Here is a 133,491-nt window from a genome sequence, read left to right as displayed (position 1 = left end):
ATCCTGCTCAGAATTCACCAGGAGATGCTACCCAGACTGTCAGGTCTTCACAGACAAATCTGTACTGGGGGTGCAGGGACCCTTGAAGGAGCCACAGGAGTTAAGGCTGGGGCAAGGGCCAGCACTTCCGGAGTTTCCAGGCAGTGCCATCTGGCACAGCAGGAGAACAAGTGTGGGCTTTGGGGCCTGTCAGATCTGCTTTCTAACTCCCACTTAACCAACTAGGGACCTTGGACCAGGAGTCTGCTCACCCGTAAAATGGGTACAATGATACCAATCTCACTGGAGGAGGTGCTAAAGCACATGACAGTACGTCCTATTGTCCCAAGGCAGCTAAACACATTTAGGGGATAACTGAAGCAGGCATGGGGGTAAAGAGTCTTTCCAGGCCTAACTTTTGGCAGGCTGAATAATGATGATAAGAAACAGTGCCAAGCACTTTTCTAAGCGTGTTACATACATTAACTCTTTTAATCCTCCCAACAACCTGTGAGGAAGGACACTGAGGCTCAGAGAGGTGAACTGTCTTGCCCAAGGTCACCCAGCTAGCGAGAGACCAGCCTGGTGAGTTCCATCCACACCCTTAAGTTCCGTTCTTGCTGTCCTCTGGGTTGGAGGTTAAGTGTCCGCTGATGCGATGTCATCACTTGCCGTGCAAGTCAGCTGCGTTTATCGCACTCCTGTGACTGTGGCACAGTGCTGGGCCCCAGAGGATTCAGCATGAGCCAGATAAGACCCAGGACCTCGGTGGGAGGAGACCCAGCTTGGCAGAGATTCACCCAAGTCAACAGGCCCCTTGATTGAGGAAGGGCCCCAGGAGGGATTTGGCTGGTGAACTCTGAAGTTCCCCTTCTGTGTCTGCAGTTGTAAAAAGCCATGATCCCACCACAGACTGACTGAAACTCCTGGGTCCATAAGTCTCTGATTATAACGTTCTTTAAAGGAACAACCTATGGGCCGGCCCGTGGCTCACTTGGGAGAGTGCGGTGATGATAAGACCAAGGCCACGGGTTCGGATTCTATATAGGGGTGGCCGGTTAGCTCAATGGCTGAGCATGGTGCTGACAACACCAAGGCAAGGGTTGAGATCCCCTTACCGGTCATCTTTTTTTAAAAAAATAAAATAAAATAAACAAATAAAGGAACAACCTATGATCCAACTTTTGGGGCTTCCAACCTTCTGTGATTCAACATCCAAGTGTGACAAGGGATGGCCTTAAAATGTACCCGTCACGCAGCCAAGAGGCAAAGGAGCCCCACCTGGGTCAGACCCAGAACAGGGTGTCCCAGGTACCTGGGTCTGGTTGGACCCCACATGGACTGACCCCTCCCCAGGTCAGAACTGGGGCTCAGGCCTGAGCAAGCTTAGGAGGGACAAGCCTGCTCAAGCCTGAGCAGACCTTATCCTCAGGGACCTTCAGACCAGCTAGGAAATTGGGCAAGCCCAGGCCCAGCATGGTCCAAGAGGCTGGGCTGGAACAGGGCGGGGGCACCATGTAGTCCAGAGACTTCCCAAGGGGCAGGAGGAGTGGCACCTGGTGTCAAGCTGCTGGCTGGGAATCTTCAGCTTCCTATTGCTGTACCAGTAGTTTGTGCCCATTGCAGAGAGAGGGAAAACTGAGTCACAACTAAGTTCTGAGATCTGCTGAGTGGGAAGGTGGGGAGGCCAGGACCAAAACCCAGACACTCCAAACTGCAGCCCCAGATTTGAAGAAGCCAGGTCTATACCAGACTCTGGTGTCTCCCTCTGAGGCATTCCCCAAGCCCTGCCCCCTTTCCAGAATCCCCTCCTGGGGTTCTCTTGCCATGCCATTGGCAATAACTGGCCAGCAGCCTTCCTGCTGAGAAAAGGTAGGGAACCCTGCCTGGCCTGAACCTTTGATCCTAGAGCCTCCCAACTTTCAGCCAGGATTCCAGCTGAGAGGCTCTGGATCTAGCAGCAGTAACTGGAGGTTCCCTTCTCAGCTCCTCCCACCCTCCCAGTGAGTGTCACTATGTACCAGGCCCTGTGCTGGTCACTGGGAATGTGGGGGAGACCGAGGTCCTGCCTTTGAGAAATGCTCAGTCTGTCCACTCACACACAGTAGGTGCTCAAGTAGTCACAAACTGAACTGGAACTAACAAAGCCAAGTGCAGTGGGTATGGCTGGATTCTGCTGTACTCCCATCTCCCCCACCCTTGGGCTCCAATGCCTGAGGGACGCAGGGGGCCAGGGTAAGAAGCCTACTGTTTCCCAAAGGCTCTGTACTCACAAGCAGTTCTTGAGCACTCACCATATGTCCAAGTGTTTGGGGTGGAGGGCCAAAGAGAGAACTCCTACTGGTTAGAGGGGGTCAGAGCGGCACCAACCGCTCTGACCCCGTCAAACTAAAGCCTGAGGAGGTTTGCCAGGAGGAATGAAAGGAGGGCTTTACAGATGGAGGAAACCGTCCGTGCTAAGGCCAGGAGATATGGAGAACGGGTTGCCAGAGAACTGCTCTGGGAGGGTTCCTGGTGGCTGGAGGGGTGGCTTATACCGCCCCTTAAATGGGGGAGCCAGAGCTTGGAGGCTGGAAGAGCAGGTGGGGTGTCTTGTCCATTCTGCGGGGTGGGCAGGGCCAGGACAGCTGGCCCATCCGGCCGTTAAGAGACTTCGAGTCCAGAGTTCCAGGGACTTGTCCAAGGGCACACAGCAGCCAGTGGCTAACCAGTCATCCAGCAGAGGAGCAACGGTGGCCTTTAGCTTGAGATGGCCAGAGGGCCTCTTGGGGAGGGAGTTCGGGGCAACAGGCCCAGGTGGGCCAGGACAGGTCAGAAAGGCCTGTCATTGGCCTGTCCCTCCTAAGCAGGACCCCTGTTCCCCCTTTAAGAGGGGTGCAAGGCTATTTATATACCCAGGGCCTGCAGGCCGGCGGGTGGGGCAGGAACCTGGAGGGGGCGGGGACGGGGGCAGGAGCGGGCTTACCTGCTTCCCGCCACCGGGGCAGGGCAGGGCTGAGCGGGGAGGAGGAGCCGCCCCACAACCTGGACGCCGGGCGGCCGGCCGGACAGGCACCCGCGGGGGCCTCCGGGTCAGTGGGGGGCCCCGGAAGCGGGGAGAGCGAGAAGACAAACTTGGAGAGAGGAGTGACCTGGGGGCCGGGGGCGGAGCCGTGAACGGGGGAGGAGAGCGCCAGCCCCAGCCCGAGCCGAGCGCGGCGGCCCAGGAAGCGACAGCGCCGCCCACCCATCCGGGGCCAGAGCGGCGCTGCCGGAGAGGCAGGCTGGGCCGGGGGCTGCCCGCGCCCTCGACCCCCCGCCGTGACCCCGCAGCCCCCAGCCCACCCCCAAGATGATGAAGAGGCAGTTGCACCGCATGCGGCAGCTGGCCCAGACGGGCAGCTTGGGACGGTGAGTGTCACCCCCCTTGCAGCCCTCACTCTTAACCCGCAGGACCTGAAGGGGGGTAGAAGGGTGGGGGGAGACAGGGCTGGGGGAGGCTGGGGACAGCTGGGAAGCCACCCTCTGACCGGCCAGAGTCCTGCCCTCTCTTTCTCCCCTCTGAACGCCGCCCCCATCTCCTGGGCAGAGCAGGAGGAGCAGGAGCTGGCCTTTGGGGGAAGGGGCACCCCCATCCCTGCTTGGAGAGGGCTGCAGGGGGTACGCTCTGGCCAAGGAAGCTGGGTCTTCTTCGCATCCATGAGCCCCTGAGTGGCTCGTCATCCCTGGCCTCATTTGTCCCCTCTGGACAATGGGGACAGTTAACCACCTCTGACTGCTGGGTGGGGGAGGAGAAAGGGTAGATTGGGGCCCCAGACCTTGGGAGAGGGGAGGAGACCCGGTCCTGGCCCAGCAGGAGGAAGAGCCCCTGCTGTGTCCCTTCCCCCACCCCCCAGCCTGGCCCAGAGGCCTCCTGCTTCTCTGTCTTGCTTCTGCTTTTCCCATACTCAGGTAGAAACATCCCTGGGTCTCCCAGTTCCCACCCCCAGCCCCAGAGCCGGTGGAGTGGACAGCGGAAGTTTGGGGAGCCCCTGAGGCGTGTCTTCCCTGCTTCTCTTCCCCAACCTCAGAAGTTCCCCATTCTCTGGGCCCAGGGGAGGAAACTGGGTGTCCAGAGACCTGGTTCTCATCTCACACTGGCACAGACACCTGTGTGAGCCAGGCAGTCAGTCCACCTTGCTCTGGACCTCTGTGTCCCCACGTGTCCCATGTCCTCAGCTAAAGTCCAGAGTCCTGTGTGACTGACAGCCCAGGAATCTGAGCTCCCACACTTCCCATTCTTGGGGCCAGCCTAGACCTCCTCTTCCCCTGGGGTTGACTGACGATTTGGGGGGTGAGCAGAAGAGAGCTTTGCCCCTGTGTCCCAAAGCTGGGCCCTGGGTGGCTTCCTCAGCCTTCCCTTTGGTTTCAGCCAGACACAGCCCTGGGTGGAGGAGGAAAACATTGGGTATCCTATTCCCGCCCCCATGGAATGTGCTCTGACTGGGATAAGGCAGGCGGGCCACCCAAGCAGGCCTCACCTGGGAGGGGCACTGGAAGCAACTGGGGTCCAGGTGCCCTGTTGGGGGGCAGGGGGGTTTCCTAACCCAGGCCAGCTCTGCAAAATCTCTGCCCCCACCCTGCACAGCACTCCAGAGACTGCTGAGTTCCTGGGTGAGGACCTGCTGCAGGTATGTGCCTGGGCTGGCAGCGGGTGGGAAGGCAGGCCTGTGCAGGCCGTTGGAGCAGAGGGTGGGTGGGGACGCCAGTGGGGGCCTGGGTTGAGTCATTCCCCAAGCTGTTGGCCATGGGGTCCCCAAGCAGAGGGAAGAGAAATGTGGTTCTTGCTCTGGGGGAAACAACAGCCTCCTGTGATCCATAACCCCACACCGCACTTCCAGGTGGAGCAGCGTCTGGAGCCAGCCAAGAGAGCGGCCCATAATGTCCACAAACGGCTGCAGGCCTGTCTGCAGGGCCAGAGTGGCGCGGACATGGACAAGCGGGTGGTGAGTGGGGGTCCCAAGGAGGAAGGACCCAGGCAGGAGACTTCTGTCCAATGTGGGAACGAGGTTGGGGCTGGGGTCTCCCTGCCAGTCTGAGCCTCTGGCACCAAGGGCACAGAGAGTGCTCTGGCCCAAGGCCCCTCGGGCACTCCATTCATGAGGCCCTATGTCTTCCCCATCCCCTCTTGACTGCTTCTCTCTGCACCCATCCCCATGAGCCAAGGCCAGGCCTCCAGCAGCCCCTGAACTCATCTGTCCAGTCAGCACCCAAAACAGGCTCTCTCAGTTGGGCAGTCTGTGAGGGCTTCCTGAAGGAAGAGACATTTGAGCTGGCTATTGAGGGATACTCTCTGGTATTAATCAGCAGGCAGCACTTACTGACCAATTACTGCTATTCTGTTGCCAAGACACGTTAATGCATCATGTCCCTGATGCTGGCAACAGCCCTAGGAGGAGGCAGTGTTTTACACATGAGGAAATGGGGCTTAGAGCTAAAGTTGCTTGCCCAAGGTCACTCAGCTAGTAAGTGGCAAAACTGAGGTTAGAACCCTGGTTTCTCTGATCCCAAAACTAATGCTCTTCGTAACTCCAGGTGAGAGTATGTGGGGCGTGTTTTGGAATCAGCCAACGGTTTGATGTGGTCAGAGCATGGGGGGCGGGAGGGACAATGGGAACCATGGAGGGTTTGAGCTCAGCAGTGGCTAGCCGTCCACATGTGCCTTGGGGCAGGGGAAAAGCCCCACTCCAAGCCAGCACCTCCCTCCACTCTCCCTCCCACCTGTGGGCAAGCTCCCTTCTCTCTCTGCTTCTTACTCTCCCAATCTGTGACAGGACTTGGTCCTTCCTTCCTCCCCAATCCAGTGGCTTCTGGGACGGGAGAGAGGGAACCCCAGATGGGCGGGGGCTCTGTATACAGTTACAGGGAGATGTCACCCCACCATTCCCCGTCGTCATCCTGTTTCCCCTCTCACCTGGGACTGTGGCCCTCCTGGGTCTCCTCCTCCCCTGCCCTGAGGGGCTCCCCTGCTGCTCAGGCCGGGTGGGGAGGCACGGACACTCAGACTCACAGCCGGCCCCACCCTCCTTGCAGAAGAAGCTTCCCCTCATGGCTCTGTCCACCACAATGGCCGAGAGCTTCAAGGAGCTGGACCCTGACTCCAGCATGGGGTGAGCATGGATGGTGGCCTGGCCCTCACCTGGGATACCAAGAAGTGTTCTGGGCTGGGAGGGGGTCCAGGTCAGCCAGGGCATCCACTCCAGAAGGATGACTAGGTTGGCGACAGTGTACAGGTCAGGGAGAGTGGCCAGATCTGGGACGGTATTTCACACAGTGAAGACAGAGGAGGGATAGCAGGGCAGGAAATGATGGGGAGGGGAGGCCCCACCAGGTGTTTCCAGGTGGGATGAGGGCCTGGGAACCTGGGCCCACTGGGCACTATGTCCACAGGAAAGCCCTGGAGATGAGCTGTGCCATCCAGAACCAGCTGGCCCGCATCCTGGCTGAGTTTGAGATGTCCCTGGAGAGGGATGTCCTACAGCCGCTCATCAGGCTGAGTGAGGTGACCCTGCCCCCTGCCCCCAGCTTCCCCAGCCTCTACCTCCCTCTTCCCCCAACCCACTGAACCCCTCCTTCCCCATGTCTGCCCCCAGGAGGAGCTGCCAGCCATCCTCAAGCACAAGAAAAGCCTGCAGAAGCTGGTGTCCGACTGGAACACCCTCAAGAGCAGGTGGGAGCCACGGCCACTGGGTGGGGCGGGCCCACACCTACATCAGCCCGTGGAGATGGCCATAGAGCTTTGAGGGCCTTGCCAAACTAGGAGGACACCGCAGGGTCCACCGGGTACAGTCTATATACTTGTGCATAGGTCTGGTCGATAGGAACACATATAGTGAGGGTACATGCTGGGGTGTACATGTGCTTGTGACAGCTGGGTCTGGGCATGGCCCCAAAGCCCAGGAGAGTCATAAACAGTCTTCCAAGATTCCAGGATGGCAGGAGGGTCTCCACCCTCTACTCTGGAGCTGGGTGGCTGTGATCACCAAACCTGCCACCAGGGGGCGCCCCCGGAGCACTCCTGGCCCAGGCTGGGCAGAGGTCCAGGGCCGATGGAGCTTTGGGATTTGCATCTATAAATCCTAGAATCCGGGGTGGTCAGGTGTATGGAGGGGACACCTGACTCTGGACATGCAGGGCCGCTGACCACTCCTCCTTGCGATCATCCCAGGCTCAGTCAGGCAGCCAAGAACTCAGGCAGCAGTCAAGGCCTGAGCAGTGGCCCAGGTAACTACAGCCACACTGCTGCAGCCAACAAGGTGGAGATGCTGAAGGAGGAGGAGGAGGAGCTGAAGAGGAGGGTGGAGCAGTGCAAGGTGAGGGCACTGTCCCCATGTCACTGATGAGGAAATTGAAGTTCAGAGAGATGATGTGGCTTGCCCAAAGCCACACAGCTAGGAAGCAGCAGAACTGGGGTTTGAATCAAGGCAGTCAGGCTCCAGGGTCTGTGTACTTGGCCATTATCTTGTAGCCTCTTCTGTCTACACCACACACATGACACCCGGCAGACAGAGACTTGGCCTGTTCAGCCAAGTCTCGGTGCATTTGCTGAGTAAGTGAATGAGTGAGCAGAGTGAATGAAAGAACGATTGAATGGCAGATAACAAGGCACTGTGCTAAGGATATGGAGACACAGAGGTGAGGACTGGAAGCTACAAAATTCCCTCAAAAGTTCAAGAGGGTTCCTGTGGGCTGGCCCCAAGTTCAGATGTTGGCAGAGAGAGCAGAGCTGGCTGGACCCTCCATGTACAGTGTGTGGCCCTGGACAGCTCACTAACCCCTCCGAGCCTCACCTGGTGTAATCACTCCCCTCTCTGTCCCCCAGGACGAGTACTTGGCCGATCTCTACCACTTTGCCACGAAGGAGGACTCGTATGCCAACTACTTCATTCATGTGAGTCCAAGACTAGGCTCAGCCATCTGGAGCTTAGGGGGTGGATGCCAGAGCCAGGGGCCACTGGGACCCCTGTGAGATGGTGGGGGTGGGGTCTGCTCTTGTGGACCCTGAGGAAGGCTCAGCTCCCCTCACGTGCACCAGGGATGTCCCTTTGTCCCCACAGCTCCTGGAGATTCAGGCCGATTATCATCGCAGGTCACTGAGCTCACTGGACACAGCCCTGACCGAGCTGAGAGAGAACCACAGCCAAGCAGGTGGGGACGTAGGTGGGGCCACCCCCACACCCAACTCTGCCCTGCTCAGGGCTTTTTAAGAACTTACACTTCATCTTGAAGGGCAGTAGGGAGCCGTGGATGAGTTCTGAGTGGGGGAAGGCCAGAATAGATTTGTGATGGAGAGATTGTTCTGGCTGCTGTGTGGAGGATGGAATGAGGAGGCAGGATTAGAGCCAGGAGACCTGTTAGGATGCAGAAGGGAGGTGACGGTGGCCTGGACTAGGCCAGAAGCAGTGGAGGTGGGCAAACTCGAGAGATACAATGGATGGTTTCAGATATGTGCATGGTCAGTCAGGTGGAAGGTAGTATCACCTTGAGGACATCTGGGGGGTGCCCTTGCCTGACTGCCCAGGAGCGGGAGGACCCTGGGCCGCTGATCTGTCTCATCCCTGCAGACCCCTCCCCCTCGATGCTGGCCACCCCCTTCTCCAGGGTGTATGGGGTGTCACTGGGAACCCATCTGCAAGAGCTGGGCCGGGATATCGCCCTGCCCATCGAGGCCTGCGTCATGATGCTGCTTTCCGAGGGCATGAAGGAAGAGGTGGGACCCACGGGGGCAGGTGGGAAAGGAGTACCGGGGCCCTCATTGTGTCCTGAACCCCCCACATGCTGTGCTGTCCTGGTGCCTGTAATTCCCTCATTAGAGCACAGGTCCCTGGGAGAAGGCACAGCCTCCTGTCGCTGAACTGACACTACCTCCCACTTAATGATGCTCCTGTGGGCCAGGAACTGTGCTGTAAGCCCTCTGCATTCCTTGCTCCACTTGCTTATCCCAGCAACCCTTGGAGGGAGCCCTCAGTAGCTCCATTTACAACGGGGAGAGAGAGGCAAAGAGGTCAACATGCCCAGAGCCTCATGAGAAGGTGGCATTGAAACTAGGAGCTCCACAGTGCAGTCACTCACACGCTGGCCTGTATCTGTCCTTTGTGCTTAGTATTATCAGAACATTGGCTCCTTTCCCGAAGGTAGATCCTTAGGAGGTGGAAACACCCAAAGACAGACTGGGCTCCTTGACCATCCTGCTGGGGCCTCTCCCCTCCCTTCCACTTCTAACCAGACTCCTGGTTCCCTGTGGTTTTCCCAGCTCTTCCCAGCCCTGCTCTTTGATCAGAATTCTAGACCTTGAGAGTTGAGAGGGTCCATGGACACTGTGGTGTCCACTCTGCCCACCAGGCCAGACACTGGGGACACTGAGGCCCAATTAGAGCCAGTAGCCTGCCCCACACTATGAGTGAGCCAGGGCCTCCCAGCCAGGGTGTCCTGTTCTGCCCACCCCTCCGTGACCTCACCTGCCCCCTCTCGCACCCCAGGGCCTCTTCCGTCTGGCCGCTGGGGCCTCAGTGTTGAAGCGCCTCAAGCAGACGATGGCCTCGGACCCCCACAGCCTGGAGGAGTTCTGCTCTGACCCCCACGCTGTGGCAGGTGCCTGATCTGGGGAGCCTGGGCAAGAGGGCACAGGGGAGGGGTACAGCTGCCTGAAATGACCCAGTGACAGTTTGGCTTTGATATTCTGCTGAGACACCTGTGGACACATAGGGGTTTTTAACATAAGGCCCACAGTGTTAACCCTGAAATACATGTACATTTTGGGGGGGACAAGATCGCTAGCCTTCATTTTCTCAAAAGGGCCTGTGGCTCAAACTATCAGACCTAGACATGTTAGTGTGAACAAGGGCTGTAGGTTCCTTCCACAAGGAGAGAGCTGGGTACTGTGAATAGAGGGGAGTTTGCGGGGCTGCCTCTGATCTTCTCCCACCCATATCAGGTGCCCTCAAGTCCTATCTGCGGGAGCTGCCTGAGCCCCTGATGACCTTTGACCTCTATGACGACTGGATGAGGGCAGCTAGGTGAGGTGTCAGGCGGGGAGGGGAGGCTCTGAAGGTGTGGCCACAGCTGGCTCACCAGGTCTCTTTCCTCAGCCTGAAGGAGCCAGGGGCTCGTCTGGAGGCCCTCCGCGAGGTATGCAGCCGCCTGCCCCGGGAGAACCTCAGCAACCTCAGGTGAGCCCGAGCACACCTCCCTGGCTTCCCCCAAAAGCCACAGCCCAGTTGGGACCCAGGGCCCCTGGGTTTGAGTCTGGTCATGCCACCGTGTCCTGTGCAATATTGCCGGAAATACAGCTTTGATGTTCTAGTCGTGTATTTTTTATACCAGACATTAAAATAAACAATACCTCGGACCTTTGAAACCACGTTGCCTGACTTCAGATCCCACCTCTGCTACTGTGTGGCCCTGGGCAGGCAACTCAGTGTCATCATCAGGGAAGTGAAGATCATGATAGTCGCTACCCCACGGGCTGGCTGGGAGGAGTCTCAGCTTAGCTCAGAGCCTGACACGTAGTTGGCACAGCGGGTCAGCAAATATAACTATTACAAGCTTAAAAACCATCCTGTGTGGTGTCTTTCCTACTCTTTGGAACCCTGGGCTGAAAATTCTTAGGCCTCGGGGGCATCGATGGGTACTCCTGGTCCAAGATGCCCTGCCCCAGCCCAAGCCCACCTCCCACCCGCAGGTACCTGATGAAGTTCCTGGCACGACTGGCCGAGGAGCAGGAGGTGAACAAGATGACACCCAGCAACATCGCCATTGTCCTGGGGCCCAACCTGCTGTGGCCACCTGAGAAAGAAGGGTGAGGGGCCACAAGTTGGGGAAGGTGGCAGGAGGTGGCAGTCCCAATCACAACCATCTGCTGCTGCTTTTCTCGGGGCCTCAGTTTCCCCATTCTTGGAGTGTGTTGAGCAGCTCCTATTCTCAAGGCTGCCCTGAGGAACAGCCTGAGGTGACCATGGACCCCACAGGGCTTTGGAGATAGGCATTCTGGGCAATGGCAGTGATGGGGTGCTTGGCAGCCTCGTGTAGGGGGCTGGGAGCCCAGAGGGGTTCGAGCCCTGCCCCACCCCTTTCTGGAGAGGGGCCTTAGGAAAGCACTCACCAGACCTCCGTGTCATCTGTAAGTTGGGGAAAAGTTATACAAACTTTAAGGGGTTTTGCTTTGGGGATTAGATGAGATTGTGAATGGGGGAATGTTTTATAAACTGTAATGTGCTCTGCTATGTGAGGGATCATTATTATTTAACTGGCCACAGATGGCAAAAAGATTTCATCTCATGTGCTGAGTGGACTGCTTGGTATAGGCTGTCTAGATCCAAAAGTGAGGAAGAGGGTCCTTGATTGACTAGTGATGTCTGTCTTGGGTGCAGGAAGGGAAAATGTGGTGTGTGAGCAACACATTTGCCATCAGCTAGTGGTTTATGAGCTTTCTGAGCACAGGGACTCAATGCGATTGATCGCTATGTCCCCAGTGCCCAGCACATGTCCAGAGAGTTTGGGTCACTAAAACGAGTTGCCAAGTGGATGCCTCACTTTTGTCTCCCTTTTTGGCCCAGGGACCAGGCCCAGCTGGATGCAGCCTCGGTGTCTTCCATCCAGGTGGTGGGTGTGGTCGAGGCTCTGATACAGAGCGCAGACACCCTCTTCCCTGGAGGTGAAGCCCCTGCCTTTGTGAACGCCACCCCCTGCCCTCCTTCTGCCAGCTCTGATGAACTTACCTTGAGGCCAAGGGAAATTGCCTCTCCACTCTGAGCCTCAGTTTCTCGTCTGTAAAATGGGGATGATCCTGCCTGCTTCATGGGATTGTTGCGAGGCTCACATGGGAGTGGGAAGTCAGAACATGGTTCTGATTCTCTTAGGGGAAGGGAGAGTGGCCTGACCCTGGCTGAGGTGGGGAGGCTGGCGAAGGCTCTGGAAGTTGAGGCCTCCTCCTTCTGTCTCCAGACATCAACTTCAATGCATCGGGCCTCTTCTCAGCCCTCACCCCCCAGGACATGGTCAGCGACAGGCAGGCCACTGAGGAGCTTCAACCCATTGCCACGCCTACCCCAGCCACCACCCCGGCTCCAGCCTCAGTGGCTACCAAGGAAAGGTGAGGACTGGGATATGAATAGCCCCTGTCCTGGCTCTACAGACACATAGCCTGAGGTATCGTCTCTCAGGACTCCAAGCAGCATTTCAGGAAGTGTAATGATAGGTACTTTCAAGTGGAGTGAGTCAGGTGAAGGCACGGAGGCAACATCTCTCCCAGCCCCCGATGTGCTCCGTCGATCACTGTGTGGCTTTTACTGAGCACCTGCTATGTGCCAAGCACTGTTTCAGGCCCTGGGGATTTAGGGAACTGAGGAATTTGTTATACCTCCCAATCTGCTCTTCCATTCTTTAAATCTGGCATCGTGACACCTGCCGCCTGTATACCAAGTGAGTATCGTTCAGTCTACGACAGACTGCTGAGGCCCGAACTGTGAATTTCCTCAGATGATCGAGACAGACGGATGCCACCCTTAGGGCTTACGTTCCAGGGGTTGGGGATAGAGACAACCCGTACGCACACCCACAGACGCGTTCTGTAATGTTGGGCAGTGCTGAGTGCTGTAGCAGAAGACAGAACAGGACGGTGGGGCAAGTGGAGAGCTGCGTTAGCAGGGGTTCAGCCCAGGCCTCCCTGAGGAAGAGACGACCAAGCAGAGACCCGAACGGAGCAGGAGTGAGCGGGACCCCTCTCTGCTTCTCACCGCTCTCTGGCTTCTCGTGGCCCCAGCATCCCATAAAGATCACGTGGAGGCCGAGAGCTGAGGCACAGAGCAGACCCTGCTTCCCACCTTCCATCTTGGCCCTCCCTACCAGGCAGGTGGGGTGCCCTCCTGGCCCCATGGGGGACCGTCAACTCTGTCACAGGATCACGCAGCATCCAAGGGCAGGGTGGACTCTGGCTAACGTCAGAAGCGTCTACCCAGGCGGGCCCAGCCTGGGGACAGATCCCAGGCACAGCCCAAGGTGTTGGGGATCAAGTCTTGGGAGGATCCAATTGCACCTGGCAGCTAGGAGTCTCCCTGAGATTCCAGGAGACCTCTGGCAGATGGCCGAGCATTACCCTGACCCTCTTCTTCCCCTCAGCAGGACAGAGTCTGAGGCACCCCCAAGACCAGCCTCCCCCAAGGTCAACAGGACACCCCCCGACACAGCTGCCCCAATGGAGGATACGGCTCGGAGGAGTGAGTGGCTGTGGTAGGGGAGAAGGGGACAGAGGGTGGGCAGGGAGGGGATGGGCTCCTGATCCTCCCGTGTTTTTAGGCAGCCGGGGGAAGCCAGGAATCGAGGTGGTTCAAAGTCCAGGTTTTGCCACCAGGCACTCTGCATTCAGATTCCAGCTCTGGGACCTCGGGCAGGTGACTTCACCTGTCTGAGCCTCAGCTTCCTCCTCTGTAAGGGAGCACTAACTGCACTTAGCTTGTAGGGCTGTGTGGAGAATTCAGTGGTGCTGCATGGAGAATGCCTGGCTCTAGCACACGCACATGCTCGATAAAGCCTAGCCAGCGTGAGCACTGGGGCTTTGGAGTCCAGTCCCTCAAGAGGCCCAGAGGTCACAGAGTGCAGAACGGGAAGGAATCTCCAAAGGACAATAGAGGAGGGGAGGAAGTGGGGGTGGGAAGAAACCTGGGGTCTCTTCTGAATCTCTCTGGTGCACTTACCTGTCAACTTGGCCCAAAGCCAGACAGGTGAGAAGGCCAAGGGTTCAGGTGGGGAGTCCTCACCAGGGTGGCTGACATACTTGGGGGGCCATGCCCAGCCCTGGAAGCACTGGAGCTTTCCACCTGGTGTGGAGTGTAGAGCCAGGAAAAGGGGGAGCAGCTGCAGGAGCCTCTGCACCAGCAGGAGCTGGCAGGTCGCACAGGGAGCTTCCTGGAGGAGGGGGACTTCTAGCCACCTTTCCTGGATGGGGGACAAGTGGGATGTTTGCTCACCTGAGCACAGCACCATAAGTGCTCGAAGGGCTGTCGCGGCATCACCTGAGCTGGTCCTCGCATCAGCTCTGGGAGGTCGAGACTCTCATTCCATCTACCAGTGAAGAATGAGACCTCAGGGGGCAAGTGAGTCACCCCAAGTCCCCCAGCCGGTAGAGCTAAGGCAGAGTCCAGACCTTCTGGCACCAGGCAGCCCCTTGGCTGCCCCACAAAATTGGAACTGTGCAGTGGGACCTTTGAGAGCTGGGGGTAGGGTAGTTCTGATGGGCTTCAGGTGTCAGCAGGGACAGGTGCATTCGTTTATTCAGCAGTACAAACAGACAGCCCTTCCATGCCTCTGCTAGCCAGCAGTACACAGATGGTCTCATGGGCTTACCTTCTAGTGAGGGACACAAGCAACGACCAAGTGAAATAAAAATGGACAAGATCATTTCAGAGGACGAAAAGTCTGAAGGAAACAAAACTAGAGAACGTGACAGCGTGACTGGGGTGGGGCATTGTGGAGGTGCTGCTTTAACTAGGGTGGTCAGGGAGGACCTCTGGGGGGCGGGAAGGGCACTAAGGGAGCCTGAATGAGGAGGAGCCAGCAAGGAAACAGTGTTTGGCAGAAGGAACAGCAAATACGAAGGTCCTGAGGTGGGACTAAACTTGACAGATTTACACTGGCCGTGTAGACGCCTAACCTCGCCTCCCCTTTCCTTCCTCCACAGCCAAGCGCCCGGCGCCAGCCCGGCCCACCATGCCACCCCCCCAGGTCTCCAGCACCCGCTCCTCCCCTCCAGCCCCACCCCTGCCCCCTGGCTCTAGCAGCCCTGTGACCCCCCGAGCTCTGCCACGCCGTCTGGTTGGCAGCAGCCTCAGGGCCCCCACGGTGCCACCCCCATTGCCCCCCATTCCCCCCCAGCCTGCCCGGCGCCACAGCCGGCGTTCACCAGCCTCCCCCAGCCCCGCCTCCCCGGGCCCAGTCTCTTTGAGCGTGCCTACAGAGGGGGACCTGGGGGTGGCCACAGAGGAGGGAGGGGCCCCTGAGGCTGTAGGTGGGATCCCCGTGTCCCCAGCTGTCCTTCCTCAGCCCCGGCCCAGGAGCCTTGCCTCAGAGACGACTGAGCGGCAGCTCCTCCCTGACTAGCCCCCAGTGTCCCCTCCGTCCCCACTTTGTCCTCCCAGGACACAGCCCTTGCCCCTCCCAAGGGGCAGGGGCCTCCAGCCTTTGCCCACAAGTGCCTCGGTGCCCGCTGGGTCGGCCCCCATGGCCAGGAGGGCTCAGGACAGTCCTCCACCTCCTGACCTTTTCCTCTTCCAGTCTGGGTTTGGGGTTCCCTACCTGACTCCCCACTCTCTGGCAGGGTCACAGGGGAGCCACTGGAAGGAAGGAGAGGCTTGCCTGCTCCTACAGGACTTTTACTTTTCTCTTGCCAATGTATTTTTTGTTAGGCTGGTAAATAAATTATTTTGGACAAAACTGGAGCAGCTGCCCAAATGACAGTTTTATTTTCTGTCCTCAAAATAAAGAAGCCACTTTCATAAAGGGGAAAAAATGATATATTCGCTTCCCCCTTTCGTCCTGTCTAAAATGACAGCCAACGGTTTTAGGGCTTTCTTTGTGCTCCACATGTGCTTTTCTGTGCATGATTTCCATTTAATGCTCTCCCAGTGGAGTAAATCCCTTTACCTCTTATGGGTGAGGAGACTGAGGCTCAAAAGAAGTGACCTGCTGAGGTCACAGGGTGAGTAAGGCATGGACCTGGGATTAGGACCTAGGTCTGACTGATTCCAGAGCCCAGGCTTGTTCCTCACATCTTGGAAACTTACTTCACTTCTTGGTATCCCGTTTTCCTCACCTGTGAAATAGGATAACAGTTTCCCCACAAAAGTGTTCTGAAGATCAAATGAGACTCTCCTGTAAAGACCAAAGCACCACACTTGGCACACAAAAGCGCCCAGTAAGTGTTGGCTACTGCTTCTGCTGTTCAGAAGAAGCAGGGAAGGCCCCCCAAGGGAGCAGGGATGGCTCTGTCCACAAATCTTCCCTAAGGCTGCTCTGTGCCAGACCCTGAGCTAGCTCCCCAACTCAGCCCTACACCCAAAGAGTTCCTGGGAACAGACAGGCAGAAATGACAATTAGGATCAAGTGTCATGGCACTGGGAGCCCTTATTAGGTCAGGGGCAGGCCATCTAACCTAGACAGATGTGTGTATGGGGGGGTGTAGTCAAGGAAGGCTTCCTGGAAGAGGTAGTACCTAAAGGGAGTCTTTCAGGGGCAGGCCAAGTGAAAAAGGTGGAGGAAAAAGGAGGAACATTCCAGGCCAAGGAGACTACTTGTGCAAAGGCCAGAAGCAAATGGCCTGGGGCCCTGGGGAATAGAAAGGAGTTGAGCCTCAAAGGCTGGATTACAGAATACATTTTTTCCCATTTGCTCCATACATTATTGCTCCAGTTGGAGCTCCTTTGCTCCTGGGGTCAGCCAGGTCTTCAGAGCCTTCTGAGATTGGCAGACAAAATCTTCATCCCCACACTTTAAACCACTGGTTCCTCATAGGTCCCAGACCTGCAGTTACCTCCAGATCAGAAGCCCCCCTTCTCCAAGATGGGGACCCAGGCAGCTGGGTCACCCCGTCACCGCCCTGGGCAACTAGCCACTGCTGCTCTGGCTCCTTCCCTCCCCGGCGTGCTCGGTGACAGGCTACCTGGAACCCGGTGCTTCTCCACCCTGGCTTCACAGTACAATCCCTGTAGTTAAAAAAAACCAGCCAAACAACAAAATTGCCCGGGCCCCACCCAAAACAATTAAATCAAAATCTCTGGGCTCCTGCTACACAACGGTGTTTTTAAAAAGCGTTTGTCAAAAATCATCAAACTGTACTAAAGATCTACGCATCTTACTGTATGTAAATTATATCACACACAAAAAAATAAGTTCCCCAGGGGACTCTACTGCACAACCAGCGTGGAGAATCACTGGTCTAGACTGAGGGCCCAGGCGCCCAAGAAGACCGCATGCGCCATCACACCCACACGTTTCTCAGGATTTCTCTCAGAACCGGAGCGTCCCCCGTTCAGAGAGCAACGATATTTGACTCAGAGACGACCCGTCCCTTAGCATCTGTTTTCCTCCTAGCAACCAGCTCTCCAAGCGTCTGGTTGGCTGGGGAGCGCAGGGCTATTGGCTCCGCGTTTTCTACTTGTAGCTCTTTATTGGTTAAGAAGAGCGTCAGTTTCCCAAGCTTCAACCCCTATAGGAGGTTGGTCGGAGTTGGGGCTCGGCGGCGACTGGTCCCGCAGAGCCAGGAGGCGGAAAGAAGGGCCGCGCTAGTTATTCATTGGTCCTCTCTCCTCGGTGAGAAATTCCCCCTTTCTCCAAGCTCCGTTAGCTCTCGGCCTCACGCCTCTCCGAGACTCTCGCTCCCATTGGCCGCGGGCCAGGCTGTGACCCCGCCCCCTGGCCCTTCCGGCGCGCCGATTGGCAGCTACTAGGTACAGGCCGGGGCGAGCGCGCCGTGCACGCGGAGGGAGAGCGGCGCGGGCGGGCGGCGGGCGGCCAGCTGGCTGCATGGCGCGCTGCGAGCGGCTCCGCGGCGCGGCCCTGCGCGACCTGCTGGGTCGGACGCAGGGGGTCCTGTTCGACTGCGACGGGGTGCTGTGGAACGGTGAGCGCGCTGTGCCGGGCGCCCCGGAGCTGCTGGAGCGGCTGGCGCAGGCGGGCAAGGCGGCGCTGTTCGTGAGCAACAACAGCCGGCGCGCGCGGCCCGAGCTGGCCCTACGCTTCGCGCGCCTCGGCTTCCGGGGGCTGCGCGCCGAGCAGCTCTTCAGCTCCGCGCTGTGCGCCGCGCGCTTGCTGCGCCAGCGCCTGCTCGGGCCGCCGGGCGCGCCGGGCGCCGTGTTCGTGCTGGGCGGCGAGGGGCTGCGCGCCGAGCTGCGCGCCGCGGGGCTGCGCCTGGCGGGGGACCCCAGCGACGACCCGGGCGCCACCCCGCGCGTGCGCGCCGTGCTCGTGGGCTACGACGAGCACTTCTCCTTCGCCAAGCTGAGCGAGGCGTGCGCGCACTTGCGGGACCCCGACTGCCTGCTCGTGGCCACCGACCGCGATCCGTGGCACCCACTTAGCGACGGCAGCCGGACCCCCGGTGAGCGCGGGGAAACAGGTGGGAGGGCGAATGACGCGTTCTTCTTCACGCCTGGGGGTGAAGGGCCAGGGAAGGGGCGTCTCCAGGTGGCAGGTGGGGAGCAGAACAGATGCGAGGGAGATACCAGGGATGCTTTCGTGTCCATGTCACCCCTGGAGGGGCAACGGTAGGGTCCCGTTTGACAGGTAATGAAACTGAGGCCTATTGTGGCTCAGGGAGATGCAGGTGGAATCCAGGTCTCTCGCCTTACAGCCCTAGCCTTTCAGAACCAGTCTCAAGGACTCCTGTCATTTTGCCCCACCTGGAAGGATTGTCGGCCCCACCCCCCGTGGGAAGATTGGAACACCATTCCCAAACACAGGATGTAGGCAAGTGTGTGGGGAGCACGGGAAGTGGCATTTGACCCGAGTTCCAGTTTCAGCTCCACTCTGTGTAATCTTTTTCAGTTACATAACCTCGGAGCATGTCTGTCTGGGTGTAAAATGGCAATGCTCACCATGCCAGTTTCAGCCAAAGGACAGAGATCAGGGTGAGTGCCTGGCATAGTAGGTGGTGGGGTGATGTAAGTTGTAGCCAGAGTCCTCCCATGTTACAGAGAACTTTATGAAGCACCTTGATGTCTGTTCTTATTTGGTTTCCAAACTATTCCAGAAATGGGAATTATTGTCCCATTTCTCAATTAAAGAAACTGAGGGTGAAAGAGGGGGAATGAGCTGTCCGAGAGCATATAGTGAGTCAGTGATAGAGCATGGGAACCTGAACTTGGCTCTTGTGACATCCACGCCCCAGTCCAGGACAGTCTTTGCTGCTGTTATCTCAGGCATGCCCCCCAGCAGAGGAGGCAGAAGCCGATGGAGCTAGACAAGAGGAGGTAGCAGCGGCTAACTGGCAGTGATGCATGTGTACTCCAGACAGTTTGCTGGGGGCAGGGACAGATCTCTATTTCTCTGTTCCTGCTGACCACTGGCCCAGACTGTCATAGATACCAAATCCTGGGGGACAGGGTGGTACTGAGCAAGGTGAAGTAGACAGGATTACAGTGGCGTGGTGAGGAGACCCTAGTGCCAGGGGGATCTGGGAAGGCTTCCTGGAGGAGGGATGTTGCAGAGCAGAGTGATAATGAGCAAGGAGACAAAGATACAGTGTTACGATGGGGTGGCAGGGAGGGAATCTATAGTTTTATACCTGTCCTGGCTCTGCTGCAGACCTACTTGCTATGTGATCACTTCAGCCTCAGTTTCCCCAAAAATCCGAGGTGAGGGCTCTGGTCAGGGCTCTCAGTTGCGCAGCTCCCGCCCGCATAGGCCATGCTATGAAAAGTGAGTTTTTCCCTGGAGGCTTCAAAGCTCAGGTTAAGGCTGTGGGTTAAGAGGTTCCCCAGGGCGGGTGGTGCCAGGAGTTGGGGAGAAACCAGGCCTTGTCCGCGCCTGCCTCACAGGCCTCTGTGTGAACCCAGACCCCTGTGGTCTCAGTACACACCTGGCTGTGCCCATGCACCCTGCTGCCCTCCCACAGCCTAGAGGGGGAGGCAGAGGCTTATTAACAAATACAGCGCTGCTGCCACGTTTGTGCACACTGAATGGTGCAGCTTTGAAACGGTGATATAAAAATACTAACAAAAGCCCTATAGTGGATAAAATCTGAAATAATGCAGATTGCCCACTCCTAACTCCCGCTCCCCTGCCATCACAGGCTCCTATGTTGTGTTTGCCTTGTTGTCACATGCCAGCCGCTCGAGCTGGCAAAGAGAAATGTCCACTGTCTTAGGAATATGTCATCATCATGACATGCGACAGCCTCGGATTCAGAATGTTAAGTGGTATAATGTGGTCTGAGAGACACACTCGTAGACTCCCCTAGTAGGGTGCTCGGTCCCCCGAGGTAGGCATCTTCGTTGTGCTGACTGCTCTATCCCCAGTGTCTAGCATATAGCTGGGTCTCAGTAGATACCAGCTGAATGAATGAAGTGGGACGTAGGGGGCCAGAGAGTGATCTCTTCTGTCCTGGTGGGAAAGGAAGGAGCTCACAGAGCTGGGGCTACTCTTGAGCTGAGAAAAACACTTCGGGGTGACTCAGTGGAGCCCCTCCTGTCCTGGAAGGGATCCTTAACCAAGGGGCCAAATGGCTTTTATTCCTTACTGAGTTCTTAAGAAAACAAGCAGGCAAGTTCTAGGTCACATGTCCCAGAGAACCTCCCGGTGGTGTTGCTCTGGGGCGACCAGGAAGCCTGAGTTCTGGCCTCTCTCTGCCTTGATTCTGTGACACTGGGGAAGTGCCTCTGCTTTATCTGGGTGCCGCAAGGCTGAGGACTCCTGCTGCCTCCGCCTGTCTTCCCCTTCTGTGCCTTTGGCTTAACTAAGTGGAGAGTTGTCGGGTGTGACAGGGAGACAGGAGGTCCAGAGCATTTGCAGTCAGACCAGTGGCACTGAGATGCATGTTTAATAGCTGGAGGAGCCTTGATTTATACCATTTATGATTTCTGTGGTGTAAATACTTCCATTATGGCTGATTTCAGGCTACTAGTGTGAAGTCCCTGAACGTGGAGCTGGGAAGAGTGTACAGCAGCCACCGTTATACAGTCTTTCTACCGGTACAGACGTACACAACCACAAGAGCAGACAATAGTAAAATGTGGTACTTAGGAAATGATGAATTTTAAGAACATATTTGTTTTAAACATAATTCATTCCGTTGAAAATTCATAAGTTGACTTGTAATAGTAGCTTCCTTTAACAATCAGCTCACAAAATTCCTGAAAATGAAACTGTCGGCACTCCCGAGCCCATACAAGCTGGCCCAGCACCCAACGCTTTTGCTCCACTTATGAAGCTGTGGAACCCTGAGTGAATTACTTAATGTCTCTGAGCCTCAGCTTACTCATCTAGGAAATGGGCTTTCATGAGCAGCCAGCACAGCCCTGGCAGTTTAGAATGTGCTTAGTAAATGGTGATTATCATCATCGTCTTTTGTTCAGAGACATTAGTGTGAAGGCAGAATGTTCTGGCACAAAGATGTGCCTGTGGGACAGGCACAGTGGACTCATTGTGTAGGACAGGATGGTACTGGGCTGTGAGACAGGACTGTCGTTTTCTAAACAGTCCTCTTATTGTTACACACTTGGGCACATTCCACAATTTGCTTGTTGTAGTTACTGTAGCCACAGACTTCTTCAAGCATGTAGCTTTTTGTCTCCAGTTGGAATTCTCTTCTTGTGATCACTTTCCCAGCCAAGGCTGACTGGGTCAGAGGTGTGAACATTTCTGTGCCCTGCTGTGTTTCAAAAGGGCTGTGCCAGTTTCCAATGCCAGGAGCATGAATTCTTGTAGCAGTAACCGAACTGCTGTTTGCTAAGTGCTTTTCCATTTGCAAAGCACTTGCTGCTGTGATGCCCACCACCTGTGGAGGTAGGTGTTACTTGGATCACTCTTTTGCAAAGGGCCCAGGGAAACTCAGAGAGGTTGACTGGCTTGCACGAAGGTGTAGAGGATGCAAAGATTACTCAGCGCAAATATTAAGAGCAATGAGAAGCCCAAAGGGACTGCACCAAGAAAACTCCCTCAAGAAGGGAGAAACAAGGTGCAGCCCCCAGTCGGTATTTGCTTCAGCTTTTATTGTAAAGACAAGGAAATGCAAGAGAAGAAACAACATAATCATTTATCAAAGGAATGAAAAGAAATTGGCTATGGGGCAATCTCTGGAAAACATCTTGAGAAACAAAGGAAAGGTAGTAAAGCTGGATAAGAAATGACCTTAATGTTCTTATCTAATCTAGCAGAACATCCTTGAAGATCTTTGCTTTGCTAAGGGCTTTTGCCCTTTGAACAATCCCTGTTCTGCCTCAAATCTCTTATCTACACTAAGGGCTTTTGCCCTAGGTAAGTTCCCTGGTCTTTCTCAATATTAACATTCCTACACTTCTCCACATGAAGGCACACAGCTGCCAGGGTGAAATAGTGAACCTCAGGCAGGACTGTCTGAGCCAGGCCATTTACATGCTGTGGCTTGTTCATTCCTTACAGTACCCACGTGAGATAAGTGCCATTGATTTCCTCACACTAGGCTGGCCGGTTAGCTCAGCTGATTAGAGCACAGCCTTAGAACACCAAGGTCACGAGTTTGGATCCCCATACTGATCAGCTGCCAACAAATAAGTGTGTATATATATATATTCCCCATATTAGAGATGGGGAAACTGAGGCAGAGAGATTAATTAGCCTGCCCAAGAATGGTGAGAGAGAGTCTGAATGCAGGTGTCTTGTTGCAGTCTGTGCTCTTAACCACTACACTAAGACTTGGAAACAGGCCTTTGACTCATTTCAGTGCCTAATTTTAGCATGTGCCAAGCGGCCTCCCTGGGATTCCAGTTTCAGGGCCCCGGTGCCATCCTTGCTGCCCTCCTACTGACTGAGTCTCCCGTCTCCCCACAGGCACTGGGAGCCTGGCTGCTGCAGTGGAGACAGCCTCGGGACGCCAGGCCCTGGTGGTGGGCAAGCCCAGTCCCTACATGTTCGAGTGCATCACAGAGCACTTCAGCGTGGACCCTGCCCACACACTCATGGTGGGTGACCGCCTGGAGACCGACATCCTCTTTGGCCACCGCTGCGGCATGACCACTGTGCTCACGCTCACGGGTGTCTCCCGCCTAGAGGAGGCCCAGGCCTACCTGGCAGCCAGCCAGCACGACCTCGTGCCCCACTACTATGTGGAGAGCATCGCAGACTTGATAGAGGGGTTGGAGGGCTGAGCTCACCAACCTACAGCCGCAGCCCCAGCCCTACCCCACTCCCTGATCCATAGGTGGAGGCAATGGGTCATGAGCCATGTTCAGTGTTGCCAGCTCCCTGGCCCTAGTTTCTGCAGGGAAGCTGCAGGGACCCAGGGAATGTTTGAGGGCCCTCACAACTCCCTCCCAGCAGTGGCTGGGTACTCTTTGCAGTCCCAGAAGCTCATTGGTTCACTCTGGCCTGACCCAGCCAGGTGGCCTTATTTCCTGCCCTGTCACCTCCCCTCCTTGAAATCTGGGCCCTGATGCCAACTGAGATCTCCTCCAACCCTGAGCACTTAATCCCCTTCCACCTCCCTGGGGCTCCTAGGGCTCTACCTGCCCCTCGGGTCCCGGCCCTTGGGTTTTCTCTTGACCAGTCAGAGGACTAAGTACCCACAGCCCATTAGTGTCCTGAGTGGACCAATCCAAAGCCTAATTGATAGTGACTCATTGATGTTGGGTCTTGAGTGGACCAGTTAGGAGCCTAAGTAACAATGACCCTTTCATATCCTAGAGACTGAGTGGACCAATTAGAAGGCTAGGTGACAATGACCCTTGCATGTCCCAGGTCCTGAGTGGACCCCTCAGGACACCAAGAATAATGACCCATTGGCCTTTTAGATCCTGAATGGAATAATCCAGAAGTCTGAGAGACAGTAGCCTCTTGACAATCTGGGTCTGAGTGGACCAGCCAGGGGGTCCAGATGTCAGTTGACAAATCAGGGTGCAAGTTCCGAAGACACACCTTCTCCACAAAGATTGATCCCATAGGCCATTCAGTGGCTCTGGGGCTTCTGTGGCCAGGAGCCCCACTTTTCCCTGGTCGTGATACCCATCCAGTGTTGACGGTGGCCACAGCTTGGAATGGGGGGCTGTGTCCCCCTGTGCAGTCAGTGTTTGCTGCGCCACCTGTCTCCCATGCCCACTCCCAACTATTTATTTATTATTGTGTGCCAGTGACAGTGGGGGTAGGGCTGGGCCTTCCCCACCACCTCCACCCCTGTTGTAACCAGTCCTCCCGTACTTAATAAAGTGCAAATGGGAGTGTTTACTTATGTTTGAGTCTGTGGCTAGGGAGGAAGGAGGATCCCCTGCTTGAGCCTGCTGTCCCTGGAAATGGTACCTGCGTGAAGTGGTCCATCCCAGTTCAAGTGTTCTCTGGACAGTAATACCTGACTCAATAACACTTCATACATCTCTCAATCTGTTTACTGATTTGTTTTAGTCCTTTGAAACACCAGCAAGTTTGCATTACTCACCCCATTTTACAACTCAGGAAACAGGACCAGAAGTGTGATATCATCTTACCCAAGGGCGCACAGCTGGAGGGTGTGGTCACCTTAAGCAGGATTTGAACTTGTGTTGGCTGACTCCAGGAGGCTGCAGCCCCCTCCCTGGACAGACTGAGAGGGAGACAGGAAGGTAGAGGATGAGGGTCTCACCTTCAGGGAGCTCTGGTGAGATGCTCTTTGAGGTACCTGTCATGCCTGAGATGCTGCTGGTGAAGGTCCTGCTGGCCCAACACTCCTGGGGGGATGTGTGTTTCTCTCCTGGCTGCATCCCCAGTGCCTCATGAGAACAAGAGCTCAGCTATGAGCTGGCTAAGGGGCAGTCCAGAGAAGCCTAGAGAGGCAGAGTGGAGAGGTGCAGTGACTGCTCCAGGCCTGTCACTGATTTACTTGTTATTTGAGCTTGCACAAGCTCCTTCCTGCTCAGCTTCAGGTTCCTCACTAGCAAAGTGAAGGTGGAACTTTGAAGTTGGGGAGACCCTCTTCTGAGTGCTTCTTCGTGGGAAGAGGGAGAGCTTCATGGAACACAGCTGCATCCTGAAGTCAGAGCAAATGTAGTGCATTCCTGGAGACTTCTGGCTGTGACACACTCAGCTCAACCTGGCTAAGGCATAAAGGGGTCTATTGGCTGCCGCTGTGAGGTGGTCCAGCACTCTCCAGGCGCATGCCTCACGGTTCTGCTGCCTCTCAGGGTGAGGGTGCCTCTCACCCAACCAACAGCCCAGGGCAGATTCTTGCTACCCTGGCTCAGGTCCCATTTCCATCTGGAAATCTGTACCCAAGGGGTTGGAACACAGCTATTGTCCAGCCTGGGTCATGTGCCCCTTCCTGCCCCACCCCCCAGCAGGGAAGTGCTTGTCTCCTTAGCCCCACTCTGGACCTAACAGCCATTCCATACCTTCTTGACAACAGAATCCTGATTTCCTTCAGAGCAGCACATGGAGGCATGTAAATCAGGTGGAGGAGAGATCCTAAACCCAAGCAGTGAATCTTGATTAGTTTGGAGCTTGAGTCTACACCATTCGTGGTTATTTAATTCCTCCTGGTCAGTGACTGGCTTAGGTGTGGACATGTGATATACTTCTAACCAATGAGACATGAAGGGAGGTCTGCTGGGAGCTTCTGGGAATGTTCATCTCACATTCATTCATTCATTCATTTAATTTATTTAATTAATTTATTTATTTGGCAGCTGGCCAGTACTGGGATCTGAACCCATGACTTTGGTGTTACCAGCACCACTCTGTCCCAAGTGAGCTAACCGGCTAGCCACCTCACTTATAAAATGGGGGAGGGACTCACTCTGGGCTTCGGCGTGGTGCTGGAAGCTGTTGCAGCCATTCTGTGATCATGAGATGTGACCCAGCATGTGACTCTGCTTTGTGACCCTGCTGTAGGTGACAGAGCAGAAAAATGGGAAAAACTTGCTGGGGCTGTTCCCTCCAACTTTCAATTTAGGAAAGCTTCAAATCAACAGAAAATGGGCAAGAATGATACAATGAACACCCATATGTCCTTCACCTCGACTCACCAGTTGTTAATATTTGCCTAATTTGCTTATTTTCTCTTTATATATATTTACATTTTTTAACTGAACCATTTGAAAGTATGTTCCAGACATTAACACAGTTCACCCCAAACTCTTCAGCTTGTAATTCCTAAAAGCAAGGACAGTCTACACAGCCAAAACTCAGGATTACACAAGAACCCAGATCTTTAATGATTTCATTGAGTCACTGAATTAACCTGCCATGGAAACCCCCTAGCACCGGAATTCTTGTTATGTAAAAGTTTTCCTTAATTTTAAAGTAATTTCCATTGAGTTTTCTGTTACTTGCAGCCAAAAACCCTCCTGATAACAGACTTCAGACACATCATAGGAACCATTAAAATTCATCCACATCCCACTTTAAATATATATTTATTTTTCAAAGTATTTTTATACTTTTGCTTTAGGCATTATTTGGCTACCAGGTTCTAATTTCAGGCTGACTGACCTCTAGGGAAACACTGTCCAAGTAAGAAAACCCAATCTATAAAGTTGTTTTTTAATGTAATGGAAGTACTCAAGTTAATATTTCATTAAGTTTGAGCATAGTAAACAATTTATTAATTTCATGTTTGCAGTTTTAGTACTTTTGCATGAATACATTTTTTTTCTTCAAGTCTCAAATATTTTCTAAGCTCTTAAAAAGCTCTTAGCTTCCGGGCCAGCCCGTGGCTCACTCGGGAGAGTGTGGTGCTGATAACACCAAGGCCACGGGTTCGGATCCCTATATAGGGATGGCTGGTTAGCTCACTGGCTGAGCGTGGTGCTGACAACACCAAGTCAAGGGTTAAGATCCCCTTACCGGTCATCTTTAAAAAAATAAAAAATAATAAAAAAAAAAAAAGCTCTTAGCTTCCTGTGAGTCTATAATTATTTCAAAATAAAATGTTAAAAAAATTTTAAAGGCTCAGGCCTGAGCCCTGGAGGGCTAATGAATAAAAGGGCTGGGGCCCCACCCAGACCTCATATGAGAGAAGGGAGATTCCCCAAAGGATGGCTGGGCCTCTAATCAGGAGGCAAGTAGACACCAGGTGGGAAGGCAAAGGGCCAGAAGTCCACCGTGTGGGGGGCGGTGGCTAGCTGGACAGGTAGAACAGCGTGAGCAGGGGCAGGGAGGTGAGAATGGGTGAGCAGGTTGGAAAAGTGCCTGAAGTTGGTGTTACCAGTGCCCAAGTTCGGCTGCTGTCCACTGAGAAACAAGGACTCATTGGTCCCAAATGTTGGTGTGAGGTAGGAGACTTTACTATCAGGCCTGGGAGACAGACTGAAAACTGTCTCAGAGCTTTAGGTTTGGGTGTGGGTGTTATATAAAATAAAAGGACAAAGGAAGAAGTGTGTTGAAAAATGCCACAAGAGGGCCAGCCCGTGGCTCACTTGGGAGAGCCTGCTGCTGACAACACCAAGTCAAGGGTTAAGATCCCCTTACTGGTCATCTTTTAAAAAAAAAAAAAAATGCCACAAGGATAGGGTTGGCAACTACGTGCAGATCAGCAAGTTGTTTTTTGTTTTGGAGTTGGTTTTTTTTTTTTTTTTTTTTTTTTTGCTGACCAGCACAGGAATTGAACCCTGGACCAGATAGTAAGTCTTAATATCTGTCCTTATGTTCAGTCCTGTGAAGCCTGCAGTCAGACTTCTTGGCTCTGACTTTATCTCCTTCCCAGAACATCTGCAACTTCAAACAAACTGTTAGTTTTGCAAGTCACTGAGTTATGGCCTTCCTTTATACTCCTACAAACTGCAGAGACTGTCCGTTGTTCAAGCAGGATTCTTTTCTCACCATTAAGCTCTAACCTGGCTGCCCTTATGCTAAGCTAATTATTTGTGGTGCTCTATCACTGGGAGACATCCCCCACCACCACCATCACTAGTCCCTATTACCCTTAAGGGAGCAGGAGAGAAAAGATAGCTTTCAAAGCCCAGGTATCCAGGACCACAGTGGTCTTTCTTTGGCTCAGCAGATGAAAGGGCTTTGGCCCTAGCTCCTGTGTGACCTTGATCAAGTGGCCACCCTCTCTGGATGGTTTGTTTGTCATTAAACTGTATCGCTCATTAAGTGAGGGAGCAGGACAGGCATGGTATCTTGTAGGACTGTAGAGCTAGCTCTGACCACTGCCCCACTTCCCCAGCCGAGGCAGCCAGATTAGCAGAGGGGTGTAGATGGCGCCTCTGTGGGCCTGGCCGCCCTCCCCACCCACTGGGGGAGGCATCAGGGCAGAGTAGGAGCCGGCAGGCTGGGAAGGGCAGTGCCGGCCTGGATCTCCTGTCTGGACAAGCTCATTTGTCATGGCAGCAGCCAAGGTCCAACCTGTAGGATGGAGGAATTCCAGAGAGCTCATTACCTCTGCTGCAGGACAGTGAGTGGGGAGGAGAAGCCCTGGGGTAGGGAGCCTTGGCCTTGGGGGGCACAGGTGGGGACACTAACATTGAGCCCCTCCTTGCACAGTGCTTCAAGCAGCTGGCAAATGCTAACGTCATTCCCACCTTCCAGGACCAGAAACAGGTTCAGAGAAGCCAAGGATCTCAAGTACAGCAGCAGCCAGGCAGCCCCAAATCAGAGCCTGCCTCTTCCCCGGATTCTGCTTTTTGGTGGCTGGCCAGTACAAGGATCCGAACCTTGACCCTGGTGTTATAACACTGTACTTCTAACCAACTGAACTAACCATCCAGGCTCTCCTCCCCAGACTCTAACTGCAGCTTCGTTTCCCGGTACAGTAGTTCAACCCACTTGGCAGACACAAAGTAGGTAAGGGGAGGTGAAGAAGAAACGAGACAAGGTAGGGAAGCAGGGCACCAGGCACATGGCCTGGAGGTACATGGGCACCACCACTACAAGGCCCTGAGGACTTGGCACGGAGGGGTGCACCCTGTCCCTGCACCCCAACCCCAGGAAACTATTTCCTGTTATGGAGGACATGAACCTGGAGATTCCCCACCCCAGCCTCCCAAAGGTGCTGCAAAGACCCCAGGAAGGTAAACTCAGCCTGGGAAAAGAGACAAGAGGGAGGTTAAAACCTTCTGAGTCTCCATGAAAAAAATAATCATCTATTTAGTACAAGAGACTTGAGTTCCACTCTGTATAAACCTTGTGCAGGAGAGCAGGATTTCACCTCCCCAATGTACAGATGGGGAGACTGAGGCAACTTACCAGGATGCCTGGGTGGGGGATGGGGGTGCATAGTAGAGCAGAACCAGACCTGAGTCTCCGGACTCCCAAATGGGGGCTTTTGGGGACTTATTTGCCATGCCATGCTGCCTTTCTGCCAGCCCTCAGCAAGCCAGACCCTGGAGAGAAGTCAACTAATCCCTCCATCCAATGGCAAACCCTCCCTGCAGCTGGGCCCATTTTCCAGGTTGGAGGAAGAATGTAGGAGCAGCTCCTGAGACTCTGAGAGCCCAACTACTGGGCTGGGACAGCCAGCCACACCTGCCTGATGGCAGTCCTGCACGGACCGCACCTGAAGCAGCTCTGGTCCTCAGCCTAGGACTCCGCCTGAAATGCCCCCATTCCCTGATTTGGCAGAGAGGGGAGGCACAGGGGACAGGCGGTGGAGCAGGCTGGGCCCCACCCATCCTTTCCTATGATTGAGATTTTGGGGAGGCCCCAGAGGAAAAAGTGAAGCTGCTGTGGTTGGTTGCTGAGGCAGCCAGCTTGGTCTGGGAGGAGGGAAGAGGGGTTTCCAGGGGTGCAGCCCAGCCCCCTCTCCGGGTCTACCTTGCAGCCCTACACACTCCCCTCTCATCCTGTGCCAGGGTGGGCTTCAGTCATCTGGAGGAAGGAAGCCTGGGGCATGGGGGGTGGAGGGGCTGGGCTGGAAAGCAGGGTAGGGCAGGGTGGGTTTGCTGGTCTGGCCTCCAGACGTGAGTCACTCCTAGTCCGCACCTTCCTCCCTCTTTGATGCTGGCAGTTTCAGAAGGGGGATGGCCGTATGGAGACGGAAGTCCCCTTGACAATTCCCCTAGCAAGCCCCCCACTTTGCCCAGTGCTCCCCACGCCCCTCCCTCCACCTGATTCCTGAGTGTGGGGTGAGCACCCCTCCAACCCACCCTCAATCCTGTTGCTACAGTGACCTTCCTTATAGCCCAAATCTGGCCTTAGTATTCACTCCCCCTATTCTGTGGCTCCTCAACACCCCAGATAAAACAATGTCCAATGCTTTCCCTGGCCCATGAGGCCCTTCATGATGCAGCTACTGATTGCTTTCCAGCCTCACGCCCACCTTTCCCCCACATGCCCAGGACCCACTGTTCCCAGACCCGTGCTTTCTCCTTCCTGAGCTTTCGCCCATCAGTCAAGACCTACCTCCTTCACAGCCCGCAGTCTCCATCCCACCACGGGGTTTGCTCTTGACTTCCCTCAGAGCTGGTTGTCATGCGCCTTCTCAATTAGGTTCATGGTCAGGTTCCATCCCAACCGTGGGCTCCTTGACAGCAGGGACTGGGAGGGGTTCTGCTTTCAATCCTCTGAGGGCAGCCCAGGGCCAGGCACCTTGTAAGCTCAGTAAAATATCTGCTGAACAGATGGAAAAAGGAAGGCCGTGCCTGGCCTCAGAAGGGTAGATGTGAAAAAAGTGGAGGGGGGTGCACAGCGTGGGGAACCCAACCCCTCATGGTCTGGCCCACCCTGGGCCAACTCCCAGGCCCGGCACTCTCCGATCGGCCAGAGGCTCTCAGGCAGGGGAGAATCCCCAGCAGGCCCCTCAGCAGGGCCGAGGCCTGAGGCTGCAGCCATGGCCAGCAGCCTCAGGCCTGGCACTGGGCCCAGCCCTTCTTTAGCCTTAGTGAGGCGCGCAAGCTGCAGCCACAGTCCTGCTTCCGGGGGAGGCCCGGGTGGGGCCAGAGCCTTGTGGTTAATGAGTCCTCAGCCCTCTGCAGAGGCTGATAGTGGGAGCCAAGCCCTGGCCCGTGCCAGGGAGTGGCCTCACCAACCCGCTTCTAATTGTCTGAAGGACCCAGCACCCCCTGAGCCATCTCCTCTGGCCACCCCCTGAGCTCAGCCTGCTGGCACCAGGTCCCTTCCCGCCAACTCTTGGGCCCAGCTCATCCTCAAACTATTTTCCACTGGCTTCCCCCAATCCCTGCCACAGCACAATTTCAGGGTGGGAGGTGGAGGGGTAAAGGAGGAGAACAGAAGGTGGAGCTTGGACCCTTGGGACGTGGCTAAGAAGGAATGGGGTGGGCTCACCACTCTGATTGGTCACCTCTGCTCCAGAACCGGCTTCAACCTTCCATTGACTCCGCCTCTGGTGGCCCCCATCCCTGTCCCGATTTGCAATTGGCTGAGCTTCCAGGGGCGGGACTCACCTCACCCGGGTCTGGTCCAGTTAAAAGGGTGGGAGCGGCCGGGCTCCATCATCTCTCCGGGGGAGTCTTCACACAGCTGGTGCCGCAGTCCCAGGGAACATCCTCCTGGCCTCAACCATGGCTTGTGTGAGTGTGGGGACCCCACCGCAAGGTCCAAGGGATAGGGTAGGAGCAGACGGCCAGAGGAAGAGCTGGGTTCTAGTCCTGACTGTGTAGCCTTTTGTGGTCTCAGTGGCCACATCTGTAAAATGGGGGTGGGTGCCATGGTCCCCAAAGGCCTTCTCTGGCTTAAGAATTTTCTGGATTCCTCCAGGGTCTGGCAGCACAGTTATTTCTGCCAAGGTCCGACATTCTGCAGCTCTGCAGCTCTCTGAGAAGTGGGAGTGGAAAGGGTGTGGCCAGCTGGGGGGGGACAGTTTGATGACAGCCAGGCCACTGTCCCTTCCCCCTCATCCACCTCCAGGAACTTCTTTTTCCCTCCCCCATGCAGCTGTCCCTGGTCTCCAGGCCAGGGCAGAGTCACCCTGTACTCCAGAGAGCTCTGAAAAGTCGCCAGGACCTGAGACAGGCTGTCCGGGAGGGGCCTGCCTGGGTTATCGGGTTGGGGTGGAGGGTGGTTCTGGCAAGGCTGGTCAGGTGGGGCTGGAGAATTCCCTACTACACCCCCAAGCTCGGAGGGACAGTGTGGTAGTGGTAGGTAGGGGAGGGAGAAGTAGGCATGCAGGCCCCCAGGGAAAGCGTTCAAGTTTCTGACAGAAGGAACCACTCACACCAGTTAACTCTTGCCCACCCGCCCTGATGCCAGCCAGTCTGCAGAGCCTGCCTTGTGCTCTGCCTCATGAACCCTGAGCCAACCTGGCTGCCACCCTGACCCTGACCGTTGGCTGCTCTCCTGCCTACAGAGGGGCCTGTTCCTCAGGGTCTCCTCTCCAGACTCTGAGCCTCTCTGCAGAGCGGGCTTGACGGGGATAGTGAGGTCAGCCCAACACCAAGCTATTCCTCTCTAGCAGAGGGGCAAATCCCCATTCAGCATGACCTCGGTCAAGTTGCTGCCCCTCAGAGCCTGATCCGCTCCATTTGCTAAATGAGGCAATAAGGCATAGCACCCACCTCCCAGGCCACTTTGACTCCAAAATCCTCAAGCTGTTCTGCAAAACCTTCTAGAGGCTGTCTCCTAGAACTTGGCTAATGTTACAGAGTGAAACATGTTGTACTGGGGATAGGGACTTTCCCAGGACCACACAGAGAATCAGGCTAGAACTTGCAGCCCGTCCTGTCCCCCAGGCTTCCTGATGGCCTGGTCAGAGGATCCAGAGGTGGAATGACCCCACTCTCACCCAACCACCCCAGGACACTGAGGGCAGAGACCTCCACGTCCTCTAACCTGGCTGGGCGTGGTCTTGTCTACGCAGGGTCTGGTCGCCAGTAACCTGAATCTCAAACCTGGGGAGTGCCTCAGAGTGCGGGGCGAGGTGGCCCCCGACGCCAAGAGGTGAGGGGCGAGGTGGCCGGTGGCAGGACGGGGGCTCGGAGCCCAAGGGTCCCACTGGGATGGGCGTGGCAGGCTGCAATCGCTGCTCCTCCCGGGGGGGAGGGGGTTAACAGCCAGCTGCCGATGCTGCATTTTCTGGATGACTCACTTCCTCTGTGGGGTCTGGGTGCCCCCACCATTGTCACCCCCTCTCTCCCTGCTGGAGCCTCTTAAACTAAACCAGCTGTGGCCTCATTATCTACCTTGCCCCCCTTCTGTTTCTGGGTGGGACCCGAGGTGGGGCCGGGGGAGGCTGCAGTACAGGGAATGGGCACAGGAGGGTGTCACCCGCGCCCTCCCTCTGAGGTTCCTGGGGCTGGTCATGCACTCCCTCAATCCTTCTCTGCAGCCATGTGACTGTGGACCAGTCAACCAACCTCACTGAGCCTGTTTGTTCATCAGTAAAAGAAGGGGGAGGTTGCAGTGCAGAGGAAGTGAGGTGCTGCATATGGCAGGGGGAAGAGAATGGTCAGCCGATGCTGTGAGGAACGCACACTTCGGGCACTCTCATTTCACGCTTACCAAACCCTCAGAGCCAGGGATCGCTATTACCTCTGCTTGACAAATGTATTATTATTAACTGCTCATTTGCCCTGCAATTATTGAGCATCTACTATGTGTCCCACTCTGTACTGGGCACCAGGGATACAGAGATGTACAAGACAGACAGGACACTTGCCCTCCCAGAAGTGAAGAAGGGAGTCTCTGACCTTGACCATATGGGCTAGAACACTAATGTCTGCGAGAGTCTTGGGCTATCAGCACAGCAAGTCCCTTAGAGAGCCTTCTTGTGCAGACCCCATTGTACAGATGAGGAAACTGAGACTCAGGGAGGGACAGGAACTAGTTGAAGGTCACAGGGCCAGAACTAGAATCCAGGATTTTTGTCTCCTCGTTCAATGAGTTCTCCCAGCTAGGTGCATTAATGGTGCACTGAGTAGCAGACTGGTCAGTCTGGGGAGGCTAGAGCTGGCTGAGGTGTTCTCAAGCCCACCCGTTTCTCTCCAGCGTTGTGCTGAATCTTGGCAAAGACAGCAACAATCTGTGCCTGCACTTCAACCCTCGCTTCGACATCCATGGGGATGCCAACATCATTGTGTGCAACAGCAAGGACGGCGGGGCCTGGGGGACCGAGCAGCGGGAACAAACCTTCCCTTTCCAGCGTGGAAGTGTCATGGAGGTGGGCCAGGGACTGGGGGCCAGGGGCAGGGCACTGGGTGTGTTGGGGCAGAGCTGGATATAGTGGCTAGAGTCCTAGGCCCCACCTGCATCTCCTCTCTGAACCTCAGTGGCCTCACCCATGAACTGGGGCTGTTGTCAGGGCTACATCAGGAAAGGGCTCTGGGAGGTCCCATGGCCTTTGGGCCCAGCTCTCTACCCTTCTCCACCCCCCAGGTGTGCATCACCTTTGACCAGGAAGACCTGACCATCAGTCTGCCAGATGGATACACATTCAAGTTTCCCAACCGCCTCAATCTGGAGGCCATCAACTACATGGCAGCCGATGGTGACTTCAAGATCAAGTGTGTGGCCTTTGAGTGAAGCCATCGAGCCCATGGCCCCCAATAAAGGCAGCTGCCTCTGCTCCCCCTGAACCAGCCTTCTCTGTGTCCATGTGTACATGTGTGTGTGGATAACAGGGGCCCCACCCCCAGGCCTGGCCTCTTCCTTCATTTCCATTCACTTCCTCCACGTGCACCTCCTAAGTTCGCGTGATGTCTTCTTCCCCTGGGTTCCCAGGCCAAGCAGAGACCTCAGCACACAAGGAGGCTTGGTGACCACTGAATAAGAACCAGTCCCTGCCCTGAAACTGCTTTTAGCCCAGTGGGCACCACTACACAGTAGGTGCTCAAAAGATGTCGCATAAATGAAACCAAAGGGGAAAGAGGCAAGGACAGACCGATTCATGCCATGAAGATGAGCAGAACAGAACGAGCTGGAGGGAAAAATAACCGGGCCCCTCATTTGCCTTCATGAGCTAGAAGATCTGGAGTCAGACAACAAGGGGCTGCCAGCTGTGTGGCCTTGTGAGCGTTAATTGACTTCTCTGAGCTTCAGTTTATTTATTTATACAAGGGGGATATTAGCACGTAACCTATCACAGAGTTGCTGTGAAGATTAAGTAACATGTTCCATGAAGGAAGCCAAGTTCAGTGCCTGGCACATGGTAAATGCTCAGTGGATAGTGGATAGTCCCTCCTACACTACCTCTTGAGATGTTATTACTCCAATTTGAAGGGGAGGGACTGGGCTCTGAGTAGTGGAATGACTCCCCAGTCTGTACCAGGCCCAGCTGAGCCTGTGGTGGCTCCCCAGAATTCCTAGCTCCCCGGCTCCAGGCCATATATCCCCTTTGCCGGAGTGTAAGGGAATCGGGCTAGTGTGGAAGCTAGTGGCTCTGAGGAGGTCCCCCTACTTCAACAATGGGAATATGGGCTCGGGTGATGGCCCTGGCACCCCACTGCCCAGTTTCTGTGGCAGGAGGAGCTGGGAGTGGGGGGCTTCATCAGCCCCTGCAGAGAACCGAGAGGTAGAGGCCAGACGACTTCAGACCCAGCCTCCAGGCTCCCAGAGGCCTCTCGCTGTACATGGCCTCTTTCTTGGGAGCAGGATGCCGCTGACTCATTGGGCCTGAGATGAGGTCTCCATAAGCCTGTCTTTTCCTGGTTTCCCAAGGGGATGTCTCTTCCAAGACAGCCCAGGCTCTGTTACCTTAGAGAGCAATGCTTAACCCAGCCCCATCAAACCCACCCTTCACAGGTGATGGGGCCTGAGTGGCTGGCGGGGGCACCCTGCAGACTGACCACTTCCCTGCTCCTTCTTTTCCTGCTTGCTGCTACAGTCAGATTCTTTCTTTCTTTTCTTTCTTTTTTTTTTTTGTTTTTTTTGTTTTTTTGTTTGTTTTGTTTATCTCTTGCAGTCTGATTTTCCCAGAGCCCCTAGCTCCCTGGGAAACAGCTGCAGGAACTAAGCCAACATTCTGGAAGCCTTAGAATCAGAACATCATTGGCCTCCCCCAAAACCCCAGGGCACAATCTCCCAAGGCATGAGAGGAGCCTCAACAAATCTCACTCTCTAGGACAGCTGGCACCACCTGTGGGACCCTGGATAGGTCTCTTACAGCCCCCAACCTCAGTTTCCTCATCCGTAAAATGGGGTGCAAGATTCCCATCTCAGTGGGCCCCCGGTGCCTGAGGGGGGACCCACCTCTATGAGAGGACCAAACAGGATGGAGCACATCTGCTGGAGGCTCCCATGAGCCACACCCAATCTCCAGGCTCTCCTGGGGCTCCCAAGTGGCTACTCGGAAACAGCTCTGGAAGCCTGGCTGTGGAGGGGCGACCTCTGCTGGACATCGGAAGAAGTGTCCCTGAGGCTGCCTTTCCCTAGTTCTCACAGTTCACCCATACTGATTCTCCCTACGCTGGCTGAACACCCACAAAACACGAGGACTGGGACTACAACAGGGCAGAGGAGAGCTCTCTACAACAGTAGAGAGGCCGCTGGTTGTGAAACCGGGCTCTGAGTCAGACAGGCCTGTGTTTAAACGCCAGCTCCACTGCTGTGTGCTCTTAGGCCAGTTACTCAACATCTCTGAACCTCACTTTCCTCATCTGTCAAATCGAATTAATACTAGTATTCACTCTGTAGGGTTCTGAGGATTAGCTAAGAGGATTAGCTAAGACAATGTGTAGAAATGCATGGTGCCTGGCATATGGTAGGGGTCCTGTAAATGTTGGTTCCCTTTACTCCTTTTAAGAATTTATGTGTCCCAAGAGCCTAGGAAACAGTCCAGAGAAATTAAGCAGAGCTCTGTCCGATGACCTGCTGGGCTCCACCGTCAGCACCTGTTCTTCCTGCCTGTGTGACCTCAGGCAAACGACTGTATCTCTCTAAATCTCAGTTTCCTTCTTAATAAAATGAGGGTCATACCTCAAAAGAGATAATCATGGAAAGAGCTGAACAAATGTTATTTTTTTTTTATTTATTTATTTTTTAAAGATGACCGGTAAGGGGATCTTAACCCTTGACTTGGTGTTGTCAGCACCGCGCTCAGCCAGTGAGTGAACCGGCCATCCCTATATAGGATCCGAACCCGTGGCCCTGGTGTTATCAGCACCGCACTCTCCCGAGTGAGCCACAGGCCGGCTCCAAATGTTATTTTTTTTGCTCATCATCTTCATCGTCATTTCTATTGAGAATGTGCCATCTCTTGCTGCGCCCAGCACACAGTAGATGCTCAATAAAAGTAAAAATAATTTCAAGGAGAAAGCAAGTCAAAAAGTGTGTTTTAGACCATGAGCCAAAGTAAAGGTATATCAAGCTTCTGGAATATGGGGAATTCACTGCCTTGGGGTGGGGTTGCCGGTCCATTGTCTTCTTTCCTGGGAAAGGGGATCACGAAACTCCCTGGAAAGTGTTTAGACTTCACTCTGCACTGGGAGCTTTTGCAGATGAGGCCTCCCTGAGCCCTGCATGGGCCAGCAGCTCGGGCTGGGTTGGGCTGAGAGGGTTGACCTCACGGAGTTCCACACCAGAGGTTCCACTGTGCAAGCAGCTGTCTTCTTATTTGTTCCCATCTCTGTGCCAGACTGGAAGCTTGAGGAGGGCAGAATCATACTGTGTATAAGACAGCAGTCAGGGGAGTGACTCTGGTGTCCCCACTTACTACCTGGGTGACTTTGGTCAAGACACTTCCCCTGTCTAAGCCTCCATTTCCTCATCTGTGAAATGGGCATGAAAGCAGCTCCAACCTCATAGGGAGGTGGTGAGGAGTAGCTGAGATAATCCACGTGAGGCTCTGAGAACAACTCCTCAACACAGAGGGAGTCTGAATGAATGAACTGTGAAGGGGGAGGGGGCCCAAGAAGGGGGAGGGTAAGAGAAGCAGGCTTATGACTTACCAAGCCCAGCAGCTGAGCCTTCGCTGTCAATCTACAACCACTCTGGGTGGGGATTGGAACCCTGGTAAACAGAGCGAGTGACAGCCCTGGGACCTGGGACCTGAGACTCAGAGGAGGTGATACAGCTGCAGAAGGTCACTCTCTGGGCATCTTCAGGGGGCCTCACTAAAGCCAGGGCCATGTCTCTACCCAGAGAGAGGGTACCAAGGGTGATGTTAGGGCATAGCCACTGGGGGCAAAAGCAGGGGCCATGGTTTGAGGATAACTTCCTCTCGGCACCCAACATGGAACCCCTGAGCAGAGGACCCTCGTGGAATGAACTCAACATTTATGGAGTCCTGCACCTACTGTGTGCCTGGCTCCTTCCAAAACTCATGGTGAGGGTCTGCACCTTGCCCTCCAGAGGGGGCATGTTAGCTACTGGGGGAGTGATCCCTCAGGCCAGCAGTCCAGGGAGCTGAGTGTGGAGGCCAAAGACCCAGGTTCATTTCTCAGCTTTGCCACAGTCCCTTTCACTCTCTGAAATAACAGTTCCCTACTCTATGTGCCTGGCACACAGTAGGCACTCAATACGTGTGTGGACATGACCTCTAGACTTCAACCTTCCCACTTGTCAAAGGAGAGGGTAGGGTCCTAAGAATCTGTTATTCCTCTGGTAACCCCACTTCTTGGCCAGTTCTGAGTTCACCTCTCCAGGAAGCCCTCTTTGGTCCTCCATACTGGAGGAGCCAACTCTGAGCTACAGCAGCCTCCTGAGCTTCTCACTGCTGAGGCATTATCCACCAGACTGTCATGATCATTGACCTGCCAGACAGGCCAGTCCTTAAAGTCAAGGGCAGCAGCTGTGTTTGCAGCATCTGGCACAAGACCTGACAGGACAAAATGCCTGCAGGGTTGAGAATGGGGGATTCAAGCATATAACCCGAGTTACTAAAAATCCCTTTCAGAGGGCCGGCCTGTGGTTCACTCGGGAGAGTGCGGTGCTGATAACACCAGGGCCACGGGTTCAGATCCTATATAGGGATGGCCGGTTCGCTCACTGGCTGAGCGTGGTGCTGACAACACCAAGACAAGGGTTAAGATCCCCTTACTGGTCATCTTTGAAAAAAAAAAATCCCTTTCAGGTGTTTTACAGCATGCCTTTACATCCATGCCCTGATTTTCAGTAGACAATGTGTATTACACCCCCATTCCATACTTGTGCAAACGGAGGCACGAGGGAAGGTGGCTTGTATAGCAAACACGTGTATGTATGTATTAGTTACACACACTTTACAAAACTCACTTATTCCTCACAATCATGGTTCTCAAAGTTTGGCCCATGGACCAACAGCACCTGAGAACTTCCTAGAAATGGAAATTCTGGGGCTCACTCCAGATCTGTTGAATCAGAAACTCTGGGGTTGGACTCAGTGATCTGGGCTTCAACAAGCCCTTCAGGGGATTCTGGTGTACGCCAAAGTTCTTACAATAACCCTACAGAGTAACTGTAATTATCCCAGGTTTACAAACAGCCTACGTAACGTGGGAGTCCCACATCTGCGATGGCACTTGTGTAGTGTTTGCCTATTCCAAAGAACTCACCTGGAGGTCCAATGGGTAGAGACATTGATTTCTTAGACTTAGGAGAGACATTTGATGGCCAGTCGGTCAGATATCCGTGCAGCCACAGAGGACATACAACAGTTACGCAGTGAACAGATCAGAGTAGGCGTGTAAATCATTTTCAGGTTTACCTGTAGACCCTCACCCAGCTCACATAACTCTGAGTGCACGGGAGATCTGGCTGAGCAGATAAATTAATCTACTCACTACTCTCCTGGCCCCAGAGAGCTAGTTCATTTACTAAAGGTCCCTGCTCCCTGCAGCCTTCTGCTTGTTCTAAAAGGGGACGTTCCTTTCCTTGGTAACTTACCTTGGCCAGGGGTAGTCTCCCAGAGGGGAGGGGTAACTCTGGTATGCATGGGGAGGGGGCAATAGGGCTGTATCCAGAATTTACCCTACAGGGTACTTGAGGCACAATTGGTCCAGGACCACACAGCTGTAGGTGGGGTACCAGTATCCAAATCCAGGCGGTCTGGCTCTTTCTTGGAGACCAGCAACGAGTTAACATCAGAACCAAAAGTAGGATCAGTAATTTTTGGCCATTCACCAATAACTCTACATTGAGCACCTACTGTGTGCCAGGCACCGTCTTAGGCGGTGGGGCCTAGGGGCCTCGCTCTCATCGAAAGCAGTCTGGGGAATGGGCTGGAGAGTCGCTGAGAGAGCAGGAACCAGCACTTTACACACGGGGGCGGGGGGGGGGAGGAGTTGGAGGAAAGAGGCTGGGCGGCTTCTTTAAAAGGCGGGGCCTGGTGGGCGGAACTGTAGAGCCTGGGTGCGAGGTGCGCGCCGACACCAAAAAAAACTGCTACACCCGGAAGTGTCTCCGGCTACAAGAAGCGGCGCCGCCGCAGGCTTCGCCGCTATGGGCCGCAACAAGAAGAAGCAGAGGGGTGGCGGCGACCGGCGGCCCCGGCTCGTTCTCAGCTTCGATGAGGAGAAGCGGCGGTGAGTGGTCCGGCCAGACTGGGTTCCCGTCGGGCTGCCCGGCAAGAATACAGGCAGGCCCGGGTCGCGCACGCTCACGCCCAGGGCCCTTCCCCTGGGCGTGGCCAGAGAGCTCCGGTTCCGCGCCTCCCGCCGCCGCTCTCGCGTGCTCTTCGGTACCGACAACTCGCCTCGTGTCTACGTGCGCGGCGGGGAGTCGGAGGTCGGGACTCAAAGCAATGGCTCCAGCCACCCTAGCTTAGCCCAGCCCAGCGGCCCGGCACACAGGAGGCTTTCAGCCGTCATTGATGAATGATGAGCGAATGAAATGAGAGCGGCTTGAGTTCTTTCATTCGCCCACCAGACGTTTATTGGGATCCTGCAGTTTGCTAGGCCTCAGGCCAGTAAGCTGAACCTCAGAGCCTCGGCGTCTGGCCGGACAAATGGGCCATGGTCAGTGAAAAGCCTAGCGCAGGGCGTCAGAACAAAATGGGAACAGAGCAGTCGGCACTAGGGAAATGAAAAGGGACTGAGACCAAATAGGAGGGGAGAGAGAAATGCTGTGGCATCATCAGGAAACTCCCAGCGTGGGCCAGGGGTCAGGTGTCCTGGGGAAATGGATGTTAGTCCAATGGACGGTTTCCGGAGGTCTGGGTGGGGTGGACTTGAAAGGCCCCTAGAAGTGGCTTAAATTCACTGAGTAATGAAATTTTCTGATGTGGAAGGAGCCTGCACCTGTTCTGTGTGCCCACCACTTGGCCCTGTTGCTTGAAGCGGAGAGCCCTAGAGAGTATTGAGTGGAAAGAGGCAGCATCTCCCTTATTTTCCTAAACATGTGACCTTGGGCAAGAAACCAAGACTCTCTGTGCCTCCATATCGCCATCTATAAAATGGGGATTAATATCTACTGTACACGTTGTTGTGAGGATTAAATGAGTTAATACGTGTAAATTTTTGGAATGGTGCCTGACACAGTGCAGCCTTAGCTGTTTTTCTCTTTGTACAGCGAGCCCTTCTTTCCTCGTGTCTCCTCCTGACTCTCTCCTGCCTCTCGCCTGCTTCCTTCCTGTAGGGAGTACCTGACAGGCTTCCACAAGCGGAAGGTGGAACGAAAGAAGGCAGCCATTGAGGAGATTAAGCATCGGCTGAAGAAGGAACAGAAGAAGCTCCGGGAGGAGGTATGGGGAGGAGGACAGGAGGGAGTTCTCTGATTCTCAGGGGACTTGCAGCCTTAGGTGGCTCTAATATAGGCAGCTGCAGGGATGGGGCAGGGAGTGTGTGGGCAGGACTGGGGAGCTGTTTACACAGGTAGAGACAGTTTAGTAAAGGAGGAGGATGGGGTCACCTCCTGATCTTGCACTGTGAGCCATGGTCTCACTTACCTGGAGCTGAGCAATGTCCCTGCCTAAGATTGGGCTGAGAGGCCATACTGACTTCCTGTTCCCTTCCATTTGGTTTCAGCGCCACCAGGAATACTTGAAGATGCTGGCAGAGAGAGAGGAGGCACTGGGTAAGTCCGTCCTTGGTCCAACCTGGAGAACAGCCAGCAGGCCTGGGTTTATATATCCCTTGGTGTGTGGCAGGGGAGGGGTGTAAGAGCTGTGCGGAAGCTGGCTTCCTTAGCTCTGTGGGTCTTGGTGGTGACCTGTTGGTCAGGGGTGGTCTTCAAGCACCTCTGAGTACAAGTAGAATGGAGACCAGGAGAAGGAGACCCAAACCTCATGGGAGACCAAGCCTGAGCAGACAGCTCAGTTTCTGAGGATTGGAGGGACTGAGGGTGAAGGGGAAGGACAGCAGCAGCTCCTGTTTGTCTGAAGTGGGGACCAGCCTGGAGCACAAAGGGAAGAGTGGGTCATTTACAAAATTCATCCGAAGGCCAGCCTCTGGAGCCAGTAAATTCTTAACGGATGCTCTCCTCTAGAGTAGAAGGGCCCTTGCACTCCAGGGCTGGGAGGCAGGCTGGAGCCTGGTTGCTTGTTCCTGGGCTGAGGCTTGGTCTTTGCCCACTCTATGCAGAGGAGGCAGATGAGCTGGACCGGCTGGTGACAGCAAGAACAGAGTCGGTGCAGTACGACCACCCCAATCACACAGTCACCGTGACCACCATCAGCAACCTGGATCTCTCAGGAGCCCGGCTGCTCGGACTGCCGCCGCCTGATGTGGGTCCCAGTCCAGGTCACAGGGAAGAAGGGGAGCAGGAGCAGACTGGCTTGTCAGGGGCTTGCTAAGTGGTGGCCCATGTCATAGGTATCCCTATGCAAGGGGCTCTTTCCCTTGTAGACCCTTCAGTCTCTGCCTCCTGGGGGCTGCAGAGGCCAGCTCCACCACCGGCTGAAGGAGCTTGGGCAGGTTTCCTTGCCTTGCTTGCTTCCCTTTCTTCATCAGTAAATTGGGTGTTGCTGTTCGTTGCACCCGCCTTGTGAATTTGCTGTGAGGACAAAAGTGGTTCATCTGCATGAATCACTGGGCACAATGCCCAGCCCGCAGTAAGTGCTCAGCAAAAGATGGCTGTTCATTGTGATCATTCCCCTCGAATGGTAAGCAGCAGTGACAAGGCAAGTCTGTGCGTACTAACAGTGAGTTTTCACCTGTGGGTTGTGAATCATCAGGAGGTTGCAAACTACTAAGCAACTAGTAGGTCACAACAACTACTAGTAGTAAAAAAATAAAAAAGAATATAATTGAAAATACCACAAAACATCACAGAAAGTATTGTTTCATGAAACATCTGTTCTAGCTAGAGTTGTGTCTGTCTGGTTTGTGTAAGAATTTACATATATAGTCATCCCTTGGCATCCATGGGGGATTGGTTCCAGGACCCTCACAGACACGAAAATCCTCAGATGCTTGTGGCATAGTATTTGCATATAACTTACTCACATCCTCTTGGATACTTTAAAGTCGTGTCTAGATTATTTACAATACCTAATACAATATAAATGCTGTATAAATAGTTGTTACACTATATCTTCTTTTTAATTTGTTTTGTTTTTAGGGGTTTTTTTTTCTGAATGTTTTAGATCCATAGTTGGTTGAATATGTGAATGTGAAAACTGTGGATACGGAGAGATGACTGATGTATATACGCAGTTATGGTATAAAACACATTTCCGCCAGTGGGTTACAGTGTCCTTAAGTGCTGAAGCCACTGCCTGAGCACTTCCTTACTGATCTCACACTCATCTTCCATTTTACACTTTCTTTTGCAAAGTCTGATGCAAAGATAAGTCTTATCCCCACTTTGCTAATTTTTCCCTTTTTTTTTTTGGCTGGTACAGGGATCAAACCCTAGACCTTGGTGTCATCAGTACCATGCTCTAACCAACTCAGCTAACCAGCCAGCCCCTCCCTTTGCTAATTTTTTCATCCGTGAATGTTTGAGTGTCTACTACAAGCTGCTGGTGCGAGGCAGTGGAGGGTTGTGAAAGCAGCTCTCCCCTGTGTAATCCCCCAGTTTGGGGCAGATGTAATGCTCTTCTGCCCAAGGCCTTCTCTGAGCCCCATTACAGGTCTGTGAGGTGGCAGGTCACACCCTCACTTGACAAAGTCATGATTGCTCAGGGTGTCTAGCCCTCTGCTTTCTGTAACAGTCCTTGTCCTGTGCTACTTTAGCAGGGAGCCAGGGATGGGTCCCAGGAGGAGGCATCATCCATGGAGAAGCCAATCAGAGCCTTACCCAAGAAGTCCAGAGACCCCCTGCTCTCTCAGCGGTGAGTCCTGACCTGTGTTCTGTGGTCTGTTCCTTACGGCTGGTGTTAGTGACCAGGCCTTCGGAGCCACCTCTTGCTGGCCCACGGGGCAGGTGTGGGGCCCACAGCAGCCCTCTGCCTTGCTTGTTGAGTGGTCCTCAGCCTCTCCTTGCCCCTGTCCCTCCCCACCCTTGAGAATGTCCAACCTCAGGTCCCCTTAGTACCGGGGTTAAGGGCCTTTCCCTCCATGAGGGGAGTTGCTGGCAGGCCCTCTGGTGTCAGAGCAGGCCAACTTTGGGATGAGTTTGGTGCTCCTAGCATTCCAGGCCTGTCCTGACTTGACCTCTATGAGCTGGGTGGTCCGTCACCCCCCAACCCAGACTTTCACCCACTGCCCTATTCTCCACGGTCAGCAGAGGCCCCAGCCTCACTGGCCTTTCACCTTCCCACAGGATCTCCTCCCTCACAGCATCGCTGCATGCACACAGCCGCAAAAAGGTCAAGAGGAAACATCCCCATCGGGCCCAGGACTCCACGAAGAAGCCCCCAATTGCCACTCGTACCAGCAAGACCCAGCGACGCCGACTGACTGGCAAAGCCCGGCACAGTGGGGAATGAGCCCTGAGAGCCAAGTAGTGACCCAGCTACGCTGCAGGGATCTGTCCTGTGTCAACTTGGCTGTCCCTGTAAGCCAGCCTGCCCAGACTCCAGAACCCAAGGTTGGGAGGCCACGACCTCTCTGCCTGGGGCTGCCCTTGCCTAAGGACTGTCCTGGGGTTTGAACCCTAGAAGAAGCAGACAGCTGGGAGCTAGCCTCCCCCAGGAGGAGCCTTCAGAGCCAGGTTGGGACATCTTCCCAAATGTATACTCCATCGGATTTTTGAGACTCGTGATTTGTATACTTGGGGTTTGTTTGTCCCTGACCCGATACCATGCTCCAAGGGTAGGCAGAAATGGTCAAGGGTAGTTGTTCCATCCTCAGTCTCCAGCAATTTTCTCTGTGAGTACAATAAGGTGGTGTTAGATCTGGTTCTTCTAACCAGGATTAAAGACCACTGTGTCCGTTGGTAGAATCCAGAGTCCACCTGCTGCTCTGACAAATGGGAAACTATGGCAGGGTGGGTGAACAGTGCCAGGCTCTGCCCTCAAATGCCTGAGATTTTGACCTGTCCCTTCTCCTGGCCTCATCAGTCTCCTCAGCTGAAATTGAAGCGGTGGTAGCAGTTGAGTCCTAGAGTATTTCCCACCCCCAAACTTGGACAGCTTCCAGCGACTCCCAGATGGGGCACAACAAGGAAAGATTAATTAAGCCTCAGTTTTTAAAGAAAATGCATTTTGACTCACATGAAGGTGTGACCTTTTCAGAGCAGACCCCACGGGGAGGCCTGCTGGTGTTCCACAGGGGCTGCCATTTCTTCATGTTCCTTCCAGATATTCAGCTGTGGCTTCAGAGCTGATGAAAACCAGCCTTGTCCCTTCCTTGTCCCAGCGTGGAGTCCTGGGGCAAGAGCTGAGGAATTTTGGGTTGTGCCCTGGTTAGGAGAGCCAAGTTGGGCCCTAAACAGTAGGGCTGCGAAGGGGGAGTAAGCTGTGCTCTCAGCTCCAGGTGACGCTCGTGGACTAGTCAGAGAGGGTGACAGGACAGTGAGTGTGCTGGGGACGAAGTGGCCCCTGGGAGCAGGGCTGCAGGCTCTACCCGCCCTGGCATGTGGGTAATCCTGGAGGAGGGGAGCAGTGAGTGGGGCGTGCAGGAGCAGCCATGCCTCGCTGTGGGGCAGGCGCAGGAACCGTGGCTCTGTTCAGCTGCGCCTGGTGGGGGACAGGCTCTCTCCATCCTCTGGTGACGGTTGGTGCCTGTCTGAAAGCCATACTGGGGGTGGGAACACACAGAGCGTGTGGCTGGGAGGCCCCTCGCCCTGGCCTCTCAGCTATTCTACCTGCTCTCCCTACTGCCTTCCCGTTGCCCTCCCCTGTGCTTGGGGTCTACTTTGCTACCTCTGTGCCTGGGCAGAGAGTGGCACCTGTTACTGGGCTCTCCAGGTGGTCCTGGTGCTCAGGACCACTGTGAACAAAAATAGCCAAGCCCCGGGGCTTAGTGCACACAGCAGGGCTTGAGTTTGTTTTTTTGTTTGTTTGTTTAATTGAATCAAAATTGATTATACATATTTTGGGGGTTCAACATTGAGATATGTTGATCAAATCAATATTACAAACATATATATTGTTACAAGTCGTAATTATTCTTTATGCCCCTTGTCCAATCCCTCCCCCTTTCCCTCTCCCTCCTCCATCTAATCACCCTAGATTTCTTTCTTTTTTTTTTTTTTTTAAAAGATGACCGGTAAGGGGATCTTAACCCTTGACTTGGTGTTATCAGCACCACACTCTCCCAAGTGAGCCACGGGCTGGCCCTTAATCACCCTAGATTTCTTCTCTCTCTGAAAGAATAATAGTTACTCTGTTGATCTGCTGCTCAAATGATCTGTCCAATGCTAAGAGGCGTGATCAGGTCCCACAGTACTATCACAGAGCAGATGTCTCTTCCATCACTATGAAATGGGCTCTGTGGAGACAGACATCCTTCTCCTTTCTTTTTCTCTGCTGGTGACTCCTTGTGTCAACTCACTCCAGGGGCTGGCAGTCCTGCATGATGGTTGTGGCATCTAGCCACCTTCACGGCAGCCATGGTTATCGTGGTGGCTGTGGTGTGCCACCCACATGGAGATGTTTTTGGCCTGCTCCGTGGTGCTGGCAGTGTGCATGGTTGTGGAGAGTGTCTGATCCCCAGTTCCATGCCCCAGGTCCTCGAGCGGGCCCCGAGGCTCTGGCAAGGTGTGCCTGGTTGTGGGGGAGGGGGTCCAGTCCCTGGCTCCATACCCTGGATCCCCAGGCGGGCCTCGAGGCACTGGTGTGGGGTGCTTGGTTGTGGGAGGGGGGTCCGGTCCCCTTCTCCATGCCCCACGTTGCCAGGCAGGCCTCGAGGCACTGGCATGGGGTGCCTGGTTGTGGGAGGGGGGGTCTGCAGGGCTTGAGTTTGAACACAGGTTCTGCTGCTTGGTCACTGTGAGCTTCCTGCTGTGCTGACCTCTTGGTCTGTTTTCTCATGTTGAAATGACATTAGATACCTACCTCTTAGGGCTGCCCTGAGGCTGAAATGAGACCACATGTCTGAACTACTTTCCGAAGCACTCCCCAGGTACAGCTTCAGTGTGTGTTCGCTGCTGCTGCCTCTGCTGAGATGTCTGACCTTGGTCCCTTCTCCCATCTCACGTGACACGAGGTCATGTGTAGCTTACATTTACAATTTATAATGTTTACGAGTGTTAAATTCTCATCCACTCCCTCCTGTGCATGCCATCAGTTCTTCCAGCCGGCCAGGGAAATGGAGTCACTCTAATTTGGCCAATCCTAGGATCGGGAGATGGAGTAAGAACCCTCTGGAGAACTTGTCTCTCTTCCCAGGAGCCTCTCTCTCCATGCTCCACTCCTGGATTCCTTTCTCCTGTTGCTCTCCATTCTGTGGGTCCCAAGGTTGGGCTTCTAGGAACTTTATCAAGAAGGATTAGGTTTGTGTGCCTATAATATCAAATACAATTGAAAAATAACTGGCTTCTGTAAGAGAGGAGTTCTCAAGTTAACAAAAATGGGAGGTTAGCAGCCGGGAGCTGGAGGGCTGGGATGGCAGGCTTTTAGCTTGCTATTGTGTCATTTTCAACACACGTTTTCCACCTCACAGTCCAGGACAGCTGCTTAAGCTGCAGCCACCATCTCTGCATGCCAGCTAGCAGGAAGGAAGAAGGAATGAAGAACATGCCCCTCCTTTTAAAAACATTTGACACTTGCCATGTCCTATTGGCCAGGCAGAAGGCGGAGGGAAGCTCTTAGCTGCAAGAGATGCTGGGAAACCAAGTGTCCGGACGAGAATTGGGGATTGTGTTCCTAACAAAGGGGAGAATGAATGTTGGAGTACAGTCAGCAGATTCTCCCCAGAAGCCAAATATATAAAGGGCTGTCAGGGGATCCAGCCTTGTGGAGCTAAAGCCACTACAGATGTTTATCCATCCCCAGTTTTTACACCAAATTTCCCAGACCAGTCAGGCCCTGTGCTAATCCAACAATGAGCAATGGCCACGGTTACCAGGAGCCGGCTCAGCCCACTAAAGGAAAGAACCTATCCCAGTAGGACCTGTTTCTGGGTGGCCTGAGCCCTCCCCAGGGGGATGAGGTGAGGTCAGGAGCTGTGGAGGAGAGGGTTCATGTGTCAGGTAAGCCTCAGTTCCATCCTCACCAGATCCCAGTGACCTCAAAGGCCTTGCTGTCCCCAGGTTTGAGGTGTTGACCTTCCTGTGGCTGTGCAGATGGTTCTGATGAGGGGCTCCCGGTTCCTCCTAAGCTTGGAGAGCTCACTGCCTCATCTGTTGTGAGAAGGTGGATTGCTGGAAATGTCCTTGTTCTGAGCTAACATCTGCTTGTTCCAGGTGCCTTCAGAGCCCTGCTGATGTCCGCAGGCTGTTTGTTCTCAGACCTTTCTCACTGTCCTCACCTTTGAGCCACCTCCTCAGAGAAGCCTGCCCCGACTCTTTCTTCCCACCTTGGCCAGAGTTAATCATTTGTCCATCTACATGCTCATGATACTTTGTGTTTCCTTCTTTTAAACACTGAACACATTGTAACTTGGGATGTCTGTTCCCCCAGCCAGACCATGCACTTTCTGAGTGAGAAATTATGTCTTAGTTGTTTCCATGTTTCTGCTCCTGGCATAGCCTGTGTCACTGTAGTTTCTCAGCCAATGCTGGCTAAATTACATGGAACCCATCCTCACCAGGTGCTCCCAAACAAGCCTGGAAATAAACTTCCTACAATTTTCTTGGTCCTAGTGCCAAGCTCAACCTGTCTGCAAGTTTCTAAATCTACCTTCTTCCCATCACTGCATTCATCCCTCCTGGACTCCTGCTGAAACCTTCCTCCCTGTCCAGTGACCTTTGCCCTTTCCTTTCTGCCCCACAGTTAGCAAGTATCAACCAAAAGAAAGAGGATGGATGAGAAACCACTTTTATCAAGCACCTCTGGTGTGCTAGGCAGTTGCATTATTAACTTGCAACAGCTTTGTGAGAAATGGGTATTAGTTCCATTTGACACGTTAGAAAACTGAGTCTCAGAGGTGAAATAATGTCAAAAGTTACTTGTCAGAGCTAATAAGACATGGTCCTCACATCTCATGGAGGAGACAGACACGTGGAGGTCCCTCTGGAGGTCGGGTTCAATAGAGGGTTAGAGGGCAGACATCTGCACAGGCTCAGGGGACACAGAACAGGGATAGGGCATCAAGAAAGCTTCCGAGAGGAGGTGACCCTTGACATGAGTCTTGATGGATGACTTGGCTCGATCAGGCAGATGGGAGTGGTGGGTGTGCAGATAAAGGGCCCTTAGTGAGCAATGGGCGGTAGAGGGGGAGGGCAGAAGAGAGGAGGAAGCTGCGAGGCCAGCAGGGTTCAGACCCTGATGGGCCTCAAGTGCTGAGCTAAGGGTCAGGGCCTTTATCTTGTGGGCAGGGAGAGCCCCTGAGGTGGGGGTGGGGAGGGGGGGGCTAGCCAGGGGACAGTCAGAGTGGGCAGTTCATTTTAGAGAGCTCACTGGTGAGTGTGGAGGGTGCACTGGGCTGACTGGAGTCTCCAGAACCCAGCTGCAGTTATCCAGGGGAGAGGCAGGGAGACCCACTTCTCATGCAGGCGCCCATTCACTCTCTTCAGACATTTACTGAGCACCTAATAAGCCCCAGGCACTGGGGAGTGGTCCTGCCCTCCAGGGATTTAACATTGCACTAGTATAGCTGTGGGGATTCAGAGGACTAGACTAGGAGAGACATGGTACTAAGAGCTCTCACTGTATACCATCACTCTTTACATGTCTAATTCACTGAGTTCTCCCAGTAACCCCACCAGGCACCCAATTCCATTAAGTCCATTTTGCTACATTGGCCAAGGCTAAGAAGTCTTAGCTGAGTTCCAACTACTCACTGCCTCTCAGTTGGAGCTGGGATTTAAACTGTGAGTGACCTGGGGCTGGGCACACGCACATCCCCAGGGAAGGATCCGGAGGGTAGAGGCGCCCAGGCCATGGGTCCTTCGCCAGGGAAACCCTAGATACAAGCAGTAAGCCCACCAGACGAGCTGAGCAAGCCCAAGGAAAGAAAATCCAAGATCCAGGGTCTTGCCTGCCGGGCATCCCTCACGTGGTCTACTAGGTGAAGGACACCCCAGGGGAGATGGGAGCCCTGCACAGGATCCCAGCAGAGTGACCCCTTATTTAAGGCTGAGGATGCCAGGAAGAGTTTCCCGGAGGGGGTGGCATTTGAGCCATCACTGAAAGAATGGAAATTTGTGATTTACCATGTAAAAGTTCAGATTTCTGTCTTGTCCTCTAAAAGCAAGCCTGGCTGCTTGGATCATCATTTCGCAGGGTAGCTACGGGCTACAGCTAGCCAAGATGGCCCCTTCCAAGACTCATGCTTTCTTGCCCTGTCCCATTGAGCTACAGGCCCCTGCATCCACCTTGCCTGCCCAGAGCACTTGATTCTCCAACAGGCCTGTGGCACGGAGGACTGGGATGATCGTTCCCACCTGACAGGAGAGGAAGCAGGTTCAGAAGGAGAGAGCAGGTCTAGAACTAGGAGTAATTGTCCTACTTCCCCAGATCTGAGAGGGGGTCCCAGGCAAGGGGAAGGGCATGAGCAAAGGTGTGGAGATGAGTGAGCTCAGGATTTGCAGGGCACACACGGGGCTGTGAGGCTGGAACTAAATGCTGTCAAGTGGTGGCGGCTGCCCTGATGCCACCATTACGCCCTCGGCCCTGAACTATCTGAACCATCCCACGGAACTCTAGGAGTGTGACTTCTACACCAGGCTCTGTCACCAAGTCGCTGAGTGTTTTGGGGCCACTTGCTTGAGCCTGATTCTCTTCTATAGAATGGGGATAATGATGGCTGCCCCTTCCTACATCCCAGGCATGCTGTAAGGATAAATATGCTAACGTGCGTACAAGGAGGGTGGATTTTCCCTCTTGGGGAAGGGGGGGCTGTTATTACCTAGATTACTAAGAGCCCTTCTGGCTTCAACCACCCTCCTCACCCCCCACATAAGAGGGGGGCTTTTCCCCACAGTCCCCTTCACTCCTCTCTGCCACCTCCTTGCCTCTGCAGCCACAGCCCCTTCCTCTTGCCTCCTTCCAATCATCTCTCCTTCCAAGACACTTGCTACTGCCCACCAGCCCATGCCATCCAGAGGCCCAGCCAAGCAGCTCCAAAGCCAGGAGCTTTGAGCTCTGAAAGACTTCAGAACAACCCACCCAGCACCCTTGCTTCTTCCCCTCACCCCTTCCACCCCAGCCTCACCATTCCTGTCCCCTCAGCCTGAAACACTCTTCCCCCAGAACAGCAGGCTCATTCCCTCATCTCCTGTCAGTCTTTGCTCAAATGTCACCATCTCAGTAAGGCCTTCCCTGAGCACTTTGTTTAAAATGTAATGTCTCCCCACACCCGCACTTCCAATCCACTTCCCTGCTTTACTTTTCTCCTCAGCACCTACTACCAGCCAACATACTCCATATTTTCTTTATTTATCTTATTTGTGGTCTGTCTTTCTCCACTGAAGAAAAGTGCAATGTAAGCATCACAAAAGCAGGAGATTTGGTCTTTTGTTCACTGATGTATCCTCAGTGCACACAACCAACAAAGTAGGGGCTCCATAAATATTTAATGAATTTTGGGGAGTGTCACCCTGAGTTGGCTCTAGGTTTTACTGACTGGTGGGGGCTAGAGGGCTGGGACCATACTCTTTGTTTCAAACCCAAACCAAGCACCCACCTCACCCCAGGCTCAGAAGGGTCAAGTAACTTTCTCAAGATCACACAGCCAGGAAGTGCTAGAGCCAGATATTGAACATGGATCTCACCAAGCAGAAAGCTCATTATCCTTGTTAAGAGAACCAGAATGACCTTTCAGGGGTCTGTCTCTCCCTCTGGTCAGTGGGCCCCTTATCTCGGAAGGAGCCACGTTTTATTCATGTTACTGTCTCCCCAGTGCCCAGCACAAGCCCAGCATATACTAGGCACATGTGGATGTCTGAGTGAATTAGCAAATAAAGATGCTCTGTAGTGACTCGTGGAGTCAGACACACCAGGGTTTAGTCCTGGCTCTGCCACCTAATAGCTGTGTGACACTGGCAGGTTAGTCAATTTCTCTGATCTTCAGTTGCTGTGAAATGGAGATGTTGGTACTTACTCTTTCAGGTTACTATGTCCTCATTAATGTAAAGGTGTTGGAAGAGGAGCTGGCATATGGACAGTGTAGAAGAAATGTTAGCATAAAAAGTAGGGGAGCTATGCATTTTATGAGTGAGCTTCACGTCAGTGGAAATGTGCGGATGGAGGTTGAAAACCCCTGGGCAGAGCTGTTTGAAGGTCCCTGCGGCCCCGACTGCAGTAATGATCACACTGCTGTAGTTTTAGTTCTGCACATCCATTCAGCATTTACTAGGTGCCCAGAACTGTTCTGATGCACTTCTTACTTTTTACTTGCCACTATTTCATTTCATCCTCACAGGTACTATTTATACTATCCCCATTTTACAGATAAGAAAACAGGCACAGAGAGGTTATAGCCCAAGGTACGGGCCAAAGCCATCCTAGGAGGTTGTGGCGGGAATACACCACGGGAAAGAGATCAGAAGGGGCCAGATCCCCGCGTGCCAGCCCCCTCCAGGGCCCCTGGAGACCCAGGGCGGGCGGGGGACAGGAGCTGCCCAGGCTGAACGTGCTGCAGGTCCCGCGCTCCGAGGTATTTGGGCGCCGCCCGCCTCCGCCCCACCCCTTGTTCTCGGCTTGTCCAACCCCACAGTCTTCATGTAAATGAGGCACCTAGGGAGAGCCAATGCGAGCGTGGCAGGGGCGTGGTCTTCTGTCCACCTCCCGGGCAACGCTCTGATTCATTGTTCAAATAAGGAGGCCGTGACCCTGGCCCTCCCACCCCGGTCGCCCCCTGGCGTGGAAACCTGAGCCCAGGTTGGTACTGGGCAGCGGAAAAGAGGGGATGGGAGGCGAGGCCTGCGGGAGGGGTGGCGGGTCAAGGGCTGGAGGGGGAGAGGGCCAGGGCTCCGTCCTCCGGGTGTGGCATGTGTATCTGCTTAAGGCTCTTCATTTTTATATTCACGTCTAACGTGCATTCCAGAGAAGGATTCTGCCAGTAGGTTGGGGTGGGGGTGGGGGAGAAAACGGGTGCAGCGAGGGGCACGTGGAGCCCCCACCCGCCCCCAGGAAAATGAGCGGCGTTTTCCTTCTGAGGCGGCGATGCTCCTTTATGTGGCCGGACCGGAAAAGCACCGCCCAGGCTGGGCGAGACCGATGCGTCCCCGCTCCACCGCCCGGAGCTAGGAACGACGCGAAGAAATGACCACCCAGGAAGGATCCGAGACTCCGGGGCCACGGTGGGGCCAGTGGGTGCCTCACCCTCCACCGTGCCCTGCCCCCGCCCCGTTCCGCTCTCGAGGTCTGGTGGGGGAGAAACAGGGAGTCTTCACCCTAAGCTGCCCCAGGGGAGGACATGAAATTTCTCAGCTCTCAGATGAGATTGACAACAAAGGCCTGACCCCCTGGGACGCTTTGGAGGAAACTCACCAGGTGAGGACAGGTATGGGCAGGTGACCTGGGGGCACCACAAGGTGTGCGTGTGTGTGTTTTGGGTGATAGATTCCTCCCAACCCCTGCCCTTCTCTTGGGGCTTTGTATGAGTCGGGAGGGCATCCCCAGGGACACCTAGCAGGGAGAGCCTTGGGCTCAAGTCAAGACAACATGGTTTCTTTTTGGCTAAGCTCTGCCACAAATTTTCTGTGTGACCTTAGGCTGTTCATTTTTGCCTAAGACTTTGTTGTCAACTCTGAAAATACTTGGTTAGCCCTTTGCCTCACTCCCTGTGTTTCCCAAGGAACCTGTGAGAGTTGGCAGTGCGATCCAGTACTCACGCCTCGCTTCCACCTCTGAGATGGTGGGGAGGCACACAGACCTCGATCTGAATCCAGCTCGGCCACTGTGACCTGAGTGAGTTAGGGAATCTCTCTTGCCTGATCTGAAATTGGCATTAATTTGATCTACAATGCAGGCAAGGGCATTCAAACTTTGGAGGGGCACTGGAATCACATAGGGGACTTGTTTAAAATGCACACCCCCAGGCCTCGCCCCTGAAGATTCTGCCTGGGTGGATCGGGAGAGGGACCTGGGAATCTGCATTTTTATGAGCAGCCCAGAAGTGTGTCATGCAGGGTCCTTGGAGCACTCTGAGCAACACTGCAGTAAGGACTAGAAATCACACATCAAGTGCTCTGCCTGGGTGCTTAGTAGGTGCTTAGTGAGTATTTGTTGAGTGAATAAATGATAGATGAATGGATGGATAAACTTATATCTTTGTTCCTTGCCTGGCATTTAGTCTGGCCTGTTCCCCAAGACCATTTTGTCTCCATAGGCCTTTGAGCCTAAAATAGAAGGGTTGGCCCCAGAGGCTTCTGCAATGCTTCCAGGGCCCTTCCCCCCTTCTCTTGATAACCCCTTTCTTTTGTACTAATCTTCCTGAGCTACACCCTTGCTTTTGCGGCCAGGCTGAATGTTTTCCGATTTTTTGCCCTCTGCTTCTCTTTTAATTATATATTCTAGCTTTATGTCGTGCCTTTTCTGACACAACTCAGCATAGGCTGTTGCAAGTAGGCATGCAGCTTTCTGAATGCTTTGCTGCTTAGAAATTTCTTCCACCAAATACTCTGGTTCACAACTGTTAATTTCCAACATCCACAAAGTCCTAGGGCATGGACAGAATGCAGCCAAGTTCCTGGCCAGTTCATAGCAAGGGTGATCTTTGCCCCAGTTTCCAATAAGTCTTTTCTCATTTCTATCTGAGACCTTCTCAGAATGGCCTTTACAGTCTGTATATCTATCAGCATTCTGCTCACCACCATTTAACCAGTCTCTAAAATATTCCAAACTTGCTTTGGTTTTCTTGTCTTCTAAACTTTCACCAGCATCTAGGCTTTTTCTAGCCCACTCCTTCAAATTCTTCCAGCCTTTCCTCAGCACCCAGTTCCAAGGCCACTTCCACATTTTCAAGTATTTGTTATAAGCAACACCCCACTTCTCTGGTACCAGTTTTCTGTATTAGTCCATTTCTGTTGCTTATAACAAAATACCTGGAACTGGGTGATAGATAAGAAAATGAAATTTATTGCTTACAGTTTCTGAGGCTGGGAAGTCCAAAGTCCGTCTGGTGGTGACAACAGTGACTCAGGGGTCTCACATTGCAAGACGGTGGAAGCAGAGAGAGCAGAGAAAGAGAGACAGAGTCTCCTCTCTCTTCTTTTAAAGCCCTCAGAACCACACCTCTGATCACCATTTTTAATCCATTCACTAGAAGGGTCCTACAACCCAATCACCTCTTCAAGGCTCCACCTTTCAATTACCATAATAGGATTTCCCACTCTCTTAACAGTCACAGTGGGCACTAAGTCTCTAATACATAAAACTTGGGGGACACAATTCAAGCCTCAGTGAGTTTTGGGGGACATAACTCAATCCACTACATCTGCCCTAGGGAAACGGGGGCTGAGGTCCAGGTGGGTGGCCAGCCAGTCATCTGGCCCTGGCTTCCCCCCACCCCCACCCCGCTTTTCCCCAGGCCCTGTCTAGAGAGTCAGCCATCAGATCGCAGGAGCTGCTCTAGCCTGACTCACCTGATATGGAGGAGGTGGCTGGGAATGCCCCATGTGAATGCTTTGAGGCCAATGTGCTTACCCAGAGCCGCTGTCAAAACTGCTTCCACACTGAAGAGGCCCACGGGGCAAGGCACCAGGTGGGCTGGCTTTCCTGAGTGGTTGGGGTGGTTTGGGATGGGGGAGTGGGTGATGGGCTGGGTCTGGCTGGACCACTAACTTGTAGTTGAATCCAGATGCTGGTGTTCCTCTGTCCAGAGGCTCAGTTTTCCCATCTGTACAATGAGATGGTTGGACCATGTGAATGTTTCCCAATCTTCAGTCACTTTTCTCCTGCTATTATGATTTTTTTACCATTGCCTCATCTAATCTATTACTTTATTGTTCTTTAACTCAACACCTTTTTTCACTTATACTGAAACATAACTTTACATCACTACCACAAATAGAAAACTAAGATTATATTCTATATATAGAAGGTTTAAAAAAAGAAAAAGAAAGAGACAGAAGAAGAAAAAAACAGAAATGTCATTAAATTCTAACTCAAGACTGTTGTCTGCTCTACCCCAAGTCCTGCTGTCTCTTTGTCAAAAAGAGAGATTAGCAGGTGTTAGAAAGGTGTTGAAGACAGACCAGCACCCCCTGAAGACTTTCTTCTTTTTTTTTTTTTTAAAGATGATCGGTAAGGGGATCTTAACCTTTGACTTGGTGTTGTCAGCACCACGCTCACCCAGTGAACAAACCGGCCACCCCTGTATAGGATCCGAACCCGTGGCCTTGGAGTTATCAGCACCACACTCTCCCAAGTGAGCCACAGGCCGGCCCTAAGACTTTCTTCTTGAAGTTATTAAAGGAGTGAAAGAGGAGTCATTTTTTCACTTTGTGATCATTGTGGTCTGATGCCAACCCCCTGTATACGTAAACCCAGAGCACCTGGTACACACACTGAGAAGCATGGAACCTGTGAATCTCCAGGAGCCCTTCCAGCCTTGATCCCTATGGCTCCATCATTCTCAGTGGAGTCTGAGGCTCCTCTTGAACCTGACAACCCACTTCATGGAGGGGGTTAGGCTCCAAGAAGCTGCCATTGTAAGGGGGTTGCCGGTCAGCTTTGGAGCAAGGCAGACCAGAGTTCCAGTCCTAGGTTTGCCATTTGCCTGCAGTGTGACCTTGGGTCATTTAAGTTCTCTGGCTTCACTCACCTCCTGGGTAAAGCGGGGGCAACAGACTTCTCACTCAGGGAATCTGGTACTGCTTAGCCCAAGACACATGTAGCTAATTCAGTACATATTAATTTCCTCTTTTTCCCTTTTCTGGCCAGAAAAGTAAACCTTGGAGATTCCTTTCTACCTGTCTTGATAGCTCCAATAACAGCTCCCCTGCCCTCACCCCCAAGTTCAAGGGACAGATGCCCATAAGTTCTGTGATTCCATCTCCCATGCAAATGATCCACCCACTGGGTGGGGAGACAGCAAGCATAGAATAGGAGAATGCTGGATTCAGACAGGTCTGAGTTCTAGTCTCAGTCTTACCATTTCCCAGCTGAGACCTGGGGTCAGCTTGCATATTCATACATATTGAAAAGGTGCTTACAATGTGCCAGGCATTAAGCTAGATATTGGGGAAATAGTGATAAATAAGACAGCACATCCCTAGCTTCACAGGGCTTGTAGTCTAGCAAGGCAAATGGAGAGTAAGAAAGTAATTGTGCAAACGATTGATTAATCATGTCTGTGATCAGTGTCCTAGAGTAATAGCAAGTGGTATGAAGGTAAATGATAGGGCATTGGGGAAATTTCTCCCAAGAAATGAAATGGTAGAGGCTGTGTGGGTATTGGCCAGTGAAGTTGGAGGTAGAGGAGAGAAAGGGAATAGCATGTGCAAAGGCCCTGAGGCAGAAGGAAGGGGCACATTGGAGGACTGGGGAGAGGTCAGCGAGAGGGAGGGGCAGAGGAGCTACAGGACAAGGACAGAGAATAGGTGGGCCTAGGTCTCACCGGGCCTTGGGTTGCTTTGTGGACATGCTGAGGACTTTGGATTTTATCCTGAGAATCATGGGGAGCCCCTGAAGATTTTAAACAATGGAGTGATGTGATCCTATCTGCATTTTTCAAAGTCACTCTGATGGCTGGGCAGAGAATGGAGTGCAGGGAGATGAGAGTGAATCGGAGTGACCAGTGAGGAAAAGGTTCAAATACTCATTTGTGCCAGAGAGGACAGGGACTTTGAGATGAGGGCAAATGGCACACTTCAGAACTAACTGGATAGGAGAATCTACAGGATTTGAGCGGGGGGTGGGGTGAGGGGGGTGGGAGGAGAGCCTCTTGACAGACTCCTAAATTATTTCTCCAGGTAGGTACTTGGGATGGGAGTTGTTGGGGCCTGGTGAGTGTGAGGTGCCCTCAGGACACAGCGGAGATGAAGGGGAGGTTACTGAATCCAGGAGGTAGGAGTTCAGGGGCCAGACCATAGGAGATAGAGTCATCAGGATCCAGCACTGACGAAAGTCTTGCTCATGGATGAGGCCATAGTCTCCGGAGAGTGTGGAGTGAGAAGAGGAGAGGCCTGGGGTGGAGGCCAGGAAATCAGTGTTTAAATGAAGATAACAGGAGGTAGAGATAGCCAAGAAGATGGTGATGGAGTAGCCAGAGGGTCAGAGGCAAACACCAGTGTCCCCATCCTCCCCCGGAGGCCCAGGCAAGAGATGGTTTCAAGCTCAGAGTGGGTCACTCATGTCAAATCCTTCACTTTCTTGTGCTTCCAGTTACTCTGATCATGACTGTAGGTTATGCAAATCCCCTCAGTTCTGCAAATGCTTGAGGGGTGACTGTTGAGTCCTTGAGTCAGGCCCCAGGACCTGACCCTGGGCAGGAGACAATTCCCTGTGTCTCGAATGTGATCGTAAAAAACTGACACTGAGCCCCAGATGATGGTAATTGCCTCTTCTGAACTTTTCTGTCTGCCTCCCTGTCCACCCCAGCTGCCACTCTGGACCCCATTCTATATTGCTCCAGGGTTAGGTATGGAAAGAATAGGTGGATTCCTTGGGCTGCTTCCCCAGGGAATCAGGGCACCCTGCCCTTGGGTGCCGCTGCTCAGGTGGCAGCTCCCCCAGGCTAGTTCTGTCTGTGTCATCCACTCTCTCCCATCTCTCTATTGAAACAGGTCTCTAGAAACCAAGTTTAGCCAGTTTTTCCTCCAAGGATTCTGGAACCTTGTCCCTATTAGCCCTAGCTTTAGGTCAAGAGATTTCAAACACATGGAGTCAAAAAATGTGTATGTTAAAAAAGCATCCCCAATATTGCTGGAGCTGTGCAGTTCCCAGGTAGATCCTTAATTACACCTGAGCACAGACCCATCTCCGCGAGCCTGATGAAGCTATCTCCTGGAGCTCATCAAGGAAACAGGGTTGGATCCAGTTCTGACATCTTCAGCTAGCCTAGAATATTCAGAAATGTTCCCAGGTCCCGGGTGCCCCCCAAGCTTGACCAACTCTTGACCAACTGATCATGCAAAATGCCCTGGGAAGCTCCAGCCTCCCTAAGCTACTGGGAGATGGGGGGAGGAGTCAACCCTGGAAATCACACAGCCTTGACCAGGTCATGGCCAGGTTCCATGACCAGGGAGGGGCCAGGTGGGAGGGTCCTGCTGTGTTCCAGGCATCACAGCTCCTTTTCAATTTATTTATTCTTAATTGTAATTAATGTTATTCTACAAATTTAATACTTATATATTTAGTGCTCTTACATTATTTATTATATTTAAGATGTACAGACCAGACATCATTGTAAGCTCTTTACAAATATTAACTCATTCAATTCACCTAACACCCCTAGGAGGGGCTATTTTCATGCCAGTTTGTGATGAGATAACTGAGGCATGGAGAGGATGAGTTACTTGGCCAAGGTTTTGGTAGCATTTCCACCTCTGAGAAAGCAAGGCTCAGAGGGGAGAAGCCACTGGGCTGAGGGCACCTAGCTGGGAAGTGGAGGAGACAGGATGGGGCCCGACGTCTGTCTGAGGCCAGAGCCTGTGCTGACCCACCAGACAGGAAATCAGAGCTGGGGACCAACTGCTGGGCCTGCTCATGTGGGCAGTGGGGGTGATGGGGGCTGGGGGTGAAAGCAGGGAGGAGATACCATGCCAAGCTGGGGGTCCTGCTGGCCTGGCTGGGCCAGGACCCCTTAGCGATGCCAGGCGAACCACTCCTTCCTCATTCATGCTGTGCTGTCCCCTGGGTGGCCAAGGCGCCAGGCCTGGCTGTGGATCTGACACCTCCTGCTGCTGAGCTCTGATCAGAATCTGGCTGCAGGGCAGGGGGAGAAACTGAACCCAGACGGGCCTCTTTTGGCCTGGCTGTCATAGCAGACACCCGGCCCCCTCCTTGGCACTGCCCAGGCCCACACCAGTGGTGGCCTTCTGGGAACCTGGAGAGCCTGTGCCCACCCCAGAGTGCTGACCAGGCTGTGGTCCTGGCCCTAGGCTCTGGGCTCCAGGGTCCCCAGGGAGCCTGTGCCCAGGCTCCCGTCCGTTCTGGCTCTCAGGTGAGCTGCCAGGATCAGGTTCCCGCGGTTTTGTGTCCTGCATTGTTCTTGGCTGGGCCCCAGCTTATGAAACAGTAATGAGGGGCCCCTGCTCCCGAAGCCGGCCCTCTAAGGTTTCCGCTGCCTCGGCCGCTGCCGCCGCTGCTGCCACCACGGCCCAGAGTCAGAGCCTGGGAGGGCGGCAGCGCGGGGGCCTGAGCCGGAGCCCCCCGAGGACAAGGGTGCTGACAGCCGCCAGCCGCCACTGCGGGAGCCGGCTGCCCAGGTAACCTGAGAGGAGGCGGGGCGCAGGGTGCCATGGCCGCGGTCCCCCACCACCAGGGGAGGGCCCTGACACTCCTGAAAGGTGGGGAGGAATGGGGAGGCCTTCCTGGAGATGAGCAGCCGTTCCCCCCAGGTGAGCCCAGCACCAGCCTTCACAGGTGTGGCCTTGCTGAGGGCAGGAGGAAGAAAGGAGCGGGCAGTGGCTCAAGGCCCCTGCCCCCACCTCTGCCGCCTTGACCCTCCAGCCCTGGAGCCCCCTGCCTCTCCTGTACTGGGGCAAATCTCTTCTTTCCTCCAATGTCTTGTTTTCCCATCTCCTCGTCCGTCAGGCTACTTCTTCCTCCCTCAGACCTTTCCCTACTCTCCAGGCCAGCTTAATCCTCCTCACCTGTGTCTTCTGACTACAAAAGACTCTTTTGGTTCTTTTGTGCACTTCACATCCTCAAGCATGCAGACATATACACACTCACACATGAACTTGTGTGTGCTTACGCTAACATACATGTGGGTGTACCTGCTGGACCTGCATACACATGCGCTCAACACCCAGATGCACTCATGTGCCCAAACACCCAGGCCTTTATGGACACACGTACCTGCACCCAGGCCCATACATGCACACAACCAGGTACCCTGGCCAGCACCTGGGGTGGGTCCCAAGGGGCACTTCCAGCCTGATGGGCAGCTCTCCTTAAGGAGTGTGAGATCCCAGGAGGAGATGCCTGGAGACTCTCCCACGCCACCCAGTGCTGGGAGGGGCTGTGCAGGGGGAGGGGAGCCCCCACGTGGGTGCCGAACTGCCTCCTCTCTCCACCTCTGGCCCAGGAGCCCAGGAGCCCTTCAAGTGCTGAGGTGCCCTACTGCAACCTGCCCTGCTACCCGCCTGCCCCTGAGGATCCACTCAGCGCCTCAACCTCCAGCTACCAGTCTGTGGTGGACCTGGGCCTCAGGTCAGGGCCCAAGAGGTGGGTAGAGCCCAGGGCCTGGGGAAGGACTCCCTGAGGTAGAATACCCTTCCTCTCCCCACTTGCACCCCTTCCCAATGGCAGTGCCTGTCTCTGATGGCTGCTGGCATGGGTCACATGGTCAGTCTATACAGCCTGGGCACAGGTGGGCAGTAGGAATGTTCCCCAGGCCCACTGTGAGAACTTAGATTAGACTGTCCCCATTTGCACGTGGGTCTTGAGCCTATCCTTTTTTTTTTTTTTTTTGTCTTTTTGTGACCGGCCGCACCGTGCTTAGCCAGCGAGCGAACCGGCCATCCCTATATAGGATCTGAACCCGCGGCGGGAGCACTGCCGTGCTCCCAGCGCCGCACTCTCCTGAGTGCGCCACGGGGTCGGCCCGAGCCTATCCTTCTGACCTTGACTGTCTCCCCCAGTGGCTCTGACTACCCCATAATTCTCCAAGACCTAGCTCAGCTTTACTCCAGGCAGTGGGGCAGCTACGCACTCACCCTACAATGGACATGGCCCACAGCCTGCTCACATTTCTTGGTTCCTTTTGCACAGCTTTAAACGGTCCCTGCATCCAGGGCACCTGCCATCACCCACCTACCTAGTTGACCTGAAGTCCCTCTTTGGGGTCATGGTACTTTGGGAGACCATGGCCTGAGAGTCTAGAAACCTGGGTCCCAGCTTCAGATCTGTCCCAGATGGGCTGTGGGACCTTGGGCAAGTTACTCTGTCTTTCTATGCCTCAATTTCCCTGTTTGTAAAATAAAGAGAGGTTGAATCATATCAGCATTGCTGGGGTCGGCCCGTGGCTCACTCGGGAGAGTGCGGTGCTGATAACACCAAGGCCCCGGGTTCGGATCCCATATAGGGATGGCCGGTTTGCTCACTGGCTGAGCGTGGTGCTGACAACACCAAGTCGAGAGCTAAGATCCCCTTACCGGTCATCTTTAAAAAAAAAAAAAAAAAAAAAAAAGCATTGCTTTGGGAACATGCTCCTCAGAGATGGGCATTATTTAAAAATAAAAACTAGCTCTGCTGTGAAATGTTTCAGAAGTTCTGGGATAAATGCTGTTGAATAGCTTTCCTGCAGGACTTGTCAGTCTTTAGTTTACAGGCATGCATTGTGGCTTTTGGGTGGGGGAGGTAGGGAAGTCTGTAGAATGTCCCAAACATACGTGACTCTTTTTTAGGGTCATCACCTATTACCACCTTGTGGGCCAATCTGTGAGTCACTCTTTGGGGATACTACCAGCTCTAAGCCTACCTGAGCCTGCGGCCACCCCAACTGGCTTCTCTAAAGCAGGGCTTTCTCTGCAGCTCCCTTCCTCAGCCCTGTCACTGCCCTCAGAGCCCTGCTGCCTCTCGCATGCCCCCATTAGAGTCTGTCTTCTTAGCTAACTGAGCTTGGGGCTCCCACTCCTGCTCCAGGGACAGAAGGTTGGGAGGGGGCTGGAGCAATAGTCCTGGTTCACAACACAACTCTGCCCTTTCCTAGCTCTGTGACCTTGGCCAGTCTCTTGACCTCTCTGAGACTCAGGTTCTTCATCTGTAAAATGGGAATCATTATGCTTCCTTTAAAGGGTGATTGTCGTAGCTCAACCAGGCAGCCACGTAAAGAGCCTAGCACAGAGACGGGCTGCAGTGTTGGCCGCTCTTCTGCATGAACATGTAGCTTCCTGGCCCCCAGTGTGAGTGTGTATATCTGGATGGGGTGGGGGTGTCACTCTTTAATTCCTCATTACTTTTTGGGAAAAAGTCATGACTCTGTCTCCTCTCTCAGGGACCTGTCCTCATCAGCAGGGCTCCCTGAAGAGGGCCCAGCAGCTGCCCCCAGGAGCAGGAGCTGGGAGCTCGAGGCGGTGCCCTATCTGGAGGGCCTGACCTCCTCCCTGTGTGGCAGCTGCAACGAGGACCCTGACTCTGACACCAGCTTCAGCCCTGAGTGTGACACCCCTGATGATACCAGCAACTCGTCCTCTGTGGTGAGCTGGGGGTAGGAGATAGGGGGACAAGAACAGATCTGTCCTCTGTCCCTATCCTTGGGTTCCACCTCCAGTCGAGGGCTGGGCCTCTCACACTGGGAAATTAGGCTGGGGTCCTCTGGACCGTTAGCTGGCGCCATGGGCCCCCCGACCTGGAGGGGCAGGGGTCTCTGCAGCCCAGGTGGGCTAGGAGTGTGGCTGTGGAAAGAAGACGGAGGAAGGAGCTTCAGTGACAGGGAGCTCCAGGTGAATTGGCACCGGGCCCAGGGTGCCAAAAACTCTGAGGTCGCAGAGGGCTGGGTGTTGGACATGGTATCCACAGCAATGGGACTGGCGCGTGGGCCCTGCTCTGGTCACACACTGCTGAGCCTCATGATCAGCTGTGGCATAGATTCCCAAGGGACAGAGGAAAGGGAGCAGGCAGGGGGAGGCCTGGCGAGAAGAGAACACCCAGGAGACTCCTCTAGCATTCGAACTTGGAAGGACTGCTGTGGGGCAGAAGAGGCAGGCCTGTCCTTTGGTCCCCCAACAAAGGAAGGTGACAGGAACTGATGGGACTCAGAATGAAACGGCCTACCCTGTGCATGCCTGGTGGCCAGCACTGTGCTGAGGGCTCGGCGGGCGCGGGCTTGTGCAAGGCTCACTCGCACCCTCTGCGCTTGTGGTTCTTAACGGCCCCATTTGGGGCTGAGGCTCAGAGAGGGAGGCAATTTGAGGCCACACATCTGGGATTTGAATCCACTTCTCTCTGGACCCTGGGGAGTGTCTCACACAGCTCCAGCTGTGTGACTATGGCAAAGTTTTTAGCTTCAATGGACATGCCTACCTCCCAGCTGAGTTAACACCTGCCAAGAGCCCAGCACAGTGCTGGGCATACAGCAAGTGCTCTTTATTTATTTATTTATTTATTTTTAAGATGACCTGTAAGGGGATCTTAACCCTTGACTTGGTGTTGTCAGCACCACACTCTCCCAAGTGAGCCACGGGCCGGCCCTAGCAAGTGCTCTTTATTTATTTATTTTTATTTATTTATTTATTTTTTTAAGATGACCGGTAAGGGGATCTTAACCCTTGACTTGGTGTTGTCAGCACCACGCTCAGCCAGTGAGCGAACCGGCCATCCGTATATGGGATCCGAACCCGGGGCCTTGGTGTTATCAGCACCGCACTCTCCCGAGTGAGCCACGGGCCGGCCCAGCAAGTGCTCTTTAAATATCAGCTCCAGGGCTGGCTGGTTAGCTCAGGTGGTTAGAGCAGGGTGTTAGAACACCAAGGCCTAAGGGTTTGGATTCCCCTACTGGCCAGCTGCCAAAAATAAATAAGTAAGTAAGTATCAGCCCTTTCCCCTCCTTCTACTCCTCTCATGCTGGGCATGCAGGCAGGCCCTAGGGCCCTTCTTCTCCCTCCCCAAACATGCTTTTTCTTCCCTTTCCTTTGCAGGACTGGGACACTGTCGAGAGGTGGGTGGAGGCCCCCAGCCAGGACAAGCTTACCATGATGATCCCGCGGAGGCCCCAGGAGGAACCAAGAGCTGACAGTGCCCAGAGATCTCCGTCTCTCCTCACCAGGTCCCCTGCAGGAGGAGACACTGCAGGCCAGAGAAAGGAGGGTGAGTCCTTCTACCAGGTTGGTCCCTGTGACCATGCATGTGGTGATGGCCTGGGGTCCCCAGATAGCCATCTCTCTGGCCATCTGGGACCTTGGGCATGGCTTATCGTGGCCTTCATCTTAATAAACAGTTCCCACAGAATGATGGAATAGCCACGATGTGCTGTGCTAACTGCTTTAATACATCATCTCACAACTCGTGAGTTAGGATCTTCGAGTTGCAAGGGACAGAAACTGGCTGAAAATAAATAGAATGACTCACACAAGTAAAAAGTGTGGGTGATGTAACTTCAGGCATGGCTGGATCCAGGTGTTCAAACAGCATTCGAAATCTGGTCTCTGCTTTCTTCTATGGTGGCTTCATTCTGAGCAAGACCCTCCCCTGATAGTGGCATGATGACTACCTGCAGTGCCAGGCTGTATCTCACCTGCTTGTCAGATTCCACAGAAAGAGGGCACAGTCTTCCCAATCGATGTAGTTAAAGTCCCAGGAAGGGTTCTCACTGAAACCCAGTGTGGGTCATGTGCCCAACCTGGTGATCAGAGCCAGCGGGATAGGAGATTCCTCACAGGAAATCAGGATGATGTTGCCAGATGAAAGGGGGAGGCTGCTGGTGAGGCCAAGCCCATAGAAGTGGGTGACAGTGGGCAGCATCTCGCTGTTCTGCAAGTCCAGCAGGCTGGATGCCAAGGCTTGGGCCCTCAATTACTACTGCACTGTGTTGCCTCCTGGTCTCTGTCTTCAGCATCAACAGGATTTGGGGATGCTCCCAAACCGTAGCTCCCATAGCACTCAGTCATCAAACACACCAGCACTGGCTGTGTGTAAAGCCTGGTGCTGGACATCTGGGGCATTCAGGAGGTGTTAGACATGGTCCCTGCTCCAGAAAGCTCTTAGTCTAGTAAAGCAGACAGGTAGGAGCTGGCGAACAGTAGCCCAGGACAGAGGAAGAGCAGAAACAGATGTGAGCAAAGAAATGAGTGAAGGGCTGGGCAGAGGAGAAAGACTCAGGGAGACAGGGAATGGCATGTTAGCTGAGGGAACAGCCTGGACAAAGGCTCAGAGGTGTGAGTAGGGAGTATCCTGGCACGTACAGCTTGAGCATAGAGGGGTGTGCATAGTTCAGCCAGAACATGCTGGGCCTCAAGAGCCTAGCCAACGAATCTGGACTTTATTCTCTAAGTAGTAGGGAGCCACAGAAGGTTTAGAGGAGGGAGTGATGCACCTGCACCTGTGCCTTAGAAAGATCATTAGGACAGAGTTGCAAAGGGTGAATTGGAGCAAGGTGAGGCCAAAGGACACAAAATCAGGTAAGAGACCATCGCAGCCACCGTAGTGATAACTAGTTCAGGCAAGAAACACCTGCTGATGCTAAATCCCCAGGTGAAAGGTTGTTGGGGGACAGGATATTCATGGTCTCAAAGTATCACCCCTCAGATTACGCATTCATTACAGGGGGAAAAGGCACCCTCAGGATGGGGAGATCTGGCAGACACTACCTTAACCAGTGTTCACTCAGCATCTCTAGTGTGGGGCAAACCAGTGTCAGACGCCTCCTGCTGCTATGCATGAGCAGGCCACGGCATCCCTTTCCTCTCAGACCTTCCTGCTAAAAATGCATTGCCTGCATGTAGCCCTCTAGCCCTGATGAAACATCAGACAAACCCACATGGAGGGACACTGCAAATAACCACCTAGACTCTTCATGGAAGACAAAAAAAAAAAAAAAAAGGCTGGAGAACTGTTCTTGATTAAAAGAGGCTACAGAGTCAGGGAAGTAGAATGCCATGTGTGATCCTGATTGGATCCTGGAAAGAAGACAGCTATGGAAGGCATTACTGGGACAACTGGGGCAGTTTGCATACGGACTGTATGCTATATCAGTGTTGCATTTTCTGAGCGTGATAATGGTATTGTGGTTAGGAAGGAGAATGTCCTTGTTCTTAGGAGATGCGTATGGAAGGGTCAAGGGTGAGGTGTCATAGGAGCTTCAACTAACTCTCATGTGGTTCAACAAGCTAGAGAGATGATCAGTATCTAGATAGGGAGAGAGGGAGAGAGAGGTGATAGAAAGATAGGTAGATGGATGGATAGGTAGGTAGGTAGATTGATAGATGATTTAGGGAGAGAGACAGAGCAAATAAGAGGAGACAAACGGTTAACAACTGGTGACTCTGGGGCAGGATAGCGCTACTGTGATTGCCATACTGTTCCTGCCACCGTTCTGTAGCCCATTGCAGTCATCTGGGCGAGAGATGGTGAAACCTGAATTAGAGCCGTGGTTGTAGGGTGAAGAGGGGACAGAGGCGGAGAGAGATTTAGGAGGTGGACTGGATGGGACCTGGGACAGGAGGAAACACGTTCCCAGCTCCTGGCTTGGGTGTCTGCAGGGAAGGCAGTCCCTTCACTGAGAGTGGAGGACTGAGGAGGGGGCACAGGCAGTGCTGGCCGTGCTAGATTTCAGAGTCCTGAGAAAGGGGGGTTTCGAGGCTGTAGACACCCAGCGAAGGGTGAGGACAGGGATGGAGATGTGGTGTCAGCGGCATGGAGGAGATGTTCACTCAGGCACTCAGCGCACATTTATTTATTGCCCCCAAGGTGATCATGGCTGAGCAGGTGAGAAAGTAATGAGAGCAGCAGCCACAGCTGCGGCGCCACCCCGCTTTTCTGGATGTGCTAAATGAGTGCCTTGCGCATGCCCGCTCTGGGCTCCCGACCCTCTCTCCTGGTTCCTCCTCCTTCCTCACTAGCCGCTCCTTCTTGCTCTTTTGTTGATGCCTCCTTCCCTGCTCGGCTTTTACATATTGGATGCCCCCTGGGTCCCCGCTATTCTCTCCCTGCACACTAGCCACTTGGCTTTCAATACTTCCTGGAAGAAGCCGATGAAGACTGAGTCCACACCACCGGCCTCGATTTCTCCCCTGAACTCTAGTTAGTCTAGACAACCTCTCCTTTGGGGTGTATGATAGCACCTCAAACTCAACACAGTACCCTTTGTTTCACTCATTAAATAAGTATCTGTTGAGCACCTACTGTGTGCCAGGCTCTGACCAGTGCTGGAGAAACAGCAATGAGCAAGACAGACAAGGTCCCACCCTTATGGAGCTGACAGCTGGGTAGAGGGAAGGCAGACAGAAAAACAAACAAAAAATAGATCAGATGGGCTGGCCGGTTAGCTCAGTTGGTTAGAGCGTGGTGTTATAACACCAAGGTCAAGGGTTTGGATCCCCTTACCGGTCCGCCACCAAAAAAAAAAAGAAAGAAAGAAAGAAATCAGAGAGTGGTAACTGATATTTGAAGAATTACGACAAGGGGCTGTGAGAGCCCGTGACTGGTGGACAGGGAGGGCCTCTCTGGGGACACCGAGATCTGAATGACCAGAGGAGTCTGCAGTGCAGAGGCCTTAAGGCATGGACAGAGGTGGTCGGTTCGAGGGGCAGAAGGAAGGTGGGTGTCTGGAGCAGGCGGGGCCCGAGAAAGACACGGAGAGGAGGCTGGCGCGGGTGGCAACTTGGTCCTCCCTCTAAACCTGTTTTGATTGCCCCCAATTTGAAGTTATCCTGATTTCTCTTTCCTCACCCTTTATATCCAAATCATAGGCAGTTCCTGTCACTGCCTGCTCCAAAACACACCCCAAATCTGTCCCCTTCTTGCCAGCTTCATGAGTACTCCTGACCAAGCCACCTTTACACCAGGATTCTTGGCAGAACCTCCTCAAGGCCTCCTGTCTCTGCCCTGGCCCCCTTTAGTCCATTCTCCCCGAAGCAGCCTCAGCCATCTTTTCGAGCCATTAATCAGATCTTGTCACCACCACCCCATCCCCTGTCCGCATCAGGCCCCGGGAAGCGGGTGTGTGGGAAGAAGTATTAACGCAGCGGAACTAAATTCCTCCCCGGGGTGCGAATGGTCTTACATGCCAGGTGGGATTTATACTGTTTCTGCCTTCTTGTTCTTAAGCACGCTGGGCAGTGGAATGGGGGAGCCTCCCTATGTGACCTACTTAATCAGAGGCACTGTCCACCTGGTGGTAGGTCTCTAAACTGCAGGCAGGGGCCAAGGCCTAGGAGGAATTAGCCAGCTTTGACACTGGAGACTCCTTGACGCCTCTCTCTCAGGCAGCTCCCAATTAGCAAAGCATGCGGGGTGGGCTGCGCAGTGCCCGACTGGCTGAGGGATGGGACACACAGTGACCAAAGACATCTGTGGAGCTGCCCTGCTTGCCCACTAAAGGGCTGCAGGAGTGAAGTCAGATCCTGGTGAGCCAGGCTTGGAGCTATGTCTGAGAGGTGGCAAAGGGAAGAGTCTGGGGCTGGGGACACAGAGCCAGCTGCCAGCCCCCAGGACTGGTGGCAAATGCCATCTCAGCCAGCACCCATGCTGAAAGGGTGGGAGACTCCAGGCCAAGGCAGAACACAGAGCTGGAGGGCTACCATATGTACCAAGTGCCTGCAGTATGCCAAGAACTTCTCCACGTCCCGGAGATGAGATGGAAAACAAGAAAACAAGGCCCCTGCCCAGACGGAGCTCACAGAGGAGAGAGTTAATCAAGTAAACAAGAGATCTAGATGTGAGGGAAATGACCTGGGCATGAGAAGCCAGCCAGGCGAAGAGGAAAGAGTGAGCGAACAGTGATAGTTTTTTAAAAAATCAAAAAAATAGAAGAAAGAGTGCTTCAGACAGAAGCAGCAGTGAGAACAAAGGCCCTGGGGAGAGAAAGCATTTGTGGCCTATTCGAGGAACTGACAGGAGAGAGGGTGCTGGAGTGCAGAGCATGGAGAAGGGTTGCGGGAGGCCCGGCAGGCAGGGGCAGGGGCCGGACCCTGCAGAGCATTGCTGGCCCTGGGATATCCTGGATTTTATTCCAAGTGCAGTTGGGAGCCCCAGGAGTTGTGAGGTTTTGTTTGTTTGTTTTTTAACTTTTTATTCTGAAATAATCTAAACATTTATAGAAGAGTCACAAAGATTGTACAATTTCCATTCATTGTACCCCTTAGCCAGGTTCCTCTAATGTTAGCATCACATATAAACACAGTACAATGATCAAAATTAAGAAATTAACATTGGTACAATACTATCAACTATCTACAGGGACTTTATTTGGATTCACCAGTTTTTCTACGAATATCCTTTTTCTGTTCCAGGATCCAATCTGGGATCCCACTTTGCCTTTAGTCACCTTGTCTCATCTGTCTGCTCCAATCAGTGACAGCTTTCCAGTCTCTCCTGTCTTCTCCTGAAGGGTGTGAGCAAGGTGATCTGATCACTTTGCCTTTGGAAAAGATCTCCCTGGATGGAATGATGACACTGAGGCCAGGGCGCACATGTCAGGGGCAACTGCGACCATCAGGAGAAAGATGATGGTGGCTTAGGGTGGGGATCTGGGTGGAGATGAGAGAAGCAGGTGGATTTGGAATGCATTTTAGGAAGGTCATAGGGCATCAGCCCATCAGACAACAACACACATTTTGAGTACTGCCATGTTCTTGGTTCCCTGCTGGGAGCTGAAGATTCAGACTTCAGCATCCTACTCAGAGATATCAGAGGGTGCAGAGGCTGCAAAGGGGGAGAAGTTTTTTTTCTTTTTTCAAAAGATGTCAGTAAGGGGATCTTAACCCTTGACTTGGTATTGTCAGCACCATGCTCTCCCAAGTGAGCTAACCAGCCATCCCTATATAGGGATCCGAACCCGTGGCCTTGGTGTTATAGCACCACACTCTCCCAAGTGAGCCACGGGCCAGCCCTAGAGGAGAAGTTTTTAAGCATGGCCTTTCATGAAGACAGTCATGGCTCCTTCAAGATGAGGCCACAGTCCCTTTACCAGTCTCCTGAAGCATCAGCCCAGGGACATGCCGCACAGCTGGTGGTTAACACCTGCTCAGTGACCAAAGGGTTGAGGGGGGTGGAGGGTGACATCAAAGTCAACCCCATCGTGGAGCTGGGAGTTGTGAAGGGGTCACTGTTGAGGGCAGTTACATTAACCCCATAGACCAGCACTTCTGAAACTGAGGTGCATACAAGTCTTGTTAAAATACAGATTCTGAATCAGTGCATCCAGGATGGGACCTGAGATTCTGCATTTCTCGCACACTCCCAGCTGCCAGTTCCTAAAAGGTTGTCCATCCCTGTGCCCATCCCACCCTCATGGAAGCCCTGGGAGGAGCCTCTGGGGTGGGAGCATTTAGGTACAAGGAACAGGAGCTTTCTAGAGCTGTCGGACATGAAAGATGCTCATAAGAAGAAGTCTGGAGAGTTTCTCAGAATCCAGCTGCAAGAAGTAGAACTGAGAATAGAAAGTCCTTAGGTAGTTGCTGCTGGGTCCTCCTCTCCCACTCTGGGATCACATGGGCTATTGTCAAAACTGCCATCTATGAGTTTGCCTTTTCTCTGTTTTGTTTGTGGACCCACAGACTGTGACCTTTCAGCTCTGGACTGAGTCAGCCTGGGTCTCAATTTCAAATTCCTGACCTCAGCTTGAGAGAGGCCTCCAAGCCCTTGTCTAATCAGCCTTGGTCAGAGGGGTAGAGTCACTTGGTGTGGACAGTGAGACTTCTAAGAAGAGGCTGTGGAGTCTGAGGTCTGCCTTAATCATTGGTCAAAGGGGACCAAAAAAGGTAGGATAAGAGAACTGCCTGGACCCCTCCCCTTACTCAAACCTTCTCTCTCCAGACACTGGCAGTGGGAGACGGAGCTCTGGACAACACTGGGCAAAGCTCCGGGGAGAGAGTGGGTACTTCTCCTTGGATCGGCACCGGTCAGCACTAACCCAGGCTTCCTCTGCAAAACCACAGAGTGGACCTCGAAGTGCCACCCCACAGGCTTCCTCTACCCAAAGAGATATTGTCCAGGATGCTTCTACACAACGCGATACTCCCCGAGTTTTCTCTCCCTCCCGAGTCACCCAAAAGGAAAACCCCAGGACTTCATTCACCCAACAGGGCACCCCTGGGGCCTCATCCACACAGCGAAACACTCCCAGAGCTTTCTCTCGCTCAAGAATCACCCAACAGGATAACCCCAGAACCTCTTCCACCCAACAAAATAATCTTCAACTTTCCTCTTCCCCCAGAGCCACCCAAAAAGACAACCACAGAACCTCTTCTACCCAGCAGGACAACCCTCAAACTTCTTTTCCTACTTGTACTCCCCAACGGGAAAACCCCAGAACATCCTGTGCCCAACGGGACAAGCCCAGAGGCTCCTCTCCCAACAGAACCACCCAAAGGGAAATCTCCAGAACATCCTGTGCCCAACGGGACAATCCCAGAGTCTCCTCTCCCAACAGAACCACCCAAAGGGAAATCTCCAGAACATCTTGTGTCCAACAGGACAATCCCAGAGGCTCCTCTCCCAACAGAACCACCCAAAGGGAAATCTCCAGAACATCTTGTGTCCAACAGGACAATCCCAGAGGCTCCTCTCCCAGCAGATCCACCCAGCGGGAAATCTCCAGAACATCCTGTGCCCAACGGGACAATCCCAGAGGCTCCTCTCCCAGCAGATCCACCCAAAGGGAAATCTCCAGAACATCCTGTGCCCAACGGGACAATCCCAGAGGCTCCTCTCCCAGCAGATCCACCCAAAGGGAAACCTCCAGAACATCCTGTGCCCAACAGGACAATCCCAGAGGCTCCTCTCCCAGCAGATCCACCCAGCGGGAAATCTCCAGAACATCTTGTGTCCAACAGGACAATCCCAGAGGCTCCTCTCCCAGCAGATCCACCCAAAGGGAAATCTCCAGAACATCTTGTGCCCAACGGGACAATCCCAGAGGCTCCTCTCCCAGCAGATCCACCCAAAGGGAAATCTCCAGAACATCTTGTGCCCAACAGGACAATCCCAGAGGCTCCTCTCCCAGCAGATCCACCCAGCGGGAAATCTCCAGAACATCTTGTGTCCAACAGGACAATCCCAGAGGCTCCTCTCCCAGCAGATCCACCCAAAGGGAAATCTCCAGAACATCTTGTGCCCAACAGGACAATCCCAGAGGCTCCTCTCCCAGCAGATCCACCCAAAGGGAAACCTCCAGAACATCTTGTGCCCAACAGGACAATCCCAGAGGCTCCTCTCCCAGCAGATCCACCCAAAGGGAAATCTCCAGAACATCTTGTGCCCAACAGGACAATCCCAGAGGCTCCTCTCCCAGCAGATCCACCCAGCGGGAAATCTCCAGAACATCCTGTGTCCAACAGGACAATCCCAGAGGCTCCTCTCCCAGCAGATCCACCCCGCGGGAAATCTCCAGAACATCTTGTGCCCAACAGGACAATCCCAGAGGCTCCTCTCCCAGCAGATCCACCCAAAGGGAAATCTCCAGAACATCTTGTGCCCAACAGGACAATCCCAGAGGCTCCTCTCCCAGCAGATCCACCCAAAGGGAAACCTCCAGAACATCCTGTGCCCAACAGGACAATCCCAGAGCCTCCTCTCCCAGCAGATCCACCCAAAGGGAAACCTCCAGAACATCTTGTGTCCAACGGGACAATCCCAGAGCCTCCTCTCCCAACAGAACCACCCAGCGGGACAAGCCCAGAACTTCTTGGATACAACAGAACACCCCCAGAACCTCTTCTACCCAACGAGACAACTCTAAAGCCTCTTGTACCAAGTGGGATGACCTAAGAACTAATTATGCCCAACGGGACAACCCCCACTCCCCTTCCTTTCAACCCAACAACCCTGGAGCCTCCTCCCCTCAATGCTGCACCCAAAAGGACAATCCTGGGCCATCATCTCCCCACCACTCCACTCAACGGAACAATCCCAGGAATCTCTCTCCCCATCGTACTAACAAAGACATCCCCTGGGCCTCCTTTCCCCTCCGGCCAACTCAGAGTGATGGCCCCCGAACCTCCTCGCCATCTCGCTCCAAGAAAAGTGAGGTTCCCTGGGCTTCCATTGCCCTCCGGCCAACCCAAGGTGACAGGTCTCAGACCTCATCTCCTACTAGACCAGCCCACTCCTCTGCTGGTCCCACCCAGCATAGCTTGCCATCCTGGGCCACCTCTTCTCCCCATAACCTGGGCCACCGCAGTGCCTCCCAGACATCCTCACCTCTGTACCCTGCTCCCCGGGGTGCTCCCCAGACCCCTGCTGAGGCCTCCCAGCCTCCCTGTGCTGTGTGTATTGGGCACCGGGATGCCCCGCGAGCCTCTTCGCCTCCTCGCTATTTGCAGCACGACCCCTTCCCCTTCTTCCCAGACCACACTGCATCCGAGAGTGAATCACCCCATCATGACCCCCCCTACATACCACCTGCCGTGTGCATTGGACACCGGGATGCCCCCCGGGCATCCTCGCCCCCCCGCCACAGCCAGTTCGACCCCTTCCCTTTCCTCCCAGACACATCAGATCCCCAAGAATCAGAGAATCAGTCCTCCCAGCACGACTCTCCCCAGTTCCCCCCACCTGTGTGTATCGGGTACCGTGATGCACCCCGGGCCTCCTCCCCACCGCGCCAGGCACCAGAGCCCTTCCTCTTATTCCAGGATCTTCCTAGGGCCAGCACCGAGAGCCTTGTCCCTTCCATGGACTCTCTGCACGAGCCCCCCCCCATCCCTACCCCTGTGTGCATTGGGCACCGGGATGCACCCTCCTTCTCATCCCCACCACGCCAAGCCCCTGAGCCCTCCCTCTTCTTCCAGGACCCCCCTGGGACTAGTATGGAGAGCCTGGCTCCCTCCACTGACTCTCTGCATGGCTCCCCAGTGCTGCCCCCCCAAGTGTGCATTGGGCACCGGGATGCACCTCGAGCCTCCTCCCCACCCCGCCACCCACCCAGTGACCTAGCACTCCTGGCACCCTCACCGACGCCAGGCAGCTCAGGGGGCTCCCGGGGTTCAGCGCCCGCTGGGGAGACCAGGCACAACTTGGAGAGGGAGGAATACACCATGCTGGCCGACCTGCCCCCACCCAGGAGGCTGGCCCAGCAGGAGGCTGGCAACAGTAGCCGCACCCGCAGCCCTGGCCGCGCAGAGGTGGAGCGCCTTTTCGGGCAGGAGCGCAGGTGAGCCCGGGGCAGGGTAAGCGGATGGGCCGGGGAGTTTCAGCAGCAAGGCAGGTGGAATGTTCTCAGGGTTATGCTGTCAGAAGAAAGGGTTCAAATCCCCCTGCCATGCCATTTACTGAGTGCATGACCTTGAGCAAATCACTTCTTCTCTCTGTTTCTGCTTATTAGGAGGTTTTTTGAGGAGTGAGTGATACTGTGCATAGCCTAGATGTTAAGAGCAAAGACGGAGTCAGGGGAGCTCGCTGGTTAGCTCAGTTGGTTACCACGCAGCCTTATAATACCAAGGTCACGGGTTGGGGTCCCCATACTGGCCAGCCACCAGAGAAAAAAGACAGAGTCTGGCAGCATGGCTGGTTTCAAATACTGGGTAAAAGCCACTTCCCAACCTGTGTGATTTGGTAAAGTAACAACCTACCGGAGCCTCAATTTCCTCATCTGTAAAATGAGGGAGAATTTGGTTTTTTCCTCCTTGCATAAGGGAGAAGAAAGTGCCCATGGTTCTTTTCTGCCTTAACAAAGAAAACTCACAGGTCACTATGCTTTTCAGAAAACAGAGATGTTAATTTAAAATGTATGGCCAGAGCCACATATTTTAAACAAGAGAACTCACAGAATTATAGGCTTTTTAGAGGTTAAACGTTATTTTCCTGGGACATGACAACACACCTGGAGTCCAGGTGTCGTTCAAGTCTCCTTGGTCAGTAGTACCAAACCACTGGGAGGGGAAACATTTCCTCCCCATCTGGCTGAGATTTCTTTCCCCAGCAGTCTCAGCTCTGGAGTTTTCAAGGATCAGAGCTGGAATTCCATTAGTTAGGGTCAAGAGAACCAAAAAAAGAAAAAAAAAAAAAAAAGGTGTGGAAGTCTCAAAACTTTCAGCGTATAATTCAATGAATGTTAGTACATTTATCAAGTTGTATAACCATCACCACAATCTAATTTTAGAACATCTAATTTTAGTCCATCACCCTGAAGGGGCATGTAATGCTTTGTTTCCTAACATTCCTCTTCTTGCTGCCCTTTAGGCAGCATTTCACTTAGATTCGAATCTGCGTGAGAAACCTTATCTCTTGTTCTTTAAATTTCCTTTTCCAGTAAGCTTGATCCATTTAATATCCAGGTGCCAATCTTTATGGTCTCCAGCATTAGTGTAATTCTTTCTTTGGCCTTTTTCTTTTTTCTTAGCATGTTCATTGTTACAAATCAGACTTATTCTTTATGCCCTGTATCCAATCTCTCCCTTCCTCTTTTCTCCCCTCCCCTTCCCCCTTCTTTGGCCTTTTTTAAAAAAGGAAATACATTCTTTTTTTTTTTTTAGAGCAGTTTTAGATTTATAACAAAATTGAGCAGAAAGTACAGAGTTCCCATATACCCCTGTCCCCAAACATGCTCAGCCTCCCCTACTATCAACATCTGGCACCAGAGTGGTCCATTTATTACACTGGTAAGTGGTCCATGAACCTACACTGATAAGTCACCCAAAGTCCATAGTTTATAATAGAGTTCACTCTTGGTGTTTGTTACACATTCTATGAGTTTGGATGAATGTGTAATGACAAGTATCTACCATATGGAGTAGTTTCACTGCCCTAAAAATCCTGCATCTTTGACCTTCTTATGATTACTATTTTTGGTTTGATGTCAATTTGCATATCTTTGTCTTATCTGATAATTCAGCAGGGACACTAAGGTCTTTATTTTTTTTCCCCTGCTCTTGGTTAAATTTATTATTTTTATTTATTTATTTATTTTTATTGGTTATGAATATTCATGGGGTACAAAGCAAATTGTCACCACTCGTGCCTAAGATGCGATGGCCAGATCCATACTAGCAGCATGCCCGTTACCACAAATTGTGATTATACCCTGAGGGACACTAAGGTTAAACCAAAGCTAATCCCCTCTCCCCCATAACTTTTACAGAGATAAAGTGTTGATAACAGAAATAAGAAATATGTTTACACTTATGTTAACCATTTAATTGTTCTTACACAATTACTTCTATACATTTGGTTCTGTTCTCTTTGAAGTAGATTATTTACCTTTCAGTCAAGGTTTTATAACACTACTAAGTAATTAAATTTTTTCCTTATATATGGAACTTTTTCCAAATAGAAAACCATTCATGCTCTGAAGATGGTTTTTAAAAAATTATTTAAGGGGCAAACTGGAATTTACAGGTGGGCGGCTATAGAGTTGCACTTTCCTCCCTTTTATACATCCAACATGTAATTTTTTTTTTTTTTTTTTTTAAAGATGACTGGTAAGGGGGGCCGAGCCCGTGGCGCACTTGGTAGAGTGCTGCACTGGCAGCGCGGTGACGCTCCCGCCGCGGGTTCTGATCCTATATAGGACTGACCAGTGCACTCACTGGCTGAGTGCCGGTCACGAAAAAACGACCAAAAAAAAAAAAAAAAAAAGATGACTGGTAAGGGGATCTTAACCCTTGACCTGGTGTCGTCAGCACCACCCTCTCCCAAGTGAGCCAACCGGCCATCCCTATGTGGGATCCGAACCTGTGGCCTCAGTATTATTAGCACCACACTCTCCCGAGTGAGCCACGGGCTGGCCCTCAACATGTAATTTATTGAGCATCTACTCTGTCCAAGCATTGTTTTGAGCCTGGAATTTTTTTTCTTAAAGGGCTATCACATCAAAGCATTAAGGGTTTTGGCTTGATATCTCAATTTTTTTTTTCCTTAGATGCCTTTGGAATCTCTTATTTTAGAATCATATAAGCATTCCGTGGTCTCTTGAATTCAAAACAGAGCCTTCATTGGATGTGCTAGACTTGACAGCGTTAAAGGACTTTGGTCCTTTAATACTCTCTGGAGGTCGAAGAACCCATCTAAGCTTCCAAAGGAAATGTGTTTCCTTTGTCGTCCTTGGTGCAGACACACCAACCCTCAGGAACAGGTGGTACAAGGAAACGCTGTTGCTTCAGCATCAGAAAAGCTGGGTCTACCTTCGGGTCTCGGAATCTTCTCGAGTCCCTCACTCCAATCTCTCAATTCCACATGGGGGTAAAAGGAAGGAGAATTCTCAGAAGGAATGCTCATGGAGCAATGTGGAGTTTGTATGGAGGATGCATCCATTTGAAAGAGAACACACATTTTTCCTGCCTCTCTGAACTGGCTATTTTCGACCATTATCCTTCCCATTAGTGAGGAACATCCCACCTAGTCACATTTGGGGCTTTTGCTTCACTGAGGCTCCTGGATCCCAGCTCTGGGGAAAACTCACTCCAGGGTCTCAGCTCTCAAAGAGCAAGGAAACTCACTTGTCTCAAATTAGATTAAAAATTGAACCTGATCAGAGAGCCCTCAAGCTCAGAAACACTCCAGGGAACTTTGGTTCCTCTCTGAGTCAGCTGTAAGAACTGCTAAATGTCAAATTACTGTGTGGGTCAGATTCTAACGACATTGGCAAAAGCCATAAGACAACAACAAACCCCAACTTCATACTTTTGTATTCTCCAAAGCCTCTGCAGCATTCCAGCATGGTTCATTAGCTGCAGGCAGACCGCAGACAGCAGCCGCCCGGAGACCTGTGCTGAGCCTGGTCTCACCTCCCATTTTGCTGGCTCATGCAGGGCCCGCCACAGGATCTTTTTCAGGCTTCTCCTCTGGTTTGGTGCAGCCACCAGAAATACGGCTCCCTTTGTCAATATAGATCAAGTCAGACTCTCAAACCCCATTGAAGAAATATTCATGGAGTGGTTGAGTCTTTTTTTGACCCCCTTACATATGGGAAGGGAGAGATGTGCCCAGATTCTGTTTGGTGTTCCTGCCTTTCAACACGGATATCATGTTGAATATTAATAACAGTGGCTACTAATTACTAAGCAAGACAACTAACTGGAACTAGAGACTTTTTGCATAGGCTAGAGGTTGTCTTCATTGGATGTGGGAACAATACTTGAAGTCTGGGTGTCTTAGAAATGACATTTGCCTGGACAGTTTATGTTGGCCTTTCTGGGGTTGTCAGGGAAAACGTTTCTTCCTTCTGATCTTTTTTCAATTTTATATTTATTTTTGTGGGGGATAGTGTGTTGTTTCAATACATGCAAATACTGCACAATGAATCACTTAGGGTAGACAGCATAGTTTTGTACCCTTTAGTCAACCCCTTGTTTTCCCCTCCACCCTTCTCCCCTCCCTCTTCCTTCCGCTCTTGCTAAGAGCTCTTTGCCAATAGCTAGGATGGCCTGGAGTTTTCAAGCCTGAATCCTGTTAGTTAGCCCTGAGGTGGCAGGGAAGGCGGCCTGAGAAATCCCAAATTTACAATATGGACAGGAAAAGGGTGGAAAGAATGGAATATGGGGGCACATAACATTCTGCCTCTCTTGTCCCCACCGCGTGGGTTGTGTGAGAGAATGAGATCATGCAAGCAAGTGCTTGGCACCTGGAACACGGAAGTGCTCAATAAATGTTTGCCATTATGATTATGTGTGCACAGTGCTTGGTACACAGTAGGTGCTCAATAAATCTTACTTCCCACAAGGACCAGTTTAACCTCTGTCTGTGGGTGACTGGTGGGGCAGGTCAGTAGCAGGAAGTGTGGAATGAGACAGGAGGCAGCCATGGTCAAGGCCTGGCCCTCTCCCCATCCCATCACCTGGTCTCAGCCTTTTTCTCTTTCCTTCTTCACAACAGCCCGATGAGGCAGAATAGTGTCATGTCGACCATCCCCATTTTTCAGAAGGGGAAACTGAGGCCCTGAAAGAGTCATCCTTCACTTAGGGCAAAAAGTTTGCATTCAGTCCCTGGATCTCCCACGTCTCCTCCCACTGAGGGTGGGAGTAGAGGGCTGGGGTGCTGGGAAGGGGATGGTGCAGAGGCCCTCAGGGGAGCGGCTGCATTTGCTCATAGGAAGTCCGAGGCACCGGGGGCCTTCCAGGCCCAGGATGAGGGATGGTCAAAGCGGCCCAGTCAAGATCAGAGCCAACTTCTCCGGAGGCAGTCCAGCCCTGCCCCCAGCAGGCAGGTGAGCACTGTCAGCTGCCTTGGGCCCTGGCATCCCCAAGGGGCAGCCACTGCTTCTCCCTTCCTACTAGATGCCAGGCAGGGGTCCTGGGCAGGGAGGTCAGAGCCCCAGTCATGGGTGTCCAGCTCTCCCCTCTCCCCAAGGGCCAGCAGCTCTTGGCAAAATGCAAAAGACCTCAAGTGAGTCCTTTGCAGATAGCGCCTCCATGCTGCCCCTTCCTTCACGAGGCCCCTGCTATCTTGAGATGATTTGGGGGAAAACCTTGGATGCATCAGTCTGGCTCTAAGGGCTCTTCCAGGGTGGGGATTTGTATAGATAAACTATCAGAGGGCAAGCCCCACCCAGTGGAATGGGCTGTTGTGGTGGAAATTCTGGCACTTGATAGCCCAGGTTGGAATCAGTATCTTGCAGGGAGGGGAAGCCAAGGGAACTGAGCAGCTGATTGCAGAGCTCTTTCTAGAACTGAGGAAAGTGGGTGAGAGGAAGAGCTGACCCCCCCAGAAAGGGAATTCAGAGACCCCATATGTACTTTTTGAGCCAGGCTGTCGTGAGGACACAGCCCTGCCTCTCCCAGGGCCTGGTTATGACAGACAAGTCACCCAGCTGGGGTCCCAGAGCCTCACCTACCCCTTCACCTCATCCTCAGGTGACCAAGCCCCCTGCCAAGCAGGCAGAACCCACCCGGCGGAGCCGAGCAGAGCCCCTTCATCCCAGGAGTCCTGAGAGGCGAGCTGAGGGGGACCAGTGGCATCAGGGGTCCTCACTACCCTCCAGGACATCAGCCAAGACCCCTGAGAGGAAGCCACGGAGAGACAGACCTCTGGAGAGTGGCCAAACGGGTCCAAGAGAGCCTCTGGGGGTGTGGCAGAGTCAGGGGGAGCCGCGAGGGTCCCAGGGTCCCCACAAACACCTGGAGAGGAGCTGGAGCATCCAGGAGGAGGGTCTGAGCCCTGGGCACTCTCAAGGACGTGGGGAGCCCAGCGTGGGGGCTGCCAGAGCCCTGGAGGGAACATGGGAGGGCCCTCCCAGGGAGTACAGGGTGGGCTGGGGGCAGTCAGAGGCCTGGGAGGAGCCCCTGGAGAAGCCAGGCCAGAGCGGCTGGAGCAGCTTGCCGGAGCTGTCCTGTCCCCATCAGCCCATGAAGCCCCCAGAGCACTCCTGGGTAGGCCCCACAGCACTCTTGCAGTCCTGGCCACCTGACACACCCACTGCCATGGGCTGGGGGGCTGAGGGAGTGTGCCCGCACCCGCATGGCCCTGAGAGGAGATTCGAACTTGACTGGAGGGAATTGTTGGGCCTTCTCCGGGAACCAGGAGAGGGGGCCTGGGCCCAGCTCCCAAGGCTGGACTGGGAAGGCCTCCTAGAGCTCCTGCAGGCCCGGCTGCCCCACAAGGACCCAGCCAGACACTGGGGTGACCCAGCCAAGGCTTCAGGGCCAGAGCTGGGTTCGCCGGACACAAAGGGTGCTCTGGAGCTAGAGCAACACAGCCATCCTGAAGGCTGGGCCGAGGTGACCCTGGTCAATGGACACAGTCCTGGGCAAAGACCCCAGAGCCCAGCCCAGCCACCCAGCCCTGCCTGCACCTCCACCCAGTGGCCAAAGACCAAAGTGACAAGTGGACCAGAGACCTCAACTATGGCTGGTCTGCAGCAGATGGGCCAGCCAGGGAGCAGGAGCCCTGCAGAGGGCCCTGGTTCATCAGAGCTGGAGGTAAGTCAGTCCCACCTCTGAGGGTAGCCAGAGAGTCAGCCCACTCCAGACAAGTCTCCTTAGAGGACCTCCCTTTGGAGTCACCTCAGCAGCTGAACACCCTAAAAGCCTCAGACCTAATCCTCCCTGCTGACCAAAGCCCATCCCCACCTCCAAACTGAACAGCAATAATAATGACCAACACTTTTTTGAGCATTTACAATGTTCCAGGCCTTGGTCTGAACACTTTATGTGTACTTTCCCCATTTAGTTCCACAGCAACCTGATGAGAAAGGCACTGTTTATTTACAGATGAGGATACTGGGTCATGGAGTTAAGCCACTTGCCCGAGATCACACAGCTGGCAGGGCTGGGCAGGTGGGACACCAGTCTGCTCAGTGCAGATCACCCTGAGGCCTCAAGCAAGATGCTTTGGCTAGGGTCTCCCATCCTGGTCCCACACCACCTGGTTTATGTTCTGTCTAGTGGCTTGTACCTGACCCTGCGTGGACAGCAGCCAATGTGTCGTGTCCCCTCCCCCCGCTGTATTCCAAGTTCTTGGGTCCAGGACAGCCTTGCTTACCCCACCCTGGCCCCTACAGCTGTTCACAGACAGAGAGAAGAGGTTGCATACTCATTGGGTCAAGTTGGCTGCCAAGACAGGCTGCTTAAATAAGGGCCACGTGCAAAGTAGGCCCAAAGCGGGCATGCAGTGGGCGCTCACCAAGTCCCTTCCCCAGCTTCAGTGTTACTTGGTGCTACCTTGAAGCCCAGAGTATTTATCTGAGGATGGTGGGTGGAGAGGATCCTGGAGGCCAGAGCCCTGCAACCTAGCTTCAGTTCATCAGGAACACAGTGGTTTTGGGCACCCAACCTCTCTTGGCCTCAGTCTCCCTCTATAAAACCTCCTCGACAGGCACCATCGGGGTGATGTGGAGGCTTGTGCCTCCAAGCCCACCTCATGTCCCTGGTGACCAACATGGCTACCTCCATGGATGATGAGCGCTTCCAGGCAGAGGGCTTACCATGTGCCGGGTCCCGGGCGTGGTGCTTCACACGCTTTGCTGTCTGTGCCTCAGGTGGACGCGAGGCAGCTGCTACTATCCCCATTTTATGGATGAGGAAACTGAGGCTGACTTCTTAGGCATTTACTGAGGGTCGCACATGCATGAGTTGTGAGAAATGACATCAAAGCATTTACTCCAAAGCCTGTGCTTTTAACTACCACATTGTGAAGCCCTGCGCCCATGGCAGAACCAGGGAACCCCCTCCCCTGCATTTTTCCCTGTGGCTTTTATCAGTTGACCCGTAGTCAATTCAATGCATGGACACCAGAGATGCAAGGAAGAGCCAGCCTGGCTGTGCCCTCAAGTTGCTGTCAGGCTTGTTGGGGAGACAGACCACGGGAGGCTCTGGGAGGACAAGATGCTGTGTCCAGTGGATGCAGGGTGCTGCAGGCTGGCCCGGCCAAAAGCAAGGTGAGAGGTCGGAAAGGCTCTTCAGCTGGAGTTAGTCCATGGTGTGGCTCAGGGGTCCCTGGGGGGGCCAGGAGATGGTGATTAGGGAGGGTAGGAGCACTAGGTGCTTAAGGGCAGTTCACAGATGACAAAGCAGAGGCATTCACCAGGTCCTGCCGGGGCTCCAGCTGCTCCCCTCCGGGGAGGTCCTTGGCATGGCATTGAAGGCCTCCTGCCCTTCCTTCCATCCCAGATTTGCCTCTAGTGCTGAGCTGGCCACAGGGCTGTGTGTGCATACCTCCCTGCCTTTGCACATGCTGTTCCCATTGCCTAGGATTCTCTTCCCTTCCTTTTTCACCCACCAAACGCCTGTTCATTGTTCAAGTCTTAGGGCAGGTGCCCTGTCCTGAGAAGCCTTCCCTGAGTACCTGCCCCACCCCCAGGCTGGCGATGCTGTCCCGCTGGGCTTGGTGGTTTTGCTTCCCTCCATCTGTCACACCGGGTTGTCACTTCCCCATAAGAAACATGAGCTCTATGGGGGCAGGAGCTGTGCCTATGTTATCTCTGTAGCCCTGGTCCCTGGCCTCACATAAAGGAGGGCTCAGCTCAGTGCACGGTTGATCAGTGGATACACGGGTGTTTGAGTGAATGCAAGAAACAGATGGAGGACAATGGGTCAGTGGGTAAGTGATGGATGAATGATGGACAATGGAGGTGTGAGTGGAGACAGACAGGTGATATATATTGGACAAATGATAAAAAGATACATATTGGATGGATAGAAGGGTGATTTTTTTTTTTTTTTTTGTGGTGGTTGGCCACTGTGGGGATCTGCATCCTTGACCTTGGTGTTAGAACACTGTGCTCTAACCAACAGAGCCAACCGGCCAGCCAGATAGATGGTGATGAATGAATGGTGGACAGATGCTGAGTGCTGGATAGATGGATGTTGCTTAGATGATGGTGATGAGCAGATGGATGCTTGGATGAATAAATGTTGGGTGATGGATGGTGAATGAATGTTGGAAGGAAGAGTAGATGAATATATGTTGGATGGATGGACAGATTATGAATAAACAGAGGATGGATATATGAATGGGTGATAGATAACGGATGTTGGATAGATGAGATGGTGGGTAAAGTAGGGTGGACACTGGATGGTTGGATGGATACATTGGTCTATTAATGCTGGATGCTACATGGATGTTGGATGGATGGAAGACAAATGGATAGATGAGAAGGTGGATAAATTGGTGGACCTGGGGAATAACCTGGGCTAAGCTGTGTTCTTTCTTATCTCCAGTTCCAACCAGAGGAGCCTGCGGAGTCAGAACCAAGCAGAGGCCAAGACTCACTAACTGACCAGAAGCAGGCAGACTCGGTAGTTGGGTCATGGGCATGGGCACATAGGGAGGGAAGTCGGGTTGGAGGTGGGCTGAGTTCCCCAGAAGAGCTCTGGGGTTATCCAGACCAAGGTTGGCCCTGCCACGGGGTCATCTCTATGTATGGCAGGGCCTTGAGAAGAGAGGCCCTGGAGAAGCTGGTCAGCAGACCCACCTTCTGGCATGGAGACATGGGTGGATGAATGATCCTGGGGTCAGAAGCCCAGGGCTCTGCTTCTCACTTGCTAGGCTGCCCTGAAAAGCAAATCATTCCCTGAGCAAATGTCGGTGGTTTGGCCCTGATGGTCTCTGAGGGGAAGGTCTTTCTGGTTCTGGAGGGCTGGGCCAGGCTGAGAGAAAGGGTAGTGCTTCCAGGAGCTGGAGTCAGAGAAGTTTTGAAGAGGCTGAGAAGGTGCCCACAGTCAGCTGGGTCTGGAGAGTCTCCAGCGTCCTGGAGGCGGGAGAGGCGTGTGCAGGGGACAGGGCCCATGGGACTGAGGCCTGGCTGGAGCTGGAGCACAGCTATGCCCCGCCCCTCCCCGCACCCGGAAACACACTGTTCTCATCACCCGCAGCCTCCAGAGAGGTGAGGCCACAGCTGAGGGCTGGGCAGTGGGAGGCAGGGAAGAGCCAGACAGACTGTTCGGGGCTGTGTTTCCCTCGTCCTGCTATTCCTCTTGCCGCCTCCTGAAAAGCCAGGTGTGACAGGGGAGCATTTGTTGGGCAGCCTGGAGCCCTGCCCTAGTCAGTGCTGAGGGGATTCTATGATGAGGAAACAAGAGGCAGGGGAGACATCCCCGGTCACACAGTCAATGGCTGGACGCAAACGAGAACCCAGGGCTCGGGACCCCCACCCCTGCCCACATTGCTTCCTGGCTCTGCCCTGACTCCCTGCTTGGTCTCCCACAGCAAGCAGTGCTACCTGCTTGGTGGGCCAGTCTTCCCATCTGTGAAATGCAGAGGGGACAGGGGACTCTGATCACTAAAGGCGCTCCCAGCCCTCATGGGGGCTCTGACAACTTCACTCTTCCTCTTTCTGGGTTATTTCTTCACACTTCCTGGAGCCAGAGTTTGTGAACAAAGAGGAAATAGAAATACAGGGGTACCCTCTAGTCCCCATGAAATAGGCCCCTCTCGGCAACATGGAAAACTTCTCGATCCACCCCTGGACAGCCTCCACTGGACAGAATTGATACCTCATTCATTCATTCACTCACATACACTTAGTGAGCCCCTTCTGTGTGCGTGGGTGTGGTCAGAGGTTAGTTGGAGCACCACAATGGAATGGAGCTCAGTGTAGTGAGACAGTCCCATGCCATGTGGTCAGGGCTGTGATGGGGGATGTTAGCAGGGTGGGGGGCAGTCCTTCCCCCAAAACCCTCCTGGACCTCTGCTTTGATGCTTCAAGTTCTGCTTCCAGACAATCTGGATTCTGGAGAGTTGGGCCACCTGGGATCTGTCCTATCTTTGCCAGTAACCTGCTAGGTGACTTAGGGCAAGTCTCTCTGCTTTACTGGGGCCTTGGTTTCCCCAACAAGGATGACTCCAAAGGTGGAGCATTTGGGAGTTCTGCCAGAGGTGTCTGTAGAAGTCTGGGACTCATTCCTTTCACTTAAGCTGGGGTCACAAACCTAACGCCCTGAAGGCCAGGCAGCTAACGAAGGTGAAAGAGTGAGGACTGGGGGCACTTGTGTGACCCCTTGGCTCTAGATGGTGTTGTCATGGGGAAGATGGGCCCAGAGTTTCCACATCTTTGGATATTTCAAAAGAGACTGGAAATATGTATTTATACGTCAAATTTCTTGACTGTTTAACATTGGAAGCTAGTGCAAAATAATCTGCAAACACTATGTGGGCAGAACAGTCATCTGTGGTCCACCCTCCCCTCCTGCTGACAGCCTGTGGTTGGACTTTAGGGTGTTGAGGTGCACATCTCCAAGGGTGCTGAGCCCTAGGAGCCCTGTCAGTCAAACACAACATAGGTGGCCACATTAACACTCTTTCCTGACAGCTCTGGGAGGGGAGGAAGATGGGAACCCTGGGACTTTGCGATGGGCATGGCAGAATGGGCAGGGGTGGCTGTGGCCAGAGATGCCCCCATCCCACCAAAGGGACCTGGGGCCAACAATGGACCCTGTTTGACAGGCAGACAAGAGGCCAGCAGAGGGCAAGGCTGAGAGCCCACTCAAGGGCCGACTGGTGACCTCATGGCGGATGCCCGGGGACCGGCCCACGCTGTTCAATCCGTACCTGCTGTCTCTGGGGGTCCTCAGGTGGCAAAGGGTAGGCTGGCTCCAGCGGGGGCTGGAGGGGCAAGGGTGGACAGAGAGGGGGAGGGAAGGGAGGAGGCTGGCTTTAGGTAAAGAAGAGAGAATGGGGGATAAGCAGGGATTTGGAGCCCCCACATGAAAGGAGAGGGGGAAGCAGAGCTCCTAGGCTCCCCTGCTGTCTACCAAGGGGTGGGTTTTCCCATCTCCAGGGTAGGGATGGGGGCTGTTTTCGGTTTTCAGAGTGAGGGTGATTGAATAATCTAACAGCTGAAAGCCTCCAATCAGCAACTTCTCACCAGCCCTGGGCCAAGGGGAGCCAGGTGGGGGCGGGGTGGGGGGCTGCGATGGGCTCTGGGATTGCCGAGTGTGTCTCAGCCTTAGGCCTGAGCCAGTTTCACCAACAGCTGGCATTACATAACCCATCCCTGCCCAGAGAGGACTGGAAACGCTCAGGCCTCAGGGTGGGGTTTTCTCAAGGGCAGTGGGGGGAGGCAGCTGCGGCTGGCTCCCTCTCACCCCCTTCACGGTGGGAGAGAAGGGGCCTAGCCATCTCCAGGGGCCACGAGCTGGCTCAGGGGGTCTCTTTTCTCAGTGACAGGCTGCCTTGATAACTGGGTTGCACATCTTAGAGAGAGCACGTCCCTCTACGGAGCTGATCTGCCGGAGGTCACACAGCTGGGGTGTAGATGAGCTGATTTTCCTCATTCCCACATGAGAGAAGGGTTGCAGTCCAACTCTCTGAGCCTTGGTTGCCACATCTGTCTATTGGGGAAAAAAATCTATGGAGACTCTCAGGGCTGCAGGGAGAAATCAGGGAGAAATCAGGGAGAGGAGGACGCACAGACGTGGGAGGGAGGTCGTCCGAACACAAACTTTCCTGTTCACTTCATAATTTCCTTTATGCTGCTCTCTAGGGGATAAGGCACTGAGGGCGATTGGGCAAACATGGTTATCTGGGTAGGGTGGTACCTTCAAGCTTGGGCAGGAGTTACCTTATCAGACTAACCAAAGGTCACCAACACACAGCAGGTCTGGCAAGAGGGGGCAGGTAAGTCCTTGGTAGAGAAAAGGGGGAGAGAAGTGGGGAAAAGCACTCTGGGATAACAATGATGGTGATGGGGCCGGCCTGTGGCTCACTCGGGAGAGTGTGGTGCTGATAACACCAAGGCCACGGGTTTGGATCCCATATAGGGATGGCCGGTTTGCTCACTGGGAGAGCACGGTGCTGACAACACCAAGTCAAGGGTTAAGATCCCCTTACCGGTCATCTTTTAAAAAAAAAAAAAAAAAAATGATGGTGATGATAACCAGCAATTACTGTGTACCTACTATATGCCCAACTCCGTGTTCAGTGTGTGGCATGCTGACTGCCCATGACCCTCACCACCAGGGGCAGTTAGATTCATATTGTCAAGCTCAGAGAGGAAAAGTCACTTATTCCAGGTCACACAGGGGGCCAGGGCAGAGGTGAATTCAACCCTGCTCTGGTTGGCCTCAGAGCCACGTGTTTACAACCCACTCCCATCTCCCCACCCCCCACCCCCGCATCCTGTAGCCCTCTGAGTCTCCACAGACTTTCCCCATTAGACAGATGTGGCAACTGAGGCTTAGTGAGTTTGGCTGCAGCTGTTTTCTCATCTGGGAATGAGGAAAATCAGGAGCTAGGGATACAACTGCCAGTAGGGTCTCCCAGACAGTGACTCGGAGCAGCTTCAAACATCTTTCAGGCTGAACTAGTGAAGTTAGCTGATCGTCAAGTGCCAGAAAGCCTGGGCTTGGGTTCTGTCTCTGCCCCTAACTTGTGTGCTTTGGACTATTGTGGCCCTTCATGAACCTTACCTTATTCTCAATAGCGTAATTGTTTGAGACTGGATAACCCAAAGTTTGGTAGCTCTGGTCTTTGCTAGATTCATAACTCACTCCTGAGTCTCTGAGGCTGTGCCATCTAGGCCCTGCTGGGGTGAGTTGCGGTTCTTTCATTTGACTGATGTTTACTGAGGTGGTAATGTGGGCCGAGGCCCTGGATTGGCCTCCGAGATATAGACAAAAAAGTCCATCCCTGCCCACAAGGAACACAGTTAGGTGAGGATGCTGACATGTAACTGGTTAGAACAGTGTGGTCACCCCTTTAGTAGGGGAATGTACAGATGCAGGGAGCACTAGGCAAGGAGTCAGATGCAGCGAGCACTGGACAAGGAGCAGACATGGGGAGCACTGAGCAACAACAGATGTGGGGAGTACTGATCAAGGAGTCAGCTGGAGGGAGCACTGGGCAAGGAATCAGCTGAGGACACTGACTTCCTTTGGACTGAGACTTGAAGGGTGAGCAGGAATTTTGCAGGCAAACAAAATTTGAAGGGAGGAGGGAGAGAGAGAGAATGAGTGTATGAGAGTATGTGTGTGTTGGGGCACAGAAGACAGGAAGAGATGTATTCCAGAAACAGCAGAGAACATGTGCAGTCAGGAGGTACAGAGGACCTGGCTTATCCTGGGGATTTCCAGTAGTCCAGCGTTGTGTATCCCTAGCATGTCAAAAGTGCGTGAGGACAGAGGACGAGAGGCAAGTGCCAGATTATAATGGACACACTGCCTAGACCAGGATTGTAGAGCTAATCTATCAGCACTGGGAAAGTACTGAAGAAATTTCAGCAAGGGTGTGGTCTGGTCACTGGGTTGAGAGTACGAGAAGGAGAATCCCAGAGGCCAGGAAACCAGCAAGGAGGTTGGTGCTATTTGGTGCCCAGGCCACTGGGCCAGAACCCTGGTGGTAGGTGGGGTCTCTGTTCACTCCTTCTCGCAAGAACTGAATGCCTGAGTGAGGTGCTGGGATAGGGTGGGAAAACTACAGTTAGACGGACTTTGGTGGAGGGACTCCCAGAGGGAAATGCTGGGAAAGAACTTCAGCTTCCAGGGCCTCCATTCATTTATCCGCAAATAGGCATAGTACTTAAAAGAGCAATAATTTTTGAACTCCAAACTAAGATGGCAGAATAATCGAAATGGCAATTATTCCAAGTTCCCCTGTCCCTACTAAGGATAGCTAACTACGGATAAAGAGGTTGTTGTAAGTGCTTTACCTGAATTAACACTTAATCCTTACAGCAACCTCATAAGGCATTACCCCACTTTACAGAGAGTGAATCGAGGCAAAGAGAAGTTAAGAACCTTAAGGTAACACAGGGTTCGAATCACTATGCTACACAAGCTACCCCGTGCATTTAGCAACAGATTCCACCAAGGTCCCTCCTCCATCTGCAGGACTCAAACGAGCTCCTGCAAGATAAGAGCCTCTAACAAACCACCAAGTGTTCTGGGAGCATGAGCAAGGAGTGTAGGTCCTCACCCGACAACCCAAAGTTCCTAACCAAAAAAGACCCGCTTGTGAGTAGAGGTCATCTGGGCAAGGCTCTACCCTTGAAGAACTCACTTCGTGCACAGCTTCCTTCTAGGAATTCTGTCCCTTCTTATTGTGTGACCTTGGGCAAGTCGCCTCACCTCTCTGAATCTCCGTTTTCTCGGTAGTAAATGGGGATAAGGAGACCTCCCTCTGAGGTCTGTGGTGAGGATGAAGGTCACTCACACAGGTAAGGAGCGAGGCTCGGCGAGTGGCAACCGCTGAGTCGTTTGTACTGAGTGCTTTGCCCACGTCTTCATGCAACCCAGGCGCCAAGCCCTAGTGGACCCATCGCTCCGTCCGGCGGCTCGGGGCTGGGGCTGGGAGCCGTAGCCCGGGCGACGAGGGGGTCGCGGCCGACCGCCTGCAGCCCCCACGTCTGCGCCGCGGCCGGACAGAATCACCTACACGCCGGGCCTTTCCTTCCTCGCAGCGCGCCGGCGGCAGGAGCCGGCCCGCCCCGCCCTCCGCCCGCCCGGCCGCCCGCCCTCGAGCGCCCGTCCCGTCGCGCCGGCCCCGCCCCGGGCCTGTCCCGCGTTCCTATTGGCCTGCCCGCGGCCCCCGCCGCTGTTTGTCCCGGCTTCGCCGCCGCCCATTGGGCCGCCCGGGTCCTCCCAGGAAGTTTGAAAAAAAAAAAAAAAAAAAAAAGTTTTATGGGCGGATGGAAGGGGCCGGGGCAGCGCCGGGGAAGGGAAGGGTCGGAGGAGCGGCGGCGGGCGGCCGAGAGGGGCGGCGGCGGCGGGATCCCCGCGCCGCTGAGCCCGGCCCGAGGGCACCTCCCACCTTCCTGCCTCCTGCTCCCGCCGCCCCGGGGCGCCGCCATGACGGTGAGTGCCCCCCGGGGCAGCCCCCTGAGGCTGAGCCCGGCCGCCCCACTCCCGGGTAGCTCCCTCCGAACTTCCCGGAGGCGAGAAGAGATCTCGGCCGGGAGACAGGGCGACCCCAGCGGCGGGGGCCGGCCAGACCTGCCTCACCTCCGCCGCAGCCGCCTCCTCACCTTCCCTCACCGCGTCGCCCCCAGGAGCCCAGGCGACCCCGAGGAGGCGGGAACTCCCCGTCCTGGACACCCCGTCCTCCACTTTTGCAGCACCGGTTACGGTGGATTCGGGGTGACCTTATGCCACTTCCCACCAGCCCCCTCGGTGAAGACCTGATTCCCCCAAGCGGCCAGGGCTCCCAGGGCCGCGGGAGGAGCGGACATGGGCCTGGCCTGGGGCTGGGGTCTCTCCTGGAGCTGGGAAGAGGCGCTCCCTGGCTAGGCTGGGTCGCGCTGACTCGGGCCTGGGAAGGCTGGCCACCCGTGTGGGCGCTGGCCCGAGGATGGGTGGTGAGAAGGGGCCGGCCCGCCCCACCCCATGGTCGGGGAGCTCATCCTGGGACGTCTGAAATGGCGGGATACAATGTTCTCCGGGACTTGCCACTTCGGAGCGACGCTGGGGCCTTGGGTGGGGCAAGCCCGCGAGTGGGGGTGGGGACACGATGACAGCGGTTTGCCTTTCTCTTGGGGAATGAGCTCTACCCAAGCTCTATTAATACCTGTGCCATAATTATATTGAATCTCACAACTGAGTTCAATGTTCTCCCCATTTCACAGACTGATAAACTGAGGCTTAGGAGGGGCATTGGTGAATTGTCTGAGGTCACTCTGAGTGTAAGGGAAAGAGTAGCCCCTTTCCAGGTCAGTCAGGCCTCCTGACCATGATGTTCTGGAGGGGTGGAGCTGCTTCTGATATGGGCTAGTGCGGTAGGGAGGTTCTGACAGCTTGGCGGCCCTCCTGGGGTTGGGGGGAGGACAAGCAGGATGTGTGTGCACTTGCGCTGTACCCCTTCAAGTGAGTAGAGACCCCGATGCAGAGTGGGCTGGGCTACTGGGAGTGTGGCCCGCGGGGTTCCTGCCCTTGTGAGTGGGATGACCTGGCTGCTGCCTCCTGGACTTCCTCGCCTATGCATATCCTGCCACCTCCCTGCTGGCCCTTCCTGTCCTCAGCAGCCTCCCCTTCCCCATCAGGGAGCAGAGGGGGATGTGGGGGGAGGAGCTGAGTCAGTGTCCTGGGGCCAGGGGGAGCGAGGCTGCATTGCCTGCTGGGTGCTTGCCAGGTCCTGAATTGGGCGCTTTCACATTACCGGAGTTGATCCTTTGTGGTGATGACCCCATCACAGATGAGGAAACGGAGGGGTAGAGAGGTGAAGTAACATGTCCCAGGTGACGCAGTTGGTCCCTGGCTGAGCCAGAATTTGTATCCAGGTCTGTTCCACTTTTCTTTCCCGGGAGAGATAAGAAGTACATAGTTGCTTCTCCTGGGGCAGCCTGTGCTGAGCAAGCGGAAGTGTGTGGGGGGTGCTTGGAGGAGGGACAGCACATCCGTGATGGTGGGAGGAGGGCTTCCCGAGGAAGATGGTCTTCTGTAATTGTAGGATGTTGTCAGGTGAAGTTGGCCTGGGGAGGAGGGCAGAATGTTCTAGGGAGGCAGGAGCATGGCACGGGGGTGCAGCGTGGGGCCAAGCTGCTTGGTTGTGCCGGGGGACTGGAGAGAGCATAAAGGAGGGGCCTGGGAAGGAGGGCCTCAAGGTAGGGAAAGCAATTTGGGCTTTGGTTGGGGGCAATGGGGAGCCAAAAAAGGTTTCAGAACAAAGGGGAGGCTCGTGATCACTGTTAACAGCTGGTGATTCTGGGGCTGGGCCTGGAGTCAGGATGCCTTTCCACCCCCTTTTGCCTTAGCCCTGGTGCAGCTTTGCTCCTGGAGCTTCATTCCCCAGCCACTGCCGAGCATCAAATTATATACTTGTTCACTTGTTTACTGTCTGTCTCCTGAGATCCACCAGGGCAGGGGCCACAGCACTCATTCACAGCTGATTTCCTGGCCGAGAACAGTGCCTGGTGCTTCAAAAAAGAAATGTCTACAAACACTCCCTGAGCCCCCTGTCTGTGATGGGTGCCCGACTGTGAACTTTCTAGCCTAGCCTGTGAGGGATAAATGGCCTTGCAGATGCAACAGGGGTCTCGCCAAGGGCCGTGGGAAAGCAGCACAGAGGGCAGCTGGTGGTGCAGCATGTGGTATTGGGGAAGGGACCTCAGAGGTGGCAATTAAGCCAAGTCCTAAGGCATGAGTAGGGGCTTGCCTGGTCAGCAGAGAAGGAGGAAGCCTAGTATTTGAGGTGGAGGACACGGGCATGTGGGAAGGGCCCTGAGTCCTGGTGTGTGGGCATCATGAGGACTGTGTGGTGGTATAAACATGGGGCTCCTCGAAAAGGGGAGGCCAGGCTGCAAGAGTGGGTTGAGGTTTTTGTGCCATCTTGAGGCAGCTGGACTTTGTTTTGAATCCACCTGGAGCCATTCTGGGAGATTTTAGCAAGCTTGTGATACGAGGCCTTTTTGTTTGGGTCTCTCTGGCAGTGTGTGCATAGAGGGGGCTGTGTCCATGACCCAGGTGGGAGGCAGGGCTGACATTTGGCCAAGGTGTGTGGGGGGGCCTGTAAGAGCCTGTCAGTGCTCCTGAAAGGAAAAAGGAGAAACCAGACCTCCTGCAGGTAGAGGAGAGATGGCTGGGCCTGAGGAGCGGTGTGTGAAGGTGCCACGCAAGAGATTTAGGTTATTAGACCTTTGACCCTGGGCTCAGGTTCCCCTGCAAAAGGGTTTAAAAGTGTGTGATGGTGGTCTCCTCTCCCAAGGTTGCAGTGCCATGTCGTGGCAGTGAGTCTGTACTGGCCTCTGGAGGGTCACCAGGCTTCTCCGTGTATGGCACATTCAGTCTTCTCTGAAATCTGGGGGGAGGGCAGGATCCACTATCATTGGCCACATCAGGCAGCCAGGGCTCAGACAGGGGATATGACTTAGGGAAGTCACAGCGACTACACTTCCTGGGCAGGCCCAGGGGTCCCAGTCTGTCATTCTGGCTGGGGAGCCCTTGCTCAGCCACTTGAGCCCGTGGTCATCTCCCAGCTCTGGCCCAGGGTTGATTGGCTGTGTCCTCTGCTTGGCCCTCCCAGGGGCTCTCCCCTGGGTCTGCCTGGTGATGCCAGCTCCATGGGCCTAGGAAGCCTGGCTTCTCAGGGCCAGGATGGGAAGTGTGGGGGGGCTGCCCAAAAAGCACACTAACTTAGACAGGGAGGTAGAAGAGGATAGATATTTATTCAGCAAGTTTTCTCTGAGGCCTGCTGTGGCCAGGCCCAATGCCAAGCCCTGGGGCCCCAGAAGATCCCAGTCCAAAGGGAAGTGGAGCCAGATGTGGTCACCAGTCTTTAATCTTAGCTTGGGACCACTCTGGGCAGCCTCCATCACAAGTGGGAGACTGGTGGGCAGAATAGAGAGCAGACAGAACGAATACAGCCCCAGGGCTTCCCAGCTCAGAGCAGAGCCTGTATCCCTTCCCTTAGACAGGTATGCAGGGTGTCCTCTCGCTCAGACAGGTAGACAGGGATGCACCCACAGGGGAGGGACTGCCAGACTGCTGAGGTCCCCTGACATGGCTGTGGATGGTCTGGATATCCAGGCTGCTGACCCAAGTGTTCTCAGTCCACTTCCTTCATCTGAGGAGAAGGAAGGATAAGGGGCTCCTTGGGGATAAGCGGGGTGGGTCAGGAGAGGTGGCCAGGTCAGGTGGCTCTGGTTTCCAGCTGCCACTGTCACCACCCATCCCACTGAGCCATGACATCAACTCCCTCCATGCAATCAGACACCTTGGCCTGGGAAAGCCATGATGTAGGCACTGATAGGTGGGCTCAGAGCCATGGCAACAGGTGGCCGCCTCCTCCCTGCCCTCCATCCTGGCCCTCTCTGCTCTCCTCCCTGCCAGTAGGCAGGAGCTGATACTGCAGAGGGATTGGCACCTAGATGAGAGAGGTCTCCCTCAGGCAGGGAGGGTCTGGTGGTTGGCACCCACTAGATGCACATGGTTAGAAAAATGCCAGATGAGCATCTTCATCTAGGCTTGGGTGGGGGTTCCTAGCTCACAGGCCCCTTGGAACATGCTGCAGCTGGGAGCCCCCAGACCCCAGGGCTGTGTCCCCCTGGGTAGCACCCAGCAGGTAGGGCTTGCCAGGACTGAGGTGCCATCACCCTGGCCTTCCCAAAGAGATCGATGGGGGCCCAGAGGTTTCTGGCCCCAGCCTGGGACTGGCTCTACCTTTCAGGGTCTCCAGGAGATGAGGGATGGGCAAGACTGGTTGGGCAGATTGCAGAAGGGTCAGTGGGTTGGGAATGGGCAGGAGCATGAAGGTATTCTCCCGGTGGGCCACCTGGGCCTTGTCAGAGAAAGGAACTGGACTGTTCACTATGCCCTGCTGTTCTGGGCTGTTCTCCGAGCTCTCTAGGCATCTCTTTTTACAGGCCACGTTCTCTCAGTCCCCTCTCTCCCACTCTTGGGTGAGGAAGTTGGCCGATGGGAAGGGACCTGGACATCTGTGGTGTATGTGCCCTCCACCTGGCCCAGCCTTTTGGCTCTTAGAGAATGCCAGAAGTTGGAGAAAGGGGCCAAGGCTGCCTCAGTGGCTGGGGAGCCTGCTTGGATTTAGCCTGGGCTCTTCGTCCTCTCTGCTGGCTTCCCAGGACCTCATTCTTACAGGACTGGGGCAGGATGGGTGCAGCACCCCCTTCTCACCAACCCAGTTGGCTTCCTGCTGGGCCTGACTCATCTGCCTCTTCATCTCCCATAGCCCGATCTGCTCAACTTCAAGAAGGGATGGATGTCAATCTTGGACGAACCTGGAGAGGTAGGAGGGCTGAAGCCGGAGCGGAGGAGGTTGGCTTGTGCCACTGCTGGGGGCAGCCCAGGAGTGAGCTGCTTCCCTGGCCTGTTCAGCCTTCTGGAGACCCTGGCCTCAGGCGGGTGGGGGTGAGGTCCAACGTGAGGGCCAGAGTGAAAACTCTGGGGGTGGGGCATTTCTTATTCAGTTGGAAAGAGGGCCTGGGCTGCGGGGGTGGGAAGGGCAGAGGCTGCTGGTCCTCTCTGCCTGCTGGAGCAATCTGCAGTGTGTAAAAGTCACCAGGGGTCGAGGTCTGCTAGCCCTGCAAGCTTGTGCTCCATCCCCCACCCTCACCAAGAGCTATTGGCCCTCCCACCTCATGCTGACCCTGTCTGGGGATTCAAGGGTCTGGGGTGGAAGGGTTCATGGAGGTCATCTGGCCTGACACACACAGATTCCCAGCAGCTCATCCCTGGGGCTCAGAATATAGGCTCCAAAGGCTACCCAACCTGGGGCCCCATTGGCCAGGTCACAGCCTGCTCCTGGCTTCCATGGTCACATCTGTGACATGATCATAATGGAAAACTCTAGTTCTTTCCAGAGTGGATAACAAAGTCACAGAGATGAAGCACGTAAAAGGTCCCACACAGACCCTGGTACCTACTGTGGGTTCAGCTAATGACCCTTCCCTTCCTCTAATGTATCTGTCCTTAGAACCAGAAGGGACAGTGGCCATTTCACCAGCTGTTCCCTTCGGCTGCAAGTCTAGAGCCTGGGAGCTGGAGCTGGCTCCCTGCCCACCGGGCCTGGGGGGGACAACCCCCCAACCCTGCCCGGCATGCGCCTGTGGCTTGGGTCTGCATGCAGCCCACATGCCAGGGAGGGCTCAGAGCCAAAGGGAATCTCATTGTGTTTCCTGCCCACGTGTTTTATTCCCTCCAGCCCATAGCCTTCTGTACCCGCTGACTACTTGCCTGCCCATCCCTTAGTGGCTGCTCTCCAGGCTCACACAAGGCCTGGCACTCTGCCAGTGACCCCTTTCCGGCCTCCCCACCCAGGGTCCCCAGAGGGCAGAAGGATTATGGGCCCCACCCAGAACTGGCCATTACTCATCCTCTATCACAGGGTTTTGGAATGTCCAAGTTGGAAGGGCCCTGGGAGTTCAGCCAGCCCAGCCCCCTTGGTGCACATACAGGAGACAGGCCCACAAGGGTGTTGATCTCTTCCAGGCCTAGTGGCACCTTGGCAGACCCATGCCTAGAACTCGGGCACCTGAGGCCCATGGACCTCCATCCAGCTCCCATCTCAGACAGTCTTAGGCTAGGCCTGGAAGGGCCAAAGAAAGCATTTGGCATAGAGCCTCTGTTCTAGTTTACAGAGAGGCATTTGAGGTCCCAAGCAGCAACTCAGTCCACTCAGTGAGAGCAGACTGGTTCTAAGAGGGCTGGCCTCTTAAAACAGTACCCAACCACCTGGTGCCTGTCCCTATGCCAAGTGCCATAGAGACATACAAGGGAGGGTTTGCTACTTCTCACCTTACCAGAAGGCTTAGGGGCTTCTTAGTAACCCTACTTAACAGGTTAGAAGAGTGAGGCTCAGAGAAGTGGAGACATTTGCCTAAAGGCACCCAGCTAACGAGGGACCAGTTGCAACCTAGGTCTCTGGGATGCTAAAAATCCTGTTTCTCAGGGAAGGCAGTGTAGAAGTAGAAAGTGCCGTCCTTGCACACCCTTGAAAACTTATCATCTTCTGAGGAAAGAAAACTAAGTACTTGAAAGAACAGATAGCATGAACAGGGCTTGGTGATGTGGGGGGACCCTGGCAGTGCGCAGACCTCAACTAGCAGAAGCCCAGCAGTGGGCTGAGTGTGGCGTGTGTGATATCAGGCTGTTCTGGTTCTCCCACCCCTTTCCTATGTGTCCTGCCAACCTAACCCCGGCTGGAGCAAAGAGGCACTACAGAAAGCTGCCTGATCATAAACCACTGATATACAAATTGATACGTTCTCACACGTGCAATACAAGTGTAACCAACACGCAGATCAAGAAACAGACCGTGCCTTGTGCTCAGATACCTACCTGGGCCTCCTTCCAGTCCTACTCTCTGGGAGACCTTTTTCCTTGGCCACTATGGCAATCCAGGGATCATACGGAAAAAGACTTCTGAAGTACTTGCCTCACTTAGTCCCTGACTTGCTAGGCAAGTGACTTGACACAGGTCATGGCACCTCCTGATCTGCACTGGGGTTGGGGGGTGGGGGGTACTTGAGGAGCCTTGGCAATCTTCAGGAGGGGTCTGGGAGCATCACCAAATCAGAGAAGGACTCTGTATTAGTCTGATTCTGTTGCTTATAACGAAATACCTGGAACTGGGTGATTTATAAGACAACGAAATTTATTGCTCACAGTTTCTGAGACTGGGAAATCCAAAGTCCAGGGAACGCATCTGATGAGGGTCTTCTTTACTTGAGGCTTTACAGCAGTGCAGGTGTCTCACATGACAGAAAATGGTGGAACAGAAAGAGACTCTCACATGCTCTCCTTTTAAAGCCCTCAGAACCATGCCCCTGACCAGCATTTTTAATCCATTCACCACAGCATAGTCCTACAATCTAATCACCTCTTCAAGGCCCCATCTTTCAATTACATAATAGGATTTCCCACCCTCAACAGTTACGGTGGGGATTAAGCTTCTAATATATGAATTTGGGGGGACATAATTCAGTCAATCCACAGCAGACTCCAAAGGAAAGGGATAGTGTAGGTGTGGGGGAGAAGCCAACCCCTTCCACAGATGCTGCTCCTGAGGCTCAGAGAGGACATGGAGGAGCCAGGTTCAGGTCTCGGTTTTCTGACTGATCTGCTTTCCTGTCCCTACTGTGTGCAGAATGGTTGACCTGACAGCTGCCCAGGATACCTGCAGACTTGCATACACAGGTTCTTTGATTCTGCCCTCTCTGAGCCTCCCTCCCCTCACTCCCCACTGCCTCTGCTTCACAGTGGAAGAAGCACTGGTTTGTGCTGACCGATTCCAGCCTCAAGTACTACAGAGACTCTACCGCTGAGGAGGTGAGATGGTAGAGGGGAGGGCAGATCCATCTCCCTGTCTGGTGCTGATGGACCCCTGGAAGGGACTGGGATGGCCTGGCTGGGGGCAGCAGAGTGGGTTTTCTCAGGGCCTACATGGATCATGATGGGCCCTCCTGCTCCAGGCAGATGAGCTGGATGGCGAAATCGACCTGCGTTCCTGCACGGATGTCACTGAGTACGCAGTACAGCGCAACTATGGCTTCCAGATCCACGTGAGGCTCTGGGCAGCTGGGGGTGGGGGTCAGCATGCCTGGACGCCCCCCCAAGGAGGTGTCAGTGTGGATCATGGTTCACTATCAAGACTGGTCCCCATCACTCATTTGCCCAGAGACCCTGTCCTCAGAGCCAGTCAGAAGCTCTGGTGCCAACACTTAGCATATTGTATCTGGAGAAATCTTGCAGCCAGCAGGGCTCTTCCCAGGCTAGAGGAGGGGAGGTTTTGCACTCTCTGCTCACTGCAGACTCAAGACCTTAGACACCCTCCTGGGAAGGAAGGGCCACCCTCCCTAGGGTCCACAGTGGGGAGGGAGCCATGGGGCTGGCCATGTGGCAACCTACCTGTGGGGTGGACTTGCAGACCAAGGATGCTGTCTATACCTTGTCGGCCATGACCTCAGGCATCCGGCGGAACTGGATCGAGGCTCTGAGGAAAACTGTGCGTCCAACTTCAGCCCCAGATGTCACCAAGTATGTGCTTAGCTCTCTGGGGGCCTTGGGGGAGGCGCTTACCCCTGTACCCCTACGTGGGCTTCTGGACACTCACCTGAGGCCCCTGGACTATTCCTTCTGGGCCTCAGTTTCTCTATCAACAAAGTGAGGAGAAGGCAATGAGCAATCTTGACCTTTATTCAGAAATACACTGAGGATTTGAGGTTTGACCTGCCACTCCTTATATCCCCCCATATCCTGAAAGTGGGGAAAGGGGCCTTGGCTCTTTGGAGAAGATGCCTGTGTTAGGGAGAGGCATGGCCTAGGTATTCTGGCCTCTGTGCACACCTGTCCCAGGGTAGGGACCTCACTCCCTGGAAGCTGCTGTGGGTAGAGGGGCAGGGGGGCTGTTACCTGATGGCAGAGCCCCCATACAGTGTAAACCCTAGATGCCCATGGGGTGGGCAGCAGACAGAGCATGGTGCTGAAGGGAGCTGAGCTGGAGTCCCCCAGCCTGGCCACACCCTGGCTGTTCAACCATAGGCCAGTGGCTTTCCCATCTGAGTTTCAGATTCTTCATCTGCCACAGTAGGGTGTCGTGTCTGCACATGCATGTGGATGTTCCTGGAGCCCTTTGTAAACTAAAGTACTGTGCAGTTGGACTGTTATTTAATACGTAGGCTCAGCTGCTTTAACAAAGAAACTTCATACATGGTGGCAGTCCAGGCCTCTTCGGGTAGCTCTGTGGTCCTCAGCCCACAACTTGGCCTCTGGGTCAGAGGGGCCTGCTTAGGCTCACATGGAATCCCAGCCAGGCCTCTCACACCCACTAGACAGAATGTAGTTACATGGCCACAAGTAGCAAGGGGGATGCTGGGAAATAGTTTTTGGCTAAGTTACCATGTACCCAGCTAGTACTGTGGAAGAAGAGAACTGTCATGATTGTTCAGAGTCTCAACAGCCTGTGTCTGTGCACCCAGAGATCGCTGTCTTCATCTTGTCAGCAGCGACTGTGGGCATCCACCCATTCCACTGTGAGCCTCCTGAACGTAGGACCTCATCTCATACATTTTTATGTTTCATACTTTTAATAAGAACTTGTTGATCACCATTTGCAAAGGGCTTCCTCGTTTCTTTACATGCACTCTCAGGGGCAAGTCCTGTGATAGGCATTGTTGTCCCATATTACAGATGAGGTAACTGAGGCTCAAAGAGGGGAAGGGAAGCCAGATATCTTGGTCCCCCCGCTGGTTAGTGCTGGAGCTGGGATGTCCCCAGGGTCTGCTAACAATGAAGCCTGAGTCCTCAACCTCTAATTTGGGCTACTTCCTCCTCTGGGGTCTGTCCCCAACCCCTGATGCAGGGCCTGGCCCACAGGTGGCACTCTAGAAGCACTCGTGGGACTGAGCAGGTAAGGTCCCACCTGACATGGCTCTGCTCATGGCGTAGGCTCTCAGACTGCAACAAGGAGAACACGCTGCACAGCTACAGCACCCAGAAGGGCTCCCAGAAGATGGGAGAGCAGCGGGTGGGCTCTGAGGTCATCGGCCGTGGTGGCCCTCGGAAGGCAGATGGGCAGCGGCAGTCCCTGGACTATGTGGAGCTCTCCCCACTGACTCAGGGCTCCCCGCAGCGGGCCCGCACACCAGCCCGCACTCCTGAACGTCTGGCCAAGCAGGGGGAGCTGGAGCGGGACCTGGCCCAGCGCTCCGAGGAACGGCGCAAGTGGTTCGAGGCCACGGACAGCAGGACCCCAGAGATGTCCACTGGTGAGGGACTGCGCCGGGGACTGGGTGCCCCCCTGACCGAGGACCAGCAGAGACGACTCAGTGAGGAGATTGAGAAGAAGTGGCAGGAGCTGGAGAAGCTGCCCCTGCGGGAGAATAAGCGGGTGCCGCTCACTGCCCTGCTCAATCAAAGCCGTGGGGAACACCAGGGGCCCCCAAGTAACAGCCAAGAGGCACTGGAGAAGGAGGTAGGCACCATGGCTGGCCTCTCTTGGAGCCCACTTGCCTCACCAGCACCCCTCCAGTCCCTACATTCATGCCTGGGCATTTGTCTTGCACACTGACAGTGATAGGGAGCTCACACCTGATCCACTGTCTGGCACCTCCTTGTGAGCTGGAATCTTCTTTCCTGGACCTTGATTCGGCCCTTAGCAACCATAGAGAAGGAAAGTGGGAAGAGAAGGGAGAGACCATGTATTGTGCATTTTCTACATACCAAGCCTGTCCTGGGCCCTGTTTACCTACATTGACTCATGTAATCCTCACAGCAGGCTCATGATCCCAGAGGGTAGACCTTATCCCAGTTTTACTAATGGGACAACTGAGGCTCAAGGATGTTTCCCCTGCCACGTATAATGTGGCAAATATCTATGACCACGGTGTCCTGTTCCCAACCCCGTCTAGTTTTCTCTGGGCCAAAGCTTTCCCAGTTCTTTGATCTGGCCATCCAAGAAACAGCCTTGAATGTCCCCCTTGCCTGCATCACCACACCAGGGCTGCTTGTCCTTCTCAAACCCAAAGCTGTTCCTAAGCATCCCGGGGAAGCTGGGCTTGCATCCGTCTGCAGCTGGGAGCCCCCATCAGCCCCCTACCTGCTTCAGCTCCTCAGTGCTCCCACCAGCCCTCTTCCCACTTCCAGGCCCCACTGACCTGGCCTCCTCCCCTTATAGGTCCAGTCTCTTCGCTCCCAGCTGGAGGCATGGCATCTCCAAGGGGAGGCTCCTCAGAATGCACCTAGATCCCAGGAGGACAGCCACATCCCCCCGGGCTACATCTCACAGGTAAGACTGAGGAGCTGTTTTGTGGGGAATGGAGGCAGGTTTCTGGCTGCTGTGTTGTCAAAAAACAGCTAATATTTTGGGAGGCTTTCCTGTGTGCTAGAACCCGTGTGAGGCATTTGACATGCATCATCTCATTTAATCTTCCCACAGCTGGTGGGCATGATCACTGTGCCCATTTTACAGACCAGGCCACTGAGCTCTGAGAGGTTATATGACTTGCCCGAGGTCACCCAGCCTGCAGGTGTAAGAGGTGGGATTTGAGCGTGGGTCCGGCTGACTGCAGAGCCTGTGTGTGAGTCCCCGTGTGACACTCTGCGCTTGGACCCTTTCCCCTGCACCACCCTGGGGAAGGGGACAGCCAGTGGCCCTGGGAGTCACTCCCTAAACACAGGGAAATCCTGCCCATGCCTCCAGGCCGAGGCACCACACAAAGAGGTCTGCAGGACATGGGAGCCTGCAATGGCCCTCATAAAGTGCGCCATCTGCCTAGGACAAGGGGGTGATTTTGTCCTTGGCTATGTCTGGAAACACTTTTTGTTGTCACAAGTGGGACAGTTTAGCTCTCCAGAAGAAATGTGTGTGTGTATATATACACATATACTTATGTAAGTTTATTATAAATTTTACTTATATGAAGGATGTTTAGTATACAATTTACAAATAAAAAATATATAATACTTTTTATTGTGAATTACGTACAGCAAATGGATTCTTCTCAAAATGCTTTCAGTGATTTTTCTGTTCTCTTGCATCCACAGCTAATCAACAAATGCATGTAGTTCTAATATGTATATTAGTTGACATCTTTGTTTATGCTAATGAGTAAAACGAAGACATATGTCAGAACTTAGTCAACATTGTGAGCAACTTCTTTGCTGAATTAGATGATAGCTTTCTTTTGATAATATTCTATCAAGAATATTTCCACAATTTTTTGTTCTATTTACAGTGTAATGGATATGACACACAAGTTTAATCTGCATCATTAGCATTTTCTCATCACTTGCTTAAGTGTAGACAATCAACAAAACAATAAACCAAGCCCTGATTTGTAACATTTACCAATTTCCACGGTGTAAATACTCCCACAGTGGCTGATGTCAAGGTACCAGCATGAAGTCCCTGAACACGGACTTGGGAAGAGATGTGCACACCATTGTGTAGTTGTACAGTATGGGATTTCCACTGTATAGATATGAAAGACATAAATAACTTCAAGAGCACATGTAATAGTAAAATGCAGTGAAATAATTAGGAAATGATACATTTTGAGTAACTATTATCTTTGTTTTTAATGTAATTAGTTGAATTTAAGTGCAGTTGGCCCTGCGTATTTGTGGGTTCTGCATCCATGGATTCAACCAACCACGGATTAAAAATATTTAAGGGAAAAAAAAGGATGATTGCAACCATACTGAACATGTACAGACTTTTTTTCTTTTCATTATTCCCTAAATAATATGGTATAACAACTATTTACATAGCATTTACATTGTATTAGGTATTATAAGTAATCTAGAGATGATTTAAGGTATACGGGAGGATGTGCATAGGTTATGCAAATACTATGCCATTTCATATCATGGACTTAAGCATCTGTGGATTTTGGTATCCATGTAGATACCATCCCTGAAGATACCAAGGGACTACATATTTATTTAATATTTATTTATTTTTGGTGACTGGCTGGTACGAATTCAATATTTAATAATGGCCATGCTTACCAACTGTGTCACAAAATTCCTAAAAATTTGACAGACAGCTGTCTGCCATCAGCACACCATTGCCTGAAGGGGAAAAGGATGCTGAGAATCTAGGCCCTGGGCAGGAGGAAACTTCTAGAAGTTTCCGAGGGGAGGTAGCTGTTAGGGAGCTCTCAGGAAGGCTTCCTGAGGGGGGTGGGCACTGAGCTGAGCAGTGGTGTATGGGTGGGGCATGATATGGAAGGCCCGTTGGTGCCAACTGTAGGGGCTTCCTGTGCCAGGCTAAGGAGTTAGAATCTCATTCCACAGACTTTAGGAGGCTTGTGGTCTGACAGTGACATTGGGAAAATGACGTTAGAGTGGAGTGGGGCTTAGGAGAGGGCAAGGCCCAGGTGTAAGGAGCTAGGACAATAGCTGAAGGACAGGTTGTTTAGAGGGAGGAGACTTTAGGACTTGGTGACTGGGTCCACAGAAGGCAGAAGGGAACTGCAGAGGCCCCAAGGCTGGGGCTATTGTGCAAGGCCAGCGGTCCATCTAGGGCCAAGTGGTTGACAGAAAGTTCAGCTGAAGGGGCACCGGGGCAGGGGGAGTTGGAGCTTGATGTGGAGGGCTAGCATGGGGGTCACCCGGGCTTGGGGAAGGGTGGGGGAGGTACCAGTGTTGTCAAAGCCTCCTTGAGGCAGAAAAAGGGGTTGTGCAGGGCCTCTCCAGGCAGGGTGGTGCCTTACACCACAGCCTGAGTCAGCAGAGAAGACCTCAGAGGTCCCCTGCAAGCTCCCGGAAGCTCCAGGGGCTACCTTTCTGGATGCGTCGGACTGGGTGGGTCCATTCACACTCACCTAAAATCAGAACACCTCCATGTTTGTCCATTTTACTCTTAGAACCTGCTTTAGATTTTATTTGGAAAAAGGTTTCTCCAACTAAAATGAAGTTTGAAAAGTACTGCTATGGCTTCTCAGCTTACAGATGGGGAAACTGAGGCTTTGAGCTGTAGACAGACCTGTGTCTGGAATCCACGCTTCCTGGTTCCTAGGCTCCAGAGTTGGGTTGGGATGGGCAGGGAAGCAGGTGGAATTGCCGGGGATGGGAGGTGGTGAGAAGGAAATAATCGGGAAACAGCTGAAGACTGGGATTAAGGAGTGGCTTCAGATGCCGAGGGCGTCAGAGAAGAGGAACCTGGAGAGGTGACAGCTGGGGAGTGATTCCCGAGCCTGGTATCTCAGGCTGAGTGGATGCCCCTCTTTCAGGGCTGGGGGGCTTGCCACTGCAGGACAGCTGTTGGGGTGCTGAGGCTTCACCCATTGGGACTTCAGTACCTCCTCTGGCAAAATCGCAGTGGGGGCCACAGGCATTTCTTTTCCTACTTTGATGTCCATGTCAGAGGTGGCAGCCAGTGTCAGAACACCCTGGGCCATTCAGGAAGATAGGTCAGAGAGCAATACTTGTAGGATCCCCTCTTCTTGGGCTGGTTCCCACCTCCTGACATCGGCCCCTGTACCCCTTATTAGCTGCTGGGTCTGCCTGCCTGGTCTGCACATTGCTGGGCTCACCACAGGTGGACACTGGCTTACCTTACATTTCTGTGCTCAGGGACCCTTGTGGGTTGGTCTTGTGAGGCCTGTTTTATAGATGCTGAGAGTGGAGTTTAGAAAGGGCAAAGGGCTTATGCAGATTCACTCTGTGGTGCAGCCAGGATTAGGACCCAGTCTGTGGAAATCCAAAGCCCTGTTCTGTTGTCCTAAGTTGGGGGACATACAGAAGACAGGCACAGAGGTCCAGCAGGAAAGACATCCCCTCTCACTCAGAATACCTGGCCCTTTCCCTTCCCCAGCTGGCCTGCCACAGCCCCGTGTGTAGCTGTGGAGGAGTGGGGGAGGTGCCCTGTGTTATGGGGGTAAAAACCGTTCCTTATCTGACGCTGTGCCTCAGTTTCTTTCCTGGCTCTTCCCCTTCCCTTTTTAATCACCTTAAACATTTTTTTTAATTACAGTATATAAAAACGTGTTTACATTTTCAAAAATAATTCAAACAAATCAAAAGGTTAGAAATGAACACGTGCTCTCTCCTTCCCCTGTCTGCCACCACCCCAGGCATCACCTCGGTGACCATTGCAGCATATCTAAACTAGTTTCCTGTGGCTGCTGTAACAAATTGCCGCAACAGCTTCTTAAATAACACAAATGTATTATCTTGCAGTTTGTAGGCTGGAAGGCTAACGCGGGTCTTGCTGGGCCAAAATCGAGGCACGGGCAGGACTGTGTTCCTTTCTGCGGGCTCTGAGTGGGGTCCGTTTCCTCGCCTTCCCAGCTCTGGTGGCCCCCAGTGTTCCTGGCTCTTGGCCCCTTCCTTTTTCAAAGCCTGCAAAGGAGAAGTCGAGCGCTTGTCACTTCACATCACCCTCACCGTTCTTTCCTGGTCACCTCTCCCTCAGATGCTTCTGCCTCCCTCTTCCACTGTTAAGGACTCTTGTAATTACATTGGGCCCACCAGATAATCTAGGATAATCTCCTCATTTTAAGGTCAGCTGATTAGCAATCTTAATCCCCCCTGCAGGTTTAATTCCCCTTTGCCACATAATGTGACAAAGTCCCAGATCCCCAGGAGAAGGATGTGGACATCTTTGGGGTGGCCATTATTCTGCCTCCTACAAAATTCTTCCATGGCTGCTTCTGTGTTCTACATGCACTGGGATGTACAGCTCTGTGTGTTTCAGGGGATCATACCATAGATATCGTCAGAAGCCAGCTTTCCTCACCTGACTTTGGGGATGCTTTCCCACAGCAGTCCACATGAGCAGCTCTGTCTTTTCACAGCTGCCTGGTGTCCTTTGTAAGTCTCAATCCATCATTTATTTAAGGGTTCCCCTGGTAGGCATTTAGGTTGTTTACAGTTTTCATCTGTTACCAACCTTGCCGTAGGGAATATCTTTGTCCAAGAGTCTTTGTACACATATAACTTTCTGTGGGATCATTCCTAGGAGTGGACCTGCTAGGTCAAGGGAGGGGATCATTAAAAATGTGATGATGTTCGAATCCCTATACCAGCCAGCTGCCAAAAAAAAAAAAGAAAGAAAAATGTGATGATGCTGCCAAACTGCCCCCACTCATTCCATCACAGTGAGCACTCCCAGCAGTGGGTATTATTAGTCTTTCAAATACTTGCCCATCTTGTCTACAAAGCCCCATTTTGTTTTTTGTTTGTTTGTTTGCTTTGTGGCTGGCCAGTACCGGCATCTGAACCCTTGACTTTGGTGTTATAGTACCACACTCTAAGCAATGGAGCTAACTAGCCAGCCCCTCCATTTTGTATTAAGTGGTTGATTTCAGCTCATTTACTGAGCACCTGTCAGGTCCTGACCTGGACCCTGGGGATTCTGAGCTGGGCCAGATGTTCCCTGTCTTTGAGAAACTTGTGGTTTGGCAAAAACAGAACCTTTGGAGGCAGGGGAGAGGCTGTCCAGTAACAGCTAGGAGAGACATTTAAGCTGACGTCTTAGTCTGTTTTCTGCTGCCATAATAGAATACCACAGACTGTGTAATTTACAAGGAAAAGGACTTTATTTGGCTAACAGATCTGGAGGCTGGGAAGTCCGAGAGCAAGGCACCAGCGTCTGACAAGGGCCTTCTGGCTGCATCATCCCGTGGTGGAAGGGTGGAAGGGCAAACGAGCACATGAGACAAAGAGAAATGGAGCCAAACCTCATCCTTTTATCAGGAGTCCTCTCGTGATAACTAAGCCACTCCTGCGATAATGGCATTAATCCATTCATGAGGGCAGAACTCTCATGACCTGATCACCTCTTAAAGGCCCCACTCTCAACATCTTTACATTGGCAATTAAAATTCAACATGAGTTTTGGAGGGGACATTCAAACTATAGCAACTGGACTGCAGTCCAAGTGAATTACCCAGGAAAAGAACATTGCAAAAGAATGTTCCAGGCAGTGGGAATAGCATGAGCGAAAAAGCTCAGGTGTGAACATGCTGTGAGTTTTTTTTTTTATAACTGTGAGATTGCTTGGTGGGGAAGCGCTGGGATGAGGCCACAGGGTCAGCCACCGGAGCAGGAACTTGACTCTGCAGGATGGGAAGTCCCATGAGGGTTTGAAGCAGGAGAGTGACATGGGAGGTTTGTGGATGAGGGGAGGGGTAGAAAGAATAGCAGGTGCAGGCTGACGGTGCTAGAGTCCAGCGACAGGTGGTGAGCCCGGCGAGGGCAGGCTTACTTCTAGTCAAGAGGCTGGAGAAGGGCTGTGGTTCTGGGGCGGTGGGGGCAGCCCATGACCTCTGGCCTCTGGCCTGCAGGAGGCATGCGAGCGCAGCCTGGCGGAGATGGAGTCCTCGCACCAGCAGGTGATGGGGGAGCTGCAGCGGCACCACGATCGGGAGCTTCAGCGGCTGCAGCAGGAGAAGGAGAGGCTCCTGGCCGAGGAGACGGCGGCCACAGCCTCAGGTGAGGACCCCGCCAGGGTGGCACGGTGGGCTGGGCCAAGAGCCTCCACGTGAAGGCTCCTCCTAACTAAACCAGGGAGGCCTTTAAATAAGGAGGGGGGGGCCGGGCCATGGCTCACTTGGGAGAGTGTGGTGCTGATAACACCAAGGCCATGGGTTCAGATCCCTATATAGTAATGGCCAGTTAGCTCACTTGGGAGAGCGTGGTGCTGACAACACCAAGTCAAGGGTTAAGATCCCCTTACCGGTCATCTTTTTTAAGAAATAAATAAATAAATAAGGGGGTTTCTTCAGACCAAACTTGGGGTGAGCAGTCAGGAGGGGTTGGAAGGCCCCCGAATAAGGAAGTGCAGTGCCTACTTGAAAAGCAGAAACCAAGGCAGTGAAAGACACCCCCATAGGTTGTGACTCCTCTCCCTTGGGGCCTGCAGCCACTGGGGGGTCTACGTCAAGCCATACACTGCCCGCATGCTGGTGGAGAGAGACTGATCAGTCACCGACCCTGTCCTCATAGAATGCCATCTCCCTGGGCACATGGGCCAGGCCGTAGGAAGAGCCGGGGGAAGGGTAAGCATTGCCCAACCCCCTCTGCATGCCAGTTGTGACCCCTACATGTTCCCTCGGGAGCACCCTTAGTTCTTTCAGTGCCCCAGGAAGTGGTCCCATTTCACAGATGAAGAAACTGGGGCTCAGACTGGTTAGTGACTTGTCCCGGAAGGTCCAGCTTGGGGGTTGGAGTCCAGAGCACTCTGACTGCAAAGCTGTGTTCTGAGCCTACTCTCTGCCCTCCCAAGCCAGAAACAGAAAGTGCCTGAGATGGTGGATAACTCCCTCCTCCTGGTCACTATACGCCTGTCGTATCTGGCTGGTGCATCCTAGGCATCGCTGAGGGGGTTGCAGAATAACAGCAATGATGAAAGAGGTCCATGATCTGGAGCTTACAACCTGCCAGGCTGTGCCGAGTGTTTGTGCACTCAGACCTTTGTGCCAAGCCTTGGGGCCAGTGTGTTTTGCATTTTAGGAAGATCACCCAGTGCAGGCACCATATATTGGATATCCCTCCCTCCAGCCGGGTCTGGGCTTCATCCCATAATTCAGCACTAAGGGTTCTGCAGTGAAATTGATGAAAGTCACAGTGAAGTGGAATAATAAAGACCATAAATAGCCTCATGTGTGTTAAGGTCAGGGATTGCCACCAAAAGAGTGATGAGAAAATTTCAGTGTTCAGAGCTTTTGGATTTTGGAAAACTGTGGATGAGAATTTGTTTACAGGCCCGCCTGTGGCTCACTTGGGAGAGTGTGGTGCTGATAACACCAAGGCCATGGGTTCGGATCCTATATAGGGGTGGCCGGTTCACTCACTGGCTGAGTGTGATGCTGACAACACCAAGCCAAGGGTTAAGATCCCCTTACCGGTCATCTTTTTAAAAAAAAAAAAAAAAATGTTTAATCCTCGCAATAACCCTGTGTGGGTGTGAAAAAGCCCTGGGAGCTCACAGCCTGAGTAACAAAGCCAGCAGGAACTAATGGTTGGTCATTTACTCAGGACCATGCCTTGTTCTAAATGCTCTACACACATTTTCCAATAGCCCTATGGACAGAAGGTGCTGTTATCCCCATTTTCCAGATAAGGGACCTGAGGCACTGGGGAGTTAAGTCATCTGCATAAAGTCACATTGATCTATACTAACTGCAGAGCCCAAGCTCGTGACCACTAGGCTGGGCAAGGCAGATAGTCCTTGTTCCAGAGCCCTCCAGGCTTTGCGGGGACAGTGCACCCTGTGGGGTCATTCCCAGCAATCACTAACAACAGGCAGTACCCGTGGTGAGACACTCAGGTGTCTCCCCAGCAGGTCCATCAGACACAATTACTTGCCTTTGATAGAGAGGCCCAGAGAGGTTGAGCCACCTACCCAGAGCTGCTTAGTATGTGACACAGCCTATACTGCTGGGGGCTCTGGATCCAGTGCTCTTTGCTCACCCTGGTCCTTTCTCCACCTCTACATGTGGAGTCTCAGAGGAGGTGGAGCTCAGCGCTCCTGACCCCTCTCCAATGTCTCCTCCACCTCTGCCCTGCCTCTAGCCATTGAAGCCATGAAGAAGGCCTACCAGGAAGAGCTGAGCCGGCAGCTGAGCAAAACACGGAGTCTCCAGCAGGGTCCTGATGACCTCCAGAAGCAGCACCAGTAAGATGGCACCTGGGCTCTGGGGTCTGTGGGCTGGGCCTCCCTCTAAACCAGGGACCCAGCTGCCCACCCTGGTTGTTTTGAGTTGGGAACTTTGCTGAGGCCCTTTGGTAGAGGGCACATTAGTTTGCTGTAGCTGAGATTCCCACTCCAGTCTCACGGACACAAGGAACAGAAGCAGCAGGGCCTCAGCCAGATCCCCATGCCAGTCCTTGAAGATAGTTCTTCAGGCCCTTCTTGTCTCGGCTGGTCTCGACCTCCACCCTCTCTTCACCTCTTTAGTGTCCCCTGGAGCTCGGTTGTAGTGTCACTGTTAACCTGTACACAGAGCACAGTTCTGGAGTGTTGGGGCTATCGGGACTTTAGAGATGGGCTCCTCCAACCCACTTGTCTTAGAGGAGACACCTGCAGTCCAGAGAGGATGTCACTGGTTTATATCTCCACAGCGGGCTGAAGGCAAAGCTAGGGAGGGAATCCAGGTGTTCTGAGCTGCTCTGAGTCTGCCATGACCCAACTCCAAGCTTGGCAGGGGGCAGGAGAGCCCGTGCCATCCTTCCCTCCTCCTCTGGGGCAGGTCAGATGTGGAGGCGCTGAAGCGGGAGCTGCAGGTGCTGTCGGAGCAGTACTCACAGAAGTGCCTGGAGATTGGGGCCCTGACACGGCAGGCCGAGGAACGCGAGCATACACTGCAGTGCTGCCAGCAGGAGGGCCAGGAGCTGCTGCGCCACAACCAGGTGAGCCTGGCCCCAGTGGGATGGGAGCAGACCATGGCGGTCCCAGCATCCCTGCCCTGACCATCCCTCCGCTCCCAGGAGCTGCATGCCCGCCTGTCAGAGGAGATCGACCGGCTGCGCAGCTTTGTCACCTCGCAGGGGACAGGCAACGGCTGTGGGCGCAGCAGCGAGCGGAGCTCCTGCGAGCTGGAGGTGAGCACCCTCCCCGTGTGCCTGTAGTGCAGCGGTTCTCTGGGCCTGGGGCTGTGGGAAAGCTCCCCAACAGGCTGGATGTCACTTGCAGCAGGGAGCACCAAGTCTCCCAGCGGTGAGGCCCAGTGAGGAGAGGCCAACCCAGCTAAGCCAGAACACCCACCATGTGCCCAGTAGCCAGAGTCCAGCCCTCCTATCCGGGTCTTGTCACCTACCTGCTGTGTGGCCGCAGCAGGTCACCCCACTTTTCTGAGCCCCTGTAGCTCATCTGTAAAGTGGGACTAGTACCTCCTTTACTGGGAGAAGTTGGAGTGAGAAAACGTGAGTGTGTGATCCCAGGATCACTTTAGTATTTTATGTATTTAAGAAACACATAAGACTTCACTTCATGCCCAGAACTTCCATAAGCTCTTTATATCTGTCAACTCATCTAATCTCCCTCACAGCCCCGTAAGCTTGGTACAATTACTATCCCCATTTTACAGATGAGGAAACTGGGATGCAGGCAGGTCAAGCACGTACCCAGGGTTGCATGGCTGGAGCTGGGATTGGAATCATGCAGTTTGGCTCTAATCTAAGCTTTTAAGCTCCCCAAGTCCTGGCTGAACCTGTCTCTTCCTTGGTCTAGTCAGCAACACCTGCCCCTGGGGTTGGGTCAGAGTTAGCGAGGTAGCCTGCGGGGAGGCCCAGCCTGCTCTGGTTCACAGTAGGGCCACAATACGGCTTCCCTTCATCCTCTTGACCCTCCAGTTGAGGGTCTGGGGCTGTGCTGGGGCTGCAGAGGTGACTCACGTGCTGGGGATGGGGGTGAGAGAGAGTGAGGTAAGGGAAAGCAGGAGAATTGGGGAGGGCTTCCTGGAGGAGTCTCCCTTGGGATGTAGTGGGTCTTGGTGCAGGTAGGGGCCCAAGGCAGAGAGGAGCCAGGCTGCAGGGCACTGTGGGACAGGACAGCTCGAGCCTTTGGCCCTGGGTCAGCCTGGCACCCCTGACTCCAGGTGCTGCTGCGAGTGAAGGAAAATGAGCTCCAGTACCTGAAGAAGGAGGTGCAGTGCCTCCGGGATGAGCTCCAGATGATGCAGAAGGTGGGTCCTGGCCACTAGGGCAGTACTGTCATTGGGGGGAGGGGGACCTCTGGAGCCACCCGGCTACTGTCCTGTGAGCACCTGCTTGGTGCCACTTCCTCCCTGCTGCAGCGTGTCCTGAGGCTCTCCTCGTGCCTCTCCCATATTGGCCAAGAAAGGGGAGGGGACTTGCCCAAGCCCACACTCACATTTACTCAGCAAGTATTTATTGAGCACCTTCTATGTGCCAGGCACTGTGCTAGGTGCTGGGGACACAGCTGTGAACAAAACAGACCAACATCTGTGCCCACATGGAGCGCACATTCTGGTGGGAATGAGCCATGTTGCCGGGAGTTGGGAGGGCCGGGATTCAGGCCCAGTCTGAGTCTGTGGCCTGCCTGGCCCACCCTTGGCTGCCACATCCCTGCACTGGCAGATGTGGATGTGCTGGTGGCTCTGTGAGTGTGTGTGAGCCAGAACTGTGCTGAGTGCACTTGAAGAACAGGCAGCGGGAATAAGCACCAGGCTGGGCAGGTCTGGTTCTTATCCCAGCCATTCGCTGCCCGGTGGTCCTGGGCAAAAGCATCACCTCCCTGAGCCTCAGCTCTCACCTCTCAAATGGGATCAAAAGGACAGTGAAACCTGTGTCACTGGGTGGTGCGGGGAGGGCTGTGCCCAGGGCCGGGGCCACCTGGAAGGATGAAGCATGGGGCTGCAGAGGGGCCTGGCTGCTCTGTGCTGGCCAGCAGGGAGCAGGGCTGGGGAGGGAGAGCTTTGTGCCCTCATTGTCCCTCCCCGCCTGCCAGGACAAGTGCTTCGCCTCGGGAAAGTACCAGGATGTTTATGTGGAGCTGAACCACATCAAGACGCGGTCAGAGCGGGAGATTGAGCAGCTGAAGGAGCACCTGCGCCTCGCCATGGCCGCCCTGCATGAGAAGGAGTCAATGCACAACAGCCTGATGGAGTAGAGGTGGGTGCCAGGGCAGGGAGGCACTAAGGTGAGCAGGAGGTTGAGGCCAGGAGGGCACTGGGCCCGGGGATGTGAGCTCATGGCTCACCCACGCATGCGACTCGCTGGGCCACCTGGGCCAGGGCACATTCTGCTCCTGGCCTCCATTAACCTTTCTATAAATGGGATGATGACACCAGCAACAGTTTGTCACAGGGACCCAGTCAAACTTGGGCTGGAGGCTGCTTTGTCAACTTGAGCATGTTGACAAGAGGAAGTGCAGGTCAGGATGTGACAGCCTGATTAGTCCCCACCCCTCCTCAGGGCTGATGGCAAATCCCAGGTGCATCCACCTTCAGACTGCAGCTGGCCGCATCTAATCACTCTGCATTCCTCACCCCGAGCTCCACACCTCAGCCGCCACCCATTGAGGCCTTGTGGCCAACACCCTGTCCCATTTCATCTCAGAGCCATTGGTTTTATAGGGTTTGAAGTGTTTTTATTATGCCTTTTCTAACACCGTGTCTGCCTGGAGCATCCTGTTCCTCAGAAGTCCTCGTGACTTCCTCCTGCACAGGGAGAGGCTGTCCTGGGGGCCAGGCTGGTGGGGAGAAGCCCGGAGGAGCAGATGGGCTCAGCCTCTGGCGCGGTGGAGGGGCCTGCTCGCCACCCTGGCCAGCTAAGCAGGCTGGGGCCCAGACCCTAGGCTGGAGGCTTCCCCAGGCCTCAGCTCCTCTTATCTTCCAGGTCCTGGTGGTACAGCCCAGCTGCAGACCCTCCAGCCCAAGGGGACCAGTCACCCTCCTTCCCTGCTGGATGGAAGTCAGAAGCCAAGCCTTCTCTCCACCCTCTGTGGGCCACATGTGCACCCACATTCCCCCCACACACACACACACGCGCGCACACACACACACACACACACACACACACACACACACACTCTGCGTATCTGAGCGCGCCCCTCACACTGGGTCTTATCTTGCACCTTCTTCAGGATTTTATATGTGAAGAGATTTTTATATAGTTTTTTTTTCCTTTTTTTTCTTTTCAAATACACTTTGTACATTTGAAAATGCAATTTCTAGTGGCCGTGTGCCTCCAACACTGGCTCCCCCTCTGTCTGCAGCCGCTTGCTGCTTGGGCTGGTGGCCCTGCCCTGAGGGTCTAGCAGAGGCCCAGGCAGATGTCCAGCCAGTGGCCATGACAGATTGACTGGTGGGCAGAGGCAGGAAGCCAGCCACCCTGTTCCTACCCTACCTCCTACTAATTACTTCCTACCCTGTGGGGACCCATGCCCTGGGACTCTGGACAGATGGACAGAGGACCGCACCACCTCCTCCTCTGAGGGGTGCTAGGAGTGGAACTGCTGGAACCACTCATGAAGGCGTTTCTCTCCTGCTCCGTGAACCTTCTTAATAAAATGTTCCAGCAGCTCTGGTGTCCTGAATGGCTGTGCAGGATGGGAAATGGAGATTGGGGTTTCTTAAAGTGGTTTCCCCACCACACCCCACCCTTCCTGGAGCAGTGGCGTGTGGGCTTCTGAGGGCGGGGTTGAGAATCCAGTTCCTCCATGAGGCGAGGACTCTCCTGATCCAAGTGTGGTTTGCAGGCCAGCAGCAGGAGCTTGTTAGAAATAGCAAGTCAGGCCTCACCCCAACCCACTGAACCAGAGTGTGCACCTTAACAGGGTCCCCAGTGACTCATGTGCACCTCAAAGCTTGAGACATTCTGGGGCCGGCCCCGTGGCTCACTCAGGAGAGTGTGGCGCTGCTGGTAGTGCCGAGGCCGCAGGTTCGGATCCTATATAGGGATGGCCGGTGCGCTCACTGGCTGAGCGTGGTGCTGACAACACGGTGCTGAGGGTTGTGATCCCCTTACCGGTCAGGAAAAAAAAAAAAAAGCCTGAGACATTCTGGAGTAGGCTACTGGGCCCAGGCCTTGGAAAGAGGCCTGGAGCCAAGACTGCCCCTGACTATGACCTTGGGCAAGTCAGATTCTCTCTCCCAGCCTTAATTTGCTTCTCCATTAGATGAGTGTTTTTCTTTCAGCCCCAGTCTTGTATAAGGCTAGGCCCAGGCCTGGGCAGGGATGGTGGTGGGGGCAGTGGATGTGGCCTGGGAGTCCTCGGCAGGGCTGGCTGTAATGCTAATGGTCACATGTGGGCTGGGAAGAATCCCCATTCTGAACCACAAAAAGAGGCCACATTGGGTTGGGTCCCAGAAGGCTATAGGAACCCAGAGGAGATCCTGACCTAGCCTGCAGGTCAAAGAGTGATTTTGGAAGCAACTTTGAAATATGACTTTTTCAGATGGAAAAATCAGGAAGGGCATTCCCAGCAGAGGGAACAGCAGGAGCAAATGTCCTGTGAATATCCCTGGTGTATTCAGGGAAAAACTCACAGGAGGAGCCTCGTGGAATGTGGGGAAATGTATCCCATTCCTTTGCTGGTGGTTGGTTCTGGAATGGCCATGGGATGCAGTTCCAGCCAGTGAGATGAATGGGGGCATTCTTGGGTGGGGGTAGAGAAGTCATCTGGGAAGGTCTTCTGTGCTTGTAAAAAGGGGCACAAAGAAGGGCCGGCCCGTGGCTCACTCGGGAGACTGTGGTGCTGAGAACACCAAGGCCACGGGTTCGGATTCCTATATAGGTATGGCCAGTTGGCTCACTTGGGAGAGCGTGGTGCTGACAACACCAAGTCAAGGGTTAGGATCCCCTCACCGGTAAAAAAAAAAAAGGGGGGGTCACAAAGAAGGGAGACCTCTGTCCCGGCCTTTGGACAGTGTAGGGTGAGGTCCCCACGCTGCCGCCACCTTGCTCCTTGATGTGCTGGAAATGACAGAGCAGAAAGAGCGAGCCAGGGCCCCTAAGCCATCAAATCACCAAGCCTTGGTGCTGTCCTGCCTCAGGACTTCCTGTCTTATGAGATAAGCAGCATCCCAAGCCCCTCGGAGATGGGACGTCTGCGACTGGCAGCCCTGGCATCCAGATAGTTGAAGCAGAGCCTGTGACCATCCCCACATCCTCACCAGTCCCCCAGACATGTCTCAATCCTATCCTCTGCCTCCACGATGGCCTCAGCCCAGCCTGGGGCTCCCTGTCTCACACCTGGGCTATAGCAACATCCTCTTCAGTGGCCTCCCTCCCTCCTCCTCATCAGGGCTGCCTGGGTGAGCTAAAAAGACAGGTGCTGCATGTCCCAAGTCACCCAGCGCTCCACACCAGCCAGGACAATGAGCTCTCCTTCCTCCCCTCCACTACTAGAACGGCTCAGGTGACAAGGACTGACACCACCAGGGAGACGGAGAACTGGAATTCTCACGCACTGCAGGTAGAAGAGGACTTCCTGCAGCCACCGGGGGAGCTGGCAATTTCTTATGAAGTTGAACATGCATCACCCCTGTGGCCTAGCATTTCCACTCCTGCGTATATACCCGGAGAAATGAGGCTCAGGTCTATCAAATGCCTGGTGCGATAACACTCATGTCAGCCTTACTCCTGGTAGCCCAAATCCAGAAACTACAATTGTCCGTCAACCACAGAATGAGTAAATAAATTGTGGTGTACTCATAATTCTAATACTATATGGCAATAAAAAATCACAGCTACATGCAAAAACATGGATGAATCTTCCAGACAATTTTGAGTGGAAGAAAACCAGCAAAGAGCACGTGCTGTACAATTCTATTTATATGAAGTTCAAGAACAGGAAAACCCACTATAGTGATGGTCATCAGAACTGTGGATATGTCTGGGCTGGGGGGGCATCGACGGGCAGTGGGCACGAGGGAAATTTCTGGTGCCAGAAATGTTCCATATCTTGATCTAGGCAATGGGCACATGGGTATATACAGATGTAAACACTTACCACACTGTACACTCATGATTTGTGCATTTTACTGTGCAAGTCACATCTCAATAGGGAGGAAGAACCTGCTTTTAAAAAAGAACAAGCCGCCCCCCCAAAAAAACGACAAAAAATAATAAAACAAGACAGTAAAAAAGAATAAGCCAGGGTTGCAGCAGGTGGCCAGGTGAGCCACCTCAGACACTCTGGGAATCTGGGCCAAACCACATGCTTTGTCCACCTCAGGTGTGCTATGGAAAAAGCGTAGTAGGGTATCAGGAAAACCTGCTCGGTCCAAACCCCAGCCACCGCCTCCAGCCAGCTATGTGAACCTCACGGAGTCACTCCCTCTCTGGGCTTTATTTTGCCATCTGTTAAGAGGGGACAATAGTGTCTACCCCAGAGGGCTGTGGAGGTATTCAATTACCAACTGTTTCGATTCTGTATTGTTCTGTAACTACCACAAATATAATGGCTTAGAATAAGAGTTTTTTTGTTTTCTTTTCTTTTCTTTTTTTTTTTTTTTTTTAAAGATGACCGGTAAGGGGATCTCAACCCTTGGCTTGGTGTTGTCAGCACCACGCTCAGCCAGTGAGCAGACCGGCCATCCCTATATAGGATCCGAACCCGTGGCTTTGGTGTTATCAGCACCGCACTCTACCGAGTGAGCCACGGGCTGGCCTTTTTGTTTTCTTTTTTGCCGGCTGGTCAGTATACGGATCCGAACCCATGACCTTGGTGTCATAAGGCTGTGCTCTAACTAGCTGAGATAACCAGCCAGCCCAAGAGTTTTTTATTATCACTTGGTCCTGTGGGTAGGCCTGACTCAACTGGAAGTTCTCTTCCCAACTTTTCTGCAGTTGCAGTCAAGTGGTGGCTGTGGCTGGAGCCAACTGAAGGCTCCACTAGTCTGAGCTGTCTTCATCCATTTTCTGTTGCTGTAACTGAATACCACCGATTGGGTAATTTATAAAGAAAAGACATTTTTTATTTGTTACAGTTCTGGAGGCTGGGAAGTCCAGGGTCAAGGGGCTGCCACTGTGAGGGCTTCTTACAGTGTCACTACATGGTGGGGACATCATGTGGTGAGAGTACAGGAGCTTGCCAAACTGACTTTTATAACAGACCCACTCTCATGATAACTAACCCACTCCTGTGATAACCCATTAATCCATGAATGGATTAACCCATTCATGAGGATAGAGCCCCCTCATGACCCAGTTATCTCTTGAAGTCCCCACCCCTTAATACTGTTACATTGAGGATTAAGTTTCAACATGAGTTTCAGAGCGGCAAACGTTCAAACCATGGCAATGTCCAAGACGGGTTCTTCATTCCCACATCTGGTGCCTCAGCTGGGATGGCTGCGGCAGCGCGGGGCCAGCTGAATGTCTCTCCTTTTGTCCATGTGGCCACTTCATGTGGCTGGCTGGGCTTCCTCACAGCGTGTTGCTCTCAGGATAGTCTGTAGTCCGACTTCCTATGTAGTGGTTGACTTCCCTTACAAATAGTTCCAAGAGACCTTGGTGGGATCTACAAGCTTCCTGTGAATTAGGCTTGGAAATGCGTGCAAGTGTCATCACTTCCATCACATTAGTCAAAAACAAGTCACAGAGCCAACCCAGACTCTAGGGTAGGGGACAACAGCAGGACGTGAATGCCAGAGCTGTGGTTCATAGGAAGCCATCTTTTTTTCTCTATCTCCTGCTTCTCCACCTACATCTCCAGCTCCTCCTTAGTCTCCTTTGTGGAATTCTCTTTTTCTTCCCAGCCCTCTAATGTTACCATGTCCCAGGGTCTGTCCTCAACTCTCCTGTCTTCTCATTCTATGTGATCTCCTGTGATGACTTTGATCTCTTGTTCTTGGCTTTTGTTACCATCTGTGCTAATCACCTACATCAGCCTCCAGCCCAGACCTTTCTCAGAAACTCCAGACCTGGGCAGCCTCAGTCTCAAGGCCACCATCAAGGCGTTGTCTTCTGTCCCACCTGTTCCTCTTCAGTGTGAGCTTGCCCCATGAGTCACCCTTTGGATTAAGCCCTAGGGACACAATATGGAACCAAGCATCCTGTCTTCAGGGTGCCTCGGTGTGGGAGGGAGGTGAACTTGGAATCAGGCGATTAATTACAAGAAGCCACAATCAGCAGAGAGGATGTAGCAAACCCAGCCTGGGAGGTCAGGGGAGACTTCTTGGAGGAGGAGTTGTTGGAACTGAACAAGAATTAGCTAGGCTGGGAGGGTAGAGAGAATATCTGGTTGAATGAGCATCATGTTCAAAGGCTCTGTGGTGGCTGGAGCTTGGAGTGCACAGAGGGATCCAAGACAACGCAGGGAAGATGCGCTAGAGTTGGAATCTGATTCTGCAAAGACAGTGGGGGCGATGTGTCCAAGCTCTAGCTTCATGCTTAACCCGGTGGGGAGCCATTGAAGAGTTTTAGGTGGGCAGTTCCCTGGCTCAGAACAGAGGTCTGGGAGTCTTCAGCATATGGGGGCTATTGAAGGCACCAAGTGGTCCAAGGGGGTGGTATGTAGTCAGTGAGGGGGGTGGGGAGAGGAGAGGACAGAACCCCAAGGAAAAACAGAGCAACTGAGAGCATGGGGGGGAACCAGGACAGGTAAGTTCACAGCAGCCAGAGCGAGCAAATGCTTCAGCATGATGAAGGGATAAGGGCTCAGGCGGGGGAGTCAGACCTCCGTCCATAGCCAGCTCTGCAACTTTGGGCAACTTACATATCCTCGTATGTAAAGCAAGGATAGTAGTACTTGCCTCACAGAAGTCTTGTGAGGATTAAAAATGAGCTGAGATATGAAAAATGCTAAGAAGAGTGCCCAAGACCTAGTTAAATGCAATATAAATGTTAGCTATCAATACCGTGGTGGTTTTTATCATTATGGAGTAATGTGAGGATTAAATGAGATCATGTATGTAAAATGCATGGCACAGGCCTGGAATACAGTAAATATTTCAATAAACAAGAGCTACTATTTTATATTATTACTCAGAAGTCAGCTGGATGCCCCTACCCCTTACCATCCCAGGAGACCTGGTTAAACTTGTTCCAAACCCCAATTCCTTTCCATTTTGGCAGGTTCCCACATGTCACTTCTAAGGGCTTCCTGGGACTTCCATTCTCTTGGGGCAGGATGTGCTGCTAGTACAAAGCCAGGCCCCTCGGAGGTTCCACAGTAAATCCTCTCCCAGAGTGTCCCAATAAGTAGCTCTCAACATCTTGCCCCCGTGCCATCTCCCCTGCTGCATGCAGGTGGGGAGCACGTGGCAGTCTGGTAGGGTCCAGCCTGGCAGCTGGGTACTGCCCAACCCCTTCTACCCCACCAGCCCTGACCAGCTACCCCTTACCTCACTTGGATGCTGCTGCTTATCCTGGTCCCCACAACTGTGGCCTGGTTCAGCCCCTTCCTTGGTCCCCACGACCTTCACCTTGTTCAGCTCCTTCCCTGGTCCCTGTGACCATGACCACGAAGAGGTTCAGCCTCTTCCCTGGTTCCCAGACTGGTTTTTCTCCTCCTATCCTATCTGCACACCACCAGCACAGGCTTTCTAAAACAGGGAGCTGGCTGTGAGTCCTGGCATAGGAGCCCCTCTGCCTGCCCTGCCTTTTCTCCCTGCACCTTTGGGCTCCCTGCCCAAGGGTGTGGTGTCCAACCATCCACTCATCTGTCTTCCCACATGTACCTTCCACTTCCTTCCCGCTCCCCTAGTATACCCCCCAAGACTCAGGACTCAGATCAGTCATCCACCACCTCTACAAAGCCCTCCCAGACCCCCCAGATGGGGCTCTAGTCTGGCTCCCACAGCCCCTCCACTTGACATGTTATTTCCATATGTTTCCCCCAGACTGTGAGCCGCCTGAGGCCAGGGACCAGCTCTGATTCGCTCCTGTGTCTCCAGTGCCCAGCACAGAACACACAGAGTCTCAGCTGGATGAGTGTTTGTTGATCGACTGGCTGACTGACTGACTGGAAGTGAAAGACTACAGAGCCAGGCACTCTCCAGGCAGAGCACAATCACAGCCTCAGCTCCACACCAAATGGCAAGGGGCTGGGGTCTCCCCATAAACCAACCAGGAAGCCTGGCAGCCAGTCTGAGGGACTGGAGGCTAATGGCAGTTTCCAGTACATGAAAGGGCCAGGCTGTACCTGTGAGTCATCCCTGTCATTCCAGCATCCCATGTGGACTTTACAAGGGCCCCATGGGCTCTTTGATGGAGCTTTTACCATGAACAAACTTTATAGACAGCATCCCTTTTAATGCTCACGACAACCCTTTGAAGTACCTATCGCTATCCCATTTTACAGAGGAGGAAACTGAGGCCCAGAGAGGGGATGTGACTCACCCAAGGCCAATAATTCAGTGACACTTCTCAGCAGGTCCAGTTCCAGAGTCCAAATCTTGTCCTTGCTCGGGCTGCCTCCCCTGACAGTAGTAATGTCGACATTTTCTTGAGCATTAACTGTGTGCCAAACCCTGTAATAAGCATTTTGCACTCATTATCTCCTTTAATCCCCAGAACAGCCCGGTGAGGGAGGTGGCACAGTTACCCTCAGCTTATAGTCACCTGGTCACAGAACTGGAGTCCAGGTGTATTGGTCTCACTGCCCACGTGACCTCCTGAGCTGACTGTGGTCTTATCATTGGAGATTTCCTGGGGACCAGGTGCCTCCCGTCTCCACTTGGGGGTTAGGCATTGGGGGAGGTCTGTGTACAACTCTGTGGTGCTGACTTGGATGAGCCACTCCCACAATTCTCCCTGAGTTTCCCCAGTGAAGCAGAGGAAGAGCTTCCTCCCAAAGGGCCCAGGAAGGCTGGAAGCCACTAGAAAAGACAGGAGGGCATTTCAGGGGTGCCTGCATTGCTGTCTGGCCCTGGACCCTCCACCATCCCACAGCTCCAGCCTCAGCATATGCAGCGTGGGGGGCCAGCCACACTTCCTTCCCAGAGCTCGGGAGCTCTTGCACGTGTTGCTTCCATCCCAAACTCCACCCCACTCCCTCGACTCCCAGGCCAGACCCTCCCCGGCTCTGTCCGCCCTGGCCCCAGTCAGTCTCACCCTCTGTAAGCTCCCTGGCAGCTCCTTGAGGCTACAGCTCAACAAGGCTGGCAGAGGGGGATGGCCTGCATCTTGAAGTTGGTCCCCTGGGCCTGAGTCCTGGCTTGGCCACCCACTGGCCCTGTGACCTTAGATTAAACATCTCCAGAGCCACGTCCCTGCCACTCCCACGTGGCTGTGTCCTCCCTTAGGAGTGGGGCAGCTGCACTGGCCAGTGTGTCTGAAAGGTGACTGATGGTGGACTCTCTCCACCAGTGAAGTGATGTGGCTGCATCAATGAGCAGGGCCCAGGGGATGCTGCTGACAGACCTTCACATGGGGCCTCGCCAGACTTGACCCTCTGGACTCCAGCAGATTCTCATGTTCTCCTTAGGAGGACAGGTTTATTGGTGTCCCCAGCCTCATGCACAGGGTCCGCCCATGCCAGGCCCCAACCTCGTGCGTTCTGTCTCCTCTTTACTCATTCATTCACTGATCCAGCCATTCAATGGAAGTCTGTGTTTGCACAAGGACATTCATTCCAGCACTGGAAGAAGAGAGCAGTTAAATAAATTCACCACCATGCATGCCAAGCAGTCACGAAAAGCAGTGAGGATGCTCTCCACGTGCTGATGCCGAGGGGCCCCCTGGAAGTACTGTGCAGTAACCAAAGCCAGGAGCAGAACCAGGGGAGAGTGTCAGGGGCTGCTGTTTATGTAAAAGAAGAGAAATATGTCATGTCCAGATTTGCATATGTGTTTACATATGCTTAAAATCTCTCTGGAAGGGTATACACACACACACATACATGCATGTGCCCTGGACACGCAAGACCCTGGGAATGGTGGCTGCCTCCTCGGGGAGGAGGCCAGAAGTCTGGGCACAGGAGTGGTAGGACACTTAACTCAATGTTAGATGCTTCCATACATTCTGAATTGTTTCAACATGCATGTCATATTTGTTCCAAAATAAATAAAAATTTTAAAAAATAAAATAGCCCTGAAGGGCGCATGGCATGGGGCAGCAGGGCTGGAGCCCAGCCTGGGGTTCACAGTCTGGCTCTGCTACATACTTGCTTCAGTCACCCTCCCTGAGAACTCATGTCCTCACCTCACATGAGATTAATAAATGGGATTAATGAGGTTATGAGCGTGGCAGGGCCCACTGAGGAGCAGCTGTAATCATTCCTTTTAATGTCCTGGACAGGCCTGTTCCAGGCACCCTGGTGACACAGACATGAAGGGACACATCCCGTCCCTGCCCTCACCCTGCAAGGGCAGGGGGAGAGACAACAAAGCCAGGGAGAGTGGATGACGCAATTGACCCACCAAAGAACCAGGTAAGGCCACACTGCAGAGGTAACGCCTGCGTGGAGTCTTCAAAGGTAAATAGGCATAACCAGGGGACCAAGGAGAGAGGGAGGGTGTTCTAGGCTGGGGGAACAGACTCATGTAAAAAACTCACGCTGGACACACCCGTATCCACACCATGTAAACAGAGTTATAGACACATGTGGTCATGAGCACCTGAATACACACCTGCCCCATCCTGTACACCCCTTCTGCTCACATATACAGCCCGTGAACACACCTGGGTATGCCTCCAGCAGTCCACAGGCAGACAACTTACAGACTGCCTGTGTGACCCCAGGCATGTCACTCAACCTCTGTGGGCCTCAGTTCCCTCCCCTCTAACATGGGGATGACAGTACCAACCTCCTAGGGATGTGGTGAGGATTACATGAGACAGTACCTGTACAGTACTGAGAACCATGTTCAGTAAATGTCCACTGTTATGATATGTACATCGATGTGTGTAATAATGTGTTTAATGACATAGTAATATGACAGTATGTGTTCATATTTTATAATATATGTTAATGTTTTATTAAATGCAGGCTTCATGTGCATATATATGTATATATTTTATATATGCACACAGAAGTCTATATGCACCCACTCGCACATGTGCACCCAACATACACACATTTATACACATCTGTACTCAGGCACATGCATATGCAGACACACACGCGTGCACAAACACACCCACCCCTCTATATGCCGTCCCACCTCTGCCCTCTCTTCCCAAGCTGAATGTCCACACAGGGCAGTGAGGTGGATGGTCTGAAATGTTGCCCTAACCCAACCCAGGCCAGTCCACCAAGCCCCAGGCTACCCTCCCAGAGCAGAGCCAGACTGGCAGGAACCAGCAACCACATCCTAGAACCCCTGGGTCAGAGGCTGGCACTATGGATGGAGAGAAGCATCTAGGATCATAAGTGTGTGTTCCTAGCCTGGGAGGTCCTTGCAGGCCAGCCACATCGGTGTCCCTGGGCCACACAGTGTCTGGAATCCAGACTCCTTATATCTTTATATCTAGGACACGGACTCCGTCATGCACAACCTCCATTCACAAATGCATCTCATGGCCCAATATGACTGCTCTAGTTCCAGTCATCACATCTGCATTCCAGACAGCAGAAAGGAGAAGTGGAATGAAAAAGAAGGAGCAAAGGGCCTATGTCAGCTGTCTCTTCCTGACCTGTGCAAGAAAGATCTAGCACAACACTTCCATTTATATCCTTTTGGCCAGAACTCAGTCACATGGCCACTCTAGTTGCAAAAGAGGCTGGAAAAGGTAGTCTGCACTTTGGGTGGCCATGTGCCCAAGCCAAACATCAGAGACTGTATCACTGTGCTCAGAGAGGGACAGGGATATTGGCTCCACCATTATCAGTATTTGTTGAATTCAACTGCCTAAGATTCAGAGACTGTCTTGGGAGTTCTCTGTCGGGCTGGAGACACATCAACTGTACTCGAGGAAAGATGCACTCTAGCTATATGTCAGCTGTTACTGCCCGTACAGAGAAGGGCTGGCAGTAACTTCTTTTAGCCAGACCTCAGAGAAGGAGTGAGGCAGGACTGCCAGATGGCTAAGGGCACTCATTTTAGAGTCAAACATGTTTGGGTTCTGGCTTCACCTGTGTGACCTTGACCACTTCACTTAACTTCTCTAAGCCTCAGCTTCCTTATCTATAAAATGGGAATAAGCATCCCCACCTTAGAGACAGGTCATGAAGATTCAATGAAGTCACGAACACTAGGCACTTAGCACATTGCTAGACACAGAGGGAACCCTCAGAAAACCACCTCTTTGAGAGGAGAGGGATGTGGCCATCGGCAAAACTCTCAGGGACTGGGATGGGGCTCAAGTTCAGCCACAAAGGGACCTGGAGTTCTCTGGGTATATAGCAGGAAATAACTTTTTGCCACTTTTATTATATTCCAAGTTTAAAAAGATTGTTATTTATTATACAAGCGAGGTATGTTAATTGTTGAAAATGAGAAAAAGTAGATGCGCTAAAAGAAAAAGAATCATCAATAAACCTACCACCCAAAGCTAAATTTTATCAACAATTTGTTGAATATCCTGCCAGACTGTTTTGAAAACCTATGTATACACATAACTATGCATACGTATATACATCTTTTAATGTAAAACTTACATACTTCTCATGAGATCACACTGCGCAGAAGCTATGGAAAACCTCAAAACTATCCTACTGAAATATAACTTTTTCACCTCTTAACATGTCAACATCTCTCCACACCAACAAATTAGAGAACTCCCTCATTATTCTTTTTGTCTGTTTGTTTTGTTTTTTGTTTTGGCAGCTGGCTGAACCCTTGACCTTGGTGTTATCAGGATCACACTCTAACCAAGTGAGTTACCAGCCAGCTCTCCCTTATTATTCTTACTGGCTTCATGAGACCAAGATTTATTCCACTGGCCAATCTCTGTTTCACATGTAAGTTTTTTCCAGTTTTTCTATGTTCAAAAGTAATGCTGCAGTGAACATCCTTGAGCACAAATATTTGTGTGAATTTATGGTTATTTCCTGAGGCTAGATCCCTATAAGGAGACCTCTGCCATGTTTTAAAAGTTTTGGTCTCTCAAACTACATTAACAAATAAGAGATTATTACCTTTTAAAAACATAAGCAAAGCCATGTGAAACTGCCAATCAAAGTTGGGATTAGCAGGAAAAATTCTGCTGCTGCCACATGGAATGGACATAAATCTTAGCCAGAAGTAAAGACACTTAACACGGCCATGAGTCTCTGCTGCCTTGTTGTGGGAAAACACATAATTTCTGTGCCGATATCTGAAATACCAACAATGATGATAACAGCTAACACTTGAACTGTATTTTTTCTGTGCTGGGAACTCTTCTAAGTGAGATGTGTGTGTGTGTGTGTGTGTGTGTATCATATGATATATACCATTAATTATATACATATTACATACACACATATATATTAATACACATACATATACATTTAGTCCTCATAAAAACTCTATCAGGTAGGTGCCATTGTTATCTCCAATTACTATAATACCCAGGGGAGGAAACTGAGGCACAGAAGGGTCAGCTTGCCAAGAGCCTCATACCTATAACTGGTAGGCCTGGGATTTGAATCAGACAACATGGAGCTACGGTGCTTGGGCCTCACCAGCATGCTAGACTTTGCAGACTTCTAGTGGGTGGATGAGGTCCATCCAAACCCTTAGCTGACAGGAAAGAGCACGTGGGCTCAGGGAAGGTAAGGAAACTACCTCAGTTCCCATAATACATTCGGGAGCTTCTCCTACCACCCCGTTTGCCTCCTCTGGTGGGCACTGAAGGTGTTTAAACACACCTCAGGAAGCACTAGGGAGTATCTGCTCCCACTCCTCCCAGGAGCAGGGCTGTGCTCTCCACCCCAGCCAGACCCCAAACAGGTTTTGAATACCTGCAGGGCAGTATGCCAGCTGCATTGGGACCCCAGCGGGGCATGGCCCTCTCCAGACAGCAGCCAGGTCCAGTGCATGGGCCTGCTCAGGGCACCAGTTAGTGTATTTGAGAGTGTGGTGCGTGGAGCAGAAAAATAGTATTTGCCTAACTACTTTCCAGCTACAAGAGATTGTGATTCTAATATTTCATATTTTAGAATTCCAACATAGTACAGATTCTTAGCTTCCATATTCTATTATTCTGAATTCTCTGATTCTGGAGTTTTGCCCTTCATTCCGAAAAGCCGGGCCCCTGGCAGAGCTCCTTCCTCTGGGCAGTCAGGACTCTCAGGCAGTCAGGAAGAGACCAAAGCACTGGGGGACAGCTGATTCAGGGCTCTCAGAGGGCAGGGACCATGACCCATGTATTTTGTCATCTTTTCCTGAAACTTCTGATTTTGTTTTGTGTTGTATGTTGCTCCTAGGATGTCCTAGGCACCTACCTAGGGACCCCCTCCTTATCTCCTCCTTCAGGAGGGCTGTGGCTCATGTAAGGGGCCCCAAGGTCAAGCTCAGCTGACTGCTTTGATAGCAGAGCACATGTCCCAAAGTCAGGAAAACAGCTGGTGCTGATGTTGAGTGTTACTGCTTTTTTAAAATAAACAAAAAACAGACCCCACCGACCCCATGTGCCCTGGGCTTCCTTGGTCACTCAACAGGAGGACTTCCACTGAGTGGCAGAAACAGGGCCTCAGGTTGGGGTTTGGGGCTCTCCTGGAAGACCCCCACCTCCTGGGCTTCCAGGCCCTCCCTGGCTATGCTTGCTTGTCCACACGCTTGCCCGCGGCTGGAAAAGACACAAACCGAGAGCATTAGGAGGATGGATGACCAAGTCCACAGAGGAAACAGGCCCAGAGCAGAGTAAAGGGGAGACTCAGGAAAAGTCATAGGCAGAGCTGGGACTGGGACCCAGTCTCCTTTTCACAAGCCATGTGTGAGTGCCAGGTTCTGGGACCAGCGTCTGGTTAGGCCTCATCCTGGGCTTGATGTGGGATAAGGGGTGAGTGGAAGGGGCTGGCTAAGGAACTGCAATGTGGCTAAGGTTGGGGCAGGCAGCGTATGGCCTGAACCCCCAATGGAAAGGCCTGCAAAACTCTCTGCTCAGACGCATGGAGTGGATGAGGCTCTAAGGACTGGGGACGCAGGGGCAGGTTGGGGTGGTGTTCAGGACCAGAGCTGGGGCAGCCTCACAAGCTGGCATGCCCTGCCTCACCCGCTCAGGTGTGTACCTGACAATGGGCTTTGCTCCAAGACTCACTCGTCCTTGAACACTTTTCCTCCAACTCACTCTGAAGACGTTCAGGACTACAGATGAGTTGCAAGAATTGTACAGCAATATCCATGTGTCCTTTGCTCAGGTTCACCGATGGTTAACATTTTGCCACCTTTGCTTTCTCTCTTGTGCTCTCTGTTGACAGCCACGCCTACATATGCACAGATCTATAAGCCTATATCTATGACTGAACATGTATATTTTGCTGAACAATTCTAGTTGCAGACACCATGATGCTTCCTTTTAATCCTTCAGTAAAGGGACATTCACCTACAGGACCATAATCCAGTGGGCCCACTCAGGAAATGGAACATAGATCAATGTTACCTGATATACATTCCGTACTCAAATTTCCTCAGTGGCTCCAGTAGTGTCCTTGTAGAGCTTTTTTCTTTTTTCAACCCAAGATCCAATGAAGGATCACTTATTGCATTTAGTCGGCAGGTCTCCTTTGTCTCTTTAAATCCATACATGATTTTGCAATGTTTCATGACTAACGTTTTTGGAGGGTCCCGGCCAATCATCTTGCAAAACGTCCCTCCATTTGGGTTTGTCCAATTGTTTTTTCATGATTAGATCAGGTTGAGTTTGAAGGATTTAAGGCTCTTGATTCCTAATGGCAAAATGTTATCTAAATATGCTGATCTAATGTCCACTTCCCGGGGCAGGGTGTGGGAGTGCTTGCCTGGCACTGCTCTTGCCAGCACTGTTATCATTTCCAAAAATTTTAGTTGATCTGAACGGTGAGAAATATGATATTGCCATTGTTTAAAGCCTCACACCTTTGCTTATTCTTGAGATCAAACCAGCTACTGGTATTTGTTTATAAACAATCTGTTTATGAACTTTCTCCTACTGGGGTATCACCATTTTTCTTTTAAGGATTTGTTACAGTATTTTACGAGGGTACTTCAAAAACTTCGTGGAAAAATAGAATTAAAAGATAATACAAGGGCTGGCCGTTTACTCAGTTGGTTAGAGCACAGCCTTATAATCTCAAGGCCACAGGTTTGGATCCCTGCACTGGCCAGCTGCAAAAAAAAAAAAAAAAGTAAAAGATAATACAAAATTTTCCATGAACTTTTTGAAGACCCCTCATATATGCTACGAATATTTACCATTTGCCATATTTACTCCAAAGGTTTTTCCTAGATTATATTTTGCCTTTTTATCATATGTGTATATTTCTGACATAATGAAGGTTATTTATTTATTACAAAAGTAATACATGCTTATTGTTTATAAAATTAAAACAGCCAGCCACACACACACACAAAACAACATGGAAGTGATAAGGTAAAAAATAAAAGCTCACCATGACCCAATTCCACTTCTCAGAGAAAACCATCACTGTAAACAAACACACACACATACACACGCTCTCTCTCTCTCTCTCTCTCTCTCTCTCTCTTGCCCAGCCTGGAGAATGACTGATGCCTAGAAAAAACCCATTTTAGCTTTAAGGACATACACAGGCTAAAAGAGAAGAAATAGAAGAATATATTCCATGCAAATAGTAAACAAAAGAGGGCAGGAGTGGCTATACCAGTCACAGCATTGTTGTGGGTTTTTTTTAAATCAATATTTCCTGCACGCTCATGCATTTATTGGTAAGAAGCCCAGCGTCTCCCTCTTGAGGTCTCTTCCAGAACAGTCCCAGGGGCTTACTCAGTCCAAAGGAGGCCAGTCCTACCTCCACAAGGCACAGTGGTGCCTCCTGAGGGCTCCAAGCTCAGCCCTTGCTTCCTGAAGTGGGAATGATGGCAGAGTGGGAGAGTCAAGCAGGGCTTCCAGTCCAAACCATGCATGGGGTCTCCGTCCCTCACCAGTTCCTGGCCTCTGGCTCTGAGTTTGAGTCACCTGTCCACACCCTATTTCCCACAGAATGAGTTATTTCCTTTGAGACATAGGTCTTCTTTCTGCCAGCTGACCTTGGTCAGGACTATCCTAATGGGTCAGATGGCAGCTAATCCCACTGACCCTCACAAGGGAGGAATTGGGGCTCAAGTCTTATTTCTCCTGGGGCTTCCCAGGCCAACCACAAATGTGCCCACCTCCCCCCCAGGTTAAGGGAGAGGCAGTTTTAAGAGTTGGTAAACAGCATGGAGTCAGACTGCTTTAGGTAAGCTCCTTCCCCATCTGTCAAAGGAAGTAATAATACTAGCAAAAGACTGAGTGTATTAGCACCTATCAACAGATCACTTAGCACACTGCAGGGCACATAGTAACTGCTCAATAAATGTGAACTATCATCATATACCTGTATGTAGCTCCCTAACTTCCCTATTTTATAAGAATAAAATAGGACTGTCTGGTTAGCTTACTAGGTTAGAGCAAGGTGCTGATAATACCAAGATCAAGGGTTCAGATTCCTGTAACTGCCAGACACCAACAAAAAACAAACAAACAAACAAACAAAACAGGAAAAAAAAGAATAAAATAGCTTGCTTTTCTCAACTAACACTATGCTACACATTTTCAATGTCTGCAACTGCAGCCTCCTCTTCTGTGTAGGAGTCTTCCAAAGGATGTGTCCATGCAGGAGATCACACTCTCTGTGTAGTCTCAAAACCCTCAGTTTTTGCCTCGATGATGTTTTCCATTGCTTTAAAGCTTAGGAAATTTTACTTAAGGTTAGTTCAGTTAGGGCTGGCCCGTAGCTCACTTGGGAGAGCGTGGTGCTGACAACACTAAGTCAAGGGTTAAGATCCCCTTACCGGTCATCTTTAAAAAAAAAAAAAAAAAAAGGTTAGTTCAGTTAGATCAGTTGAAGTTTAACTGTTAAACGGCCACCTGCATTTTCATTTCTCTACCTGGGAGTGCGTGTTTCTTTCTGTTCGCTGACTCTCAGTCCATGTGGGACGGAATTATTTTCCTAACTTGGGAGAAGCAGATGAGTGGTCAGCCTCCACAGGGAGAGGGTAAAAAGGATGAGGAGGGAACAGGAAAGCCACCTATTAGGGTAGGAAAGGGAGGCCACCAAAGAAAGGGTCCTGGTGCCAGACACCCCAGCCATCAACATCTCTGGACCCACCCATCTTTTCTTCTGCTCCAGAAACCTAGGAGTCCTTCTGGTTCCTCCCTCGCCTCCCACAAGCCATCCCTTTAGAATGGCTGTGAACTTTTCCTCCTAAATATTTCTCACATCTGCCCTTCCTTCCACCCCCACCCCCACCACTTGAGTTCAGTACTTAGATCTCTGAGATGGCCCCCAATGGTTGCGCCACCTTCTGCCCTTCCCCAGTCCAGATTCCATATTGCAGCTGACAGGTGGGGGGCACTTAGGACAGTGGGCACTGCCTGGTAAAGCTGAAGCTATGCATACTTACAGCTCCTTCCTGTTTGCCCCGGGACACTTGTAGTAGAAAAGACACAACGACATTGCCTGGAAAGCAAGAAACTGGAAATGACCCAAATATCCATGAGCAGTAGTGGATTAGTTTCCTGTTGCTGCTGTAACAAATTACCCCAAACTTGGTGGCTTTAAACAACACAAATTTATTATCTTACAATTCTTTTTTTTTTTTTTTTTTTAAAAGATGACCGGTAAGGGGATCTTAACCCTTGACTTGGTGTTGTCAGCACCACACTCAGCCAGTGAGTGAACCGGCCATCCGTATATGGGAACCGAACCCGGGGCCTTGGTGTTATCAGCACCGCACTCTACCGAGTGAGCCACGGGCCGGCCCTATTATCTTACAATTCTGGAGGTCAGAAATGCAAAATAGTCTCACAGGACTAAAATCAATGAGTCAGCAGTTACATGTTCTTTCTCGGGGCATTAGGGGAGCATTTATGTTTTGCCTTTTCCAGCTTCCAGAAGCTGCTTGTATTCTTTGGATCACCGGCCCTTTCATCTCGAAAGTCGGCAATAGCTGGGCAGGTCTTTCTCTTGATGCTATCTCTCTGGTTTTAACTGTTCAGCCTCCCTTTTCCCCATTTAAGGATCCTTTTGATTACATTGGGCCCACCCAGATAAAGAACGCATATCTATTGACTCACTGATGTTAGTCCCACGAGACTTTTGGACTTCTGACCTTCAGAACTGTAAGATAATCAATTTGTGTTATTTATTTATTTATTTAATTTTTTAAAAGATGACCGGTAAGGGGATCTTAAGCCTTGACTTGGTGTTGTCAGCACCACGCTCTCCCAAGTGAGCTAACCGGGCCATCCCTATATGGGATCCGAACCTGTGGCCTTGGTGTTATCAGCACCACACTCTCCCCAGTGAGCCGCGGGCCAGCCCTAAATTTGTATTATTTAAAACCACCAAGTTTGGGGCAGTTAGTTACAGCCGTAGCAGGACTATACACTGCATAACTTACTCTTTTCCTACCTCTCCTCACTGTAGAAGCAGAGCCCTGGAAGACAACAGGCTCTGGTCTCCCCTGGGGTGCTACGGAGGAAATTTTTCTCTTTTAAAAGAAGCTCGGATACACCTATTTTCATAGCAGCATTGCTCATAGTAGCCAAAGGTGGAAGCCACCCAAGTGTCCATCAATGGATGAATGCATAAATACAATGTGGCAAATACATACAATGAATATTACTGAATCTAAAAAAAAAAAGGAAACTCTGACATATGCTACAACATGGATGAACCATTATCCTAAGTGGAACAAGCCAGTCACAAAAGGACAAACATTGTATGTTTTCACTTACATAGGTACATAGAGTAGTTAAATTCACAGAGACAGAAAGAAGGGTGGTGGCCAGGGACTAGTGGGGAGGGGGATATGAGGAGTTATTTACTGGGTACAGGCTTGCATTAGTTTTGCAAGATGAAAAGAGTTCTAGGGGGCCGGCCGGTTAGCTTATTTGGTTAGAGAGAGGTGCTGATAGCACCAAGGTCCAGGGTTTGATCCCTGTACTGGCAAGCTGCCAAAAAAAAAAGAAAAGGAAAAGGATTTCTGGTTACACAACCGTATGAATGTACTTAACACTATCGAACTGTACACTTAAAAATGGTTAAGATGGTGCTATGGTTCGAATGTGTCCCTCAAATTTCATGTGTTGGAAACTTAATCTCCAAATTCATATGTTGATCGGAGGTGGGGCCTTTGGGAAGTAATTAAG

General features: G+C 53.0%; 5 protein-coding genes across 13 annotated transcripts; all 5 read left to right on the top strand.

The window, feature by feature from the left end:
• The first annotated feature begins 3,310 nt into the window (after positions 1 to 3,310).
• SH3BP1 (SH3 domain binding protein 1) lies at positions 3,311 to 15,403 on the top strand. 2 transcript variants are annotated; one of them, XM_063075919.1, is made up of 19 exons: positions 3,311 to 3,369; positions 4,586 to 4,628; positions 4,839 to 4,943; positions 6,031 to 6,107; positions 6,388 to 6,499; positions 6,591 to 6,667; positions 7,166 to 7,310; positions 7,820 to 7,888; positions 8,055 to 8,145; positions 8,562 to 8,707; positions 9,477 to 9,588; positions 9,932 to 10,013; positions 10,086 to 10,166; positions 10,679 to 10,795; positions 11,553 to 11,650; positions 11,941 to 12,088; positions 13,117 to 13,211; positions 15,183 to 15,189; positions 15,316 to 15,403. In XM_063075919.1, the coding sequence occupies exons 1-19, from the start codon at positions 3,311 to 3,313 to the stop codon at positions 15,401 to 15,403; spliced, it is 1,752 nt and encodes a 583-aa protein (XP_062931989.1). The 2 variants fall into 2 exon arrangements, with proteins under 2 accessions (XP_062931989.1, XP_062931988.1); XM_063075918.1 differs by having other exon boundaries at positions 14,672 to 15,377.
• Positions 15,404 to 17,481: 2,078 nt separating this feature from the next.
• PDXP (pyridoxal phosphatase) lies at positions 17,482 to 23,865 on the top strand. Its single transcript, XM_063075326.1, has 2 exons — positions 17,482 to 18,085; positions 22,513 to 23,865. The coding sequence occupies exons 1-2, from the start codon at positions 17,512 to 17,514 to the stop codon at positions 22,827 to 22,829; spliced, it is 891 nt and encodes a 296-aa protein (XP_062931396.1). The 5' UTR covers positions 17,482 to 17,511; the 3' UTR covers positions 22,830 to 23,865.
• Positions 23,866 to 31,005: 7,140 nt separating this feature from the next.
• LGALS1 (galectin 1) lies at positions 31,006 to 34,115 on the top strand. The gene is made up of 4 exons (XM_063075328.1): positions 31,006 to 31,115; positions 32,402 to 32,481; positions 33,529 to 33,700; positions 33,916 to 34,115. Exons 1-4 carry the CDS (start codon positions 31,107 to 31,109, stop codon positions 34,060 to 34,062), a joined length of 408 nt encoding a protein of 135 aa, XP_062931398.1. The 5' UTR covers positions 31,006 to 31,106; the 3' UTR covers positions 34,063 to 34,115.
• Positions 34,116 to 39,855: 5,740 nt separating this feature from the next.
• Positions 39,856 to 45,928, top strand: NOL12 (nucleolar protein 12). 6 transcript variants are annotated; one of them, XM_063075251.1, is made up of 6 exons: positions 39,856 to 39,977; positions 41,029 to 41,134; positions 41,418 to 41,466; positions 41,973 to 42,131; positions 43,572 to 43,666; positions 44,098 to 45,928. In XM_063075251.1, exons 1-6 carry the CDS (start codon positions 39,895 to 39,897, stop codon positions 44,425 to 44,427), a joined length of 822 nt encoding a protein of 273 aa, XP_062931321.1. In that variant the 5' UTR covers positions 39,856 to 39,894; the 3' UTR covers positions 44,428 to 45,928. The 6 variants fall into 6 exon arrangements, with proteins under 6 accessions (XP_062931321.1, XP_062931320.1, XP_062931324.1 ...); XM_063075250.1 differs by having other exon boundaries at positions 43,569 to 43,666; XM_063075254.1 differs by having other exon boundaries at positions 41,973 to 42,115; positions 44,098 to 44,351.
• A 9,487-nt stretch (positions 45,929 to 55,415) lies between these two features.
• Positions 55,416 to 114,843, top strand: TRIOBP (TRIO and F-actin binding protein). 3 transcript variants are annotated; one of them, XM_063074856.1, is made up of 23 exons: positions 55,416 to 55,529; positions 61,023 to 61,162; positions 62,934 to 63,135; positions 64,576 to 64,744; positions 71,411 to 74,747; positions 79,622 to 79,736; positions 80,383 to 81,447; positions 84,187 to 84,264; positions 86,411 to 86,548; positions 95,582 to 95,638; positions 98,441 to 98,444; positions 98,573 to 98,679; positions 98,823 to 98,912; positions 99,278 to 99,387; positions 100,798 to 101,323; positions 102,026 to 102,136; positions 108,144 to 108,291; positions 110,374 to 110,476; positions 111,051 to 111,210; positions 111,289 to 111,402; positions 112,398 to 112,484; positions 113,270 to 113,433; positions 114,160 to 114,843. In XM_063074856.1, the coding sequence occupies exons 1-22, from the start codon at positions 55,416 to 55,418 to the stop codon at positions 113,429 to 113,431; spliced, it is 7,137 nt and encodes a 2,378-aa protein (XP_062930926.1). In that variant the 3' UTR covers positions 113,432 to 113,433; positions 114,160 to 114,843. The 3 variants fall into 3 exon arrangements, with proteins under 3 accessions (XP_062930926.1, XP_062930927.1, XP_062930928.1); XM_063074857.1 differs by lacking the exons at positions 55,416 to 55,529; positions 61,023 to 61,162; positions 62,934 to 63,135; ... (5 more) ...; positions 86,411 to 86,548; positions 98,441 to 98,444 and adding an exon at positions 90,583 to 90,756 and having other exon boundaries at positions 98,611 to 98,679; XM_063074858.1 differs by lacking the exons at positions 55,416 to 55,529; positions 61,023 to 61,162; positions 62,934 to 63,135; ... (12 more) ...; positions 113,270 to 113,433; positions 114,160 to 114,843 and adding exons at positions 90,583 to 90,756; positions 102,287 to 102,706 and having other exon boundaries at positions 98,611 to 98,679.
• The last annotated feature ends 18,648 nt before the right edge of the window (positions 114,844 to 133,491 follow it).

The sequence above is a fragment of the Cynocephalus volans genome, chromosome 12, assembly GCF_027409185.1.
Source record: "Cynocephalus volans isolate mCynVol1 chromosome 12, mCynVol1.pri, whole genome shotgun sequence".
Lineage (NCBI taxonomy): Eukaryota > Metazoa > Chordata > Mammalia > Dermoptera > Cynocephalidae > Cynocephalus > Cynocephalus volans.
This window is presented reverse-complemented; position numbering and strand designations above follow the sequence as displayed.

Excerpts from the sequence above, each read along its gene's own strand:
- NOL12 (XM_063075250.1), top strand. The coding sequence starts at position 39,895 with ATGGGCCGCAACAAGAAGAAGCAGAGGGGTGGCGGCGACCGGCGGCCC. Across the intron at positions 39,978-41,028 it reads TTCGATGAGGAGAAGCGGCG|GGAGTACCTGACAGGCTTCC; the intron begins GTGAGTGGTCCG and ends TCCTTCCTGTAG. Across the intron at positions 42,132-43,568 it reads TGATGTGGGTCCCAGTCCAG|CAGGGAGCCAGGGATGGGTC; the intron begins GTCACAGGGAAG and ends GTGCTACTTTAG.
- LGALS1 (XM_063075328.1), top strand. Across the intron at positions 32,482-33,528 it reads GTGGCCCCCGACGCCAAGAG|CGTTGTGCTGAATCTTGGCA; the intron begins GTGAGGGGCGAG and ends GTTTCTCTCCAG. Across the intron at positions 33,701-33,915 it reads AGCGTGGAAGTGTCATGGAG|GTGTGCATCACCTTTGACCA; the intron begins GTGGGCCAGGGA and ends TCCACCCCCCAG.
- SH3BP1 (XM_063075918.1), top strand. The coding sequence starts at position 3,311 with ATGATGAAGAGGCAGTTGCACCGCATGCGGCAGCTGGCCCAGACGGGC. Across the intron at positions 3,370-4,585 it reads CAGACGGGCAGCTTGGGACG|CACTCCAGAGACTGCTGAGT; the intron begins GTGAGTGTCACC and ends CACCCTGCACAG. Across the intron at positions 10,167-10,678 it reads GAGAACCTCAGCAACCTCAG|GTACCTGATGAAGTTCCTGG; the intron begins GTGAGCCCGAGC and ends TCCCACCCGCAG.
- PDXP (XM_063075326.1), top strand. The coding sequence starts at position 17,512 with ATGGCGCGCTGCGAGCGGCTCCGCGGCGCGGCCCTGCGCGACCTGCTG. Across the intron at positions 18,086-22,512 it reads CGACGGCAGCCGGACCCCCG|GCACTGGGAGCCTGGCTGCT; the intron begins GTGAGCGCGGGG and ends GTCTCCCCACAG.
- TRIOBP (XM_063074856.1), top strand. The coding sequence starts at position 55,416 with ATGGAGGAGGTGGCTGGGAATGCCCCATGTGAATGCTTTGAGGCCAAT. Across the intron at positions 63,136-64,575 it reads CCAGCAACTCGTCCTCTGTG|GACTGGGACACTGTCGAGAG; the intron begins GTGAGCTGGGGG and ends TTTCCTTTGCAG. Across the intron at positions 99,388-100,797 it reads TCAGCCCCAGATGTCACCAA|GCTCTCAGACTGCAACAAGG; the intron begins GTATGTGCTTAG and ends CTCATGGCGTAG.